Genomic DNA, 120,631 nt, shown 5'->3' on the forward strand with positions numbered 1-120,631 from the left:
GGAAAAGTGCTATAGGGACCAGACAAAAAAAAGTACTATAGGGATAGTGGGTAAGGAATTTACCTTGCATACTACTTTCCAGGGTTTTATCCCTGACACTCTATATGGTCACCTGAGCACTGACTGAATTAATCACTGAGCACAGCCAGGTGAGGCTCCAAAACCAAAGAAGTAAATACAAAGTAAAATGAACCCGGAGCCTGAGTATGGAGATAGGGAGGGAACTTACTGGTTGGCACAGGGAGGAGGAAATGGGACTCAGTTCTCAGGAAGTGGAGAGTATACTGATTGGGAAATGACGTGTGGGAGAACAGGGCTGGACTCTGCTGGGCTTAGAGACCCAAGTGGGGCAGCAGGAGAGGACACAGAAAGGACTAGATGAAAGTGCAACAAAGTAGCCACAGGTGTGGGGTGCAATTACTCTTACTAAGGGCTCATAGACTTTTGCCCCATATCTCAGGTTGATGTTATCTGTGGAGCTCATATAGAATCTCTCCCTTTCTTCCTGTTCACACATTTTGTGTGTGTGTGGGGGGGTATTTACAGCCTTCTGTGCTCTGGAGCAGCACCAGGCCTGTGCTTGGGGGAGTGCTCCCATGGAGGACCTCACAGTCTGAGTGAGCCCAGCTTGCTGCACACACAGCCTGCGCCCCTGCCTACCTAGGTAGGCTACAAAGATACCTTTGTGCTAAGGTATCTCACTGCCCCTGGGCATTGTTCACTATCTTGTAAGGTCTGATGGTTTTAAGAGGGTGGTTTAAAAGGTCTTTTATTGCGGATTTGTGAACTTTTCCTTCCTTTGTTGTCACTGCTGTTGGCGCCTTTACTGCTACTCACACAGTGTGTTGAGGTGCTTGCTGGGATCGTGCACTTGCCTGCTGTGCTCACATACTTTTTAGCTGTGATCATAGGGAGATAATATAATTAAGTTATGGAGTACCTGCACACTAGGTATTGGTGTCAGAGACAGAACCTTGGCCCTTTTGTAGGTTGGTATCACACAAGACTGTGTCACCAAGGTCACACGAAGCATGTGGAATGGTGCCAGGGATCAAATTCATGCCCTCATATCTGCAGGGCAGGCAGCCTACACTGAGCAACATTCCCTGGCCACAAAATGTCTACACTGAGCAATATTTCAGATATTCAATCTAGCCTCCTCTCTAAACTGAAAAGCTAAGTTAGCTCTGTGAGGTCGGGGACAAGGCTCAGTAGTAGAGCATGTGCCTTCTGTGTAGAGGCAGGGGTCCACCCTGGCAGTGCAAATCAAATAAACAAAAGTTTAGTTCAGTGAAAAGATAATGGTCATAAACTGGAATGAAATATCAGAATTTGAGTATGACCTGATAAGTGTTTGCAAGTGTCTGAATGTTTAAAGTAATGTTTAAAAACTATTCACATACAAGAGAATTAAAAGTATTCTCAAGGGCTGGGCCAGAGGACAGTACAGTGACTAGGGTGTTTACTTTGTCTGGGCTGACCAGCGTTCAATCACCATCATGACATATGGTTCTATGAGTCCCACTCAGAGTAACCACTGAGAACAAGTGGGTGTAACCCTAAAATGAACAAATGAAATGGAATGTTTCACAAAAACTTATAGAACAGCCCTTAGTGTGGGTTATACATAGAGATTCCTTCAAAGAAACAGTGTGGGAAAGAGAACAAGGAAAATGTGTATGCTTTTAGACTTGTCTGGGGAATGGAGAGAATTGACTTAACATAAATTTAACATAAGGACATGGTGAATAGAATTGTTAGAACCAAAGTGCAGTCATTTTAGTAGCCATCCTGCTATTCTGTATGATCATATAACTGACAGCTGACTGGGTATGTACCTGAGACCACATCTTGGGAAAGGAAATAGAACAAACAAAATTTACAATGCTTGCAGATAGTCCCAGCCAATCAGGCACGGAAAGAATAGAGCAAAGGGGCACCTACAGGTGGCACTAACCAATCAGCTTACATGTCAGTTAGGGAGAAAGAATAATGTGGCTTTAGGGTACTTAACCCCTTTCCCGCAGTTGGTGGCAGTTGTACTACAACTGTTTCTCTATGGGATGTGGCCCTGGCTGGTCACTCTGTAAAACTCTCTCTCCCTCTCTTTCTCTATCTCTCTTTTTCTCTTCTTTCTCTCTCCCCCCACCATCTCTCTCACAGTCTTTAACAACTTCTCTCTGTTTCTCTCACAGTCTGTAACAGCTCTCTTTAATAAAATCCTTTAATTCCTTACAGGTGTCTTGTGTTAAAATTGCAGACATTTGGGAGCTTGTCCGGGATCGAATAACAGACCATGAGTGGAGAGAGAGTGGGTTTTTAAAAAATTTTTTAATTTTTAAAAATTTTTATTAGAGAATCATTGTGATGTACAGTTATAGACTTATGAATTTTTGTGTTTTCATTTCATTCATACAGTGATCATTTACCCATCCCTCCACCAGTGCCCATTCTCCTCCACCAATGATCCCAGTATCCCTCTCACCACCCCCACCCCATTCCACCCACCCCACCCTGCCTCTGCAGCAGGGCATTCCCTTTGTTCTGTGGAGAGAAAGTGTTTTGGAAAGCCTCCGGAGGTGAGTCTGTCAGTCTGTTTGGGACCCATCGTTCAGTTTAATAGTTCAAGAATCTGAACGCCTTACAGCTTGTAGAGACCGGGACTTTTGGGGGGACACCTCCACAGTCCCTTGTCTTCCCCTGCACAGGGTACAGGGAAGGGCTAGGTTTCTTTGTTCTACTTTTCTCTTGTACACTCTTGAATTGTCTTTTGTGACCTCTCTTCTCCCCACCTGGGGACGTCTTATGGTGCCTAGTCTTGTGTTGTTGGTGTCTGTGCTAGTCTGTGTCATTTTAATTATGCATCAGGAAAATTTGATAGGGACTCCTAAGCCCCTGAATTTGGCTCTAAAATGTTTTAAAGATTATCAGCGTGAGGCTGCAAAATCTGGTGACTTTGTTCAGATATTTGCCAGGATAGTCTCTGCTGGCAAATGTTGGACTACCTTAGGCTTACAAAAACTTCGCCAGAATTTAGTTTGCTGACTTTATATTAACAAAAGCACTCCATTGGCCCATTTTTAACAAGCAGGAAACAGACTGGTCAGGCTGGGAAATGGGGACGGGTTCCCACACGGCAAACAGGGCTAATTTTGCACTGGGATCTGCCCCTTTCATGTTCAGTCCATCAGTTTTATCCTTGACATTTTTGAAGGGTCAGATTGATTAATTAACTGTATATGTGTGTATACATGTATGTAATGTTTGTAGTCAGTTTTTCTGTCTCTGTCTGGAGCGTTTGAATATTACAGCCTAAATTAAAAGAGAAATAACAGCTTTATGAGGCAGTGCAAAGTTTTGCCTTCCATGCCTTGGTTAGGTTGTTTTACAAATAACAGAGGTACAAAAGTCATCAAAATTAAATAAAAGAAAGTTTTCTCATGTTTTCATAAACATTGGCAATACAAGTGTTTTCTTATGCTGGTGCAGCAAAATGTGCATCTTTGTTTTGCTTCTGCATTGGATTATTAGAATATCTGACCAGAAAATCTCGTGAGTTGAAATAATTGTGGTATATAAAAAACAGTTTCAAAGAATAATGGTTTAGTTTAAAATGTGAGTTTCTAGAGTTATAAAATTGGTTGTGAAACTTTCACTGTACCAGTTTTCTTTGATTTATGAGATTTTTGGTAACTTAAAATTTCTAGGGCTACTTAGCAGAATAATTAATGGGTTAATCTCAGGTGTCAGCCTGATGTCCTGAAGCCACAGAATTATGCGTTAGAAAAAGTTTTAAAGATATCAAGCTTTCCTGATGAAATTCCAGACCAGCTTTGGAATTTCTTACTGAATAAAAAGTAAATTCAAGTGTCTAAGAACAGCCCCTTTGGCTTTAGTGGTTTCTGAGAAGGGAGGATTGTGTGGGTGAGGCTCGAGGCCCTGAGCCACCTTGGCACCTGCAGGTGACACCAGTCAAGTGGAAAATAATTAGTCCATCCTCTTTCCAGACCATGGTTAATTAGTCTTCACAGTACTCGAAAATTCATGTTAGTAAAAAGATAAAGATAAGTTTGTTTCATGTAAGTTTTGTTACCAGGTATCAACCTAGTCTTAACCATAAGAGTAATGGTTTATCCACAAGTGTGAATTCCTTACTGTTTCATGGTAATCTGTGTTTTAGTTCTGTGAATTTTGAAAGGAGCAAAACTCTCTGTAGTCAGCAGAGGAGATATACTGAGGGCAAATAAAAATAATGAAATATGCTCCACACTTAAGCAAATATACATGAATCTTCAAGATAAACCATTGCACAGCTATTAGAATGGCCCAGACCCCAAACTAGTATCCCCTTATCCTTGGAGACACATTCTAGGATCCACAGAAGATTCCTCCAACAGTCAATAGGATTGGGCCCCTGATAGGGCTCTTGCCTTGCATGCGTCCACCCAGGTTCAATCCCAGCATTCCATGTGGGGCCCTGAGTCTGCCAGGCATGAGTCCCAACCACAGAAGCAGGAATAAGTTCAGAGCAATGCCAGGTGGGTGTGGCTCCCTAAATTTTTTAAATTGCATTGAGACCCACTATATTAAATTTTTTTCAGCACATTTTTGCCTATGATAATTTAACTTATAAATTAAACATGGTAAGATAATAGCAAAAAGTAATAGTAAGAGACAATTGTAATAACTGAAATAAAGTTAAAGGAATATGGTCTCTCTCTTTCTCTAATTATCTTAGCTGAAAATTTTAGACCCTGGTTGACTGTGTGAAAACTCACACGTGGAAATTGAGACTTTGGGGTGGGTTGCAGGCCATGGTGATGTCAAGTGCTGATCAGGATGTGGAACAACAGTCACCCTCGTTCACTGCTGGTAGGATGTCAATGCTTCTGATCCCAGGGAAGACACCTGCCAGTTTCTTAGAAAGCTACACACAGACTGACCCACAACTTCCTGATCACTCTCCTGTAATTTTACCCAACATTCATTAATAATGGATGTTTCAGGGGGAGGAGAGATATTATAGCAGGTTTGCCTTGCACATAGCAGAGCCTGATTCTGTCCCTGGCACCATATACTGTCCCTGGATTACAGGCAAGAGTGATCCCTGGAAATAGAACCAGGAGTGAGCCCTAAATATGGCCTTGCATGGCACAAAAACAAATTACCCAGCCCTCAATGGATATTTCACAAAAACTGCAAAGCAGTTGACAGCGTGGGCTGTACGTAGTGATTCTTTCTAAAGGTACAGTTTGGAAAAGAACAAGGATCATATGAGGAAGTGGGGAGGGAAGGGAGAGAAGTGACATAAGGAACCGTTGGTGTATAGTGAGCTCACATATGAGCTCACCAGGAGACATGCCTGAGCACAAAGGCAAGACCAAGTCCTGAGCACAGCTGAGTGACCCCCGACCAAAAAGAAAAGAAAAGAAAATGAAATAAACTCATCCCCTGAGTGAGGGGAGTGAGGAAGGGCTTCACTGGGTGGCACAGGAAGAAGGAAGTGGGACCCAGCCCTCAGGAGGAGGGAGAGTGAACTGACTGGGAAGTGGCCTGTGGGAGAGCAGGGCTGGACTCTGCTGGGCTTAGAGACGCACATGGAACAGCAGGAGAGGACATGGAACAGACTAGAGGAAAGTGCGACAACATAGCTGCTAATGTGAGGGCACAGTCACTGTTACTAAGGACACACAGACCTTTCTCCCACATCTCAGGAGGATCTTGCTTGTGGATTTCTTATAGGATAGCTCCCCTTTTTGCTGTCTGGTCATTTGGGGATGGGATACCACACCTTAAAGTCCCCTCAAAATGTCAATATCATCAAAACAAGGAACATTTGAGAAACTGCCATAAAGAGATGTGTCTGGGACTAATGGTTCTTATATGGCACCCTAAAACCTTAAGGGGATGTGAGGAAAATGAATAGTATCAATATATAGAGTTTAGTAAAAGTGCGTCACTGCTGCTTCTTTGGCCACAACAATGTTCTGCAATAATGTGAGATGTAACGTTAGTGGTAATTGTGAGAGATATATGGGAACTCTGTGCCATCTTTACAAGTTTTCTGTAAGTCTAACAGTACTTGAAAACAGTTTTTAATCATGAAAAAATAGGCCCCAGGGTAGATGCTCAAAGTGCTGGAGCATTAGTTTTGCATGTCCAGTCCTAAGTGTTCCAAGTATCACTAGGAAATAGTGGTAGAAAGTACCTCTCTTCCTCACTCACCAAACCCTGAGAATGGGAGGGGGATGTGGATGAGAAGTAGAGCACTAAAGTCAACCAACTCTAGACCAGAGTTTGTCTGCTCCATGTTAGGAAGTTTGTTATAGTGGGACATTGAGGTGAAAGCGTGGTTATGAGAGAGACGAGGTCATATGACAATGTATCACTGTATCACTGTATCACTATCATCCATTGATCATTGATTTGCCCGAGCAGGTGCCAGTAACATCTCCATTCATCTTATCCCTGAGATTTTAGCAGTCTCTTTATTCATTCTTCCCAGTAGTGCCGCATTGGAGGCTCATTCAGGGTAAGGAGAATGAGACCCATCATTGTTATTGTATTTGGCATATAGAATTCGCCACGGAGAACTTTCCAGGTTCTGCTGTGCAGGCAGGATGTTCTCAGTACATTGACAGGTTCTCTGAGAGAGAGAGAACTAGGCTATAAAAGGTTGAACAGCCACGAATGTGGCCTTGTGCTTCTGGGAGGTTTGTTTTATAGTCTCTGGATCTTGGCCATTGATGGGATTACATGGCACTTGGGGCAGTTTGTGGGTGTGGCTGCCAAACTACTGGAAAATGGGGGATCTTGGCGGAGGAGGCCCAATCCCAATCTGAGCAGGCTTGGAGATCTCAGCCCCGGGTCCCACATACCTGGGTTCCTCTGCTGGTTTCTTCATGCGTGAGGCTCATCCAAACGTGTGGAGAGGGGCCTTGAGCATGACTGTGGCTGGGTTCCAGAGATTTCATCCCCAGAACCCGCATACCTGGATTCCTCTCCCGGTTCCTTCATGATGAGGCTTGTCTATGACAATGATAGTGAGAAATGCTCACTGTGAACAAGAACTGTACGCTGAAAAAGAGGCAAAGTGACTGTGCATTCCAAACCACAGTGCCTAGTGGTTGGAGAAATCATAGAACCTAGGGCATTTGCCTTGCATGAGTCTGACCCTAGTTCGATATATGGTTCTCCGTGTGGTTCCCCAAGCACCACCAATAGTAGTTTCTGAGTGTAGAGCAAAGAGTAACTCCTGAGCATCACTGGTGTTGCCCAACCCTCACCCCCAAACAAACTATAGTGTCTAAAAGATTCAGAGATCAGATGGGATCGGTGCATTCAGGGTGGTATACTGCCAAAAGGTGATGGTGGACATGGGGGATGTATGTCTACAAAGGCAGGGTGGGAATGGGATGGGAGGGAAATTGGGGTTATTGGTGGTGGGAAATAAGGAGGAGGAGGAGGAGGAAGAGGAGGAGGAGGAGGAGGAGGAGGAGAAAGAATAAAAAGAGAAGGAAAAGGAGAAGAAGCAAGAAGCACTGATTTTATGTGAGGAGGTCCTTCACTCTGTTCCTGGAACTTCAAAGAATAATGAAATAAAAAATTAAAACTATAATCAAATAAATAAAAAGCAAACCAAACAACAGTCAAAAAAAGAATTCAGGGTAGATGTGTGCATACAAGAGCTGTTGTCTATAGTTTGTCAGGCTAAGGAGATGATGCATTCAAAAGAAGTATATTTTAGTAAGTGCTTTGGAATAGGGTGAAATATAACTGACCATTTAAAAAAAACAACCCTCTCAGCTATTCTACAAGAGAACTGTATCATCTCAATGGGCCCAACTCCGATGCTCCTGAAACTACACACTGCCACACCGCTTTCCATTGCATAAATGAAAACCCCAACGTCTTTTTGGAATGGCGGTAGTTGAATTCCCCTCCCTTACAGCTTGTCCCGACAACGTCCACACACAAACTCTTTTTCCTCATTTATTTTTAAAAAATTCAATTATAGTGATACACATATTTTCAAATTTTCATGATTGGCTTTCAGTCATACAATATTCCAATACCCGTCCCTTCACCAGTGAACTTTTCCCACCAACAATGGTCCCAGTTTCCTACTGGCCTCCCACCCAGTTCCACTGCCTGCCACTATGGTAGGCATTTTCCTTCTCTCATCTCTGTATCTCTCTGTGTCTCTGTCTCTGCCTCTCTATTCTCTCCCTCTCTCTTTCTCCCTCTATATATGCGCACACATATATTTATATATCCCACAAATAAATGCAGTCATTCCATGCCTGTAACTCTCCTGACTCATTTCACTCAACATGATACTCTCATGTCAATCCATTTCTAAGCAAATTTATCACGTCATTCTTTCTAACAGCTGCATAATATTACACTTTGTACCATGGTTTCTTTGCCCAGTCACCTGTTCATTGGCACTCGGGTTGTTTCCAGATCCTGGCTATTGTGAACCGTGCTGCATGAACATCGAAGTGTAGATGACACTTTTGCTGTGTGTTTTGAGGCCCCCAGGGTATATTCCCAGAAGTACATACAAAGCCTTACCTCCACCATATCAACAGGCCAGTTCCACGGCTCCTAAAATGACAACTCCTCCAAATTTCACTCCACTCACAACATAGTAGGAGCACAGCTAGCCTGATGTGAAAGAGAACAGAAGACACCAAGCTCAATGTGTGAAAACAAGAACACAGAGGGCACCACCAGCAGCAATCAATTCAGCAAATTCTCAGACAATAATTTGAGTAACACCATTGTGAGGATATTGAATGCGGTCAAAGAAACAATAGTACAGGTATTAAGCAAAGCTAGCAGCACAGACGAATAAGTAGTAAAATGAGAATACTACAAGCAAAAATGAAGAGTATGGTAGGTGATACAAAGTACTCAATAGAAGCTGTGAACAAAAGATTAATAGCAGCTGAGTAAAATATCAAGGATCTCAAGATGAGTTGGAGAATACCTCTAGAAAATAAGAGAAGGTAGAAAATAGTCAAAAGTGATCAACAGCCTACCAGAGAATTATGTGATGAGTTCAAAAGGAAAAATATAAGAATCCCGGGAGTCTCTGAAAACAAGGGACAAACATCTGATGAAGAAACAACTTTTAAAGAAAGCATAAGTAGAAATTTCCTAGACCTGAAGATTATAGGCAGAGAGGTCCAGGAGACCAAAAGGGTCCCCAAGAAAATAGGCTCAACCTGAAAAACTCCGAGATACATCATAATAGCAAACTCCAAAATTAAAGACAGAGTATTGAGGGGAGCTAGAGCAATAAAGCATCATACATACAAAGAAACGCTCCTATCATTCCCATTAGATAAATCAAATCAGCCAGAAGAGAAGAGAGGGGTAGAGTAGAAAACTTCAACGAAGTACACACCTCGCCAAGAATAGTCTAGTCAGCTAGGTCATCATTCACATTTGAAGGAATGATATAAAGCTTAGGGAATAGTTTAGGGAATTCATAGCACTGAAACCACTTGTACAAGTAGCTTACAAAGAGCTTCTCTAAAGAACATACTTCTCATCATGTGCCACTGAGTATCACTTATGATGTGTATGTTTGTCCTCTACTAGATGAAGGAGTGTGTGTTTACTCCTAGGTTGCTAGGGATTATATATATTTTCAACAATGAATTAACATAGCATTTATATCCAATGTTCTATGTCTTTATGTCAGTCTTTTTATGCATCAATAGAGATTTTATAACAATCTCTCATCTGCATTAGCAGGCACTTCAACAGTATCTATAGTATAATAGCTTCTAATATGAAACCAAGATTCCCTTGCTTTGGATAAAACACATTATACTTTTATAGGCATATTCATATTTTCCCCTTAAAATTTTATTAATTCTCTTCACTCTTACTAAATTTTATAGATGCAGGACTTACCTATTTTGTGTAAACTCCAAAATATAGAAGCAAAAAACAACAGGGAAGACATGGTTATTGCCATAATGAGACCCAACTACAAAATAAAAATTAATGTAATAATTTAGATACCAGAGTTGAAAACTTATATAATGGAGAGTAGGCATTCTACTGTATGAAATTATTTAAATTCATTTACATAGGTTAACATTCTGTCAAAATCAATCCTCATAAGTGGACTTTGACTGATTTATTTTCAGATCATTCCATGTGCCATTCCTTTAAGTTTTCTCAGAGCAAGCAATATGGAATTAATTTGTTATGTACCTAATAAGGAGGAGGGTTGGTGAAGGGAAGGTCACACTGGTGGTGGGATTGATGTTGGAAAGTTGTATGCTTGAAACCATTGTATTATGAGTAATTTTGTACATCAAAATTATTTTGTAATTTTAATAAACATAAATAAAAATAAACCTCATAAAGGGAATGGCTTTAATTTTAAGTTTTTTCAGGGATTGAAATCAAGGGGCTGAAGAGCCACATTCTGGGAATAAAAGGAACAGGACAGACTCCTGAGCTTTCCTTCCTGCTTCTAGGACTCCTCATAAAGAATCTTCACTCCATTGATACCTGGTCTCCAGGTTAACCAACTCTGCTGACCCAGACCCCTTAGTGCTCCAGAACTGCTTAGAGCACAAGAGCAGCACAACAGCGCCCCCGTGTGGCAGAGACCAGAGTGCCCCTTTCTTCTGCTCAGCCAGGCTTTCCCTGGGTCTCTAGGGAGGACTCGGTTTTGTGCACAAACTGGCATTCCCTGCCAGGTGAGGAGTTTGACAATGTTTCGTCCCCAGCTGAGGACCCCACACACATGCCTCAAGGAAAAGCAGGTCATAATTGCTGGTTTCCACGGTCCAGGTGGACTGTCCCAAATGTGTGGTGCTCTCAGATGTAATATAGATCCCAGGGTCCTCGTAGTTTTTCTACTTCTGCTTCTAGGCAGGAAGTCACCTTCTCCTAGGAATCTACCCTGGATTCTCCATCCCTAGTGCATCCCGAGTGAGAGGGTCAGGAAGTGTCCAGCGTCCTGGCTACTGAGATAGGGGGTGGGGATCTATGGAGAAGTGAGGAAAGACAGTAAACAGGGACATCATGGGGTGAAACTCACAGCAGTGTGGGCGGGTAGCAGGGAGGTAAAAGGTAAGGAAGGGTCAGATGCATGGAATCTGAAGACTGAGGGCAGGGCTTGGAAGTCAGCCCCACATGCTGGGGGAGTAGACAGCTCAGATAGAGGAGAAGGGCCAGGAAACGCACAGGAAGAAGGACAAGCTCTCACATCTATCAGTCAGTTTGTGCTGGAACTTCGGGCTCAATGATAAGGGATTATTATCAAGGATATACAAGACACTAGTAGAATTGGACAATTAGTATAGAGTGTGCTATCACTCCAGCCCCCTATTATGCCCTTTTTAAAGAGATTACTATTGTGTTGTTAAATATTGTGCCTTGTGTACTTATATATATGTATATATATACACTAGTAGAATTGTATAAGAAAAAACCTCTAACCTCATCACAAAATGGGGAGAAGAAATGAACAGAACTTTCCTCAAAAAAGAAATATAAATGCCCAAAAGGCACATGAAAAAATGTTCCACATCGCTAGTCATCAGGGAGATGCAAATCAAAATAATGAGATATCATCTCACACCACAGAGACTGGCACACATTCAAAAGAACAAAAGCAACCAGTGCTGCCGTGGATGTGGGAAAAAAAGTGACGCTCTTTCACTGTTGGTGGGAATGTCAACTGGTCCAGCCTTTCTGGAAAACGATATGCATAGTCATTCAAACTAGAAATTGAGTTTCCATGTGACCCCGCAATACCACTTCTGGGAATATATCCCGAGGATGCAAAAAAACACAGTAGAAATGACATCTGTACCTATATATTCATTGCAGCACTGTTCACAATAGCCAAAATATGGAAACAACCAGAGTGCCCTAAAGCAGATGACTGGGTAAAGAGACTTTGGTACATCTACAGAATGGAGACTTAAAAGCAAGCTTCCAGAAGTGCTTTGTGGCCACACAATATCTAATAACCTACGTCTCCCTCTGGGAAAAACTAGCAAGCTACTGAGAGTTTCCTGCCCACATGGGAGAGCCTTGCAAGCTTCCCACAGTCTATTCGTATGCTAAAGCCAGTAACAAGCTGGATCTCATTCCTCTGACCCTGAAAGAGCCTCCAATGCAGCATCGTTGGGAAGGCCATGTGGAGAGAGGCTTCTATAATCTCAGGGATAGGAAGAATGGAGAGGTTACTGATCCTGCTCAAGAAATCGATGATCAACGGGATTTCGTGATTCATGATTCATGGTAAAAAAAATAGCTTCCAGGGGAGATGCTAAAGTGCTGGAGCACCAGTTTTGCATGTCCAGACCCAGTTGTCCAATTCCCAGAACTGCAAGTTGTTCCAAGTATCACTGCGTGTCAATCTCTCCCACTCACCAAATCATGAATTTGGGAGGGGGATGTACTGAGGAATGTGTCTCTTTTGGGAGTGAGGGTGACAATTGTTAGTGATGACCAAGTGGCTCCTGCACTCCCTAATACACTGTTGAATGGCACTGTGTGTCTGTGGGCTTCCCACACTTCTATCTTGACCACCACACCCAAACTGAGGGCCTTTTCCAATATATAGCAGAGCAGCCTCCTTAAAATGCCACGTCATTGAAGACAAGCAGATTCTGAGACCCGACTCAGCTGGAAGCGCTTTCGGGAGACATGACCAGGAGTTCACTCGGGGTACCTGGTCCTGGAATGGGATCCTAGGAGAGAAAAGAAAACAGTAACATCCAAATATAGTGTGGGGAGATTCGTGATACTGTCCTGATGTGGATTTATTAGCTGTAAAAATATGGTGGCGATAAAAGATGAATGTTCCTAAGAAAAGGAACAGGGACAGGAAGAAAGTTACACTGTAGTTTGTAGGTTTGGCATCAAGAGGTTCTGGGCCATGATGGAACCTCAGGCATAGCACAAGGCCCCAGAGGTTTCCCTTTTAAACTCTCCACTCGGCTCCGGATCCTGACCCCAGGACTGCTCTGAAGGCACCTTCATCCCATCGATGTCCTCCTCCAGGTCAGCATCTCAGCCTGAGTCATTCCACAGCCCCGCCCCTGCAAAGTAGGAGCGAGCAGAGCAGCGGCGCCCCCGTGTGGCCATATCACAGAAAGACAACTCAGTCCGAACTGTGCTTCCTAGCAGGGAGCTCCCTAAGGCTCCCACCAACAGAACAGGTTGTGCACACTAGGGGGCGCCCTACCTGCTTCAGGTGCTGTGTCTGAATAGTTTCCCTAAACACCTACTCATGTAGATGGTTCCTCCTCATAACTATGAGCACTGGCTTTAAGAGGGTTCCTCCTTATTTATTACTGTGAGCACTGGCTTTAAGTGTGATTAAGCAACATATACCTGACAAATCTTTAATAGTATTGTAAACCACAAAATCTTAATCTTAATTTTTAATAAAAATTTTAATTAAAATTTTACATAAAAATAAACAATAACGACAAAAATTTCAGGCCTTAACTGCTCTATCCAGAACCAGAGTGACCCCCCACAAACATACTGAAGCGCTCACTGTGCTGAGGTAGACATTGATCCCCAGTATCTGTCACTTAATCCTGCTGCTGCTGATTTCACTAGAATCAATGCTAAAGTTTCCATCCCTAGGGTGAAGTGGAGGATAAAGGAAGGTAAAAGTCCCAAGGCCCGAGCTGGGAATATACATGGAATGTTTCTTGGAAAAATGAAGTAGGGAAGAAAACCTGACTTTAGGGGATGGCGATAAAAGCCAAATAAAGTGCAGAGGGAAGAAGCAGAGGAAAGGGGCAGGGCAGGGCTGGCTAGTGGACACCTGTGGGGAGGGATGGGTTTTGTGTCCTTCTGGCACAGGAAGCAATGGGTGAGGGTGAATTTGTTGCCCGGAGGGTAATTATTAGAGCAGGAGTTAGCTCTGTAATTGGCTGGTAAATGACAGTTAGCTTTCAGGCATTTCCCCACACTTTAATTCCCCATACTTGAAGTTATGTCTTATAACTTAAACACACAGGGAAGAGTAGAGGATAGAGGAAAAAAGAAGAATGGAAGGAAAGAGAAGAGAAGGGAAGTGAATGGAAGGGATGAGGAAGGGAAGGAAAGGAAGGGAAGGAAGGGGAAGGAAGGAAAGGGGAGGGCAGAGGAGGTCTGTTGTTCCTTTCTTCACACTCCCTTTCTAAAGGGCACAGGAAAAATCACCTAAGAAAGGGAGGTCTAGTCAGATGATTATGGGCCCGTTTTAAAATCTCATTTTAAAATTCAGGATTATAGATAAATATATCTCCATTGGTTTTGGCTCCAAATAAAGAAGTGTCTTGTTTTCAAAGAAGGAGAATTGTAGCTGACACAGGTGACGAGATTGGTGTGGAAATATTAATTATCAGTAACTTTAAAAATCATGGTTCTTTAATAAACAGAAAAAAAAAAGAAAGGAGAATCATCAGAGATAGTGAACTGGTTCTCTTTGCTAAAGTTGTAGCATCTCTGAGGGAACAGCAAGCTCAGTCTAGGATCTCACTTTCAGTTTGGGGTTTATTTCTCAAATTTCAGATATGTTTATTTTCTTCTTTCTTTCTTTCTTTCTTTCTTTCTTTCTTTCTTTCTTTCTTTCTTTCTTTCTTTCTTTCTTTCTTTCTTTCTTTCTTTCTTTCTTTCTTTCTCTCTCTCTCTCTTTCTTTTTCTCTTTCTCTCTCTTTTTCTCTTTCTCTCTCTTTCTTTTTCTCTCTTTCTTTCTTTCTTTTTCTCTCTTTCTTTCTTTCTTTCTTTCTTTCTTTCTTTCTTTCTTTCTTTCTTTCTTTCTTTCTTTCTTTCTTTCTTTCTTTCTTTCTTTCTTTCTTTCTTTCTTTCTCTCTCTCTTTCTTTTTCTCTTTCTCTCTCTCTTTCTTTTTCTTTCTTTCTTTCTTTCTTTCTTTCTTTCTTTCTTTCTTTCTTTCTTTCTTTCTTTCTTTCTTTCTTTCTTTCTTTCTTTCTTTCTTTCTTTCTTTCTTTCTTTTCTTTCTTTCTTTCTTTTCTATCTTTTTTTCTTTCTTTCTTTCTTCTTTCTTTCCTTCTTTCTTTCTGTCTTTCTGTCTTTCCTTCTTTCTTCCTTTTTTTGTAGTTTTTGGGCCACACCCAATAGTGCTCAGGACTTTCTCCTGGCTCTATACTCAGGGATCACTCCTGGTGGGCTTAGGGGACCATATGGGGTGTTGGGAATCAAACTCGGAGCAAACTCAATACCTGCTGCTCTTAACCCCAAATGATGTTATACAGTCTATTTCATGGTAATATTAAAAATACCTGTAACAATATATTAATATAAATACCCAATCATATATATCTTGTATGTTATTAAAACCATATTGACAGGAGGTGGAAAATGAACAAAGACTGTTTTTGGTGAAGCATCGAGGAGCCTCTCCTCCAGTGTTAGAAAATGTTTGATGAGGGCAGAGTTGTTGTGAGAGGGGTTGCAGATCTCTGCCCCCGAGATAGGGTTTGGAGACTGAGATTTGGAGGGGAGAGATGCTCGACCAGAATTGTCTGGGAGCCCAAGGAGATGTGCACACCAGGGGAGACTGAGCGATGCTGAGTGAGGGAGCCTCTCTCAAGCTCTGGGCTGTCTTAAGACACTGGGTTCTCCCAACCAGTTCCAGTGCTGAACAGGGACCCTCCAAAGCACTGTGCAGCTCACACCCGGCAGAGGCAGAGCACTGACCACCCCATGCAAATCCCTGTCCTAGTTGACTTTGTCTGTGACTTCTGGCTGTTCTCCCCTGGGGGAAAGTTACTCCATGGGACACTGAACAGAATGCAGACCCTAAGGTGTTCATCAGTGTTGTTTGAACCCCTGCACTTGATTCATTCACTCAGTGAACATTTTTCCTACCTTTGTGGAAAATAAAGGCTATCTATGTGTGTTGGAGTTCCCAGTTCCATATGCTATTCTAATTTTATATCTAGCTAAGAGGTTTTGAGGAAAGATTATTAGAGTTGTTGCTAATATGTAGCTTAAATTTGAGATCAATCAACTTACACACACTGTAGGATGGAGCCACCTGTGTCAGACCTGTTGCTCCAGTGCCCGAATCTCCATTTGATCTCTGTGTGTCTGTGATGGAAAGTGTCAGGGAGAGACAACACTCCAGCTGCTTTCCCCCATTTTCAGCTTCTGTTTATGCTCCTGGAATGCTGGACAGTTCACTTGGCTAGGAGACAGAAGTCCTAGGTTTGCAGCCATGTTTTCCTACTTACGGAACTAAATGACCTTTAAAATGGATTTTTCTTCATCTGCATAATTAGAATGATTTGTAAAATCTTTGCTAGCTCAAATTCCAATATTTTTATGACAGCCGTGACTTTCTGTCCCTTCACTTTCTTTATTTGGCGTTAATTTTTCAGGACTGAACAGGGAAGCAAACTGCCAGGAGTGACAGTGAGACTGTACCAGTTCCTGTCTGAGCATGAAGAAGCCCCCAAAGTGGGCAGAGAAGTAGCTGAAGAAATTTTCTTCACTTTTACCGAGAGCAGGAAGGAAACGTTGGTCCTCCTAATGTGAGGTGGGAGCTTATTCTCTACAGGTGTCCCAGCTCTCCAGGGACTGTCCTGGTGCTTTCTCCTGGTGCTAAAAGCACTCCCAGGTGTCCCTAGTGGTTGAACTGCTCTGGCCTCTGGAAGAAACTGAGGATCCAGCACTTTGGACTCAGAGTTCACACTGAAGAGGAAAAAGAGATATGAATCTGCCGTGAGAGGCCCCGGCATTAGGTTCGACCTATTTTGAGCAACATCCTGCTCAGTGAGACCATAAAGTTGACTGAACATTTTTTTATTGTGTTTTGTCTGTAGTTAAGGTAACATCATTAAAATAATGCTAATTCTTATGCTTTGGGTATAAAAATTACTGTACTTCCTCCATCATCAGAGTTCCTAAGACCCACGTTCACTGCACTTGTTATTCTTTTTGTCACTTTATCTTTTATATTTCATGTCAATGATTTTCAATATCAACCAAAACAATCTGTACAGAAGATCTAAGATCAAACAAGTAGCAAAACATGAAAAATGCACAAATATCTTTTCAAATGAAATTTATTTAATAATGTTTTTAAGGTAAAATTAGGGAAGAAATTAAGGAATCTATCTTCTTCTAACTAATTTAATGTTTTTCATGTATTGCCAATGTAAGTGTAGAATGTACAACTTTGTGATCAGGTTAAAAAGTATAACACACCCTCAGATTACAATGTCAAACTTGCACTCTGTTGCTTAAAGAGATATCAGTTCAATTTGAAAGATTGAAAAAGCATTGTACTGATACTACACGTGTGGCCAGGAAAAAATGGTCTCTGAACTTAAAAGATAAAGACAAGACTCTTACTCTTCTATGTTTCAAAAATCATATGTATATGTACACACATACAGTGACATTAAGTGGAAGGTTCCCACACTCCAAGGGAAACCATTCTTTTAAACAAAGTTTCTATTACATAATTTTGTGAGAAAGTCATTTTATTTATTTATTTTTAATTTTTTTATTGAGTTACCATGTGGAAAGTTACAAAGTTTTCAGGTTTAAGTCTCAGTTATACAATGCTCAAGCACCCATCCCTTCACCAGTGCACATATTCCACCACCAAGAATCACAGTATAGCTCCACCCCGTCCCCCCACGCCCCTAGCCCTCCCCACATCCCTAGCTCCCCCCCCCGCCTGTGTAACTGATAAATTTCACTTTATCTTTCACTGACAAAGCTATTTTAAAAGCACACATTTCCTACCTGTTTTGTTCAATCTTGCTACAAGAAGACATCAAAAAGATAAATTTCTCCAAGATACAGACCATGCCTAATTTAGAAAGTCCTTTTCTTGAGATTGGAGTGTGAAAGTATTTAATGAACTATACAAGTCTGCTGCTTTTAAAGTAATTATCAAAATATACACAGAGAAAAACATCAACTTTTCATATAAATTCTTTTAGAGGCTTGACTAGGACACAATTTTTGTCTTTAGTCCAATTAAAGCGCTCTTTACTATTTTATTAGCCATCCTTGAGAGTAAGATGCTATTATTAAAATTTTTATAACACATTGAACAAATTTTTTATTAAATGATGAGAAAACATTTTTAAAATATGAAATATGGCCTATATTATTTCAGTATGAAAGGAGAAAAATTTGCAAAGATTACCACTTATTTGTCTTTTACTGGGAAAGTTACATTTCTGCCACTCATGTATCACTTATTTCCTCAAAATACATTCCCTTTATATCATATATGTTAACAGGAACTTTTAATAGGCAATAGAACAAAAACATATAAAACAAAGGAACCACTGAAGTGAGAGTTCTATTCCCCTGTGGTAAAGAGTTTTACTCTGAATATTCTGAATGCTACACAAGAATACCTACATAAAAGAACACATGTGCTACAGGTTTTCCTTCTTATCCTTGTCTATCCTTCTTGACCAAAAGCTTCTATAAACTTCTTAAACTCCAACAAGCCATGCTCATGGCTGGGTTTTTGTGCAAGAGAGTGACTAACATATCCAAAATGCTAACAACTGACTCCAAAAGCTTATCCCGAGGGATATCTATCTTTGTAATTTCAATAACTCTAGGGTCACCAGGAGAACAAGGCATCAGCAGACCATCTACTGTATAGTTAGGATCAACTCTGGAAGGTCATGGTGCCTTTTAAAGTGAGCAGCTGCTGCGTCTTGAGAAAAGGCTGCATAAGTGCATCACACAATGATACTGATGTCTGCCCCTGAATAGCCCAAATTCTGTCAAGTTCAAATATCTTTCTGAAGATTTTCTGAATGCTCCCAAGCATAGTATAAACATTTCTGCTTGGGCATGGATTGCAGGAATATAAATTCATTTCTCAAATCTTACCCAACAGCAGAGTACAGGACCCAAGTGACATTGGTAGCTCCAAGAATGAAAATTCCATCAATGTCCACACCAACCCTTTGCATTTAAAGCAGAAATTCTGTCTTATTTCCATTGAAGTTTCCCTTTTATTTTTAGTTCTTGAACCAGAGAGGGAATCCATTTAAGCAATAAAGATAAGGGAAGTTATTTGACCAGTTGGAATAGCTCTTACCTAGCTTTTCAGTCTCACCTCACCACTTAGAAACAAGGTTGGAAGACATTGAAAGAACACTGAGGGGGAGTCGGGTCTCCAGTGTTTTGCATGGGTCCCCTGAGTTTGGGGAGCCCATTCCTCCTAAAAATAGTTCATGCAGAGATAGCCCTGGACTTTGCAATAGGCCATTTCTGCTGGGCTACTCTAGTCAGGGGTTACTCTAGTCCCTTCTCCTGCCCTGTAGGAGCCCGGGTGTCCGCCTTCTTCTAGAAGTCAGCAACAAGTTCCATGTATGAGTGGAGTTGGCTGCAAATGCCAGGCCTCATGGGACAGAAATGGAGTCAGTCCTTCTCCTTCCCCCCCACCTCGCCCCAATGGTATTCTGAGATGACACCCAAATATGACCACCGTCTATTTAAGCTCCCACATGGCTGTGATCCAGAGACACACAAACAAATCTCGGACCCAAGCAACTTCCTGCAGCGATCTCTTCAGACCCAAATTATTAAAATTTTAGAATTCCGGGGCTGGAGTGATAGCACAGCAGGTAGGGCGTTTGTCTTGCACGCGGCCGACCCGGGTTCGAATCCCAGCATCCCATATGGTCCCCTGAGCACCGCCAGGGGTGATTCCTGAATGCATGAGCCAGGAGTGATCCCTGTGCATCGCCAGGTGTGACCCAAAAAAAGAAAAAAAATTTTAGAATTCCTAGAGTGCACAGCCACTCTCACAGCCGCACGACACTATATTGTATCCATAACATGCAATACAAAACACATTGTCTAGCATTGCCTTTTCGTCAAGTATGAGTGGTGGTGGGTGTGGTCTCAAAATTTCTAAGGTAACCAAAGAAGAGAAAGAGAATATTGTGCAGATTTTCTTCCACGCAGACAGGGGGAGGTGTGGAATGGGGGGGGGTGTGCATATTGGGGATTTGGGTGGTGGAAAACATGCACTGGTGAAGGAATGGGAGTTTAATGACTGTATGATCGAAGCTCAAGCATGAAAGCTTTGTTACTGTACCTCACAGTGAATCAATAAAAAGGGGGAAAATAAAATAATAAATAAAAAGAGTTCATGTGTTTCTTCTGAAAAAAATTTAAATTTAGCCAAGGGTAGGAAAGAAGAGTCATTAGTCCACCTATGAAGGTTGCAAAATCACTAGAATTTACTTTTGGCAAAATCACTAGAATTTACTTTTGGCAAAATCACTAGAATTTACTTTTGGCCATGAATTACTTTCACTTTCATTCAAGGTTGATGTTCTACCATTTTCTGCTTTTTAGTCTTTACACCCAGATAATGCTTCCTGTTGGCATAAATACTCAGCATTGTACTTTATAATTATTTTTTACTTTATGTTTGAAAAAATAAGGATAAAGGAAGGATAAGAGAAAGGCAGAAGCATAATGGGGAATAAAAATGTATTGAGTGAAGGGGGGTTGATTCTGTGGCATAGAGCACCTGTTGTGCAGGATGAGGTCACAAGTTATGGGATAATCACCTTAGGCCTGGGAACTTTGCTGTTGGGATCCCTGTGCCACAGGGTCTCTGGCAGGGTCTGCCAGTATCACAACTGAAGATGTGCAAGATCAGTGGCTGGGAGTGAAACCCTCATAAGTATGTTTGTGAGCATCTAGAGAACCCACAGGTATGTTTGTGAAAGTTGTACCCCAAGATACAAATACACATACATACATACATACATACACACACACTTACAAACACACACTTCTCACCCCTGTCATTATAATATCAATGAAGGGAAAATGGAAAAATACATTTTAAAAAGTAAATGGAATAAGTACGAGAGGAATCTGAAACTAATATGAATAACAGTTACAAGTCTCAGGAACCAAAGTCGATGTGAGTAATACCTATAGAACAGGAGAAACAGGAAAACCTTATTGACACTTATTGCTTTGTAACAAATAATCCCAAAATTGGTGGCTTGGGAGAGCAACTGTCTATTAACTCAAAGAGATAAAACCAAGTAAAATCAGATGGTGAAGAATATAGAGAATATAGAGAAATCAAAAGAATTATTAACAGGATGGAATCGATCATAGGTGTTGGTGTAGCAACAGAAATGACTTTGGTAGTCTAGTCTACGTTCTCTAGGTAGAAGCCAAGAGAGGTTACACTCAGAGGAAATTTATTAGGGGAAGCCCTAAAAGGGAATTCTAGTATAGATTTTCTATAAAAGTATGAGAGTCTCAGTATTATTAATCAGCTGATAATGGCTTAATATTAGAATTTTTTTAGTATATTCTAAAAGTAGCTTTTAGAGGATGGACAGAGAGAATTTTAGGTGATTTTCAAGTACAATTGAGAGGGTCACTCCAGAAATGTCTAGAATTAGCCAAGTAGAACTTTTATGTGAAAGTGAGGAATGTGGTGGATAAGCTTGAGATTCTGCACAATTATCTCAACCAAGGTTGGGATTTTGAGTTTTATAGTATGGCACATAGTTTTGCTTCATTCCTATTTCTGGTAGAGAGCCCTTAAAAACCTTGAAATTTCCGCAGTGGTAAGAGCCTTAGACACATATTTAGTTCTAATATTTCACCTTTTCCTGTAGTTCCTGGATGGTGATAAACCCCATTTCTATGGTAACAGAAGCTCCTTTGCTTCTGCAATTTACCACTTCTATCTCTTTATCAGGATCCTCATCTGTACTCTATCATGTCACTAAATTGGTGAACATTGAAGTTTCCCTGAGTTCTATGAGTCACTCTAGAAAACTGAGCCTGAGGAGGTAACTGTAGCAGTCTCAGATTTATTACTGATTGGTGTAAGTTCAGATAACAATCTGGATTTGACATCAGTGTCTAAGGCAGAGTGGCAGAGTCTCATAGATGGAGTCTTTTATCTCTAGCAGATGGTGTCAGGGTTGAGGCATATTGAGTAGGATACCAGGACCAGGAGCTGCGGTCACTGGTAGGCATGTAGGTGGGCACCAGAGTGACTCCAGTGACTCCACAAGCATAATTTGTGCCTCAGCAAGCATCGTGGGAAGGTCCCACCAACCTCACGGTGAGTGTCACAGCTAGAAACGTGCACGCACCAGTCAGGCATGTGCGCAGACTCCAGTCATCACAGCATCACTAAGAACAGCAATGAAGAGAAGGAGAGAAAATAAACTCAATAAGATAAAAATAATTCAAACATGCAATTCAGAAACAAGGCCATGCATGAGCAGTGGGAAGGGCATTTTGACTGCATCTAACACTTGCATCTTGAGGCAATTGATGGTTCTCTGTAAACTTAAATTAAAATTTACAATGAGAAAGTATGTTCCACTCCTACTCCAGATGGAATCCTGGTGACCAAGAACTTCCACAAGCAAGGCCCAGAGGGTTCTAGGATTAAATTTACATACTTCATGACAACAGAGGCACGGGGCTCAGTGGCCTGGCTGTCATGCCCACAATGTGCCTTTGGGCACCATCTTAGCACACCAACAGACCTGGCTCAGATGCCCAATTGAATCCCAAAATGGATTAGTGCCCTACAGAAATGTCTCTGGAACCCAACCATTTATAATCTAGGATTCCAGAAAAGTATGCAGCCACAGTACCCAAGATATTCAAAATGAGTAATGCACAATAAATGATCTAGCATCTGCCCCTGGTGGACAGACTTGAATGGTGGTGGGAAAATTCAAGCAAAACATAATGCCCAAAAGTAGAGAGAGAGTATTGGGGAAATTGCCTGCCATGAAGACAGGGTGAGGATTGGGATGGTGTGGGGGGGTGGAGGGGATATATTGGGGACATGGACTGTGGAAAGTGTGCACTAGTGGAGGGATGGGTGTTTGATCATTGTATGGATGAATCTCGAACATGAAAGCTTTGTAACTATCTCACAATGATTCAATTAAAAAAAAAAAAGAAATGTTCCCATGTGTTGGGATATGTATGTGGGTCACAATCTCTGGGATATAGAATGCAGATAATTTTTAAAAAGGACAACACACTAGAACTGGGGGAGATAACACAGGAGTTAGAGGAAGCCAGAGACACAGTACAAGAGGACGTGCCTCCCTTGCACGTGGCCAACCTGGATTTGACTACTGTATGCTTCCTAGTCCTGCCAGGAGTGATTCGTGAGTGCACAGCCAGGATTGAGCCCCGTCCCCACCCTTGCAGAGCAACAAAGGAGTTAGAGGTTCATGTTCTGATCTCTAGGACTGTGTTAGATCTAGATCCACGTACCTCTTGGCCCCTGAGCCCAGGGTGTAGCCTTGGAAGCCCCCAAGATGATTCTGGTAGTCTGAGACACCTCAGGGCCCCAGAAACACTGAGTTGTTGGACCCAGAATTGATCCATCTGCTAGATTGATCTATTATCTCTGGGAGGGGCCCCTGAGCCCCCGAGCACAGTTAGGAGACTCCCTGGCCCCTGTCCCTTAATATATAACAGCAGTTGCACAACTGTTCCTCATCTATTGTGGGGTGTTTTTTTGTTGCTGTTTGGGGGCCACACCTAGCAGTGCTCAGGGGTTACTCTGGCCCTGTACTCAGGAATCACTCCTGTGTGGGCTCAGGAAACCATATCGGATGCCAGGAATCAAACCTGGGTTGGTCGTGTGCAAGAAAAATATCCTACCCCCTGTACTATCTCTCTGGCCCCTATATTATGTTGTTAAAGAATATTTTAAACATTTTTACCCTACCCATCTTTTTTGCATTTGAATCTGGATACATGGTTTTACAATATCATTACTCATACGTTTCATGTATAACATCACTCCAACCCCACACCCACCACCAGAGAGCCCGCTTCCCTTCGCCAGTGTCCCAAAGGCCCCAAGTAAGCTCTGTTTTATAGACAACATCTTCAGTTCTGAGAATTTGTCAGTTGTTATTTCCTTATTAAATTCCTGGTTTTGCGTGGTGCTTAGGACTTACTACTGACTGTATCCAGGAATCAGTACTGACATTGCTCGGGGTGCAATATGGGGTGCCAGGATCAAACCCAGCTAGACTGCAGTGTTCAAGGCAAACACCCTATGTGCTGTACTATTACTCAGACCTTTTTTTCTATCTTTTTTTTTTTTATCTCGTATTTGGGATATTTTCTTATTTTAGTTGTAGATGTGGTATCACCCAGTGATATCACCCAGATATATAACTGTGAGCAGAGTGTGAAAGAAACCCTGAGACTCCATTTTGAAAAGCTAGACTCCATTTTGGTCTCAGGGTCATAAGCTTACCAGATAGTAAGAAAAACATGCCAGACTCCAGGGGTATGGATGTAAATACCCAGACATGTGATCAGATAACAAGGATGATTCAAGTAAATGTAATAAGATGCATTAACCGCTTCTCTGTTGTGCTTCTGAACCCTCCACTTGCTTGCTCAAGGCCATGAGAAAGCACCTGGCAGGGGGCACCCAGACAGTCAGGCATGCCCCCAGGCAGGAGGGCACAGTGCTTGGAAACTCTCTCTGAAGGCGACCAGCTGAGCTCAGGCTTGTGGCCACTTAACAAGCACGTGTGTGAGTGACATCCCTTCATAGTCCAGAACTGCCCGACTGTGAAGTGAGGACAGTCACCTCCCCACAGCCCTAGTCTATGATGTGGGACAGGGACAGAAAGTTTCTAGACAATTTGCTGAGGGGAAATGTTCACAGACAACTCAGCAAACTGAAACTTGTCATTCCCTCCCAATTCCTCTCCCTCCAATATCATCCCCAGAATCTGTATCCTTTATGAACATGAGGGGAGTTACAGTGGGTAGGAGCAGAGACCTTCCTTTCCTGAGACAGGAAACTTCACTGGGCCCCACGTTCTTGCGCTAGACACAACATTAGCCCCAAAGGCAGGTGACCACGTGCTGGACTCTGACTCAGGACATGGTGACACAGAGGCTGAGACACTGGGGGTGTACTTGTCTCGGTGGTGAGTGGCAGCAGTGTCCTCAGTGTCCAGAAGCAGCTGTGACAACTGTCCTTGCTCAGGTCTCAGTTTTCAGCATCAGGGAGTCAGAGGTGTGGGCAGTGACCTCTGTGACCTACAGTAGGGACAGTGTGTTCTGTGAGAGGGTGACCGACAGAGGATGGTGATTCTGCTCTTGTGTGGCCTCCAGCCTGCTCTTTGGAGTCACCATGATGTTCACACCCACATGCCCATACTGACATCTTCATGTACATTCATGTCTGCTCTGTGTATGTGTGTCTTCTATAGTACGTGTATTAGTAACGTGTGTTACATGATACATCAATACATCTCAGGTCTCTCTTGTCCTTTACCAATATTAGGAAAACTTGGAGTCTATTGTTTGCACTAAAAAGAAATCTAGCTAGGAAATAGATTCAGACATTTTCCTGCTGCTGAGCTCACACCCACCGCCTCATTCCAATGGCCAAACCCCTCAGAGAAGCAAACAGGATCCTCCAGCACAGGGTCTCTTGCTTTTTTCTTCCCAGAAGAAAATAATTAAATGTGTAGTTTGAGCATCACTCACCCACAGTGCTCTCTAGTGAATGACTCACGGGTTCCCCATCTAGCTGAACCCCTGGTCTATTTTCGGCCTATTGCATACTCAGGCCTTTCCCAAGTCTCTGTCAGCATGTGGGGCCTGGAGCGCAGGTGTCACTTATTTATTGGGGTCCACCTGGGTGCAGGGGCAGTGAGGTACAGTCATTTATGATCTGGTTTACATTCTTCCTGATAAATGGGTCTGAAACCATCAGCCTCATCTCCAACCATATTATTATTTTTAAATATTATTTTCATAAAGTATTTTACAATAATTGATTACATTCAATATTTCAAAACCAATCCCACCACCATTACACCTTCCCACCACCATTATTTTGGATTTTCTCCACCGCCACTCAAGCCTCTCCCACAGGCAGATGCTAGAAAATTTATTTTGCATTGCTTGTTATGAATATCATGTCTCCTGAAATTCTAAAATTTTAAACAATTAGTGTCCAGAGAAATCTCTGCAGTGAGCTGCTCTGTTCTGAGATTCATTTGTGATTCTCTGGATCATGGCCATTAATGCACTTAAATGGCACCCAGAGGCAGTTTGTGGGCATGACAGCCAGGACCCTGTATGGACAGGGAGATGTGAAGGAGACCACTGTCCTGATCCCTTGAGGCCTGGAATTTTCAGTCACTGGTCCCGTGTACCTGGGTTTGGTTTTGTTTGGTTTGGTTTTTTAGTTCTCAAGGTTTGTGGCAATTGTGTTAATAGGGGGCAGGTGGAGGGACGATGCCTGCTCACATCTGAAATCAGCTGGGGTGTCTGCAGACATCTCTGCATCGAGCTGCTTGGTTCTGAGATTCATTTCTGAGTCTGAAACCATATTAAAACCCAGACTTCCTCCATGTCAGACTTTCTGAGATTTAAGAACAGACTATCAGTTCACTGTCATTTGTGGCTCCATATCTCTTTGCCTTCCACACGGTATCACATCAGTGAGGTCTGGTCAGGTCGCCTAGCTCTGGGGATTCAGGACTTTATCTTTGTTGTTTCTCTTTAGTCATCATTCTTGGATTGTGCTCATATGTTCTCCAAGGTTTAAATATCACTGTTGGAGCCTGTTATCCAAACCCACACTTCCCACTAGAATCCAGACTTGTCTGTCCTGCTGCTGTTATCACCTGCATTTCTGACATCCAGGAGGGTGACCTGGATCCTCTGGTGTCATTGCCTTAGGGAGCTTCTTCCAGAATCTTTCTTGAGCCCAGTGAAAGCACCCATAAGTCCACTTGCAAATCCTGAAATTTGGTGTTTCTCCTTGACTCCTGTCTCCTAACCCAGATTCTATACATTAGGAAATGCTGTAAAGTCCAACTTCAAATGCCTGCAGAATCCAGTCACTTCCATTATTTCACCTGCTCACACCCCAAAGTGCTCAACATCTCTATCCTGGAATCCGCACCAGTTTCCCAGTTCCCTGCAGCTCACTGTCCCCTCACCTGTCCATCTGCACAGCAGCCAGACCGATGACCCAGAGACAATCGCACCAGGCTGAACTTTCATTCAAACCTGCATGTAGCTGCTCCTCTTAGATAGAAGTCAAATCTTCCAGAGTCATGGCAGCCTCGTGACCTGAGGGCACCAGGACCTCGTCTCAGTGACTGCTCCAGCTACACCGCTGCCTCCTCTTCCCTGACACAGACTCGTGCCTGCCCTGGTACATTTACACTGATATTTCCTGCCAGACACCCACACAGACAGTCCCTCACATCCTTCCATGTCTCCTCAAAAGACAACTTCCTGTGGAGTCACACTGACCAGACTAGGAAAACAGCCACTGTCTCAGTCCCCACACACTTATATATGGGTCCTGTTCTCCCCAGAGATTACCAATTTAAAACCAGAACACTTGCCTTGGTTATTATATTTTCAGTGTAAGTCTGTCTGTCCCTTCTTACTAAATCACCAAGGCTGCTAAGTTCTGCCTGATTTTCATTTTCTGTTGTTTAATAGATCTCGAAATATCATCCCCATATCTGGCACAGTGGGTACATGATCAGTGTAGACCATGGTAGAGACACTGTCTTATTCATGCAACCTCAACCTATAAGCTATGCTGGGGCAACAACAATGTCTACTCCAAGTGACATTGATGTCACCTCCACTTTTCTCACAAGTGCTTCTCACCCTCACTTTACCTCCCTCCCACACTGGCACCCATAGCACACAGTACTTTCTCTCTTCAGAGAACGGTATCTTGGGTTCGCAGATCCTGTTTTTTCTAATCCCCAAGTTTGAAGGTAACTGAGAGTAGTTTATAAATTCATGAACTCAGATCACAGACAGCGCTAAGATTCCTAGAGCTTCAGGGTTGGTGGGTGGGAGGGCTGAATTCCAACATGGCCAGTGTGAACACTCATCTCTCAATACCACAGAGACTCCTGTGTGCAGGGGCCATTTTGAACATTGAGAGTTAAATGCCTCCTGAGGCTCACAGATGGCAAAATACACGAGACAATGAACTATGAATGTGTGTACAAGAGAATAGGCAGCCTCCTGCCCAGAAGCAACAAATAAACACCCAGATGGGGCTGAGGAGAAGACCCAGGCCTGAGCCTAGACTGACCTGCACAGAAGCTCTCATGGCTCATGGTCCTGGGACAGGATGAGGCCGGGTCTTTCCTGAGTTCCCATGATCAAGGGTCTGTCTGGGCACAGGTCTGTCCTCGCTCATTCACTCACAGCCCCTCCTGTCACCTCAGGGACAGACTCAAATCAAAACAGAAAAAACATGGAAGGTCTCAGGATTTCCATTTGTTCCTTCTCAAATTTCAGGAATTTCCTTTATTAACCCCTCAATCCCACAAAACAGGAATTATAAAAATGCAAATCAGATGCTGATTTCAGTAAGGGAGAAACACTATTCAGGAAAACAAGAAGCTAACACAGATGGAGACGGCTGAGTCCTGTCTCTGCTGGCACAGCCCAGAGCATCAGGGAAGAGAACGCAGGTCAGTTTGGGGAGGGCCCTGTGGACACTGTAGGGCCAGTCTCCCCCCTCACAGTGTGTGACAGGACACAGACACACTCAGGTCCAAGGGCAGAAAGAGAATCAGCAGTTCTTGAGTCACAACTTTGGGACTTGAGGAACCCAGCGGGGCAGCTGTCTCACACTGTGAGAGAAAAGAATGAAGAGACTCAGTGAGTGACAGAAGTGGTGACATCCTGAGCAAGCTCCCAGCATCCCGCTCAAAGAATCCCCAAACCCAGTCCTGTCCCCTCTGCCCAATCCCACCCACTCCAGCCTCCAGAGTCTCACCTCTAGGGTTCAAGAGAGGACTCATCAGAACCCTGGGAACTTTTGCTGCCTGGGGAGCAACAAACACAACAAGGTCAGAGCTAGAGGAGGATCTAGGGGTGCTCCCTAGATCCTCCTGTGGGCTCCGGTCTCTGTCCCCAGGATTCCCGGGCCCCAGCCCTGCCCACACATACCTGCAGCCTGAGTGTACTGTCCTCCTTTCTCACCTGCGGGAAGGAAACAGCCCAGGGAAGGTCAGGGAGAGCACTGGGTCCTGAGCCCACAGAGCAACTCTCTAGGCCCAGACCCCCGAGAAGCGTCAGAACTCTGAACACTGAGGGCAGAACCAGGAAACATACAGGAAGGAGACGCTCCTGGACTGACCAGCCTCTCCTGGTGGTCTGTGCTCACAGGGACAGTCCCTGTGACCTGGGACCCTGGGAACCAGGTTCATGCCCAGCTTATGGAGGTGAAAGTGTCTTTCCTGAGCAAACCTGAGAGCGGCACACACAGGGGAGTGTGAGCGACAGCACAGGGGCAAGTGGTGCTCCCGCTAATGAGGCAGGAGAGCTAATACAGGAGGCAGACCCCCAAAGTGGGACAAAACTCAAGACTTGCCATGTTGGACAGATTCCCCCCAACCCACCCCCATCTTACCTGAGTGCTTCCTCCTGCTGATCACAGCTGCCACCACAGCTCCAGTGACCACAGCCCCGAGGAGAACCAGGCCGACAATGATGCCCACAGTGAGGATGGTGGGCTGAGAAGGGGGCTCTGGGAAGGGAGGAAGGAGAGGGTCTAACCCCCAGTCCCAGCCTGACCCTCCACAGTTCCCCAGAGGGGCCAACCTTGATTCCCTGAGAACAGGCTCTGTGCCCCGTCCCCCTCCTCACCCCATCTCAGGGTGACAGGCTCCGGCAGCCCCTGGTGCTGCACACGGCACGTGTATCTCTGCTCCTCTCCAGAAGGCACCACCACAGCCGCCCACTTCTGGAAGGTTCCATCCCCTGAAGGCCTGGTCTCCACCAGCTCTGTGTCCTGGGTCAGGTCCTCCCCATCACGCTGCCAGGTCAGGGTGATGTCGGCAGGGTAGAAGCCCAGGGCCCAGCACCTCAGGGTGACCTCCTGGTCAGAGAAGGAGTGGCGGGTGAAGTATCTTCTGGGGGCTTTTGAGGAGGAAAAATGAGAAAATTCACACTTTGGATCACTTGCACAATTTGGTTGAACAGGACAATTGGTTTGGAATCGGAGGTAAAAATCCAGATACAAACTTGGCTGGAGAAACTAGATAGAATCCTAATTCCTTGGAAAGTTCTAAAACAGGGTTTGGGAAGGAGGTTAGGGTCTCTCAGGAGACACTGAGAGACCCTAACCTTCTGCCCTAGGTCGAGGGTGAGTGACTCAGAGAAGCAGGAATCAGGCTGAGATCTGAGAGAGTTCACAGGTGGCTGCCGGTTCCGAGGGAACCGACATTCGATATTTCAGAGAAGGTCGCCCTTCCCAGCCATCCTCCCACATCGAGTAACTTCGTGGTCCTATGGACACAGGGTGGGCCTGAGGGGAGGACGGTTCGCTGTCATTCAGAACATGGAAACCTGGCGGGTCTGTCCCTCTCCTTACTGAAGAAGGGGCGCTGTTTTGACACTGAACCTCACTATGTCCCCCCTTGTGCGGAGTCTAGCACCACCCCCCGCCCAGGGAGGTCAGGGGTCGTCACCATCCTGGACTGGTACCTGCGCGCAGCAGCGTGTCCTTCCCGTGCTCCAGGTATCTGCGGAGCCAGTCCACGCACCCCCCCTCCAGGTAGTTCCTGTGGTACTCAGCCGCGGCCACCTGCTCCCACTTGCGCTGGGTTCTCCAAGCCTGCGTGCCCGCCGCCGCCGTCCAGGAGCGCAGGTCCTCGTTCAGGGCGATGTAGTCGGCGCCGTCGTAGGCGGATTGCCAGTACCCGCGCAGGAGGCGCCCGTCGGACCCCACGTCGCAGCCGGACATTAGCTGGAGAGTGTGAGAGTCTGACCCGCCCGCACAGATTAACCCCGAACCGAAGACTAAACCGGGGCCTGGTCCCAGCGGCGCCTCTCGGTCAAGGGTTCGGGGCGGGTCCCTCAGCCTCGGGGACGCTCGACCCGCCTCGGGGGACCCGGCCCGTCCCCGTGTTGGCTCGTCCCTGCCCGGCCGCGCTCACCCGCCTCGCTCTGGTTGTAGTAGCCGCGCAGGGTGTTCAGGGCCACTCGGAAAGTCTGTGCGTTGCCCTTGGCGATCCGCGTGTTCAGCTCCCAGTACTCGGGTCCCTCCTGCTCCACCCACGGCGCCCGCGGCTCCATCCTCGGACTCGCCGAGTCCCTGTCGAAGCGCACGAACTGCGTGTCGTCCACGTAGCCGACGGCGATGAAGCGGGGCTCCCCGCCGGGCCGGGACACGGCGGTGGAGAAGTACCGCAGGGAGTGGGAGCCTGGGGGAGGGGAAGGGGTGAGACCCGGCCGTACCCGCCGCCCCGCGCGCTCCCTGTCAAGGGTAAGGGAAAGGGAGGGGGGCTCGGGAGACCGGAAGCGGAGAGGGACCCAGTAGGCGAGATTTAGGGGCACGGGGGGAGTGAAGGTTGGGGGAACAAGGAGGAATATTTGAGAGCACCCGTGCGGGAACCGAAGAAACTCCTTCTCGGGGTCCTGCACATCAGTGCCTGGCAGTCCTCACCCTTCCCCCGCAATGAACTCCCCTCCCGACCCCGCACTCACCCGCCCGGGTCTGGGTCAGGGCCAGGGCCCCCGAGAGCAGCAGCAGGAGGGGTCGCGGTTCCCACATACTGAAGGAAGCTATTGCCATCAGTTTATTACCGGGAGTGTCACGGACACTGATTGGCTGATCTAGACAGCGATGCCCAATGGAAGTGAGAATTGGGGATGCGTCACGAGTATCCGGGCAAAAGGTGCTGACACTGGTTGCCGAGGGAGAAGAGGAACTCTCCAGCCCCCAACACCACCTAGGGACACTGGAGCCCACCTAGGACCTGGGACTTTGCTCTCTCACCTGCTCCCTCCCCTGATCTTTGTGACACTGTCTCCCCGTGTCCAGGGCTGAGACTGACTCATCAATTTTCCATGGGTTTCATTTCAGTATCTCTCTACAATCTTACAAGTTCGTGAGGACCCCAGAGCTGCTTCTGTGCGTTCAGGTTATGCCTGTCAGTGTTTGCCATGCGAGGAACCTGAGTTAAAGACCCTTTATTGTTGGTGGTGACAATTTTTTTTTTCCTTTTGGCCACACCAGGTAGCGCTCAGGAGTAACTCCTGGCTCTGTGCTCAGGGATCACTCTTGGCAGGTTCATGGGACTATATGTGGTGCCATGGATCAAACCCGTGTTGGCCACATGCAAGACCTTACCCTCTGTAATATCTCTCCTGCAGAGTTAAAGCCTGAAAATGACTTCAACTGGGATAATATCAACAACAGATTAATGCTAACAGGAAGTCTTTTGGGGGATGGCAAAGGGTCACACTGTACTCAGGAATTACTTCTGGCAGCGCTCAGGGGAACATATGGGATGCAGGCAATAGAACCTATTTCTGGCAAGGTGCAAGGCAAGCTCCTTACCTGTTATACTATCTCACCAACCCCTAGAAAGTCCTTTGAAGAAAAACCATATTAAATGTTTGCCAGGGACCAGTTCCAGCTGAGCAGGCCTGATTCATGGACCCATGAGGACTAAGAAAGAGGCAGAAATGGGAGTGAGGGGCTGGAGAGATAGCACAGCGGGTAGGGCATTTGCCTTGCACGCGGCCGACCTAGGTTCAAATCCCAGCATCCCATATGGTCCCCTGAGCATGGCCAGGGGTAATTCCTGAGTGCAGAGCCAGGAGTAACCCCTGTGCATCGCCAGGTGTGACCCAAAAAGAAAAATAAAAAAGAAATGGGAGTGAAAAGCATGAATTGAGGGGCTCACAGCCTTTGGATTGATCCCTGACTGTTCTCCATGCATCATATTTATTACGTAGAATCCATAATCATTAGAGCAACATTCTTTGTGCAAATTAATTGCATATAATCACTGTATCACTGTCATCCCATTTCTCATCAATTTACTCGAGCAGGCGCCAGTAACATCTCCATTGTCAGACTTGTTGTTGCTGTTTTTGGCATATCAAATACACCATGGGTAGCTTGCCAGGCTCTGCTGTGCGGGCGAGATACTCTTAGTAGCTTGCCGGGCTATACGAACCCTGGTTGGCTGCATGCAAGGCAAATGCCCTACCCACTATGTCCATGTATATGAAATAATATGTAAATAAAATAATATTTATAGATATTATACAAGATAGACTTTTACACATCCAAGGGCCTTAGTTCATGGGGGAAAGATATCTTTATAATGGGCTTTCTCAAATGGAGATTCTTTCAGGAGTGGAAGTAGAGATAGAGCAGATACAGAACCCTTCCCTACACCCCCCCTTGCCAGGGCAATATTTCATCTCCAGTGCAAGTATGCTGGGTTGAACGGTTCCATAAAGGCCCCATAAAGTTCTCATAAAGAATCAAGGGGTCCTCATGGCTTCGAGGCTGGCCTCACGTTCCTGGGAAAGGGCAACTCAGAGAAGCGATCACCAACTACATTGTAGTCGAAGGCCATGTGGGGGAAGGGAGTTGAGGGCTGAATGAGGGCTAGAGACTGAGCACAGCGGCCACTCAACACCTTTATTGCAAACCACAACAGCTAATTAGAGAGAGAGAACAGAAGGGAATGCCCTGCCACAGTGGCAGGGTGGGGTGGGGGGAGATGGGATTGGGGAGGGTGGGAGGGACGCTGGGTTTACGGGTGGTGGAGAATGGGCACTGGTGAAGGAATGGGTTCCCGAACTTTGTATGAGGGAAGTATAAGCACAAAAGTGTATAAATCTGTAACTGTACCCTCACGGCGATTCTCTAATTAAAAATAAATAAATTATTAAAAAAAAATTTAAAAAAAAAAGAATCAAGGGGTCCTATAAGAACTTCTTATCCATCTCCTTTACTATCTAGTCCCCAACAGTTTTATTTTTCAGCTTAGAAATGGCCCAGTTCTTCAAGTTAACTTGAGAAGAACGCCAAACTGCTAAATCTTCCATGTAGACCAGTCAGGGCTGGGCTCTGGGCCCTCCTCGGAATGGGGTTGGGCAGATTCCCCAAACACCCCAGCCACCGTCCCCTGCCCAGGGCCAACAGCGCCCACCCACACCCAAAGTTTCAGGCATAGAAATGGCCCAGCTCCACACCTGAACCTCATCAAGCTGCCAAGCCACCAAATGCTTCCAGCTTCTGGAGTGACACCACATTTCATAGTAGTTTGAGCCACCTGACCCCAGCCCAGTAGGAAAACAGCAGATTTGATAAAAAGTTGTGTAGGATATTGCAAACCACAATGTCCAAAAGGAGAGAGAGTGAGTGTGTAGTGTGTGTGTGTGTGTGTGTGTGTGTGTGTGTGAGAGAGAGAGAGAGAGAGAGAGAGAGAGAGAGAGAGAGAGAGAGAGAAGCAAAGCACCTGCCATAGAGGCAGGAAGGGGGTGGGGAGTGGGGGGTGATGGGAGGGAACCTGGGGACACTGGTTCAGGGATGGTAACACAGAAGGCTCAGAGGGACAAAACATCCAGTAAACACTGAGACACTCAGCTTTAGTGACACCATTGTGAAATAGAACAATGATCACAGATTGATTTCTATTGATCTATTTTCCGGTAGTTTCTTCTCATAACTAGCAATATAAAGTAAATTATTTTGTGCCCATTAGGGGGTCAGGCTTGTGGGTGGGAGGAAATGTCAGTGTGTGCAACCAAAACAATGAGCAGCGCAGCCAAATGTGTTGACACCATAGCTGACATGTGCAACCTCAGAGCCAGAGCATGTGTAAGACCTCAGAGAGCCAGGCCACCTGTGTGACCTCAGAGAGTCAGTCCAACTGTGCAATCTCAGGGATCTAGTCCACCTGTGCGACCGCAGAGCCAGGTCACCTGTGCGACCTCAAAGAGCCAGTCCGCCTGTGGGACCTCAGAGAGCTAGAACTCAAATGCCACCTCATTCATCCCAGCAATAACGGCCACTATAAGGGAATTATTTAATGCTGGAATAATTTTATGTTCTAGCATGTGTTGTAAAAAGCATGTGTTGAACTTAATTTCTTCGTGCTTGCTTATGGGGCAGGCTGAGGAGCTGGGTGGGAAACTGGGGACTTTGGTGAAGGGAAGGTCACACTGGTGGTGGAATTGGCTTTGGAACATGGACTTCCTGAAACAACTGTATAATAACAACTTTGTAAATCATGGTGCTTGCAGAAAGTCTCCCCTCAAAAAAAGTGCTTTAGGATTTAAGAGGTACATGCAGCTGGGTTCTGTGTGGCACATACGGGCCTCAGAGCATCACATGTGTCTCACTGGAGAACCTGGAGTTCACTCAGAGGCCTTCTGAGCACTGTTTGGAAGTCCCCACCCTAAAATAGGAAGGAAAAAGAACAAAACTAATTCAGAACATAAATGGCGTTGTGGAAGAATGAATCCCTTACATTGTATATATTCAAAGTGTTTTCTTTGTCTCATCAGAAGTTAAGTGGATTTTCATATGGTATCACCCTGCCAAACCCCTCTCTTTATGTCGATGATCACTTCCTTGTAGAATGGTGAGATCCTAGTGGTGAATCTGTAATACAGCTCTCAGAAGATCTTGATGTACTGAGATTGAATGCCCTGTTTGGCTAGGGCTTCAATGACCACTTCAGTCTCAACAGAATCAAAGGCCTTCTTTAAATTGATGAATGTTAGATAGAGTAGCATCTTGGACTATCATGAAACTTCAATGACCTTGGTCATCGTGTGGATATGGTTGATAGAGTTGAATTCTTTTCAGAACCTGGCTTGCTTGCATGGTTGTCCTTTGTCTAGTATTCTGCCTATTCCTTTCAGGATGACCCGTGTTGCGTGAACCTTCGTGCAGTATGAAAGCCAAATATTCCTTCCAATTCCCTGTTTTATTTCCTATTTCTTTTCATAATTATTTTTTTTTTTTGCTTTTTTGGGTCACACCCGGCGATGCACAGGGGTTACTCCTGGTTCTACACTCAGGAATTACTCCCGGCAGTGCTCAGGGGACCATATGGGATGCTGGGACTCGAACCTGGGTCGGCCGCGTGCAAGGCAAACGCCCTACCCGCTGTGCTATCACTCCAGCCCCTCTTTTCATAATTTTTGAGATGAACTTTAAATTCTCTTTTACCACAAATGCATATTTTCTTTTCTGGATATACCCAATTTGAAAGGCATTCAAAACTTTTTAACACTTTAGATATTAACTTTCTAACTTCAAAACTGAAATCAGAAGGCTGAGAAAAGGTAGGGGGACAAAAAGAAAAAAAAAAGGTGAGAGGCGGCAACTTCCTCTCTTCCCCTGTAAGATGACTAAAACACAAAAAGGGCGGTTCTCAGCAGCTTCAAGCTATCAAGCTGACATCTAAGATTAATCCAATTTAACTCTTTGCTAATTAGCTCTAGAAATTTTAGCTACCAAAAACCTCAGATCAAATAAAACACAGGTAGAATAATTTTTTTTTTTTTTTTGCTTTTTGGGTCACACCCAGCGATGCTCAGGGGTTACTCCTGGCTCTGCACTCAGGAATTACTTCTGGCGGTGCTTGGGGGACCATATGGGATGCCGGGGATCGAACCCGGGTCGGCCGCGTGCAAGGCAAACGCCCTACCCGCTGTGCTATCGCTCCGGCCCCCAGGTAGAATAATTTTTGCAACCAATTTTATAACTCTAGGAACTCATGTTTTGAACCAAATCAGTAACCTTTGAACCTGTTTTTAGATGACACAATTATTTCAACTCTCATTTTAATAATCTAATGCAATGCAGATGTAAATAAAACAAAATACATATAGACATAGCAGCATAAGAATAACTTGAAACCAATTTTTATAAAGCATGAGGAAAACCTCTTTGGGCTTCATTTCAATAGTTCTTATACCTTAGTTATTTCAAATCATGAGCTTTGTACACCAGGTACTTTAACAATCCTACAATACAAACATGCTGAAAACACTTGAACTGCCAGTGTTTATGGAAACATAAAACCTTTTTTGGTTTATTGATGGTTTCTGTGCCTCTATTATGTGTAAAACAGCCTAAATTCTTTACTAAAGTTGGCTGAGGCTTGTAAGATAAAGCCTTAATTCCCTGAACTCTTATTTCACTTAAGTTAAAAAGAATTTCAACTATTAATAGCCATTAATGTTTCTCCAATAAGATTTTAGATTGAGAATTTCAATTTCTCTGTAGGCGCCACATTCTGATTATTAATCTTTGTTTAAAACTTTGCCTAACAAGTTCCAAAAGCACCTAAGCTTTTTAAATTGTTGGATGGTTTAAGGATTTCTACTTCTGATTTTAGCCTGATTCTAACACTTGAGTACTCAACACAGACAGACAGAAAGACAACAAACATCACACATACATGTGCACAAATATATACTTGATCGATCAATCTGACCCTTCAAGAATGGCAGGGAAAAAACCTGATAGACTGAGAAAGGAAGGGCAGTCCCCAGGGCAAAGTAAGCCCCGTCGGCCGATTGGGAACATTGCTCCTCGTTTCCCTGCCTGACCAGACAGTTTCCTGCTTGTTAAAAATGGGTCAAAAGAGCGCTTTTGTTACTATAAAGCCGGCAAACTAAATTATGAGTTATTGTGAACTTAAGGTGGCAAAATGTTGGCCAATTCTTTTACTTTGACTTCAAAAAGTTCTTAATTACCTTAAATCATAAAATCTTCACACCAGACCTGGACACTAACATTTTTCACACTACAAACACACTTTCAGATACATACACACAAGTCACTGGCACTCACTTAAGTTTTAAATAGCAGCATAGGGGCTGGAGAGATAGCACAGCGGGTAGGGCGTTTGCCTTGCACGCGGCCGACCCGGGTTCAAATCCCAGCATCCCATATGGTCCCCTGAGCACGGCCAGAAGTAATTCCTGAGTGCAGAGCCAGGAGTAACCCCTGCGCATCGCCAGGTGTGACCCAAAAAAAAAGCAAAAAAAAAAAAAAAAATAAATAGCAGCATAAGAAAACACCCGAACAAATTTTATCTCTGCACTGTTTTACAAAAGCTCTTGTTTTAGGAGGTGGGGGGAAGGGGGAAGGTATATCGTGATTCTTGGTGGTGGAATGTGTGCACTGGTGAAGGGATGGGTGTTTGAGCATTGTATAGCTGAGACTTTAACCTGAACGCTTTGTAACTTTCCACATGGTGAATTAATAAAAGAATTTAAAAAAAAAAAAAGCTCTTGTTTTAAACTAGGCCGGTTAAAAACTAGGAGTTCAGCTAACTCCTGCCAGGCCACGATGTCCTACCAAACAGTGCCCCGTTCCTGGAGTGTCCCGGGGGCAGTGGGGACGTCTCCCACACTCCCCGACCAGCTACCCTCCAGCGGGCCGTGTATTTTGCATTCACACTCACCATCCACTCAGGGAACAAATGATCAGGCTCACTCTGAGGAGCCTCTTCCGACTTGGTGTCGGACTGGAAAGAAATCAGGGCCATGGTGATTACACCGTAGGCGTCCAATTCCTCTGCGGGGATCAAGTCCCCTTTCTGATGGGCATGAGACATTTCTTTTCCTCCTCTTTTCCACAGTTCTAAATACTTATGTACCCTCTCAAGGAGGCGTCGCACTACTTGCTTCCTTCAAGGCAGACCAGCGGCTTTTGTCAGAGTTCAAAAATAAACTTCCCTCTATGACAAAATAGAACTGCCCATCGCCCATCACCCCTTTTCTCCAATCTCCGAGAGGCTATGCAAGCTCGGTGCAACGTGATCCCTCTCGGTTTCTCCCTTAGCTTCGGGCCCCACACTTGGGTGCCAGATGTTGCATGAACGTTCATGCAGTCGGAGGCGCTGAGATAGGAACTCGGAAGAAATGCATTGGCTGGAGGACTAAGGCTCGCTCTGGCTCTTAGCAAAGGCAGAGGGCCTCGTGGACCTCCTTTTATTGATCATGGTACCCCTAAAGGGCGCAATACAGTGACGTCACCAAAGGCATCAAAAGATGTTACAGGAAGAACATTGAGGCAACATTATTTCCTTGTATCCACAGGCCAGTAATCTAGGCCTCCGGAAAGAAGATACAAAACCAAAACTGAAACCTTCCTTGGGCTAAAAGCACTTGGATTTACATCCCAAAGACAAAGCTGGGCCTGCACCTGAAATCTACATCCCAAAGACAAAGCTGGGCCAGAGCCTACAATTTGCAATATCAAAGGTCAGGCCTGGCTAACAACATCTGCATGTCAAAGACCAGCCAGGCTTCTGTGAGAGAAGGAAAACTGCTCTTTTCAGTATACTGAAATTATTTTTCTGAAGGCAGCTTGAAGGGGGAAAATGTTCAGCTTCATCCAAACCAGTCAGGACATACGAGAAATCTCGCCCATTTTCATGGGTCCCTATGTTCCTGTCTGTAGTACAGTACAGTATACATGGGCTCGCCCTGGTAGCTCAGTCCAGCCCCAACAAGCCTCCTCTTCTAGTCATGAAAGCTAAGCTGCTTCTGTGAAGTTGGGGTTAAGACTCAGTGGTAGGGCACAGGCCTTCCATATACAGAGGCAGGGTTCATCTTGGCTGTGCAAAAACAAATAATAGCTTAGTTCAGTGAGAAAATACTGGTCATAGGTTAGGATAGAATTTTGTATTTTGAGTATTGAAGAGGAGGGCAAGTTAAGAGTCAAGAACTGAAGGGCAGGTTAAGGGTTAACCGCTGAAGTTGCCCTTTGTAACTACTTGACTGCTTTGAAAGATGTCTTCAGGACCTGCCGCTGGGCAGGACTCTGTCACCAAATGGGCCAACAAACTGCCCTAGGAACATTTGCAGGGAAATAGTTAACAGTCAACAAATGTTTAGATATGCAAATCAAGTGACCTATGTGTGATCCCCTTTGATATATAGATGTGATTCCCTTTGATATGTGAGATTTTCATTTCTCCCCCAAAAGGGTATAAAAACAGCTAGCTTTTTGAGTTCGGGGCCTTCAGTTATGCCACGCTATTGAGGCACAATTGAAGGTCCCAATATAGCTATATTGGCTTAAATAAACCCCGTGCGTTTGCAGAAAGAGTTGTCTTGGTTTTGTTCTTTTGTCTCTCCGAGCCTCCCCCGGGCAGAGATCTGCCGCCCCTAACAGTATGATCTGACAAGCATTTTACATGTGTCATAGTTTTAAAGTATTTAAAATAATGTTTAAAACTAGTCACATATGAAAGACTTTAAAAATGTTCTCAAGGATAGGGCCAGAATACAGCAGGTAGGGTGTTTTCCTTGCATGCAGGTGACTCGGGTTCAGTCTCTGCACCACATATGGTCTCTAGAGTCCCCCTAGGAGTAAACCCTGAGCACTGCCAGGTGAGGCCCAAAAATAAAGAAACAAAACGGAATGCTTCATACAACTTAAAGAACAGTTCTTAGTGTGAGTGTTACAGAGGGATTTGTTCTAAAGAAAATGTGGGAAAGAGAACAAGGAATAGATGTACTCTTTGGGAGTGGGTTAGGTGAGGGAAAATAATTAATGTTAACATAAGCAACAAAAAGGACATGGTGGGTGGTATTAGGCACTTTGATGGTGGTGAGATGCAGAAAATGCATTGACACTATACATGTTACCTTAATTACAACAATAGGTATGTTTGTATGTATAAAATAAAATGTATGTATCAAAAAGAGAAACTGGGAAACATGTATTATCAGGGGGTGAGGGTGACCGTCATCAGTGATGACCAAGTGGTTCCTACACTCTCTAAAGTGCTGTTAAGAATGACATTGTTGTGTCTGTGGGCTTCCCACACCCCTAGCCTGGCCACCACAACAAAACTTTCTCTGTTGTATAGCAGAGCAGCCTTCTTACAATGGCACGTATCCAAGACAAGGAGAGTCTGAGACCTGACTCAGCTGGATGAACCTTTGGGAGATGTGTCTGGGACCTCAGTTGGGGTGCGTGATCTTGGGATGGAGTCAGAGGAATAAAAGAAAACAGTGCCATCCAAATATAGTGTAGAGATTGTGATGCTGCCCTGACATGGACGTATTAGTTGTAGAAACGTGGTGGTGATAAAAGATGAAGAATGTTCCTAAGAAAAGGAACAGGGAGTGGAAGGAAATTTACCTTGCAGTTTCTAGGGTTTTTTTTTTTGGGGGGGGGGGTCACACCCGGCATAACACAGGGGTTACTCCTGGCTCATGCACTCAGGAATCACTCCTGGCAGTGCTCGGGGGACCATATGGGATGCTGGGAATCGAACCTGGGTCAGCCACGTGCAAGACAAACGCCCTACCCGCTGTGCTATCGCTCCAACCCCCACATCTCCACATTTTGTTTGTGTAGGGAGAGAGCACAGTAGAATGTCTTTAAATTGATGCATTCATAAAAGAACATATTACTGGAGAGATAGTACTTGTCACGCATGCAGTCATACCCTACTCTTAGTTTGAGCATCCCCCCAGTTCCTAGCAAGCAAATCTGACTATTGGTGACACTGAGACATCCAGGTGAAGAAGATCTTGGCCATGGGGCTGTGTGATTTGGAGAATGATGGAATCCCTGCTTGAGGGTGAAGCATCAGAATCAAACAGGCTGTCGATATCTGTGGCAGCAGATGAATATGAATGGGAGGAGGTGATATTGGTTTCTTGGCAAATGTGGTGCAGTTGCTGCACTTTCTTTTTCCCTCTAAGGGATCCCCCTAGAACAGTTCTCCTGGGCTCCTGCTGTAGTGCTGTGGGGTCGCTCATGATACTTGATACTGGTTTTGATGAATAAACATTGGAGTTTCGGGGGGTACTCATAGGGGCCAGAGAGATAGTATAGAAAAGTGGACAGGACTCTTGCTTGTACACAGCTGACTCAGATTTGATCACCGACATCCCATATGGCCTCTTGAGCATCACTGAGGAGTGATCCCTGGGCACAAGGCCAGGAGTAAGCCTTGAGAACAGCCGACTGAGGCCCAAAGAACCAAACAAAATAACTTATTTATTCTCTGTTTAATTGTTTTTTTCTTTAGATAATTAAACATCAAGAGGATGGTTTTCAAAATATTTTCCAAGAAGTTTACAAAGTTTAGGATCTTGGGACCGGAGTGACAGTAGAGAGAGTAGGGCATTTGCCTTGCATGTGGCCGACCTGGATTCGATCGGCATCCCATATGGTCCCCCGAGCACACCAGAAATAATTCCTGAGTGCAGAGCCAGGACTAACCCCTGAGCATCACTGGGTGTGACCCACAAATCAAAAAAAAAAGTTTAGGATCTTGCTGAATTTTGTTGTCATCCTTTGATATAGCTGAATCTCTCTCTCTCTCTCTCTCTCTCTCTCTCTCGCTCTCTTCCCCCCATTGCTCCAAGAACTTCATCATCTGCTGGTGCTCATGGCTTCCAAGCCTCTCTCTTCCAGTCAGTGGGGTTCATCTACTTCCAGGGTCAGGGTGGAGACCACTTGCCTGACCTGAGGCGTCTCCAGCTGGGACTCCAGCAGCCTCTTCAGGCTGGGACCCTTGTGTCCAGGCATATCTTCCACCCATAAGTTTTCTTTCTTTATGACCACACATGGCCCAGAGTAAACTAGTGGGTGGTGGAGAAGCCTTGAAATTGCTCCTAGCTAGTGGTTTAACAGCCCATGGGATTTGGAGCTTTAGGAGACCTGAAATTATAGACTTGACAAAAACCATTTGTGATTGGTGCTGAAAGATGCAAATACTACAAACAGGAAAAAAGCTTTCTTTGGAGACACGGGAAGTTTTTAGAAAGGAACATAATATTCAGAGTGATTTTTGAGTTAAAAACTGTAACTACCACTGTAGGCATTTTGATTCAAGGAATTAGGTTCTTATAAAAATAAAGAACTTGGGGCTAGAGCAATAGCACAGCGGGTAGGGTGTTTGCCTTGCATGCGGCCAATCCGGGTTCGATTCCCAGCATCCCATATGGTCCCCTGTGCACCGCCAGGAGTAATTCCTGAGTGCATGAGCCAGGAGTAATCCCCGTGCATTGCCAGGTATGACCCAAAAAGCAAAATAAATAAACAAAATAAAAATAAAGAGCACTGTATTTATGCCTCCTGTCCTGTCTCCTGCAGTAATAATGCAGAACCAGCCCAGTAAGGGGCACCACTGGCACTGGGATGTCTCACCCTGGACCCTCTGCCACACAACAGCCCCAGAATATCAGGAAATTAGAAAAGAGCAAAGCAGACCAAGTAGCCCCACCCACAAGACACAGTAACACTGTTTGTCAGTCAGGAGGTGGGGGAAAGTGCCAGGAGAGGCAGTGACAGAAGAACGGGAAGACTCATTTAAGCGCTTCAATTGCCTTGATACAGAGACTCAGTGATGAAACCCAGAAGAGAGCACTCATAGATTTCTCCAGACCCTGTGCGGAGCCTATTTCACTGGGGCACCTCAGATGGAGCAGGTGTTCTCTCTCCACCTACTCCAAATGAACCCCTGGTAGGCCACAAACTTCCAGAAACAAACAAACAAACCCAGGTACGCAGGACCAGAGACTGAAGACTCCAGGCCATATGACTGTGGGGACAGGCCATCCCTTCCTGTCTCCCTGCCCCTGTGAGGTCCTGACTGTCATGCTCATGAACTGCTTCTGGGTGCCATTTAAGTGTATCAATGGCCTTGATCCAGAGACTCAGCAATAAATCTCGGAATGCATTAGCTTGCTACAGAGATGTCTACAGACCCCAATCACCTATAATTTAAGAATTCCAGGAGTGCACAGCTGCAAAAGCAGCCACGTGACTTTTCATGTTATTTATAATAAGCAATAGAAAATGAATTATCTAGCATCTCCCCGTGGCAGGCAAGTTTGAGTGGTGTTGGGAAAATCCAAAATAATGGGAAGGTGCAATGATGGTGGGATTGGTGCTGAAATACTGAATGTAATCAATTAATGTGAACAAAATTATGAAAATAAAATTTAAAAATTAAAAGAATGGGAAGATTCTGTGTCAGTGTAGGATGATCAAACAACTACATTATGTTGTCAGGAGTGACTCAAAGGAGAAACACTCTTTCTCTTGGGCCCTTGTCTGTGGGCAGCTCTGTGTGTGAATATGTGGCATAATTTGACCTCCTTGGGAGCAATCAGTTATATATTATAAAAATTTTCCTTTTTTATAAATGAAGAAGAGAGTTTTTAAATCTCACAAGTATTTATGGAGAACAAACAGTGTGAGGATGATCATTTTTTGATAAACTGAATACTGGTACTCTAAATAAGAATCTTCAGGATCTCATAGAGGGCTTAACAGCCAAGGTGTTCATACATACAATGCCTCTGTGGAGCTATAGTAGCAGCTAGAATAACTTGCAATGATGAATGACAATACACCAGCAAAGACCCTTTCTTAGAACTGAGCCATTTGAGCTGTTATGTAAGCATCAGAGACACCACCTAAAATTTCTAAAACTTTTGAGAAGTCCATGATGAATTTGCCATCTAAGATTGATGTTAAGAAGGAACAATTATCAGATGCCCAAAGTGAACTGAAGCATGCTAAGGTTGATGCCTAGATCATGAAGGATGCAAAGACCAAGATGGTGGTAGAGTCATAGAAGAAGGCCGTGCAGAGACTGAAGGAACAATGAATGAAGGCTGAAGTTCAGGCCACAGACCAAGAAGAGAATAAACAACTTGCCTTGGGAACTGCCAAACTCAATGTTCTGAACTCCAGAATCTCAGTGGCTTGATAAAAAAGGCAGATTTGATTGAGAATATTTACAACAAAATCCAGTTGGGCAAATTTTTTCAAGCCTGTGAGGACTCTCGAGTCTGAGCCAGGTGTGAGGGGCAGGGTTCCGAGGGAAGAACCGTGCGGTTTGAAGAGGGTAAATAAACCATGAACCTCTCTTGCCCTCAGTCCTGAGGGAGAGAGGTATCAAGTCTTAACAAACCATCGTTGTGAAAAGAGAACCTGAAGGTACTAGAAGGGAGATGTGACCCAGCTGCCCTATGGGAAACTTATTTAAAAATATTTCAAATGTTGGGGCTGGAGCAATAGCACAATGGGTAGGGCATTTGCCTTGCATGCGGCAGACCCAGGTTCGATTCCCAGCATCCCATATGGTCTCCTGAGCACTGCCAAGGGTAATTCCTGAGTGCATGAGGCAGGAGTAACCCCTGTGCATCTCTCGGTGTGATCCAAAAAGCAAACAAGAAAAAAAAATTCAAATATCAAAATTCTAGCTGAGTGATTTTGTTTTGAATTTTGTTTTCATTTTCAGGAGTCCATGGGAATTTGTCAAGTGTTCGCCAAGTTAATTCACTCTTTCACTGAAGCATTTTAATTCTCTTAGCTACTTTATATGAAGTCCAATTATATTGGTACACTTGTACAGTAGGGTTTTGCAATTACTTCTACATTGTAATGGAATTTGGAGAATTCCAAACTCCCCTTTCTCCCCAATTTCAGAGATTTAGAATTGAGCTGAATAAAAACCCAGTGTACCTATTACAATCATCTTTATCTCTTTTCATGGCGATCAATTTTCATTAAACTTGAACCACTTGTAACATCAATAGTGTTTTGTTTCAAACACCCGTTCACAGAACTGCATGATGGGAAAACGTTTCCTGACCGAATGGTCCTTTTTAAATGTGAATTTAAATTTTTTAAAGTATTTAAAATATTCAAGCTCTTTAAAAATCTTTAAGAACAGTAGACTGAGATTGAGGATGGATGATGGGGGAGTGATTAGAAGAACAATGAAATAATTAATTACTGAAATCAATTTCCCATCATTCTTTTTTCTGTCTTTTCAGAAAGATACCATTTTTTCTTGTCATCCCCCCCCAATTCCTCACCCTCCAATATCATCCCCAGACCTGGTACCCTTTATGAACATGAGGGAAGTCTACAGTGGGTGGGAGCAGAGACCTTCCCTCCCTGAGTGAGGAAACCCCACTGTGTCCCCACGTTTTTGCACTGGACACATGAGTCTCATTGGCAGGTTGACCACATGCTGGACTCTGACTCAGGACATGGTGACACAGAGGCTGAGACAGTGCAGGTGCGTTTGTCTCAATGGTGAGTGGCAGTAGTGTCCTCTTTACAGAAACAGCTGTGACAGCCCTCCTCACTCCAGTCCCAGTGCCCAGCATCAGGGAGTCAGGAGTGTGGGCAGTGATCTCTGTGACCTGCAGCAGGGACAGTGTATCCTGTGAGAGGGTGACGAGAAAGGACGGTGGGTTCTGCTCCTGTGTGGCCTCCAGCCTGCTCTAAGGAGTACTGTGATGATCATGCCCATATAGCATACTGACATCTGCATGTACATCCATGTCTGCTCTGAGTATGTGTGTCTTGTATAGTACATGTATATATAATACATGTATTATATATACATGTACTATGTTATCTATATACATAATGTTATATATACATAATACATTTTAGGTCTCTCTTGTTCTTTAACAAATCTGATGTTAGGATAATTTGGAATCCACAGTTTGCACTAATAGGAAATCCAGCTAAGAAATAGTTCAAGACATTTTTCTGCTGCTGAGCTCATACCCACCACCTAGTTCCGATGGCCAAACCCCTCAGAGAAGCAAACAGGATCCTCCAGCACAGGGTCTCTTGCCTTTTTCTTGCCAGAAGAAATTAATTAAATGTGTAGTTTAAGCATCACCCACCCACAGTGCTCTCTGGTGAATGACTCGGGGGTTCCCCATCTAGCTGAACCCCAGGACTGCTTTGGGCTTGTTGCATACTCAGGCCTCTCCCAAGTCTCTGTCAACATGTGGGGCCTTGAGCACAGGTGTCACTTATTTATTGGGGCCCACCTGGGTGCAGGGGCAGTGAGGCACAGTCGTGTGTGTTCTGGTTTACATCCTTTCTGATCGATGTGTCTGAAACCAGCAGCCTCACCTCCAACCATATTATTACTTTTTAGGGACTAGAGCGATAGTGCAGCGGGTAGGGTGTTTGCCTTGCACGTGGCTGACCTGGGTTCGATTCCCAGCATACCATCTGGTCCCCTGAGCACCGCCAAGAGTAATTCCTGAGTGCAATGGCTAGGAGTAACCCCTGTGCATTGCCGGGTGTGACCCAAAAAGCAAAACAAAACAAAACAATTCATATTATTACTTTTAAAATATAATTTAAAATATAATTTTCATAAAGTTGTTCACAATAATTGATTACATTCAATACTTCAACACCAATCCCACCACCATTACACCTTCCCACCACCATTATTTTGAATTTTCTCACCACCACTCAAGACTGCTCCACAGGCAGATGCTAGATTGTATTGCCTGTTATGATAGCACAGTGGGTAGGGAGTTTGCCTTGCACACGGCCGACCCAGGTTCGATTCCTCCATCCCTCTCAGAGAGCCGGACAAGCTACCGAGAGTATCCCACTCCACGGCAGAGACTGGCAAACTTCCCGTGGCGTATTTGATATGCCAAAAACAGTAACAACAAGTCTCACAATGGAGACGTTACTGGTGCCTGCTCGAGCAATTCGATGAACAACAGGAGGACAGTGCTACAGTGCTTGTTATGAATATCATGAAATGTCTCCTGAAATTCTAAAATTTTAAACAATTAGTGTCCAGAGAAATCTTTGCAGTGAGCAGTTCTGGGATTCATTTGCGATTCTCTGGATCATGACCATTAATGCACTTAAATGGCACCCAGAGACAGTTTGTGGGCGTGACAGCCAAGACCCCAAATAGACAGAGAGATAGGAAGGAGCCGTCCTGATCCCTTGAGGCCTGGATTTTTCAGTCACTGCTCCGTGTACCTGGGTATTTTTTGTTTTTTGGACTTTTTTTCTTTGAGTTCTGGAGTGTTCGGCAGCTGGGTTCATAGGGGGCAGGTGGAGGGACAATGCCTGCTCCCATCTGAGGTACCCCAGAGAAATTGGCCGGGCGAAAGATCTGGAGGCATCTCTGTATCGAGCTGCTTGGTTCAGATATTCATTTCTGAGTCTCCAACCATATTAAAACCAGACTTTCCTCCATGTCAGACTTTCTGAAAGCTAAGTAACCATCAGCTCACTGGCATTTGTGGCTCCATATCTCTGTGCCTTCCACATGGTGTCACATCTGTGAGGGCTGGTCAGGTCACCTAGCTAAAGGGTTCAAGATTTCATCTTTGTTGTTGCCTTTTAGTCACCATTTTCGGGTTGTGCTCACACATTCCCCAAGGTTTAAATATCACTGTTGGAGCCCGTTATCCCAGCCCAGACATCCCACCTGAACCTAGACTTCTCCGTCCAGGTGCCAACATCATCTGTATTTCTGACATGTCTCAGCTATCATCCTCCTGACCTGAATTCTATGGTGTCATTGCCTTGTGAACTTCTTCCAGAATCTTTTTTGAGCCCAGTGAAAATACCCACACTTCCACTTGCACATCCTGACATTTGGGGTTTCTCAATGACTCCTGTCTCCTAACCCAGATTCCATACATTAGGAAATGCTGTAAAGTTCAATTTCAAATGCCTGCAGAATCCAGTCACTTCCATTATTTCTCTTGTTCACACCCCAAAGCCTCCAACATCTCTATCCTGGAATCTGCACGTTTCCCAGTTCCCTGAAGCTCATTGTCCCCTCACCTGTCCATCTGCACAGCAGCCAGACCGATGACCCAAAGACCATCACACCAGCCTGAACTTTCATTCAAACCTGCCTGGAGCTGCCCCTCTTAGATAAAAGTCAAATCTTCCAGAATCATGGCAGCCTCGTGACCTGAGGGCACTGGGACCTCATCTCAGTGACTGCTCCAGCCACACCGCTGCCTCTTCTTCCCTGACACAGACTCGCGCCTGCCCTGGTGCATTTACACTGACATTTTTTAAAAAAATTGAATCACCATGTGGAAAGTTACAAAGTTTTCAGGCTTATGTCTGTTATACAATAATCGAACACCCATCCCTTCACCAGTGCCCATATTCCCACCACCAAAAACCCCAGTATACCCCCCCGACACCGCCCCCCACCCCCAACTGCATAACTGATGAATTTCACTTCATTTTCTCTTTACCTTGATTACATTCCATATTTCAACACAAAACTCACTATTGTTGTTGGAGTTTCCCCCCAAGAAAGACAGCCCTACTACCAAGGAAGCATTTGATAATTAGTTTTCCATTGCTTAGAATGAAGAGATATGTAGCCCCACTGTTCCAAGTACATAACTCTTTCTTTTTTTCCCCGTCCCCCTTCCCACGCCTAATAGTATGGTGGACACCACACCGCGTTTCTCCCCAAAAATGGGAAACAACCGGGAAAGAGGGATATTTCCTCTTCTCGGCTGGCGTGGGGCTATTGCTTAGTTCACAGTCTAGAGAAATGGCTGCTACTTTGATTACCTTCATATTTCAACATAAAATTCACTGTTATTGTTTGGAGTTTCCCCCCAAAGTCAGACCTGCTAAAAAGGAACCTTTTCACATTTCTGACAATTAAGAGATGTCAAGTCTCTTGACATCTTTTGGATTTGGATTTCTGTATAGAGTCCAGGGAAAATTCTGCCAGAAATTGCGTAGCCCAGCTCACAGTCCCAGTGCATTGCTGTTAGAAGCTGCTCTGGATGCCAAAATGGGTTACAAGGCCTCTGGAATCAAAGTCTTTAGGAGCAGAGGGTCCCTTATACTGATATTTCCTGCCTGTCACCAGACACCCACAAAGACAGTCTCTCACATCCTTCCATGTCTCCTCAAAGGTCACCTTCTTGTGGAGCCACATTGACCAGGCAAGGAAAAACTCACTGTCACAGTACCCATACACTTATAAGTGAGTCACATACTCCCACAGATGCCAATTTTAAACCAGAACACTTGCCTTGGTTATTATATTTTCAGTGTAAGTCTGTCCCTTCCTACTAAATCTCAAAGGCTGGTAAGTTTTGCCTGATTTTCCATTCTCAGTTGTTTGTAGACCCCAAAATATCATCCCTATATCTGGCACAGTGGGTAGATGATCAGTGTAGACCATGGTAGTGACACTGTCTTATTCATGCAACCTCACCTACACTCTGTGCTGTGGCAGCTGTAATGTCTACTCCAAGTGACATCGATGTCACCTCCACTTTCCTCACAAGTGCTTCTCATCCTCACTTTACCTCCCTCTCACTTTTACCCTACAGCACACAGCACTTTCTCCCTTAGGAGAAAAGGATCTTGGGTTCATAGATCCCATTTTCTAACCCCTAAGTTTGAAGGTAACTCAGAGTAGTTCATAAATTCATGAACTCAGATCACAGACAGCGCTGAGATTCCTAGAGCTTCAGTGTTGGTGCTTGGAGGGCTGAATTCTAACATGGCAAGTCTGAACACTCTTCTCTCAATACCAGAGAGACACCTGTATGCACGGGCCATGCTGGGCCTTGAAGGGACAGTGACAGGCAAATAATGCCTCCAAAGGGTCAGAGATGGGGACACACACTGAGAGAATGAGCTGTGAAAGTGCGTACAAGAGAACAAGCAGCCTCCTGCACAGAAGCAACAAATAGACACCCTGATGGGACTGAGGAGAAAACCAGGCGTTAGCTCTGACTGACTAGCACAGAAGCCTTCGCTGCTCATGGTCCTGGGACAGGATGAGGCCGGGTTTGACCTGAGTCCCTGTGAGGAAGGCCTGTGGAATGAGGTGGTACTTAGGGACCAGGAGAAGAAGCAGGAGCGATAACCCAGATATATGAGTGACCACATCAAATCCCAAAATGACTGAGAAAAGGCAGAATGGGCACAGGTCTCTACCTGCCCATCCCCCCACAGTCTGTCCTGTCACATCTGGGACTGACTCAAAGCAAAACAGAAAACACTAGGAAAGTCTCAGGATTTCTATTTGCTCTTTCTCAAATTTCAGCGATTTCCTTCATTAACCCCTCAACATGGGAAACAGAAAAATTTCCACAATACAAGAAATAGAAAAATCATTGGCCCAGAGCATCAGGGAGAGAATGCAGGTCAGTGTGGGAGGGCCCAGTGGGCATTGGTGCATGAGTCTCCCCCATCACAGTATGTGACAGAAAAACAGACACACTCAGGGCAGAAAGAGAATCAGCAGTTCTTGAGATACAACATTGGGATGTGAGGAAACCCAGTAGGCCAGCTGTCTCACACTGTGAGAGAAAAGAATGAAGAGACTCAGGTGAGTGACAGAAGTGGTGACATCTTGAGCAAGCTCCCAGCATCCCTCTCAAAGAACCCCCAAACCCAGTCCTGTCCCCTCTTCCCAATCCCACCCACTCCAGCCTCCAGAGTCTCACTTCTAGGGTTCGAGAGAGAGACTCATCAGAGCCATGGGAACTGTCACTGTCTGGGGAGGAACAAACAGGCCAAGGTCAGAGCCCCAGGGGTGGGACTAGAGGAGGAACTAGGGGTTCAGGAACTCCCCTTGGGCTCTGGTCTCTGTCCTCAAAATTCAGACACCAGCCCTGCCCACACTTACTTGCAGCCTGAGTATACTGTCCTCCTTTCTCACCTGCGGGAAGGAAACAGCCCAGAGAAGGTCAGGGAGAGCACTGGGTCCTGAGCCCACAGAGCAGCTCTCTAGGCCTGAAACCCGGGGAAGTGTCAGAACTCTGAAGACTGAGGGCAGGACCAGGAAGCACACAGGAAGGAGACACTCCTGGACTGACCAGCCTCGTCCTGGCGGTCTGTGCTCAGCAGGGACAGTCCCTGTGACCTGGGACCCTGGGGACCAGGTTCACCCCCAGCTTATGGAGATGACAGTGTCTTTCATGGCAAACCTGACAGTGGCACACACAGGGGGAGTGTGACCAATAGCACAGGGGTGGGTGGTGCTCCCGCTAATGAGGCAAAATGGGACAAGACTCATGATTTGCCACTTGAACATATTCCTGCCCCCCCGCCCCCATCTTACCTGAGTGCTTCCTCCTGCTGATCACAGCTGCCACCACAGCTCCAGTGACCATCATCCCGAGAAGAACCAGGCCAACAATGATGCCCACAATGAGGATGGTGGGCTGAGAAGGGGGCTCTGGGAAGGGAGGAAGGAGAGGGTCTGACCCCCAGCCTCAGCCTGACCCTCAACAGTTCCAGAGGGACCAACCTTGATTCCCCTGAGAACAGGCTCTGTGCCCCGTCCCCCTCTTACCCCATCTTAGGATGACAGGCTCTGGCAGCCCTTCATGCTGCACACGACATGTGTATCTCTGCTCCTCTCCAGAAGGCACCACCACAGCCGCCCACTTCTGGAAGGTTCCATCCCCTGAAGGCCTGGTCTGTCTCCACCAGCTCTGTGTCCTGGGTCAAGTCCTCCCCATCACGCTGCCAGGTCAGGGTGATGTCGGCAGGGTAGAAGCCCAGGGCCCAGCACCTCAGGGTGGCGTCACGGTCAGAGAAGGGGTGGTGGGTGATGTGTCTTCTAGGGGCTTCTGAGGAGGAAGAATGAGAACATTTACACTTTGGGTCACTTCCAGTGAGGATGAACAGGATAATTGGTTTGGAATTGGAGGCAAACTTCCAGACACAAGCTTGGCTGGAGAAACTGAATAAAATTCTAATTCCTTGGAAAGTTCTAGATCAGGGTTTGAGAAGGAGGTAAGGGTCTTTCGTGAGACACTGACTTTGTCCTGCCTTGGGTGGAGGGTGAGTGACTGAGAGAAGCAGGAGTCAGAGCTAAGATCTGAGAGAGGTCACAGGTTGCTGCCAGGTCCCAGGGAACCCACATTTGTCATTTCAGAGAAGGTCACCCCTCCCACCCACCCTCCCACACCGAGTAACTTCAGGGTCCTGTGGACACAGGAGAGGGCGGGTCTCTGTGGTACAGAACATGGAAACATGGTCTGTCCCCTCCTGACTGAAGAAGGGGCGCTGTTCTGACACGGAACCCCACTATGTCCCCCCTCTTGTGCGGAGTCGGCCCCGCCCAGGGGCGGTCAGTGTCCTCGCCACCCAGAACCCCGTACCTGCGCGCAGCAGCTTGTCCTTCCCGTTCTGCAGGTATCTGAGGAGCCACGACACGCAGACGTTCTCCACGTAGTTCCTGCTGTGCTCAGCCTCACCGCACTGCTCCCATTTGCGCTGGGTTCTCCAAGCCTGCGTGCCCGCCGCCGCCGTCCAGGAGCGCAGGTCCTCGTTCAGGGCGATGTAGTCGGCGCCGTCGTAGGCGTCTTGACGGTACCCGCGCAGGAGGCGCCCGTCGGACCCCACGTCGCAGCCGGACATTCTCTGGTAGGTGTGAGAGTCTGACCCGCCCCGCACAGATTAACCCCGAACCGAAAACGAAACCGGTGCTGGGTCCCCGCAGTTCCTCCCAGTCTCAGTGCGACCCGGCCCGTTCCCGTGTTGGCTCGTCCCTGCCCGGCCGCGCTCACCCGCCTCGCTCTGGTTGTAGTAGCCGCGCAGGTTGCTCAGGCTCCCTCGGAAAGTCAGTGCTTTGCCCTTAAGGTTCCGCGTGTTCCGCTCCCAGTACTCGGGTCCCTCCTGCTCCATCCACGGCGCGCGTGGCTCCATCCTCGGACTCGCCGAGTCGCTGTCGAAGCGAACGAACTGCGTGTCGTCCACGTAGCCGACGGCGATGAAGCGGGGCTCCCCGCCACCAGGACGGGACACGGCGGTGTAGAAATACCGCAGAGAGTGGGGGCCTGGGGGAGGGGAAGGGGTGAGACTGGGCCGGGCACGCCGCCCCGCGCGCCCCCGGGCCAAGTGAGGGAAAGGGAGGTGGCTCGGGAGACTGGAAAAGAGAGAGGGACCGAGAAGGGCGAGACTTAGGAGTGTGGGGAGAGTTGAAGGTTGGGGGCACAAGGCGAAACATTTGGGGGGCATCCTGGCATAGAACTGGAGAAACTCCTTCTCGGGGGTCCTGCACACCAATGTCTGGCAGTTCACACCCTGCCCCCGCAACGAACTCCCCTCCCGACCCCGCACTCACCAGCCCGGGTCTGGGTCAGGGCCAGGGCCCCAGAGAGCAGCAGCAGGAGGAGTCGAGGCTCCCACATACTGAAGGAATTAGGCGGAGACCTTCTGTCTCTCGTGATTGCAGTCAGTTACAGGTTGCAGTGGGAGAAATGAAACTCTGGGAAACTCAGGAATCCCCAGGTCTGATCTCCCCCCAACACTACCCGGGAGACACTGGGAGCCACACCTGGGACCTGGGACTTCGCCCTCTAGTCTGCTCCCTCACCTGATCTTTGTCGCACTATGTCCAGTGTTCAGGCCTGAGACTGACTCATCGATTTTCCATGGGTTTCATTTCAGTATTTTGCTACAATCTTCTTAGTTCATTAGGACCTCCGGAGATGCTTCCGTGCATTCAGGTTATGCCTATTAGTGTTTGCCGTGGGAGGAATTGGAATTAAAGCCTTTTATTGTGTGATGATTTTTTTTTCAGCTTTTGGCTTTTGGCCACACCAGGCAGCGCACAGTTGTAACTCCTGGCTCTGTGCTCAGGGATCACTCTTGGCAGGTTCATGGGACCATATGCAGTGCTGTGGAGCAAACCCATGTTGGCTACATGCAAGGCAAGCACCTTACCTTCTGTACTATCTCTCCTGCAGAGTTAAAGCCTGAAAAATGACTTCAACTGGAATAATATCAACAACAGATTAATACTAACAGGAAGTCTTTTGGGGGAGGGCAAGGGGTCACACCCAGTGATGCTCACTGTCTCTGTACTCAGGAATTACTCCTGGCAGTGCTCAGGGGAACGTATGGGATGCAGGCAATAGAACCTATTCTGGCAAGGTGCAAGGCAAGCTCCTTACCTGTTATACTGTCTCACCAGCCCTAGAAAGTCCTTAGAAGAAAAACCATATTAGATTTTTGTCAGGGACCAGCACCAGCTGAGCAGCCCTGATCCATGGACATCATAAGGACTAAGAAAGAGGCAGGAATGGGGGTGAAAAGCATGCGGTTAGGGGCTCATAGCCTGTGGACTGAGCCCTGACTCTTCTCTGTGAATCATATTTGTTACTTAGAATCAATAATCATCAGAACAACATTCTTTGTGCAAATACCAAGAATTGTATAAAATATAATATATATAATATAGTATACAAAATAGACTTTTACACATCCAGGGCCTTAGATCATGGGGAAAAACATCTTTGTAATGGACTTTCTCAAAGAGAGATTCTTTCAGGAGTGGAGGCAAAGATAGAGCAGATACAGAACCCTCCCCTACATCTCCTCCCCCTTGCCAGGGCAATATTCCCCCTCCAGTGCAAGTATTCTGGGTTGAAAGATTCCATAAAGGTCCTATAAAGAACCATGGGGTCCCACAAGAACTTCTTGTCCATCTCCTTTATTTATCTAGTCCCCAACAATTTTTCTTTTTTTTCAGCAGAAAAATGGCCCAGTTCTTTGAGTAATTTTGAGAAGAACGCCAAACTGCTAAATCTTCCATGTAGACCAGTCAGGGCTGGGCTCTGGGCCCTCCTCGGAATGGGGTTGGGCAGATTCCCCAAACACCCCAGCCACCCTCCTCTGTCCAGGGGCCACCAGCGCTCACCCACACCCAAAGTTTCAGACATAGAAATGGCCCAGCTCCACACCTGAACCTCATCAAGCTGCCAAGCTGCCAAATGCTTCCAGCTTCTGGAGCAACACCCCTTTTCATAGTAGTTTGAACCATCTTACCCCAGCCCAGTAGGAAAACAGCAGATTTGATAAAAAGTTGTGTAGGATATTGCAAACCACAATGTCCCAAAGGGGAGAGAGAGAGAAAGAGAGAGAGAGGAGAGAGAGGAGAGAGAGAAGTAAAGCACTTGCCATAGAGGTAAGAAGTGGGTGGGGAGTGGGGGTGATGGGAGGGAACCTGGGGATACTAGTGCTGGAAATGTCCACTGGTGCAGGGATGGTGTGGGAATACTGTATGACTGAAATCCAGTCATGAACAACTTTGTCAGGTTCTATCTCACAGTGATTCAATAAAAATGTTAAACAAATTGTTGTGTCAAAGACCACCAAGCTCAGTGAGCAAAAATAGTAACACAGAAGGCTTAGAGGCACAAAGCATCCAGTAAACACTCAGACACTCAGCTTTAGTGACACCATTGTGAGATAGAACAGTGATCACTGATTGACTTCTATTGATCTGATACTTTCTTGTTGTAACAAGCAATATAGAGTAAATTATTTTGTGCCCATTAGGGGATCAGGCTTGTTGGTGAGGAGGAAATTCCAGTGTGTGTGTCCAAAATAATGAGCAGCGCAGCCAAGTGTGCTGACACCACAGCTGACATGTGCAACCTCAGAGCCAATGCCTGCATACGACCTCAGAAAGCCAGCCCACCGGTGCGACCTCAGAGAGCTAGAACTCAAGTGGCACTTCGTTCATCCCAGCAAGAACTGCCACTACAAGGGAATTATTTAATGCAGGAATAATTTTATGTTTTGGCATGTGTTGTAACAAGCAATATGAACTAAATTTCTTTGAGCCTACTAAGGGGGCTGTCGAGGTCTTCTGGCCTCTGTTCACCATGTTCCCTTGTCCAGCAAGGGGCCGCCACTTAGAGTCCTGAGGATGGGGCCGAGCTTCCCTGCAGCTAAGGGGAGGGGCCCGAAGAAAAGAGCAAACCTTGCCACTGCCTCCTCCAAAGAAAGAGAAAAAAGCATAGAGCATGGTCATTTTCTTCCAACAGGAGGCAGGGCACAGAGAGTCTCTTGCCCATGCACCTGGCTGTCTTCCCCTGGGCCCCTCGGAGGGGATGGGCTCCAGCTTCCCTCCCCGCCCAGAGTAGAGCTCCCAGTGGCTGAAGACCTCCGGAACACAGCCAGGCTCAAGGTCCCTCTCCACGCATTCGGTCAAGCCTCACGCATGAAGGTACCGGCAGAGGAACCCAGTTGTGTATAATCCCATCAATGGCCAACATTCAGAGATTTAAAAACAAGCTCCCAGAAGTGCGCGGCCGTGGCCATGAAGCTGCTGAGTTTCCTGCCCACATGGGAGAGCCTCGCAAACTTCCCATAGTGTATTGCTATGCCAAAGCCAGTAACAAGCTGGGTCTCATTCCCCTGACCCTGAAAGAGCCTCCAATGTGGCATCGTTGGGAAGGCCGAGTAGAGAGAGGCTTCTAAAATCTCAGGGAGAGGACGAATGGAGAGGTTGCTGAGACTGCTCGAGAAATTCGACGATCAACGGGATGATGATGATGATGATGATGATGATGATGATGATGATGATGATGATGATGATGAGGAGGAGGAGGAGGAGGAGGAGGAGAAGAGGAGGAGGAGGAGGGGCAGGCTGAGGGACAGGGTGGGAAACTAATGACTTTGGTGAAGGGAAGGTCATACTGATGGTGGAATTGACATTGGAACATGGATTTACTGAAACAACTGTACAACAAATAACTTCGTAAATCATGGTGCACACAAGGGCCTCAGAGCACCACAGGTGTGGCGCTGGAGAACCTGGAGGTTGCTCAGAGGCCTCCTGAGCACTGTTTGGAAGTCCCCACCCCAAAATAGGAAGGAAAAAGGACAAAACTAATCCAGAACATAAATGGTGTTGTGGAAGACTGAATCCTTTACACTGTATGTATTTAAAGTGTCTTCTCTGTCTCATCAGAAGCTAGCTGGATTTTCATATTTTTGCCTGCCTTTAATCTGTTGTTTTATGTGACATATATGGAAATAATAAGCTTTATCCAAATATGGACAATTCTCAAAAAAATTAGAAATTGAGCTCCCATTTGACCCAGCAATACCACTCCTGGGAATGTATCCCGGAGAGGTAAAAAGGTATAGTAGTAATGACATCTGCATTTGTATGTTCATTGCAACACTGTTTAGAATAGCCAAAATCTGGAAAAAAATGGAGTGTCCAAAAACAAGTGACTGGTTAAAGAAAGTTTTGTACATCTACACAATGGAATACTATGCAGCTGTTAGAATTTCTACATGTGAAATTTGCATATAAGTGGATCATGTTAAGTGAAATGAGTCAGAATGAGAGAGACAGACATGTAAAGATCACACTCATCTGTGGAATATAAAGTAATGGAATGGGAGACTAACACTCAACAGTTGTAGAGATAAGGACCAGGAGGTCTGCTCCACAGCTTCCCTCACAAGCTGAGGGAAAAGGCAGCTCAGGAACACCAAGTAAAGTATGTTGGGAGGACTCATCAGATTGAAAGATGGGTGCTGAAAGTAGACCATAGACTGAACATGATGACCACTCAATACCTCTATTACAAACTACAACACCCAAAAGGAGAGAGAACTAAAGGAAATGCTCTGCTGCAGAAGTGGGACGGGAAGGTGGGGGATGGGGTGGGGATGGTTGGAGGGATATTTGGAACATTAGTGGAGGAGAATGGGCACTGGTGGAGGGATGGGTAAATGACCATTGTATGACTGAAATGCAAACACGAAAGTTTGTAAATTTGTAACTGTACCCCACGGTGAATCACTAATCACTGGTATCACTTGTCATTCCATTGATCTTCAATTTGCTAGAGTGGGCACCAGTAATGTCTCCATTCATCCCTGTCATGTGCTAGTGTAGCCCAATGGTATCTGCTCGGTCCAGGAACACAAAAAGCCTTAAACTGTTTGTTCAGGAAGAAGTCTGGCCATCTTGTAGGAGGGCAGCCAAACAGTCTTTTGACATCATGTGGAATCCAGTCAGTAACAGCTCTAGTCCAGCGGTCATCTCTAAATCACATTACATGTCCGGCCCATTTGAGTTTTGACGCCTTGGCAAATGAGACAGAGTCCCTGATTCTTGATCATCGACAGAGGTCAGAACTCCGCATTCCTTCTCTCTCTTGAATGAAATGTGACACTTCAAGTATAGCTCTTTTGATTCCTCTTTGGGATACCAGAGTAGCGTTTTCATCCTGTTTTCATAGGGCCCAGGTCTCTGAGGCATATGTTAGTGCAGAAAGAGTGATGGAGTAAAGAAGTTGTGCCCGGAGCCGGAGGTTCTTTGTCCTAACCACTTCTTTGACACTCTTGAAGGCAATCCACGCTGCTCTCTTCCTCCTGCACAGTTCTGGCGCCAAGTCGTTCCTCATGTTGAGTTCTCGACCCAGGTACACATAGCTGCTGCATTCGGAGATGTTCATTCCACTGAGAGCAAATGGAATGTCAGGGACTAGTTTGTTTTTCATGAACATTGTTTTGGTGAGATTCAGCTGCAATCTGACCTTTCCACACTTGCGGTCGAAGTTGGCCCGCATTTGTGCTGCTTGATTAATGTTTGGTGTTATTAGAATGATGTCACCAGTGAAGCAGAGGTGGTGTAGTTGCTGGCTGTCTATCTTCACTCCCATTCCTTCCCATTCCAGTCATCGCATGATGTTCTTGAGGGTGGCACTGAAGAGTTTCAGTGAAATGGTATCACCCTGGCGAACCCCTCTTTATGTCAATGATCAGTTCCTTGTAGAATAGTGGGATCCTGGTGGTGAATCTGTAATACAACTCATGGAGGATCTTGATACACTGAGTTTGAGTTTAAGAGGAAATTTAAGTTTAAGTTTAAGAAGAGAACTTTCAGAATGACCACCAACTGGGAGCTCTTTGGCACTACTGCGGCAACGTGGGAAGATGTTGTCATTGACAACATCAACAAGGAATATGATTGACTGGTTCAGCACCTCCATGACTGCATGAAGAATGCTGAGAGTGGGGAAGCCACAAACAGATGCCTGTCTTCGGAAACTCTCGAGCTCATTCACCAACGTGGTTTGGCACGAGCTTCAGGCAATCACAAGTTAATGTCTGAGCTTGCAAAGCTGTGCAGAGAAGTGATAAAGGAAGACCTCAAAGAGAGAAGAGCAGCAGTCTTGGCCGATGCAGGAGAAACTGGGAACAGTATTCATAATGCTCGCCTGTTCTTCACCAACTAGAAGACCAAGATGACTGCCCTCCGATGTCCTGATTAGATCTATCACATCTTTCAGAAGGGCAATGGAGAGGATTATTCATAACTTCTTCTTGGATCTCATTGATAGCCACATCCACCTGCTCACATACCAAATTCCGCAGGATGAATATGTCGTTCCCAACATCCTTCCTTCCAAAATACGAAACGCCATTTTGTCGGTAAAGACGTGTACAGCACCTGGTCCAGACAAGGTCAGACCTGAACACCTGAAGAATCTGTCGCCAGTACTTGTCAATACACTGGCTCGGCTCTTCACATGCTACCTGTCCATCTGCAAGGTTCCATCCCAGTGGAAAACCAGCAGGACCGTTCTGTTGTACAAGAAGAGAGACATCCACGACATCGGCAACTATCGCCCAATCTGCCTGTTGTCTGTCCTCTACATGTTGTTCACTCGAGTCATTCTGAATAGAATAGGCAGAACACTAGACAAAGGACAAGCATGTAAGCAAGCTGGGTTCAGAAAAGGATTCAGCATAATCGACCATATCCACACAATGACCAAGCTCATTGAAGTTTCGTGAGAGTTCAAGATCCCACTCTGTCCTAATGTTCATTGATTTAAAGAAGGCCTTTGATTCTGTTGAGACTGAAACGGTCATTGAAGCCCTAGCCAAACAGGGTGCTCAAACTCAGATTCACTAATAAAAAATTAAAATAAAATAAAATATTCTTGAGGCAATGATAACCTCAATAGGCTTAGTTCACACCCTTCTCAGATAGCAAGTAAGCAATACAAAAGAATACAAATAAAAAGAGAAAATATTCTTGTCATAAAAACTTAAGGTTTATTCCCTAATCTAACAACTTTCCTATGTATCCCACTGCAGTGTTAACTATAGAAATCATATTGAACAAGTACGTATTCCTAGAACTTATCTTTTGGGCTCAAGGGCAGGAAACACCTCACCTGGCAGTGCTCGGGGCTTACTCCTGATTCTGCACTCATCACTCCTGGTGGGATTGGGGGATGATATGGGATGGCAGGGATTGAATCTGGATCAGCTTCATGCAAGACAAGTGCCCTAGTCACTGTATTCTATCTCCAGACTTAATACTTCTAAGTGGAAGTTTATTTTTTTGACCACTTTCCTCTAATTCCTCTAATTCCTTCTCCCCTGCTCTTTGCGTTTCATAACCAGAACTCTGATCTCTGGTCTTGTTCCAAGACAAAACTTTCTGAATTGCAGAAAGAAGCAAAGTCTCATCTTTTCAACCCCTTCAAGATAAAACCTTAGAGGGGCCGGAGAGATAGTTCAACAGTTATGGCATTTGCCTTGATGCTGTTGACCAGTGTTTGATCCCCACCACACATATCCTCTGACCTCCTCAGGAGTTCTCCCTGAGTGCAGAGCCAGGAGTAAGCCCTGAACACTTTCGAGTGTGACCTGAAAGCAATACAAACAAGCAAACATAAAAACATTCTTAGATACAATGTATTTTTGGAGTCACAAAACATAAGTAATGAGATAATGTGGAATACAGAGAATTCAACAATCCGAATCTTTCCAACCATCATTCTATTCACCTATCCATCTATCTCTCTATTTATCTCCATATATTTGTACTTGACAGTGGGGAACCGAACTCTGGTTCTCACACATGGAAGGCAAACACTTACCACTGACTTCCAAGACTACAGGGTCAACAGAAATGTGGGAAAAAGCAAAAATAAACTTTCCTGGAAGAAATCTAGGAATTGTCTTATTTCAGGTAAAGCCTCATGTCATTAGTAATCAGTCAAGTTGATGTTGTGGGCACTTGATAGGTTGAATGGACATGACCCTTACCCTCCTTAATCTTCTTCCTCAAATCCTACTTATAATGCAGCACTCAAACTGAGGGACCTTTTACAGTATATTTGAGCAACACTCCTCAAAATGTCAATGTCATCAAAACAAGGGGAGTCTGGGAAACTATCATAGAGAGATGCTATGGGGATTAATATAGATCCTTGAAGGAATCCTAAAATACTGGAAGGACAGAGAGGGAATCTAATGAAATCAAAGTATGGAGTTTAGTAAAGCATCAAATTTGCTCCTGGCCATAAAAATATTTGCCATAACATCAGATGTTAGGGCAACCAAGGCCATGTCCCACAGCTGCCACCATGGAAGCTCATCTACTGGTCTTGTTCCACAAACTCATAAATAAATTCAAAAGAGATTAATGGGCTGCAAAAGTTACCCATTTTCATTCTGGCTGAGACGTCTAATTTGCAGTCAGCTTGGGAGGTAGGGCAGCTGGCGCAAAACAAAGCCCTGGCAGATGATCCCACACCCCAACGCTGCAACCTAGGTAAAAAATGAACTCCAGGGGCTGGAGCAATGGCACAGTGGGTAGGGCAGGGCGTTTTCCTTGCACGTGGCCAACCTGGGTTCAATTCTCAGCATCCCATATGCTCCCCCAGCAGCGCCAGGAGTAACTCCTGAGTGCAGAGCCAGGATTAACCCCTGTGCACTGCTGGGTGTGACTCAAAAAGCAAAAAATAAATAAATAAATAAATAAAAGAACTCCAGCCGGACTGCCCAGTTAAAAATTTTGAATTTTCTGCATTGACATCTCCAAATTCTACAACACTGACATTCCAATAGGAGCACATCGAGATTCTTGGGATGTAATGTAGAAGTCAACCTATGCCAACTAACAAAAACATTAACACAGAAGGTTTAACTAGCAACAACAGCTTAGGAATCCCTCAGACAAGGACTTAATGTCCCTGTGATGAGATCCAAAATTTTTCACCAATTTTCCACTAAAGAAATAATTTTTTATCATCCCACTAGACATTTATTAGTAACAAGCAGTATAAAATATATTATTGTGGGCCTGCTATGGGGGCAGGCTTGAGGTGTGATTGGGGAAATGGAGACAATGGTGAAGGGGAGGAAGGTGACAGTGGTGATAGGATTGGTGTTGGAAAATTGAATGCCTGTGACAAATCATCATGAACAACTTTGTAAATCGCTGTATATAAATAAAGTGTGTGTGGGAAGTTAGATGTTGCTATTCAATTATTCAAGTTATTTGTTGTAATCTGCTTTAAAATTACATAGTTTAAGAAAATAACTCCACAGGGGCCCGAGCGATAGCACAGTGGGTAGGGCGTTTGCCTTGCACGAGGCCGACCCGGGTTCGATCCCCGGCATCCCATATGGTCCCCCAAGCACTGCCAGGAGTAATTCCTGAGTGCAAAACCAGGAGTAACCCCTGAGCATCGCTGGGTGTGACCCAAAAAGCAAAAAAAAAAAAAAAAAGAAAAAGAAAATAACTCCACAAACACTAGACCAAGGGTGTATAGCTAAAAGTTGTAAGAGTCAGACCCTAAAAATTTAAGAGTAATCATCTATGCCTGTAGGATAACATAGCCGCAAGGAGCTTAGGTTTATCCAGGTCACACCCATCAAGGTGCTCCCGAGTCACTCCCATTCCTTTGTTTATCTGTAACCACTTCTCTATGCGCTCTTCCCTATCCAGTTAATTGGCTTTTCACCCCTAATCAGACTCTGTTAATTTGTAAGGTCAGATTTTTCTAGGACACTGAACTTCTATTGTAAGTTGATATTGCCTTTCTCCTCTCCTTATATCTTTTAAATAGTTTACTTTAAAGCAATGTCCTTTTTGTATAGACACAAGAAGACAATATTATGCTTTTGTAACTTGGGATTTAATTGGCTTAGAATATTATTCATTCCCGGGCATCTGCTTTCTCGACTTCAGTCTCAGTTGCCCTCAGTTCCTAGCACCCCAAAGCAGGGTCCCGACGAAGACGGGATGGACCCAGGGCAAGCAGTGAGTTATGTGCTACCCTGGCATCAAGATGGGCCTGGCCAAAGTGCCTAATTCTTAACTATAAGTTAAGAGCTTGATCATGGACAAATATTGTCATGATCCAAAAGTAACAACGAGACTCGGACCCTTCTAGGGATAGGAAAGACTAATCTGGCCTGACCACTGTAGTCTGAGATCGAGATGGCCCCTGGAGAGCAATTCTATAAGCTTAATGCATCTCTTACTGTGTCCATACAAAATGATTAATATTATGAATGCTTATATGTTTGTTGGACAAGTAGAGGACCCTCAGGATATATTCCCAGAAGTGGTATAGCTAGATCAAATGTGAGCCCAATTTCTAGTTTTTTTCTTAAGTATGAACCATACTGCTTTCAAAAAAGACTAGACCAGTTGCCATTCTTAGCAGCAATTAATTAGAATCACATTCTCCCTGCATCCGTGCCAGCACTGGTTCTTCTTGTTTTTGTGGAACCCATCTTGTTTATCCTCTATTTACCAGTCTTTGTCTAATTATTCTCCAGTTTCCCATCCTGGGAGATGCACTAACGAAGACTCACTGTATCAAGGTGTAGGAGGCCCCTGTGTGGTCAGGTTTATGGCTCTGGCTCTGGGTCTCTGGCAGGAAGGGTCTGCTTCAGAGTTTCACAGCTCACCCAGGTGCTGCTGGAGAAAAGCCTCAGTTCCTGTCATGTAGGCGTCCTCAGCTGTGTACACACTACGCGGGTCACTGATTTTCATGAGCTGTGAAGAGAGAAAGTCACCACCCCACAGCCCTAGTCTCTGATACGGGACAGGCACAGGGGAGCTTCTAGACACACATGATGAGGGGAAATGATCCAATAAAGCTCAGAAAATGGAAACTTGTCTTTTTTTGCAATTCCTCACCCTCCACCCCCTTCCTCAGACCCTGCACCCTCCCCCACGAGCGGAGTCTACATGGGCGGGAGGTAGAACCCCTCCCTGCCTGAGAGAGGAAACCCCACCGCACATTCTTGCACTGGACCTGACATGAGCCCCTTGACTGGAGAGCACATGATGGACTCTGACTCAGGACATGGGGGCTTAGAAGCTGGGACAGTGCAGGTGCATTTGTCAAGGTGGTGAGTGGCAGCAGAGTCCTCAGTATCTAGAAGCAGCGGTGACAGGTTCCCTCCTTCAGGACCCAGTGTCCAGTGTCAGGAAGTCAGGGGTGTGGGCAGTGACAACTGTGACATGCAGCAAGGATAGAGTGTCCTTTGAGAGGGTGACAGAGAGAGGATGATGGGTTCTGGTCCTGTGTGACCTCCAGCCTGCTCTATGTCACCATGATGACCAGTCCACATATGTATACTGATATCTTCATGTATGCCATGTCTGTCTAAGTGAGTCTGTTTTGTATGTTACATTTGTTAGTACCAAGTGTTACATGATGCACAGATATATTTCAGATCTCTCAAGCCCTTTACTAAATCTGATATTAAGAAAATTTGACACCAAATGACAGTAGACACAGGGGCCAAGAAAATTGGTCGATAGTTGGAAGTCTGCCTCATGAGCTGGGGGAGGAGGCAGCTGGAATAGAGAAGGAATCACTAAGTCAATAATGGTTGGAGAAATTGTTCAGGATGGGAGATGTGTGCTGAAAGTAGATAAAGGACCAAAAATGATAGCCTCTCAGTATCTATATTGCAAACCATAATGTCCAAAAGTAGAGGGAGGTCTGATCAGATCACACAGCTCTGGAGGTTCAGGATGTGGTTCTAGTCATTTGTCTTCAGTCATCAGTGTTGGAGTGTCCACATAAGTTCTCCAGCATTTAAATATCATTTTTGCAGTCAGTTACTTCCGCCCAGACATCCCACCTGAATCCAGACTTGTCTGTCCAGGTACCAACATCACCTGCATTTCTGACAGGTCTCAGTTGTCACACTCTTGTCTTGGATCCTATGCTGTCATTACCTTAGTGAGCTTCTTCCAGAATCTTGGGCCCAGTAAAAGCACCCATACTTCCACTTGCACATCCTGACATTTGGGGTTTCTCTCTGATTCCTGTCTACTAACCCATATTCCATATATTAGGAAATGCTGTAAAGTCCAACTTCAAATGCCCGCAGAATCCAGTCGCTTCCATTATATCACCTGTTCACACTGCAAAGCCCCCAACATCTCTACCCAGGAATCTGAACCAGTTCCCCAGCTCCCTGAAGCTCACTGTCCATCTGCACAGCAGCCAGACTGATGACCCAAAGACAATCGCACCAAAATGAACTTTCATTCAAACCTGCTGTAGCTGCCCCTCTTAGATAGAAGTCAAATATTACAGAGTCATGGCAGCCTCGTGACCTGGGGGCACCAGGACCTTACCTCAGTGACTGCTCTAGCCACACTGATGCCTCCTCTTCCCTGACACAGATTCATACCTGCCCTGGTGCATTTACACTGACATGTCCTGCCACCAGACACCCACACAGACAGTCCCTCACATCCTCCCATATTTCCTCAAAGATCACCTTCCTGTGGAGCCACACTGACTGGGCAAGGAAAACAGTCACTGTCCCTGTCCCCACACATTTATAAGTGGGTCCTGTTTCCCCCAGAGATTACCAATTTCAAACCAGAACACTTGCCTTGGTTATTATATTTTCAGTGTAAGTCTGTCCCCTCATACTAAATCTCAAAGGCTGGTAAGTTTTGCCTGATTTTCATTCTCTGTTGTTTGATAGACCCCTAATACTATCACTATATCTGGCACAGTGGGTAGAGGATCAGTGTAGACCATGATAGAGACACTGTCTAATTCCTGCAACTCAACCTACGTGCTGTGCTGGGGGAGCTACAATGTCTACTCCAAGTGACATCGATGTCACCCCCACTTTTTTCACAAGCGCTTTTCATCCTCACTTTACTTCTTTTTCACACTGGCACCTACAGCATACAGCACTTTATCTCTTAGCAGAACAGTATCTTGGGTTTGCAGATCCAATTTTCTAACCCCTAAGCGTAAGGTAACTGAAAGTAGTTAATAAATGCATGGATCACAGACAGCACTAAGATTCCTAGAGCTTCAGGGTTGGTGGGTGGGAGGGCTGAATTCCAATATGGCAAGTCTGAACACTCACAGAGACTTCTGTGTGCAGGGGTGACGCAGGGCCTTGAGGGGACAGTGAGAGGCAAATGCCTCCTGAGGCTCAGAGATGGGGACACACACTGAGAGAATGAGCTGTGAATGTGTGTACAAGAGAACAGGCAGCCTCCTGCACAGAAGCAACAAACAAACACCCAGATGGGGCTGAGGAGCAGACCCAGGCCTGAGCCTAGACTGACCAGCACAGAAGCCCTCGCTGCTCATGGTCCTAAGACAGGATGAAGCCGGGTGTTACCTGAGTCCCTGTGAGGAAGGCCTGTGGAATGAGGTGGTACTTAGAGACCAGGAGAAGAAGCAGGAGAGATGACCCAGACATATGAGTGACCACATCAAAACCCACAAAGACTGAGAAAGAGACATACTGGGCACAGGTCTGTCCCTGACCATCCACTCACAACCTCTCCTGTCACCTCAGGGACAGACTCAAATCCAAACAGAAAACACATGGAAGGTCTCAGGATTTCCATTTTTTTCCCTATCAGATTTCAGGGTTTTCCTTTACTAACCCCTCAATCTCACAAAACAAGAATTAGAAAAATGCAAATCTGATGCGGGTTTCAATAAGTGAGCACCATTATTCAGGAATACAAAAGGAGAACACAGATGGAGACGGCTGAGTCCTGTGCTGACTCTGTGCTGACATAACACAGAGCATCAGGGAAGAGAATGCAGGCCATGTGTGGGAGCACCCAGTGGGCAAGGATGCCAGTCTCCCCCTTTATGGTATGTGACAGGACACTCGGGTCCCAGGGCAGACAGAGAATCAGCAGTTCTTGAGTCACAGCACTGGGAAGTGAGGATGCCCAGAGGTGCAGCTGTCTCACGCTGTGAGAGAAAAGAATGAAGAGACTCAGGTGAGTGACAGAAGTGGTGACATCCTGAACCCAGCATCCCGCTCAAAGGACCCCCAAACCCAGTCCTGTCCCTCTACATAATTCTGCCCACTATAGCCTCCAGAGTCTCACTTATTGGATGCAAGAGAGATTCATTAGAGTCCTTGGAACTGTCACTGTCTGGGGAGGAACCAACAAGCCAAGGTCAGAACCCCAGGGGTTAGGACTTGAGGAGGATCTAGGGGTGCGAGAGCTCCCCGTGGGCTCTGGTCTCTATCCAGGAATCCAGGGCCCCATACTTACTTGCAACTAGAGTGTACTGTCCTCCTTCCTCACCTGCGGGAAGGAAACAGCCCAGGGAAGGTCGGGGAGAGCACTGGGTCCTGAGCCCACAGAGCAGCTCTCTAGGCCCAGGCCCCAGGGAAGAGTCAGAACACTGAAGACTGAGGGCAGGACCAGGAAACACAGAGGAAGGAGATGTTCCTGGACTGACCAGCCTCTCCTGGCTGTCTGTGCTCACAGGGACAGTCCCTGTGACCTGGGACCCTGGGGACCAGGTTCATCCCCAGCTTATGGAGGTGAAAGTGTCTTTCATGAGCAAACCTGAGAGCGGCACACACAGGGGAGTGTGAGCAACAGCACAGGGGCGAGTGATGCTCCCACTAACAAGACAGGAGAAGTAATATGGGGGGTAGGGGGGAAGAGACCACCGAAGTGGGACAAGATTCAAGACTTGCCATGGTGGACAGATTCCCCCCTGCCCCCATCTTACCTGAGCGCCTCCTCCTGCGGATCACAGCTGGCACCACAGCTCCAGTGAGCACAGCCCCGAGGAGAGCCAGGCCGACAATGATGCCCACAGTGAGGAGGGTGGGCTGAGAAGGGGGCTCTGGGAAGGGAGGAAGGAGAGGGTCTGACTCCCAGCCCCAGCCTGACCCTCAACAGTTCCCCAGAGGGGCCAACCTTGATTCCCTGAGAACAGGCTCTATGCCTGGTCTTCCTCTTACCCCATCTCAGGGTGACAGGCTCTGGCAGCCCTTCGTGCTGCACATGGCACGTGTATCTCTGCTCCTCTCCAGAAGGCACCACCACCGCTGCCCACTTCTGGAAGGTTCCATCCCCTGAGGGCCTGGTCTCCACCAGCTCTGTGTCCTGGGTCACGTCCTCCCCATCACGCTGCCAGGTCAGGGTGATCTTGGCAGGGTAGAAGCCCAGGGCCCAGCACCTCAGGGTGACCTCCCGGTCAGAGAAGGGGTGGTGGGTTATGTGTCTTTCGGGGGCCTCTGAGGAGGAAATATGAGAAAATTCACAATTTGGGTCACTTCCATAATAAGGATGAACAGGATAATTGGTTTGGAATAGGAGGCAAAAATCCAAACACAAACTTGGCTGGGGAAACTGGATAAAATCCTAATTCCTTGGAAAGTTCCTGAACAGGGTTTGGGTAGGTGGTTAGGGTCTCTCAGGAGACACTGATTCTTATCCTGCCTTGGGTGGAGGGTGAGGGACTGAGAGAAGCAGGAGTCAGAGCTAAGACCTGAGAGAGTTCACAGATGGCTGTGGGGTTCCAGGGAACCCACATTTGTTATTACAGAGCAGGTTTCCCCTCCCCCAGGGAACACCTAGAGTCCTTCATGGTCCTGTGGACACAGGGTGGGCCTGAGGGGAGGGCGAGTCCCTCTGTACAGAACATGGAAACCAGGGGGCTCTATCCCCCTCCTGACTGAAGATGGGGCACTGTTTTGGCACTGAACCCCATTATGTCCCTCCTTGAGGGGAGTCGCCCCCCATCACCGCCCCCAGGTAAGTTCTGGGGTCCTCACCACTCGGGAACTCGTACCTGTGCGCAGCAGCATGTCCTTCCCCTTCTCCAGGTATCTGAGGAGCCAAGTCACGCAGATGTCATTCAGGTAGTTCCTGCGATGCTCAGCCGCACCTCTCTGCTCCCACTTGCGCTGGGTTCTCCAAGCCTGCGTGCCCACCGCCGCCGTCCAGGAGCGCAGGTCCTCGTTCAGGGTGAGGTAGTCGGCGCCGTCGTAGGAGTATTGAGTGTACCCGCGCAGGAGGCGCCCGTCGGACCCCACGTCGCAGCCGTACATGCTCTGGTATGTGTGAGAGTCTGACCCGCCCCGCACAGATTAACCCCGAACCGAAAATGAAACCAGGGCGCGAACCACGTGGCTTCTCCCCGTCAAGGGTACGGGGTCGGGTCCCTCAGCCCCTCGGACGCTCGGACTCGCCTCGGACCCGCCTAGGGGCGACCCGTCCCGTCCCCGTGTTGGCTCGTCCCTGCCCGGCCGCGCTCACCTGCCTCGCTCTGGTTGTAGTAGCCGCGCAGGTTGTCCAGGGCCACTCGGTAAATCCGTGTGTTGGCCTTGGCGACCCGGGTCTCCTCCTCCCAGTACTCGGGTCCCTCCTGCTCCACCCACGGCGCCCGCGGCTCCATCCTCGGACTCGCCGAGTCGCTGTCGAAGCGCACGAACTGCGTGTCGTCCACGTAGCCGACGGCGATGAAGCGGGGCTCCCCGCCGGGCCGGGACACGGCGGTGCGGAAATACTGCAGGGAATGGGGACCTGGGGGAGGGAGAGGGTGAGACCAAGTCCGCCCTGCCGCCCCGCGTCCCCCTAGCCCGAACCCGCCAGGGTTCAGGATGATGGGGGGCGGGTAGGAGGAGAGGGAGACCGGAAAGGGGGAGGGACCGCAGGAGGAGTTGGAGGTTGTGGTGACAAGGAGGAACAATTGGGGGGCATCTGGGCAGGGTCCTGCACATCAATGTCTGGCACCCCCTCCCCAACCCCCTCCCACACCTCCCTCTCCCTGCAACTAACTTTCCTCCTGACCCCGTACTCACCCGCCCGGGTCTGGGTCAGAGCCAGGGCCCCGGAGAGCAGCAGCAGGAGGGGTCCTGGATCCCACATAGTCAGAGCCTTCTGGCTGGTGGAAGTGTAAGTACTGGGGACACGTCACGAGTACCCGGGCAGAAGGCGCTGTTGCAGAGGGAAGAGTGAACTCTGGGTAGACCAGGCATGCTCAGTACTGATCTCCCGCCCCCAACACCACGCTGGGGACACTGGGAGCCACACCTGGGACCTGGGACTTTACCCTCTCACCTGCTCGCTTATCTGATCTTTGTCACACTGTCTGCCCATGTCCAGGGCTGAGGCTGACTTAGCGATTTTCCATGGTTTTCATTTCAGTATCTCACTATAATCTTACAAGTTCCTGAGGACCTCAGAGATGCTTCTGTGCATTCGGGTTATGCCTGTCAGTGTTTGCCATGAGATGAATCTGAGTTAAAGCCCCTTTATTGTTGGTGGTGATGATTTTGTTTTGTCTTTGGCTCTTGGCCACACCAGTCAGTGCTTAGGAGTAACTGCTGGCTCTGTACTCAGGGATCACTTCTGGCAGTGATATGGTCATGGGACCATATGTGGTGCCGGGATCAAACTGGTATTGGCCACATGCAAGACAAGTGCCTTACCTTTGTAATAGCTCTCCTTGCAGAGTTAAAGCCTGAAAATGAACTTTATAATAAGCTGGAATAATATCAACAATAAATTCATGCTAACAGGAAGTCTTTTGTGGGGGGCAAGGGGTCACACCCAGTGATGCTCACTGTACTCAGGAATTCCCTCTGCTCAGGGGAACATAGGGGATGCAGGCAATAGAAACCATTTCTGGCAAGGGGCAAGGCAAGCACCTTACCTGCTATACTATCTCGCCAGCCCCTATAAAATCTTTTGAAGGAAAAACATATTAGATTTTTGCTGGCTACCAGCCCTAGCTGAGCTGGCCTGAATTCGGGACACCATGAGGACTAAGAAAGAGACAGAAATTGGAACAAAAAGCGTGTGGTGAGGAGGCTCATAGCCTGTGGACTGAGCCCTGACTGTTCTCCATGAATCATATTTATTACTTAGAATCCATAATCATCAGAACAACATTCTTTGGGCTAATACCTAATGACCTTAATCTATTCAAGACAGACTTTTACACATGCAAGGGCCTTGGTTTATGGGGAAAAACATCTTTGTAATGGGCTTTCTCAAGGGAGATACTTTCAGGAGAGGAAGCAGAGATAGAGCAGATACAGGAATCCCCCTCCCCTACTGGGGCAACAGTCCACGTCTAGCACCAACATTCTGGGTGTAAAAGTCCCATAAAGAACATATTTTTTCCATCTCTTTATTTATGTATCTAGTCCCCAGAAGTGTGTGTGTGTTTTTTTCTTCAGCATAGAAATGGTCCAGTTCTTTGAGTAATCTTGAAAAGAACGCCAAGCTGCTAAATTTTTCATGTAGACCAGTCAGGGCTGAGCTCTGAGCCTTCCTCAGAATGGGGTTGGGCAGATTCCCCAAACACACCAGTCCTCCTTGGCCCAGGGGCCACCAGCAGGTAGGACATTTCCCTTGCTTGCATCTGACTGGATTTTGATCCCAGATAACACATATGATTCTCTGAGCACTTCCATGTATAATTCCATAGGTGGGTGTCAGTCTCATGTTATGTTATTTTATACTCCACAAATAAGTGCAGTCCTTTTATATATCTGTCACTCTTTCTGACTCATTTCACTTAGCATGATACTCTCCATGTCTACCCACTTATATGCAAATTTCATGACTTCATCTCTCTCGAAAGCTGCTCCTGAAAGCCATTGTGTAGATGTACTGAAGTTTCTTTAACCAGTTATCTGTTCTCCGGCACTTGGGTTGTTTCCAGATTTTGGCTATTGTGAACAGTGCTGCAATGAACCTATAGGCACAGATGTCATTTTTACTGTGCTTTTTTGCACCCTTGTGATATATTCCTAGAAGTGGTATTGGGGGGTCGAATGGAAGCTCAATTTCTAGTTTTTGAAGGGCTGTGCATATTTTTTTCCAGAAAGGCTGGACCAGTCGACATTCTCACCAACAGTGAAAGAGCATCCCTTTTACTCCACATCCACGCCAGCACTGGTTGCTTTTGTTCTTTTTGATGTGTGCCAGTCTCTGTGGTGTGAGGTGATATCTCATTGCTGTTTTGATTTGCATCTCACTGATGACTAGTGATGTGGAGTATTTTTCATGTGCTTTTTGGCCATTTGTATTTCTATTTTGAGGAAGTTGCTGTTCATTTCTTCACCCCATTTTTTGATAGGGTTGGAGGTCTTTTTCTTGTACAGTTCTACTAGTGTCTTGTATATCCTGGATATTAATCGCTCATCAGATTGGTATTGAATAGATATTCTTTCCAATTCTGTGGGCTCTCTCTGTATTTTGGTCACTGTTTATTTTGAAGTGCAGAAGCTTCCTAGTTTGATGTAGTCCCCTTTGTTCGTGTTTGTTTCCACTTGCTTGGTCAGTGGTGTTTCATTCTTAAAGATACTTTCAGCTTCAATGTCACGAAGAGCTCTGCCTACATTTTCCTCTGTGTACCTTATGGATTCATGTCTGATATTGAAGTCTTTAATCCACTTTGATCTGACTTTTGTGCCTGGCATTAGACAGAGGTCAGCGTTTATTTTTTTGCAGGTAGCTATCCAGTTTTCCCAGCACTACTTGTTGAAGAGGCTTTCCTTGTTCCACTTCACACTTCTTGATCCTTTGCCAAAGATTAAGTGGTCATGTATTTTGGGAGTCTGTGACAGGATATCCAGCTCTGTTTCATTGGTCCGCAGGTCTGTTTCTAGCCCAATAACATGCTGTTTTAATTACTACTGCTTTGTAATACAGTTTGGAGTTGGGAAAGGTGATGCCACCCATCTTCTTTTCCCCAAGGATTGATTTAGCTCTTCGTGGGGATTTATTGTTCCCTATAAATTTCAGGAGTGTTCTGTCTATTTCTTTGAAAAATGTCATGGGTGGCAATGTTCCATGCATCCTCTGCTCATCCCATCCAGGTATCAGCCCCTGTCAGGGGTCCTTTCTGGAGTCATGATTCTAACCAGTCCCCAGGAAAGCCGATTTTCATCCTTGGTCTGCAGGGGACAGGAACTGAGGAACGCTGCGCCTGCACCCCAAGCTGCAACTTTCCACGAATCCCTACTCATCCCATCCAGGTATCCGCCCGGCCAGTGTCAGGGCTCCTTCCCGGAGCCACGGCTGCCAACATGGCCTCGAGTTATTCTCTCCCTTCCATATCCCGTAAGAACCATAAGTTACCCTCTTAGCTGGAACTTTCACCAGGTTAGCTTAACTACCAGAAACACATTAGCCAATAACTCATTAAGCCCACCTCAGTTAATAGTGTTAATATCAATTAATTAATACCTCAATCAATCATAAGCAGAATAGTAACAGTGAGTGTGAAGGGTTAAGCCACATAGTTCACAATGGTAAAGCAATGCAGATCCCCACCAAGCTTACTTATTGAAGAGGCTAGGCAGAAGATCCCCAAAGCAGTGAAGTGCTAGATAACCTCTCTGACAAGGAATTTAGAAGGGAGCAACTGAGGATGCTTAAGGAGCTAAAATAAACAATAGAAAGCAATGCCCAATAAAATACAAGAGGATTTGAAGGTAGAAATGCAAAAAATGCAAACAAAATTACAAACGGAAATGTCAGACCTGAAAAACCTGGTCATTGTCACTGTCACTGTCATCCGTTACTCACGGGCACCAGTAACATCTCTCATTGAGAGACTTATTGTTACTGTTTTTGGCATATCCAATATGCACGGGTAGCTTGCCAGGCTCTGCCGTGTGGGCTCCATACTCTCAGTAGCTTGCCGGGCTCTCTGGGCTCTCGGAGAGGGGTGGAGGAATCAAACACGGGTTGGCCACATGAAAGGCGAAAGCCCAACCACGGTGCTATCGCTCCAGCCAGAAGAGAAAAAAATCTGGTCGGCGAATAAAAAAACTCAGTGGAAGGCCTCAGCAGCAGAATAACAGCTGCTGAGTACAGAATCAGTGAGCTCGAAGATGAAGTCCAGAGACTCTCTAGAAAAGAAGAGAAAATGGAAAAAAGACTGACAATCTGGGAACAGATGGCAAGAGAAGATCATGATGAAGCCAAGAGGAGTAATATAAGAATTATTGGAGTCCCAGAGGGACAGGAAGAAAACCCCGATGAAGACGAAACTGTCAAAGACATCATTGCTATGATGTTCCCAGAGCTGAAGAAAACATGCAACCACATTCAGGAGGCCCAAAGGGTACCAGCTAGAAGAAATCCAAATAAAAATACCCCAAGACACATCCTGATCAAAATGACCAAAACCTTAGATAGAGACAAAATCCTGAGAGCAGTAAGATCAAAGAAAGAATTTGCCAATAAAGGAGCATCCTTAAGATTCACAGCCGACTTGTCTGATGAAATCCTCACGGCCCCAAAACTGTGGTGGGTTATAGTGAAAAAACGCAATGAACATATATTTGAGGGTGTGTGTAAGGATACCTCACATGCTAAATGAAGAAGCAGTTCTGATAGAGAAGGGATCACCAAGCAAAGGGTGCTAGGCGGGCTCACTAGGGATGGGAGATAAAGGCTGAAAATAGACTATAGACTAAACATGATGCCTACTTAATACCTCTGTAGCAAATCACAACACCCAAAAAGAGAGAGAGCGAGCAAAAGGGAATACCCTTCCACAGTGTCAGGGTGGGGTGAAGGGGACAGGGTGGGGGTAGTGGGAGGGATGCTGGGACCATTTGTGGTGGAAAATGGGCACTGGTGGAGGGATGGGTACTTGATCATTGTATGACTGAAATGTAAGCATGAAAACTTGTAAGTCTGTAACTTTATCTCACAGTGATTCACTAATAAAAAAATTTAGAAACATTAAAAAAACAACAAAAAAATAAAAAATATTGAAAGTCTGAATTTTTATTAAAAAAACATTTTTCAGGGGCTGGAGCGATAGCACAGCGGGTAGGGCATTTGCCTTGCATTTGGCTGACCCGGGTTCAATTCCCAGCATCCCATATGGTCCCCTGAGCACCGCCAGGGGTGATTCCTGAGTGCAGAGCCAGAAGTAACCCCTGTGCATTGCCAGGTGTGACCCAAAAAGCAAAACAAAACAAAACAAAACAAAACATTTTTCTTGGCTTGCCAACTTTAATAGACTACCCTGGAGTTGACGCATCGTATAAATTATCTGGTTTGGGAGTTATCAGGATCTTTTGACAGTAAAATCAGTGTGTCTTAAATACATTGTGAGCCAAATAAAACAAGCACATGAAAAAAAATCTCAATGAAATAAATGCCTCACCAAAATGCTTTACCCGGCTAGACTCTCATTCATAACAGAAGGAACAACACACAGTTTCACAGATAAACAACAGCTCAGGAACTTCATAGACTCAAAACCATGGTTACAAGAACAACTGAATAAGCTACTTTAAGACAAAACAGACCCCTCAAATACAACAAATTTCAGTAGAAAAATTGTTATGGGGACAAAACCCAATAACAATAATCTCTCTCAGTGTCAATGGGTGAAACGCACCAATTAAAAGACACAGGCTGGCAGGATGGATTAGAAAATTGAACCCAACATCCTACTGCCTGCAAGAAACACATCTCAACAGTGAGAGTAAATACAGGCTCCAAGTCAAAGGTTGGAAAACAATCCTACAGGCGAACAACTCCCATAAAAAAGCTAGGGTAGCCATCCTAGTATCAGACCACATTGATTTCAGACTGAAGAAGGTCACAAGAGACAGTGAAGGTCATTTCTTATTGATAAAGGAATCTGTACAACAGGAAGAAATAACAATACTAAATTTATATACACCTAATGAGGGACCAGCAAAGTACGTAAAACAACTCATAGACTTGAAGAAAGACATCGATAGCAACACGATACTAGTGGAAGACTTCAACACTGCTTTATGACCTCTTGATAGATCAACCATACTTAAGCTTAACAAGGACATACTTCGTTTGAGGGAAGAAATGGAAGAAAGGAACTTCAGGACACTTCATCCTCAAAGAGCTGAATACACATTATTCTAAGTGTGCACGGAACATTCTCCAAGATAGACCACATGCTGAGCCACAAAACATGCCTCCATAAAATTAAGAAGATAGAGATTGCATCAACAATCTTCTCAGACCATGATGCGCTGAAATTAGAAATAAATCACACAAACAGAAAATGAAATCAAACACTTAGAAATTTAACAGCTCACTATTGGACAACGAGTGGCTTAGGATACTGGTGGTGGGGAATGTGCACTGGTGAAGGGATGGATGTTTGATCATTGTGTGATTGTAACCCAAATATGAAAGCTTGTAACATCTCACAGTGATTCAATAAAATTTTTTTAAAAAAGAAAAATGTCATGGGTATCCTGAGAGGGACCACATTAAATTTGTATAGTGCTCTGGGCAGTATTGCCATTTTGATAATATTAATCCTCCCTATACATGAGTAGGGGATGTGTCTCCATTTTCTACTGTCCTCTATTTTTCTTGAAGTAGCGTTTTGTGATTTTCCTTGTATAAGTCCTTTACCTCTTTCGTTAAGCTGATTCTGAGTTACTTGATTTCCTGAGGTACTATTGTGAATGGGATTTTTTTAATGTCTCATTCTTCTCATTCATTACTTGTATATAAAAAATTCATGGACTTTTGGGTGTTGATTTTGTAGTCTTAACTATAGCACTGTAGCACTGTCATCCAATTGTTCAATGATTTGCTCGAGCAGGCACCAATAACGTCTCCATTGTGAGACTTGTTACTGTTTTTGGCATATCAAATATGCCATGGGTAGCTTGCCAGGCTCTGCCATATGGGCGGGATACTCTCGCTGTTTGCCAGGCTCTAGGAACTTTTCTGTAGAGTCTTTAGGGCTTTCTAAGTAGTGTATTAAAGAGAATTAAAGACCTCACATCTGCAAATAGTGATAGCTTGACCTTTTCCTTTCGTATCTGTATGCCTTTGTTCTCTTGTTCTTGCCTCACTGCTATGGCCAGTACTTCCAGTACTATATTGAATAGGAATGGCAAAAGGGGGCAATCTTGTCTTGTGCCCCATGTTAGAGGGAGGGCTTTTAGTTTTTCCCCATTGAGAATGATGCTTGCAATGGGCTTTGGTAGATGACTTTGAGGAAAGTTCCTTCAAAGCCCATTTTCCTGAGAGTTTTCATCATAAAGTGGTGCTGCATTTTGTCAAATGCTTTCTCTGCGTCTACTGATACGATCATATTACTCATATTCCAGGTCTTCTTGGTTCAGCGCAAGAACTGCGTGTCGTCCACGTAGCCGACGGCGATGAAGCAGGACTCCCGCCGGGCCGGGACGCGGCCGGCCGTGCGGAAATACCGCAAGGAGTGGGGACCTGGGGGAGGGGAAGGGGTGAGATCCGGCCGGCCCGACCCGCCGTCCAGTCCCTTGGCCCGGATCCAGGATGATGTGGGGTAGGAGGAGATGGGAAGGAGACGGGAAAGGGGAGGGGCGCAGCAGTAGTTGAAGGTTGGGGGGAACAAGGAGGAACATTGGGGGAAGAACTGGAGAAACTCCTTCTCCTGGGTCCTGCATATCATGCCTGGCAGTCCCCACCCTTTTCCCCTCAACAAACTCCCCTCCAGACCCCGCACTCACTCGCCCGAGTCAGGGTAAGGGCCAGGGCCCCCGAGAGCAGCAGAAAGGGGGGTCGTGGCTCCCACATACTCAGAGAATCGGCCGGTTCTAACTCTCTCGCCATTCCCATCAGTTTATAACCGGGAGCCGCGCTGAGGCTGATTGGCTGATCTAGACAGTGATACCCAATGGGAGTGAGGACTGGGGATGCGCCACGAGTGTCCAGATGAAGGCGCTGACAGGTTGCAGAGGAAGAAGTAAAACTCTGGGGAGACCAGGAATCCCCAGTCCTGATCTCTGGTCCCCAGCACCACACTGGGACCAAGTCACTGGGAACCACACCTGGGACCTGGGACTTCACCCTCTCACCTGCTCCCTTACCCAATCTTTGTCCCACTGTCTCCCCGTGTCCAGGCTGAGACTGACTCAGCGATTTTCCATGGTTTTCATTTCAGGATCTCACTACAATCTTACAAGTTCCTGAGGACCCCAGAAATTCTTCTGTGCATTCAAGTTATGCTTATCAGTGTTTGCCGCGAAAGGAATCTGAGTTAAAGCCCTTTATTGTGGGTGGTGATGATTTTGTTTTGTTTTTAGGTCTTGGCCACACCAGTCATTGCTCAGGGGTAACTCCTGGCTCTGGTCTCAGGGCTCACTCCTGGCAGGTTCATGTGGTGTTGGGGGAACAAACCCATGTTAGCCACATGCAACACGAGTACCTTACCTTTGTAATATTTCTCCTGCACAGTTAAAGCCTGAAAATGGCTTCAACTGGAATAATACAAAAAACAGATTAATGCTAACTAGATGTGTTTTTTTTGGGGGGGAGGCAGGGGGTCACACCCAGTGATACTGTACTCAGGAATTACTACTGGCAGTACTTGAGGGGGAAACATATGGAATGAAGCCAAATAGAACATGTTTCTGGCAAGGTGCAAGGCAAGCACCTTACCTGCTATACTATCTCACCAGACTCTAGAAAGTCTTTTGAAGAAAAACCATATTAGATTTTTGCTGGGGACCAGCCCTAACTGAGCAAGCCTGAACCAGAGACACCATGAGGACTAAGAAAGACACAGACATGGGAGTGAAAAGCAAACGGTGTAGAGGTTCACAGCCTGAGGACTGAACTCGGACTGTTCTTTGTGAATCATATTTATTATTTAGAACAACATATTATTTAGAACAACATAATCATCAGAACAACATTCTTTGGGCAAAAACTAACTACCTAAATCTATCCAAAATAGACTTTTACACATCGAAGGGTCTTGGTTCATGGGGAAAATATCTTTGTAATGGGCTTTCTTTCATTCATTCATTTATTTATATATTTATTTTGTTTTTTTGGTCACACCCGGCGATGCACAGTGGTTACTCCTGGCTCTTCACTCAGGAATTACCCCTGGCGGTGCTCAGGGGACCATATGGGATGCTGGGATTAGAACTGGGGTCGGCCGCATGCAAGGCAAATGCCCTACCCGCTGTGCTATCGCTCCAGCCCCTCATTTATTTATTTTTAAGATGACTTTAGGCCTTGATTTCTGAATCCGTATTTGTGTAAAAGAACCAATGGAGGCTGCGTGAGCTGGTAGTAGCTAATAAAAGTTGTTTAGAAGCATTTATTTATTTATTTATAAATAATTTTTTATTAATGAATCACCAAGAGCTACAATTACAGACTTACAAACTTATATGCTTGTGTTTCAGTCATACAATGATTGAGTACCTATCCCTCCACCAGTGCCCATTCTCCACCACTAATGATCCCAGTATCCCTTCCACCACCTACACCCTGTCCCCTTCATCCCACCCTGCCTCTGTGGCAGGGCATTAACTTTTGCTCTCACTCTCCTTTTGGGTGTTGTGGTTTTCAATAGAGGTATTAAGTGGCCATCACATTTGGTCTATAGTTTACTTTCAGCATGCATCTCCCATCTCGAGCAGGCCCTCCTAGCACCCTTTACTTGGTGGTTTCTTCTCTATCTGAGCTGCCTTTTCCCCAGCACGTGAGGCCAGCTTTAAAGCTGTGGAGCAATCTTCCTGGTACTTATCTCTACTATTCTTGGGTGTTAGTCTTCATTCTGTTACTTTGTATTTCACAAATGAGTGCAATCTTTCCATATCTGTCCCTTTCTTCCTGACCCATTTCACTTAACATGATACTTTCCATGTTGATACACCTATGTGCAAATTTTATGACTTCATCTTTTCTAACACTGCAGGGGTTAAGGGGCACATGCAGCCGGGTTCTGTGCTCACACATGGGCCTCAGAGCACCACTGGTGAGGTGCTGGAAACCCTGAAGCTCGCTCAGTCTCTTGAGCACTGCTCGAGAGTTCCCACCCCTAAATAAGAAGGAAAAAGAACAAAACTAATTCAGAACATAGATGGTGCTGTGGAAGAGTGAATCCTTTACATTTTATATCTTCTAAGCATCTTCTCTGTCTCATCAGAAGCTAACTGGATTTTCATATTTTCTTCTGCCTTTGATCTGTAGTTTTATGTGATGTATATGGAACAATTAAGCTTTATATATATGTAGAAATGTTTTTTTTAATAATTGTGTTATATAATTTTGAACAGTCAACTGGAGAACAATGAGAGTCACCTAACAGGTAAAACACTGCTTTCTTCAGAAAATGGGGTACATGATTATTAGGTACCTCAAACTTTACAGATGTATTAGGTTTCTGAAAAACAAGTTATAGATCCATTTGGTAAAAATAAATGTCAAATTGGTAGGTGAGATATGGACTAAAAATCTGGTTGTGTTAATGAGGATCAAAGGTGAACGTGGTCAGCAGGGATCCAGGCTCCCATGGGTGAGCCCTGGCTCCATCTGGGCACTCAGCATGGAAGACAAGAGACAGCAGGTCGTGGAGAACATGGGGCTGACAATGGAATAATGTGGTAGCATTTGTTTTGATTTATTAGTATCTTTTCCAGTTACCAATCCTGTTCAAAGCTGAGGGGTCCTTGGACAGGCCAGGACCATTGTTCTCCTGCCCCTCCCTGGGGGAAAGAGCATCCAGGTCCTGATGAGAGAGTAGGGAGATGACGGAGCTGTTCTCTCCTCAGACTCTGTTTATACGGGGTGAACGTGATAAAGGGACCAAACAGATTGGAAAGTGAATAAGGCGATTGCCTTGCTCGCCACTGACCAGGGTTCTATTCCTGACACCCCATGTAGTCAGCTTAACCCTACGAAGAGTTACCCCTGACTATAGCCAGGTGTGACCCCAAAATCAAACAATGAAAAGACTATCAGATAAATTCATCATCTGAGCAAGGTGATGGGGAGGGACCTGACTGGTTGGCAGAGGGAGGAGGAAGTGGAGCAGCGCTCAGGAGATGAGAGAGTGACTGACTGGGAAATGGCCTGTGGGAGGGCAGGGCTGGACTCTGCTGGGCTCAGAGACCCACATGGGGCAGCAGGAGAGGACACGGAACAGATTGGTGGAAAGTGCAGCAAAGTAGCCATAGATATGAGCTGCAGTTACTATTACTAAGGCCACACAGACCTTTCCCCTTGTCTCAGGAGCTGTTATTGGGACCTCACTTGGGGTGCGTGATCCTGGGATAGGGTCCTCAGAGAAAAAAGAAAACAGTAGCATCCAAATACAGTGTGGAGATTCGTGATACTGCCCTGACATGGAATTATTAGCTGTAGAAATGTGATAGTGATAAAAGATGAAGAATGTTCCTAAGAAAGGGAACAGGGAGTGGAAGGAAATTTACCTTGCAGTTTCTAGTTTTGGCTTCACGGGCTGGAGAAAGAGGTTCTGGGGACATTTTGGAACCTCAGCACAGCACAAGGTCCCATTGGTTTCCCTTTCGCAAGGCTCCCAATCCTGACCCCAGGACTGCTCTGAAGGCACCTTCATCCCATGTATGTCCTCCTCCAGGTCAGCATCTCAGCCTGAGTCAGACCACAGCCCCGCCCCTGCAAAGTAGGAGCGAGCAGAGTAGCGGCGCCCCCGTGTGGCCATAGAGCAGAAAGACAACTCAGTCCGAATTGTGCTTCCTAGCTGGGAGCTCTCCATGAGCTCCCTGCTGTGCACACTAGGGGGCGCCCTATCTGGCGTCAGGTCCTGTGTCTGAATATAGCACTGTCCTCCAGTTGTTCATTGGTTTGCTCCAGCGGGCACCAGTAACGTCTCAGTTTCCCTAAACACATACTCATATAGAGGCTCCTCCTCATTCATAACCGTGAGACTGGCGGTATGATTAACCAACGTGCATGAGAAATCCTTGTTAATAGTATTGTAAACAAAAAAATTAATCCAAAACATTTTTTTTTCTTTTTGGGTCACACCCAGCGTTGCGCAGGGGTTACTCCTGTCTCTTACACTCAGGAATTGCTCCTGGTGGTGCTCGGAGGACCATATGGGATGTTGGGAATCGAACCCATGTTGGCTGCATGCAAACGCGCTACCCGCTCTGCTATCGCTCCAACCCCAAGAATTAAATTTTTTATTGAATGGTGACGTTGGGGTCTGGTGGCATCTCTGCGGTGTGTTACTCTCTTCCTCTTCTGAGATTTTTTGTGAGTCTCTGAATCATGGCTATTAATGAGATTAAATGGAGCTTAAATGGCGCCAGACGCAGTTCGAGGGCATGATTGCCAGGCTACCAGATGAACAGGGAGATGTGGAGAGGTCACCCATTTCTGACTCTGCAAGCCTAGAAATTTCATTCCCTAGTCCCCATACCTGGGTAGTTCAGTAGATTCACTCAGGGATAAGGCTTGTCCAAGCCTGTGGAGATGGATTGTGAGCATGACAGCAACTGAGTTCTGGAGGTTTTTGACTGTTGAGGCTTTTTCTGGGATAGGAGGGGAGGCATGAGATAGCCTGGCACAGGGTCGCCTGCACAGGGTCCCATAGCATCTCTGTAGCATGTTGCTCCCTTCCTTCCTCTTCAGAGGTTTATTTGTGAGTTTCTGGATCATGGCACTTAATGAATTATAATATAATCTCTTTTTGGTTTTGGGGTGACATCCAGTGATTCTCAGAGGTTGCTCCTGTTCTGCACTCCGGAATTACTCCTGGTGGTGCTTGGGGGACTGACAGGATGCCAGGGATTGAACATGGGTCAGCCGTGTGCAAAGCAAACACCACCGTGCTATGGCTCTGGTCCCAATCTTGCAAGGTTTAATTAAAGTAAAAAAATGCAACCTTAGTTTTTGAATTCTTTGTCAAATGGGTTAGTCTCCCATCACCATCCCTGGAGACCCATCACCATGAAATAAACTTCTGTCCTTCTGTCTTCTGTTATAAAGAACTCGGGCACAGCAATATAATATTAGTTGAAATTGGGTGAGTTTATGTGAACTCTATGCCACCTTTGCAAGATTTTTTTTTAATTTTTAATTTTTTTTAGTGACTCACAGTGAGGGTACAGTTACAGATTCACACCTTTTCATGCTTGTTTTTCCCTCATGCAATGTTCGAGAGCCCATACCTCCACCAGTGTCCATTCTCCACCACCAATGAACCCAGTATCCCACCTACCCCCCCATCCCATCCCCCCACCCCACCCCGCCTCTGTGGCAGGGCATTCCAATTTGTTCTCTCTCTATCCTTTTGGGTGTTGTGGTTTGCAACAGGGGTATTGAGTGACCATCATGTTCAGTCTCTAGTCTACTTTCAGCACGCATCTCCCTCCCCGCGCAGGATCTCCAATCACATTTTACTTGGTGTTCCCTTCTCGATGTGGAATGACTTTCCACCAACATGTGAGGCCCGCTTCCAAGCTATGGAGCCAAACTCCTGGCATTATATACTACTATTCTCACCTTTGCAAGTTTTTGTAACTAATAGTACTTGAAAGTAAAGAAAAACATTTGAAAAAAGTCAGTACTGCCAAAGGCTGTGGAACTGGACAGATGAACAGAACTGAGCTAATTGCCTGGAGATGGGGTTCGGGGGAAGGGAAAGTGGGAGGAAGGATGGGACTTTGGGACACTGGTGGAGGGAAGCAAGGACTTTGGTGATGACTGCTATGCAATGTATGCATAAAACGATTATTAAAAATACTGTAATGATGATCTATCAATTAAATGGGGGGGGTGAGAAAGGTATGACTTAGGAACTAAGTAGGAAAAAAGCTCTTGGGGAGATGGCTCAAAAAACTGGAATGCTTTGCATATTGGAGCCCCCAAGGTCCAATCCCCATGACTGCATGTGCATCATGTGCCCACCACCCCACACTCCCACCTCTACCAAAATATGCATTTGAGCTGGGCTGGGGTTGTGGTTCAGCAGTAGAGCCTCTGACCTTGCATATGGAAGATTCTGGGCATCCCCCAATCCCAGCCCCAAATCAAAACTACAAGAAACCAGACCAAAGCAAAATCCAAAGTAGAACAAACAAAAATTGTCCTCAGGTGTATGTGTGCAAAGATGAGATTATTGTCTATGGTTTGCAAGGCTGAGAGATGATGCACTTGAAACAAATAAGATCTTTTAAGTCCAGTGAGTAACCCTTCGAAAAAGGAACAGCTTTAATTTTAAGGTTTTTCTGGGGTTTCCATCAAGGGACTGGAGAGTAGGGTTCTGGGAGTAAAGATGTAAATGTCAGTCAGGTTGGGGTCCCTGAGCTTTCCCCGTTTCTGAGCCCAGTTCCAGGACTCCTATCAAAGCATCTTCACCCCTTTGTTGCTCAGTCCCAAAGTTAACCAGCACAGCAGCATGACAGCGCCCCTGTGTGGCCACAAGGCTAATTACAAGAGTGCTTCTTTGTCCTGCTGACTCAGACAGGAAGTCCCTGGGTCTCCCTGGTTCCCAGCAGCAGGACAAGGATTGCACAGGGGGTGAAGGAGGAAGGGAAGCGAGGGGGGCTGTCAGATGAAAGGTCTGAGGATGTTTACTCCCCACCCAGTGACCCCTGCACTCTGCTCAGGGATATGCAGGTCTCTGTGTCATAAGAGTTCTGAGTTGGCAACCCCAAGTGTCAGGGCTTCTCAGATTCCTGTTCCTGCTGCTCCTCACAGGAATAACAGATTCAGGAGTACCTCCTCCTGGGAACCAACCCCGATTATCCAGCTCTAATATGAGGGCACGAGTCAGAGAAGTCTCCAGGGGACTGGCGAGTGAGATGGGTAGGGGGGACTCCTGGAGAAGTGAGGGGAGGGTGGAAAGAGGGACATCATGAGGCCTAAAAAGAGTGCAGGGGCCGGAGGGGCAGGGAAGGGTCAGCTTAGTAGGTGTCTGGGCAGGGGGGTTCACTGTGGGGGGCACAAGGGCTCTGGGTGGGGGAGCTGGAGAGTCTGTGTGTTACCTGGTGAGAAACCACAGAGATGTTGGATCTTATTGACAAGGACAGTTTAAGTCATAGGTGATTTCTCTAGTTGCAGGGATCGTGCAGCACACATGCATGGAAGGAGAAAGGATATGGTGGGGGGAGGGGTGAGCCAGGGGTCAATGTTCCTTCCAGATCCAGAATATTCCCCTCAGTTCCCCAGTACTGGGGTATCAGGGACATGCACGAAACCAAACCAAGTAGGGCAAAGAATAAGGCCTGCATGCCCCGCAGTGTCCAATTCTGATCCCTGATTCTGGGGTGAACAGTAAGACTTTGCAGCAGAATCTGAGTTCAACTCCTGCCACAGCTCTGGGCACCTTGAGGGCCTTGTTGGAATTTTTATATTGGAATTTAAATATATCACATCAAGTTCTTCTACCTCCACTGTGTTTTTTTTTAAAGATTTTTTTTTTATTGAATCACTGTGAGATAGACCCTTACAAAGCTGTTCATAATTAGGTTCCAGTCATACAGTTTTCCAATACCCATCCCTCCAACAGCATACATTTCCCACCACCAGTGTCCCCATTTTCTCTCCAAGCATCCCCCAACCCACCCAGGCCTGCCTTTATGGCAGGCACTTTTCTTCTCTCTCTCTCTTTCTCTCTCTCTCTCTCTCTCTCTCTCTCTCTCTCTCTCTCTCTCTCTCTCTCTCTCTCCCACCTTTCTGGCATTGTGATTTGCAGTTCAGATTCTGAAAGGTTATCATATATATCCCTTTACCTACTTTTAGCACCCAATTCTTGTCTAGTGTGATCATTTCCAACTATTATTGTGATACTGGTCACTTTCTATCTTATCTCCTCTGCCTCACACACACTTGTGATAGATTCCAAACATTGACCAATCCCCCTAGCCCTTGTTCTCCCTGGCCTTGGATATTAGTCTTCTATTCTCTCAATTTTTTTATGTACCACAAATGAATGCAGTCATTCTATATTTGTTCTTCTTCTTCTATCTCTTTCACTCAGCATAATATCCTCCACGTCAATCCAACACAGAGCATCAGGGAAGAGAATGCAGGCCATGTAGGGGAGAACCCGGTGGGCAGGGATGGCCAGTCTTCCCCCTTATGGTATGTGACAGGACACAGACATACTCAGGTCCCAGGGCAGAAAGAATCAGCAGTTCTTTTTTTTTTTTTTAATTTTTTTATTGAGTCACCATGTGGAAAGTTACAAAGTTTTCAGGCTTAAATCTCAGTTATACAATGCTCAAATACCCATCCCTTCACCAGTGCACATATTCCACCACCAAGAATCCCAGTATAGCTCCACCCCGCACCCCCACACCCCTAACCCCCCCACACCCCTAGCCCCCCACCCTTAGCCCCCCTGCCTGTGTAACTAATAAATTTCACTTTACTTTCACTTTGATTGCATTCAATATTTCAACAAAACTCACTATTATTGTTTGGAGAGTCTCTCCCCTAAAGTCAGACCTGCTGAAAAGGAAGCATTAGATAATTTGTTTTCCATTGCTGAGGATGAAGAGGTATGAGGTCTAGTGACCACACTTAGCGGCCTTTCGGTTTTGGGTTTCTATATTTTAGTAACTAAGTTCAGAGAGATATCTGCCAGAAGTTGCATCATTGCCAACTTGTACTTCTCAGTTACATTATATTCCACATATGAGTGCAATCTTTCTATGTCTGTCTCTTTCTTTCTGACTCATTTCACTCAACATGATACTTTCCATGTTGATCCATTTATATGCAAATTTCATGACTTCATGTTTTCTGACGGCTACATAGTATTCCATTGTGTAGATGTACCAGAGTTTCTTTAGCCAGTCATCTGTTTTGGGGCACTCTGGTTTTTTCCAGATTCTGGCTATTGTAAACAGTGCTGCAATGAACATAGAAATACATATGCCATCTCTACTATACCTTTTTGCCTCTCCGGGATATATTCCCAGGAGTGGTATTGCTGGGTCAAATGGAAGCTCAATTTCTAATTTTTTGAGAATCGTCCATATTGTTTTCCAAAAGGGCTGAACCAGTCGGCATTCCCACCAGCAGTGAAGAAGAGTCCCTTTCTCCCCGCATCCACGCCAACACCGGTTGAATCAGCAGTTCTTGAGTCACAACACTGGGATGTGAGGATCCACAGTGGGGCAGCTGTCTCACACTGGGAGAGAAAAGAATGAAGAGACTCAGGTGAGTGACAAAGTGGTGACATCCTAACAAGTTCCAAACATCCCTCTCAAAGAACCCCCAAACCCAGTCCTGTCCCTCTACCTAATTCTGCCCACTACAGCCTCCAAAGTTTCACCTCTAGGGTGCAAGAGACATTCACCAGAGCCCTTGGAACTGGGGAGGAACAAACAGGCCAAGATTAGAGCCACAGGAGGTAGGACTAGAGGAGGAACTAGGGGTGCAGGAGCTCCCTGTGAGCTCTGGTCTCTGTCCCCAGGATTCCAGGGCCCCAGCCCTGCCCACACTTACTTGCAGCCTGAGTGTACTATCCTCCTTCCTCACCTGCGGGAAGGAAACAGCCCAGGGAAGGTCGGGGAGAGCACTGGGTCCTGAGGCCACAGAGCAGCTCTCTGGGCCCAGGCCCCAGAGAAGCATCAGAACTCTGAACACTGAGGGCAGGACCAGGAAAAATGCAGGAAGGAGACACTCCAGGACTGAGCAGCCGCTCATGTTGGTCTGTGCTCACAGGGGCAGTTCCTGCGACCTGGGACCCTGGGAACCAGGTTCATCCCCAGCTTATGGAGGTGAAAGTGTCTTTCCTGAGCAAACCTGAGAGCGGCACACGCAGGGGAGTGTGAGCAACAGCACAGGGGCGGGTGGTGCTCCTGCTAATGAGGCAGGAGAATTAATACAGGTGGAGACTCCCAGAGTGGGACAAGACTCAAGACTTGCCATGTTGGACAGATTCCCCCTCCCCAGCCCATCTTACCTGAGCGCTTCTTCCTGCAGATCACAGCTCTCACCACAGCTCCAAAAGCCACAGCCCCGAGGAGAACTAGGCCCACAGTGAGGATGGTGGGCTGAGAAGGGGGCTCTGGGAAGGGAGGAAGGAGAGGGTCTGACCCCCGGCCTCAGCCGAACCCTCAACAGTTCCCCAGAGGGGCTGACCTTGATTCCCCTGAGAACAGGCTCTGTGCCCCGTCCCCCTCCTCACCCCATCTCAGGGTGACAGGCTCCGGCAGCCCCTGGTGCTGCACACGGCACGTGTATCTCTGCTCCTCTCCAGAAGGCACCAGCACAGCCGCCCACTTCTGGAAGGTTCCATCCCCTGAAGGCCTGGTCTCCACCAGCTCTGTGTCCTGGGTCAGGTCCTCCCCATCACGCTGCCAGGTCAGGGTGATCTCGGCGGGGTAGAAGCCCAGGGCCCAGCACCTCAGGGTGACCTCCCGGTCAGAGAAGGGGTGGCGGGTGATGTGTATTTTGGGGGCTTCTGAGGAGGAAGAATGAGATAATTCATACTTTGGGTCACTTCCACACTGAGGATGAGCAGGATAATTGGTTTGGAATAGGAGGCAAAAATCCAGACACAAACTTGGCTGGAGAAACCGGATAAAATCCTATCCTTGGAAAGTTCCTGAACAGGGTTGGGAAGGAGGTTAGGGTCTCTCAGGAGACACTGACTCTGTCGTGACCTTGGTGGAGGGTGAGTGACTGAGAGAAGCAGGAGTCAAAGCTAAGATCTGTGAGAGTTCACAGATGGCTGTGAGGTCCAAGGAAACCCACATTTGTAATTTTAGAGAAGGTCGAACCACCCCCAGGGAACACCTAGAGTCCTCAGGGTCCTGTGGACACAGGGTGGGCCTGAGGGGAGGGCGAGTCCCTCTGGTACAGAACATGGAAACCATATCGTCCGTCCCTCTCCTTACTGTAGACATGACACTGTTCTGGCACTGAGCCCAATTATGTCCTTCCTTGAGGGGAATCGCCCTCCCCCAACCCAGGGAAAGTCAGGGGTCCTCACTACTCGGGTACTCGGTACCTTGGTGCAGCAGCGTGTCCTTCCAGTCCTCCAGGTATCTGAGGAGCCACTCCACGCAACTGCCCTCCAGGTAGTTCCTGCGATGCTCAGCCGCACCCCACTGCTCCCACTTGCGCTGGGTGATCCAAGCCTGCGTGCCCGCCGCCGCTGTCCAGGAGCGCAGGTCCTCGTTCAGGGCGAGGTAGTCGGCGCCGTCGTAGGAGTATTGACTGTACCCGCGCAGGAGGCGCCCGTCGGACCCCACGTCGCAGCCGTACATGCTCTGGTATGTGTGAGAGTCTGACCCGCCCCACACAGATTAACCCCGAACCGAAAATGAAACCCGGGCGCGAACCACGTGGCTTCTCCCTGTCAAGGGTCCGGGGCGGGTCCCTCAGCCCCTTGGACGCTCGGACCCGCCTCGGGGCGACCCGGCCCGTCCCTGTGTTGGCTCGTCCCTGCCCGGCCGCGCTCACCCGCCTCGCTCTGGTTGTAGTAGCCGCGCAGGTTGCCCAGGCCCACTCGGTAATTCCGTGTGTTGGCCTTGGCGACCCGGGTCTCCTCCTCCCAGTACTCGGGTCCCTCCTGCTCCACCCACGGCGCCCGCGGCTCCATCCTCGGACTCGCCGAGTCGCTGTCGAAGCGCACGAACTGCGTGTCGTCCACGTAGCCGACGGTGATGAAGCGGGGCTCCCCGCCGGGCCGGGACATGGCGGTGCGGAAATACCGCAGGGAGTGGGAGTCTGGGGGAGGGAGAGGGTGAAACCCGCCCGCCCCGCCGCCCCGGGTCCCCCCACCTCCACCCCGTCAGGGTCCAGGGTGATGGGGGGGAGGAGGAGAGGGAGGCGGGAAAGGGGGGAGGGACCGCAGGAGGAGTTGGAGGTTGTAGTGACAAGGAGGAACAATTGGGGTGCATCTGGGCAGGGTCCTGAACATCAGTGCCTGGCAGTTCCTCCTTCCCCTGCTCCCCCCTCCCCGCAACTAACTTTCCTCCTGACCCTGCACCTGCACTCACCTGACCGGGTCTGGGTCCGAGCCAGGACCACCGAGAGCAGCAGCAGGAGGGGTCCTGGATCCCACATGGTCGGAGCCATCAGACTGGTGGAAGTGTAAGTACTGGGGATGAGTCAGGAGCACCCTGGCAGAAGGCGCTGTTGCAGAGGGAGGAGTGAACTCTGGGTAGACCAGGCATGCTCAGTACTGATCTCCCGCCCCCAACACCACGCTGGGGACACTGGGAGCCACACCTGGGACCTGGGACTTTACCCTCTCACCTGCTCGCTCATCTGATCTTTGTCACACTGTCTGCCCATGTCCAGGGCTGAGGCTGACTTAGCGATTTTCCATGGTTTTATTTCAGTATCTCACTATAATCTTACAAGTTCCTGAGGACCTCAGAGATGCTTCTGTGCATTCAGGTTATGCCTGTCAGTATTTGCCATGAGAGGAATCTGAGTTAAAGCCCCTTTATTGTTGGTGGTGATGATTTTGTTTTGTCTTTGGCTCCTGGCCACACCAGTCAGTGCTCAGGAGTAACTCCTGGCTCTGTACTCAGGGATCACTTCTGGCAGGTTCATGGGACCATATGTGGTGCCGGGATCAAACCGGTATTGGCCACATGCAAGACAAGTGCCTTACCTTTGTAATAGCTCTCCTTGCAGAGTTAAAGTCTGAAAGTGACTTCAACTGGAGTAATATCAACAATATTATTGATATTGTTGCTAACAGGAAGTCTTTTGTGGGGCCAAGGGGTCACACCCAGCGATGCACACTGTGCTCAGGAATTACTCCTAACTCCTGCTCAGGGGAACATAGGGGATGCAGGCAATAGAACCCATTTCTGGCCTGGGGCAAGGCAAGCACCTTACCTGCTATACTATCTCACCAGCCCGTAGAAAGTCTTTTGAAGGAAAAACATATTAGAGTTTTGCTGGGGACCAGCACCAGCTGAGCTGGCCTGAATCCGAGACACCATGAGGACTAAGAAAGAGACAGAAATGGGAGCAAAATGCATGCGGTGAGGGGGCTCATAGCCTGTGGACTGAGCCCTGACTGTTCTCCATGAATCATATTTATTACTTAGAATCCATAATCATCAGAACAACATTCTTTGGGCAAATACCTAATGACCTTAATCTATGCAAGACAGACTTTTACACATGCAAGGGCCTTGGTTCATCGGGAAAAACATCTTTGTAACGGGCTTTCTCAAGGGAGATACTTTCAGGAGAGGAAGCAGAGATAGAGCAGATACAGGAATCCCCCTCCCCTACTGGGGCAACAATCCACCTCTATCACCAACATTCTGGGTGTAAAAGTCCCATAAAGAACACATTTCTTCCATCTCTTTATTCATGTATATAGTCCCCAGAAGTGTTTTTCTTTTCTTCAGCATAGAAATGGTCCAGTTCTTTGAGTAATCTTGAAAAGAATGCCAAGCTGCTAAATTTTTCATGTAGACCAGCCAGGGCTGACCTCTGAGCCCTCCTCAGAATGGGGTTGGGCAGGTTCCCCAAACACCCCAGCCCTCCCCGGCCCAGGGGCCACCAGCTCCCACCCATGCCCAAAACTTTCAGGCATACAAATAAACCAGCTCCACACCTGAACCTCATCAAGCTGTCAAGCCACCAAATGATTCCAGCTTCTGGAGCAACACCGCATTTCATAGTGGTTTGAGCCACCTGACCCCAGCCCAGTAGGAAAACAGCAGATTTGATAAAATATTCTGTAGAATATTGCAAACCACAATGCCCAGACAGAGAGAGAGAGAGAGAGAGAGAGAGAGAGAGAGAGAGAGAGAGAGAGGAAAAGCACCTGGCATAGAGGCATGCAGGGGGTTGGGGATGGGCATGATGGGAGGGAACCTGGGGTCACTGGTGCTTGAATTGTACACTGGCAGAGAGATGGGTGTTGGAATACTGTACGACTGAAATCCAATTGTTAACAGCTTTATAATGGTCTATTTCACAGTGATTCAATAAAAAAAGTTTTTAAAAAATATTGTGTAGAAGTTCATCAAGCTCAGTGAGCAAAAATAGTAACACAGAAGGCTCAGAGCCACAAAACCCTCTGACAGTGGCTTAGTAACACCATTGTTAGATAGAACAGTGATCACAGATTGACTTCTATTGATCTGTTTCCTGATACTTTCTTATTGTAACAAGCAATATAAAGTAAATTATTTTGTGCCCACTAGGGGGTCAGGCTTGTGGGTGGTGGTGGGGGGGAAAAATGACAGTGTGTTCAACCAAAATAGTGAGCAATGCAGCCAAGTGTGCTGACACCACAGCTGATGTGCGCAACCTCAGAGCCAGAGCGTGTGTGCAACCTCAGAGAGCCAGGCCACCTGTGCGACCTCAGAGAGCTAGAGCGCATGTGCCACCGCATTCATCCCAGCAAGAACTGCCACTACGAAGAGAATTTTTAAATGCAAGAATAATTTTATGTTTTAGCATGTATTGCAACAAGCAATATGAACTAAATTTCTTTGTGCCTGCTAAGGGAGCAGGCTGAGGGGGTGGGTGGGAAATGGGACTTTGGTGAAGGGAAGGTCACATTGGTGGTGGAATTGGAATTGGAACATGGACTTCCTGAAATAATTGTATAATGAACACCTTTGTAAATCATGGTGTTTACACAAAATCTCTTCTTAAAAAAAGAGTTTCAGCACTGGGTTCTATGTGGCACACATGGGATGGAGCTGAGATGGAGCTGTTCCCTCCTCAGACTCTGTTTATATGGGCTGAAAGTGATTTAGGAACCAGACAGATTGGAAAGTGAATAAGGTGATTGCCCTGTTCATCACTGACCAGGGTTCTATCTCTGACACCCCATATGGTTACCTGAACCTTACCAGGGGTAATCTCTGATTATAGCCAGGTGTGACCAAAAACCAAACAAGTAAATAGAATATAAGATAAACTAATCATCTGAGCATGCGATGGGGAGGGACCTGACTGGTTGGCAGAGGGAGGAGGAAGTGAGGCAGAGCTCAGGATATTGGAGAGTGACCTGACTGGGAAATGGCCTGCCAGGGTGCAGAGCTGGACTCTGCTGGGCTTAGAGACCCACATGGGGCAGCAGGACAGGGCATGTAACATACTGGTGGAAAGTGCAACAAAGTAGTCATAGATATTAGGCTAAAGTTACTGTCACTAGGACACACAGACCTTTCCCCATGTCTCAGGAGCTGTTATCTGTGGAGCTCCTGCAGGGTCTCTCCCTTTCTTGGTATCTGCTCATTTGGGGCAGGGTGGGGGAACTACACCCCGATGTGCTCAGGGTTACTCCAGGCTCTGTGCTTGGGGGCTGCTCTCTGGGGTGCTCAGGGGACCTCACAGTCTGGGTGAGCTGGCCTTGCTGCACACACGGCCTGCGCCCCAGCCCTTTGAGCTAAGGCACCTCACTGGCCCCTGGCATGGTTCACTGTCTTGTAAGGTCTGATGTTTTTAAGAAGGTGGTTTAAAAGATTCTTTTATTGCTGATTAATTTCTGTCCCTTTCTTTCCCTTTGTTGTCACTGCTGTTGGTGTCTTCACTGGTGCCCACATACTTGGTTGTGGTCACACACTTGCTCACAGTGCTCACGCTGTTCAGTTGTAACATAATTTAGGTAACATCATTTAGTTGTGGTGCTCCTGCACACTTGGTTGTGGTGTCAGAGACAGAACTATTTCTTGTTGTGAGGCCGGGGATCACACAAGATAGCAACATCAGGATCACCTGAGGCATGTAGGATGGTTCCAGGGGTCAAACTCATGCCCTCATATCTGCAGGGCAGACAGTCTACACTGGGCAACATTCCCAGGCCCCAGAACTTCTACCCTGAGCAATATTCCAGACATTCAATCTAGCCTCCTCTCCCAGTAGGAAAGCTAAGCTAGTTCTGTGAGTTGGGGATAAGGCTCAGCAGTAGAGCACAGGCCTTCCACATACGGAGGCAGGGTCCATCCTGGATGTGCAGAAACAAATAATACTTTAGTTCAGTGAGCAAATATTGGTCATGGATTAGAATGGAATTTTATATTTTGAGTATGATCTGACAAGTATTTTATAAATGTCATAACATTTAAAGTATTTAAAGTTATGTTTAAAAACTATTCACATCCAAAAGAATTAAAAATATTCTGAAGGGTAGGGCCAGAGTACAGCAGTAGGGTGTTTACCTTGCATGCAGCTGACTGGGGTTCATCTCCAGCACCACATATGGTCCCCTGAGTTCCCCTAGGAGTTACCCCTGAGTACTGCCGGGTGAAATAAACCAACAAAATTGAATGTTTCATAAAACCTGAAGAACAGTTCTTAGTGTGAGCTTTACAGAGGGATTCATTCTGAAGTTACAGTGTGGGAAAGAGAACAGGGAGCATAGGTACTCTTTGGGAATGGCTCAAGTGAATGAGGAGAATTAATGTTAATAACATAAGTAACATAAAGACATGGTAGATGACGGTATTAGATATTTTGGTGGTGGTGAGATGCAGAAACTACACTAACACTGTACATGTTACCTTAATTATAAAAATAGACTTGGTTTTATGTATAAAATAAAACACATGTCTTCAAAGAGAGAAACTGAGTAACATGTGTAATCGGGGAGTGAGGGTGACCATCATTAGTGATGTCCTGCTGGCTCCTTCACTCCCTAAGGTGTTGTTGAGAATGACACTGTGTTCCTGTGGGCTCCCCACACCCCTAGCCTTGACCACCACACCCAAACTGATGGGCTTTCTCCAATATATAGCAGAGCCGCCTCCTTACAATGACACATATTCAAGGCTCAGCCAGAGGAAGCTTTGGGACTTCACTTGGAGTGAGTGATTCTGGGGTGGGATCCTAGGAGAGAAAAGATAACAGTAACATCCAAATATAGTGTGGAGATTCCTGATACTGTCCTGACACAGACTTATTAGCTGTAGAAATGTGGTAGTGATAAAAGATGAAGATTGTTCCTAAGAAAAGGAACAGGGAGTGGAAGGAAAGTTCCCTTGTAGTTTCTAGGTTTGTCATCATGGGCTGGAGAAAAAGGTTCTGGGGACATGACGGAACTTCAGACACAGCATAAGGCCCAAGAGGTTTCCCTTCCGCAACTCTCCGCCCAGTTCCCATTCCTGACCCCAGGGCTGCTCTGAAGGCATCTTCTTCCCATTGGTGTCCTCTTCCAGGTCAGCCTGAGTCAGACCACAGCCCCACCCAGCAAAGTAGGACCGAGCAGAGCAGCGGCGCCCCGTGTGGCCATATCTCTGAAAGACAGCTCAGTCTAAATTGTGCTTCCTAGCAGAGAGCTCTCCAGGGGCTCCCAGCAATACAACAGTAGGGGCGCCCTATCTGGCTTCAGGTGCTGTGTCTGAATAGTTTCCCTAAACACATATTCACATAGAGGCTCCTCCTCATGCATAACCATGAACACCGGCTCCCAGCATGATTCAACAACATGTGAATGAGAAATGCTTCTTAATTGTATTGTAAACCAAAAAAAATTAATCAATAATTTTTTAACATAAAAAATAAACATGAACTACTCCAGGCCATAACTGCTGCTACCCAGAGCCAGAGTGAGCCTCACAAGTTTATTGGAGCCCTCACTGTGCTGAGATGAGATATTGATCCCCAGGTATCTGTCACTTACTCCTACTGCTGACTCCATCAGAATCAACTCTAAAGTTTCCATCCCTAGAATGAACTTCAGGAGGAAATCAGAAAAATCCCTGATGGCCTGGACCAGGATATACAGGGGGTGGGGGCAGAGAAGGGGAAGGGAGGGATGTCTCATGATCAAGTGAGCTAGGGAGGTAATAGTGACTTTAGGAAATGGCGGTCAAATACTATGGAGAGGGTGAAGCAGAGAAATGGGACAGAGAAGGGCCAACTAGTGGGCACCTGTGGGGAAGGGATGGATTCTCTGTGGATCAGGCAGGGAGCGCAGGGTAACAGAGTGTGTTTGTCACCTGGAAAATACTATTAGAGCAGGTGTTAGCTCTGTAATTGACTGGCAAATTACAGTTAACTTTCAGGCAATTCCCCATACTTTGAAGAATGACATAACTCTAACACTCAGGGAAGAGCAGAGAATAGGGGAAGGGAATGGAAGGGAAGGAAAGAGAAGAGGACAGGAAAAGAAAACATAGGAAATACAGGGGAAGAATAGAGAAGGGAAGGGAAGGCAAGGGAATAAAGAGAGGGAAAAGATAAGGGTAGGGGAGAAATGAGAAAGCAAGAGAAGGGAAAGATATGGAAGGAAAGTGAAAGAAGGGAAGGAAAGAGAAGGAAAGGGAAGAGAAGGCAAAGGAAGGGAAGGGAAGGGAAGAGAAGGGAGCAGGAGGGAAGGAAAGAGGAGGAAAGATATTAAGGATTTTTTTCTATCTAGAATAAGACCCCTTAACGCTGGTGGGAGAATGAAAGGACCCAGACACGGGGAGCAAGGCCCATGGAGCCCTGAGGCATTGGCCTTGGGCAGTGGTTCTTGAGTTTCCAGACTTCCACAGCATCACTGTCACTGTATCACTGTCATCCCGTTGCTCATCGATTTGCTTGAGCAGGCACCAATAACATCTCCATTGTGAGACTTCTTGTTACTATTTTTGGCATATCGAATATGCCGTGGATAACTTGCTAGGCTCTGCTGTTTGGGAGAGATACTCTCAGTAGCTTGCCAGGCTCTCCGAGAGGGGCGGAGAAATCGAACCTGGGTCGGCTGTATGCAAGGCAAATGCCCTACCTGTTGTGCTATCGCTCCAGCCCCACCAAATTATTAAATAAAAAATAAAACAAGAAACCACTGGTAGGCATGGTGTTCAGTGTGGGCACTCTCTGCATGCAGATGACTCAGGAGGTAGAAACTTTCCTTGTGTGGGTGCTGTATAGAAACCCTCCCTATGTGAATACACACAGAAAAGAACCTTTTTGCAAGCAAGTGAGCAAGCCAGTGGGGCTCAAACACTCTGTGACCCTAAATGCTGCTAATGCTTGGCTCCTCCCACAGGTTACATCAGCTATGGGAGTGGTTTTTTTCCAAGCACCTTCCACTAATGTGGCTTTGTTAATCTTCCCCTCCATATCTCATTTGAAGTTTTGTACTGAACCTTCACCAGGGAAGCCTGGCTATTCCAATCACATTAGGCTAATAGTCTATTGGGTCCTGCTCCAACCAGTATCCCCCCCAAATCCGAAAAAGTAGTGGTGAGTACAAGAAATAAGAGAACCTTAATCAAAGAGTAGCAGTAAGTTCAGGCCAAAGAATGCATTCCCTGAAACAGCACAAGAGGCTCCACACAATTACATAGGAGCAACAAACTGGAAGAAAGTATCTTAGATGGAAAAACAAGAGACCACCACCCACTGAGTTCCGCTAGAGTACTCCTGGCAGTGTGGACAGTATGTTGGTAAGAATCACCTCCAGATTATCACAGGGATCATGGGGAAACAGCACAGAACCTTACCATGAAGAGTGGATGAAGTAGGATCCCTGAAGCCTCAACAAGGAATATCCACCTACATAATCTCTTTGATAAAGAATTCAGAGAGGAAATAGTGAGAATGTTTAATGAGCTCAAATAAACACTAGAACAAACATCCAATAAAACACAGGAGAATATGGGATATGAGATCACAAATAAGAAAACTACACCCTTTGGACCCTGCTGTGGAGCGAGCATGATGGAAGAGCCCAAGGAAGCGCCCTTGGACTCCAAACAGCCCACTGAACTAATTCCGGCATGGGACCAGAGACCCCACGGTGCGCTGAAACAGTGGGAACCGGGCATCCCCCAATTCTTTTAACCTCTCTCTCTCTCCACACCTCCCCCCTGAGCACAGCGCAGGATCCGCGGTTTTCCTGAGCGCAAAATGGAGACGCCGAGCCTCTCTCTAGGCTTCTCCATCTTATGAGCACCATAAAAGGGTAAAAGTTTGTAGTGATGTTATTTCTGGTTGTACTTTCCCTGGACTTTATACAGAAACCCAAAACCGCGCGACCGCGGCAGCGGCCGCGCGACCTAATGTCATCTTAGCATCAGCAATATGTAATATGTCCCTTTTTAATGGGTCGGACTTTTGTGGGAGATCCTAACAAGAATAGTAAGTCTGTTGCTGAAATATTGAAGGCAATCAAAGTGGTAGCCATCTCTCTAGACTGAACTAAGCTATATCCCCACACCAGCTGAGAAGAAATATCCTTCTTTCTCGGGAAGAAACGCGGTGTGGTGTCAAACATAGTGTGATGTCCATTAAGCAAACAGACCTGGTGGCGTGGGAATGGGATATAAGGGGAAAAATTATGTACATGGAACAGTGGGACGCTGGTGGAATCTCGAGCCGGAGGCGATACCAGCGCAAGACCTTCGGTTCCAGAAACTGCTTGCAGACACTCTACTAGTCTATCAACTAAGCCAGAGCCCCACGCCTGCCGATGACGGGAAATAACCATTCTTTTCGGTTTTTTTTTCCCTTGTCAGGCAGCGTGGCGATTACTAAACAGGCGTGAACTCGGTGGCGCGGGGCAAGGGGGAAAAAGAAAAGTTATGTAACAAACAGCGGGACTTAATATCTCTATATTCTTAGCAGTGGAGAACTATCAAATGCCTCCTTGGCAATAGGACTGCTTTCCTTTTTTGGGGGAAACCCCAACAACGGTAGTGAGTTGTGTGTTGAAACATGGAATGTAATCGAGATAAGGCATAAACGAAGTGGAACTTATCATGTACAAGGGTGGGGACTGGGGAGGTGGGAGGGGGCGGCAGGTATACTGGGGGGGTTGGTGATGGGAGATGGGCACTGGTGAAGGGAAGGGTGTTTGAGAATTGTATAACCGACATAATTCTGAGAACTATGTAACCCTCCACATGGTGATTCAATAAAATTATTAAAAAAAATAAATAAAAATAAATAAAAAAAATTACTCATGAGGCTGGAGTCAGTAGGGCGTTTGCCTTGCACACAGCCGACCCAGGTTTGATTCCCAGAAAAAAAAAAGAAAACTACAAGCAGAAATGTCATAATTTTATAAATTGGTAGGTGAAATGAAAAACTCAATGGAAACCCTCAACAGTGGAGTAACAGCAGCAGCAGAAGATAGAATCAGTGAGCCTGAAGATAAGATGGAGAAGATAAGATCTAGGCAACAACAGAAGATTGAAAAAGACCTCAAAATAAATCAACAGCAATAAATCCACAGTATGTGAGAGGATGTATATAGTCCATGGCATTGCTACCAGGAAACTTTTATTGGAGAGGTGAATTTTAAAAAGTCTAGCATATGAAAGGTGGCAATATGTTATTTATTGGGAGGGGGTGGGGGGAGAGGGCTGTTGCTGAAACCCTATCAGCAATAGCACTGTAAATAACAGTGCAAAGCTTTAAAAAAAATGTTGGGGCTGGAGTGTTAGTACAGCAGGTAGGATATTTCCATTGCATGCATCTGACCAGAGTTTGATCCCAGATATCACATATCATTCTCTAGGTACTTCCATGAGTAATTACAGAGTGTAACTCCAGGAGTAACTGTGGCCAGAAAGCAAAGCAAAGAACACCTAAATACCTCCCTCCCCCAAATCCTTCCCCTCATAGAGACACACTGGTGAGTGGGAGGCTAATTGTCTGGAGGACTGGGGGTGTGGGTAGAGATGAAGGAATCAGTGTTGAAACATTGAATGCCTGAAACCAAATCATTAATAACTTTGTAATTTCACTGTGACTGAATAAAAAGAGAGAATAGTCCAGCATAGATGAATAGTCTCTGAGTGTAATGCACAGACTTGACAGTTGACTCTTAAACGTTTCTGTTAGTGGCCAAAATCCTCTTGTTGAAGCTACATATCCACATTTAGTTTGTGTAGGGAGAGAGTGCAGTAGAGTGTCTTAAAATTGATGCATTTTAAAAGGGAACCTATTTGGGGCTGGAGAAGTAGTGCTTGCCATGCATGCAGCCACACCCTAGCCCAAGTTTGATCATCCCCCCAGTTCCTAGCAAGCAAATCTACCTGTTGGTGACACTGACAGATCCAGGTGAAGAAGATCTTGGCCATGGGACTGTGTGACTGCTTGAAGAAGAAGCATCAGAATCAAACAGGTTGTCAATGTCTGTGGCAGCAGATGCATAGAACTGGGAGGAGGTGACATTGGTTTCTTAGCTTAGATGCTGCAATTTCTCTTTCCCACTCAGGGATCCCCTAGAACAGTTCTCCTGGGCTCCTGCTGTAGAGTAGAGGTGTATCATGGTGCTCGATATCGGTTTTAATGAATAAACATCAGAGTTTTGGGGGGAGTCATAGGAGTGGACAGGGCTCTTGATTGCACACAGCCAGCCCATATTTGATCACTGACATCCCATATGGCCTCTTGAGCATCACCAGGAGTGATCCCTGAGCACAAGGCCAGGAGAAAGCCTTGAGAACAGCCAAGTGAGACCCCAAAAACAAAACAAAACAAATTATTGATTCTCTATTTAATTGCTGTTTTGTAGATCATTAAATATCAAGAGGATGATTTTCTTCTTCTTTTTATTGAATCACTGTGAGATAAAGTTACAAAGCTTTTCTGTTTAAGTTTCAGTCATACAATGATCAAACACCCATCCCTTCACCAGTGCACATTTTCCACCCATCCCAATCCTTCCCCTCCCTGCGTGATAGACAATTTCCACAGTACTCTCTGTCCACTTTGATTACATTCAATATTTTGACACCAGTCCCTCCATTATTATTTGGAATTTTCCTGCCACCACTCAAACCTGCTGAAAAGGCAATGCTAGACAATTTATTTAATATTGTTTGTTATAAATAGCATATGATAATGCTCATCTGACAGAGTGATGGCACGCACCTGGAATTCTAAAATTTCAATAGTTAATGTCTGGAGAGATCTCTGCAGCAAGCTGCTCGGTTATGAGATTCTTTTGTGTCTCTGGATCATGGCTATTAAGGAGCTTAAAAAGTAGCGAGGTGCAGTTCATAAGTGTCATTTCAGAGTCCCATAAGGGAGGGAGGACAAGAAGGACAGGCTCCTCCTCTATCCCGTGAGGCCTGGCATTTGCTGTTACTGTTTCGGCATACCTGGGCTTTTCATTGGGTTTTGAAAGATGGCGGCCACCAGCATTCCTAGGGGGCGGGGTGGGGGGGACAGCACCTGCTCCCATCTGGAGTACCCAGGTGAAAGCGACCTGGTGCAATGTCTGGAGGTATGTCTGCAGCGAGCCTTTCAGTTCCGAGATTCTGTTGTGTGTCATGAGGATGGTTTTAAAAGTTTTTTCCAAGTAGTTTAAAAAGTTTGAATCTTGCTGAATTTTGTTGTTATCCTTTGATATAACTGAATCTCTCTCTCTCTCTCTCTCCTACTCCCCCTGGCCCCTTCTGCCGCCCCCCCTCCCGCCCCGTCCAATTGCTCCAAGTACTTCATTATCTGTGGGGCCAAGCTTCTGCTGCTCATGGCTCCCAGAACTATCTCTTCTGGTCAGTGGGAGTGGGGTTCAGCTCCTCCCAGGGTCAGGGTGGAGACCATTTGTCTCTACCTGAGGCATCGGCACCTGGGACTACAATGACCTCTGCAGGGTGGGACCCCTATGTCCAGGCATATCTCCTGCCCATAGTTTTCTTTCTTTATAACCACACATGACCCCAGGGTAAACTAGTGGGTGGTGGGACAACCTTTAAATTGCTCCTTGATGTGGTCTAACAGATTTGGAGCTTCAGGAGACTGAAAACATAGACTTGACAAAAATATTTGTGGTTAGTGCTGAAATATACAAATACTACAAACAAGAAAAAACATTTGTTCTGAGATACAGGAAGTTTTAACAAAGAAACATAGTATTCAGAGTGAGTTTTAAATAATTGATGCACTATAAAAAAGAACCTTTTTGGGACTAGAGAGATAGTACTTGTCATGCATGCAGCCACACCTACCCCCAATTTGATCATTGCTCCCTGCTCCTAGCAAACAAATCTGCCTACTGGTGACACTGACAGATCCAGGTGAAGAAGATCTTGGCCATGGGGCTATGTGACTTGGAGGAAGATGGAATCCCTGCTTGAGGGAGGGCATTTTGATTCAAGGAATTGGTTATTATAAAAATAAAGAGCATTGTATTTATGCCTCCTGCCATGTCTCCCAGAGTAATAATGCAGAACCAGCCCAGTAAGGCACGTTCTGCTCTGTCGGCCGATTGGGAACATTGCTCCCCGTTTCCCAGCCTGATTAGCCAGTTTCCTGCTTGTTAAAAATGGGTCAAGAAAGCGCTTTTGTTGATATAAACCAGCAAAACTTTTTCAAAGTTGTTGAAATCTAAGGTGGTCAGATGTTACCATATTTTGGTCAAGCCTAGTTCTAAGGCAGGGAGCTAGTATCTTCTTATCAGACATGGGGATAAGCTGCCTTAGTGATACCCTTCTTTATTTCTGATATTAAACAGTTAATCATATGATTTTGCATTTTCCACTTCTCTGAAACTTTTTGGATCACAAACACAGGGGTGCTTCCAGGGGCTAGCTGACTGCCTGAGATGCCCCTGGAGTCAGGGCCTATGAGGTTAGTCTCTAATCCTTTGACAATTTGTGGGTGGATGAACCCTGTGTTCCCAGCAGGGCCTACCCACTGGACCAGATCAGTGGTCTCAAGGGTCAGCTGTCCTCCTCCTATACCCCTGATCCCTAGTCCTGCTCTTGGGTTCCATTCTGGGAGGGCCTCCTCAATCCTAATCTGCGCCTGAGTCTAGCTGTCCTTTGTCCTTGTCATCTAGCAGTACAGTTATCTTTGGTGGTACCCCGCCGACCATGGGGATGCTCCAATGCACATTGGGCTCCTTTCCCCCTTTTATTAACAAGGCTGGGGTTTGCCCCTTTAGTTAATTCTGATTCTGTAAGGCTGCGGCTACCACCTGGGTCTGCTGCATAGGGAACCCTAAATCTTGGGTAGCACATATCCAGTTATCTTTGGAGCCAGTTTTCATGCCCACACAAGCGGCTCTATGCTCTGTAGTTTGTTGCATTTTACCCAGGGGAGCCTCAGTGGGGCCTTCATTAAGCCACCTCCAGGCTGAACCAAAGTGAGAACTTGATCTTGATAAGGGTCCAGGATGGCAGCCTGCTGGAGGCCCATGCTTCACTGATCTGCTGTCTCTGACAGCTGCCATGTTGTGGGGTTGGGGGGTTGGGCAGCAACATTGCAGTCTGCCTGTGTGTGGCATTCTTCCTTAAAGAAAGCGCACCATCTTATGAACTGGGTGCTGGGGAGCAGTGCTAGACAAAGGGCTCACCACTCTGCAGTGGTGCAGGGCTGATGGGTTAGCCCCTGAAGGATGGTGTCAGTCCATGGGGAGTTGGGCCCATTCTCAGCCACTGATTTTTATTAACTCTACAAGTCCCCAGGTTCCCAAGGATACCAAGCCGAAGGTTGGGCTCCCCCTGGGTTGAGATTGACTGGGAAGGCTCAGAGGAGTTTCCAATAATCCTCCAGTCTTGGATCAAAAAGGGGAGCAGAGGCTCCTCCTGGAGGGGCAGTGGGCAAACAGGTTCAGGTATGTGTCCCCCAAAAATCTCTTTGGCTATTTCATCTTCTATATCCTAATTGGAAAAGGGCGGCCCTGAAATGTCTGCTTGCTTAGTATTGGGAGATGCATTCTTTTCTCCTGGAAGCATGCTTTTAGGGCTGCTATTGTTGCATGTAAACCTGGTGGGTTTTATTTTTTCCTGTCTTTTCGGTCTGTCCCATAACAAGCTTTTCTACCTAATCCCAGGTGTCCCACGAGAAGAGGTTCCCAGTGGGAACCCAAGGAGCCACTTCAAGGATAGCACCCCAAATCTTAGATGCCCTATCTTCAGAGAATTCTAGCCCCCGGGTCTTCAGTAGATAGCGTAAAGCTTTCAGAACTGGGTCATGCACCTTCTGAAAGAAGTTGCCTATGATATTGAGTAATCTAGTAGGGTCAAAAAGGTCAGGATAGATGATGGTCCCACTAGGAGACCACTGAGGTAAAGGAAAGAATACAGAGGAGAGGCTCAGCAGCGCCCGCAATAAATGATGACGGGTGGAATGTTTGTCAACGAGTTCCTGCCAGTTGTACCATTTTTCTTCTGTGGGGGATGCGAGTTTATCTGGGTCTCACAGCTGTGACCCCCTTATCCTGTCATGGGAGTCTTCAAGCATGGGCACCCTAAAGGCATTTAAGTGCCCAACCTGTGCTGCGGGGAGAAAGATGGTCACTACAGAACTAAAGGACACACCGTTCAGAGAAGAAAGATGATGAAGATGACAGAATAGATGCTAGGCACCCCATAGGCAGGAGGAGAAGTGAAACAAAAGTGTCTCAAGGAGGACTTTTCTGATAGAATATCAGGGGGAATATCACTATCAGGGGGCAGAGCTTGAGCTCCAGTTCATTCCCTTTCCTGAATTGTCAGCCTGGTATCTCCAATGCAGTCGCCTATTTAACTGCATGGATTCGGGACTGTCAGGGGGTTATACCTTGCTCTAGTGACGTCCACATTGTCCATGTCCACACTGTCAGGGTCCTGGCCAGTTGACCCCGGCAAACTGGAGTATGATCCCCCAAGCTGCTGGACTTACTACCTCTAGGAGAAGGAGTGGGAAGGGGAGAAGCCTCTGCTCTGCCCCTTCGTGCACCGCGGACTCCCTGCTGCCACCAAGAAAGAACCATGCAGAGGGGGAAAAGCTGGAGCTCAAGCAGCTCTCACTTTATTAGCTCTCACACAGAGTTTTTATACATGTACTTCAGGGCAGCCTACTTGCATATCATGCACACCTCGGTTATCACATCCACCATGTATGTCACCTTGTTGAACTCATTACAGATGTTAGTTAATGATTTATATTTCCTGCTCTCAAGGCCAGGTGTGTTAACTCAGGCAAGTGATAACTGTCAGGTCCCTCATTCCATTATCTCCTCAACAAGAATGCCTTTCTGGATGGAGTGCTGGCATAGGGAACTGGGCCCCTGTGAATAGAGCCTGTTCCTGTTTCTAGGGGTAGGGATTTGGCCAGGATCTCAGGCTGGCTACTGAGACCCCAACACGTGGGCAGTGACCTATGTGACCTGCAGCAGGGACAGTGTGTCCTGTGAAGGAGTGACTGAGAGAGGATGATCAGTTCTGCTTCTGTGTGGCCTCCAGCCTGCTCTGTGGAGTCACCATGACAATCACACTCACATGTCCATACTGACCTCTTCATGGATGTCATGTCTGCTCTGAGTATGTGTGTCTTGTATATTACAAATATTGGTACATAATGCACAGTTACATTTCATGTCTCTCTAGCCTTTTACTAAATCTGATATTAGGAAATTTTGGAATACATTGTTTGCATTAATGGAAAAATCTACTTAAGAAATAGATTTTAACATTTTCCTGCTGCTGGGCTCATACCATCTCCTAATTCCCTGGCTGGCCCCCAAAGAGAAGTAAACAGGATCCTCCAGCACAAGGGTCACTTTTCTTTTTCTTCCCAGAGAAAAGACTTAAATGTTTTTAAGCCCCTCCCCACCTGGAGTGCTCTCTGGTGAATGACTCAGTGGTTTCCAATGTGGCTGAACCTCAATCTTCCGGCTTGTTGCATACTCAGGCCTCTCCCAAGTTTCTTTTTTTTTTTTGCTTTTTGGGTCACACCCAGCGATGCTCAGGGGTTACTCCTGGCTTTGCACTCAGGAATTACTCCTGGCGGTGCTTGGGGGACCATATGGGATGCCGGGGATCGAACCCGGGTCAGCCGCGTGCAAGGCAAACGCCCTACCCGCTGTGCTATCGCTCCGGCCCGCCTCTCCCAAGTTTCTGTCAGCACGTGGGGCCTGGAGCGCAGGTGTCACTATTTCCAAGCCCCACCTGCGGGCTGAGTGGTGATGCACAGTCGTGGGTTCTGGTCTATGTCCTTCCTGGTAAAATGAGTCTGAAACCCGAAGCCTCACCTCCAACCTTGTTATAATCCAGACTCTCTCCTCCGTGTTAGAGTCTCTGAGATTGAAGAAACCATCCAGGTGGCTCCTCAGTTCACTGACATTTGAGGCTCTGTATTTCTGTGCCATCCACATGGTGTCATATCTGAGGTCTGATCAGATTGATCAGCTCTGGGGGTTCAGGATGTGGTTCTTGTCCTTTCTCATCAGTCATCACTCTTGGGGTGTCCTCACCCCTTCTCCAAGGTTTAAATATCACTGTTGGAGTCAGTTACCTAGCCCAGACACCTAATCTGAATCCAGACTTGTCTATTCAGGTGCCAACATCACCTGTATTTCTGACAGGTCTTTGCTGTAACCCTCCTGACCTGGGTCCTATCATTGTCTTAATGAGCGCACCCATACTTCTACTTGCACATCCTGAAATTTGGGGTTTCTCCATGGTTCCTGTCTCCTAACCCAGATTTCATACATCAGGAAGTGCTATAATTCCATCTTCAAGTAACTGCAGAATTCAGTCACTTATACTAGTGTGCCCCAGAGCCCTCAACATTTTTCCCTGGAATCTACAGCAGTTTCCCAGTTTCCAGAAGCTCACTCTTCCCTCATCTCTCCTTCTGCACAGAAGCCAGACTGATGACCCAAAGACAATCACACCAGGCTGAACTACTATTGAAACCTACCTGGAGCCGCCCCTCTTAAATACAAGTCAAACCTTCCAGAGTCATCGAGGCCTCATAACTTGAGGGTACCAGGACCTGACCTCAGTAACTGCTCCAGCCACACTGCTGCCTCCTCTTCCCTGACAGACTCAAGCCTGCCCTCGTGCATTTGCACTGAGGTTCCCTGTCTGACACGTGCCCCCAGACACCCATATAGACAATCCCTCATGTTCTACTTCTTTCCTCAAAGGCCACGTTCCCTGTGAGGCTACACTACCTGGCTCGGACAACAGCCACTGACCCTGTTCCACACGCTCTTGGGATCATGTTCCCCACCTGCCTCTGTGGCAGAAAATTCCCTTACTCTCTCCTTTTGGGTGTCATGGTTAAGCAGCCATCATGTTTGGTTCATAGTCTACTTTCAGCTTGCATCTACAATCCTTAGCGAGCCCTCCAGCCATCATTTACTTAATGATCCCTTCTCTATCCCTCCTGCCTTTTACCTCAGCACGTGATACTGGCTTCCAAACTGTGGAGCTTTCCTCCTGGCCCTTATGTCTACTATCCTTAGGTGTTAGTCTCTTTTTATGGTACTGTATATTCCAGAAATGTCTGTCCCTCTCTTTCTGACTGATTTCACTTAGCATGATACTCTCCATATCCTACTATTTATATGCAAATATCATGATTTCATCTCTTCTAATAGCTGCATAGTATTCCATTGTGTAGGTATACCAAAGTTTCTTTAACCAGTCATTGTGGAAGTCGATGTGGAGGTCTCGTTCTGTTCAGCAGAGAGAACCCTTCATGGGGCTGAGAAGGGGACACAGCTGAATGAACAGACGCAGAGCCCGGAGGAGGGAGAAAAGGCATTTATTCTATGGCAGTTACAGTATTTTATACCTCCCTGCTGGGAGGAGGTAGTGCCGGGACCCCCAGTAGAAATGCAGGGTGTGGCACGGGCTTTAGCTAGTAATAAACAAATGCTGATAGGATAAGATCAGTAAGATTAGGAGTGGCAACCTTTGCTAGGTGTGGCATGGGGTTAGCTAGTGATAAACAAATAGTGACAGGATAAGATCAGTAAGGTAAAATGGCTCCCTACAGGTCATCTATTCTCAGGCACTTCTTTTTTCCCCCAGATTCTAGCTATTATAAATAGTGCTGCAATAAACATACAAGTGCAGATGTCATTTCTACTGTACTTTTTTGTATCTCTGGGATATATTCCCAGAAGTGGTATTGCTGGGTCAAATGGGAGCTCAATTTCTAGCTTTTTGAGAAATGTCCATATTGTTTTTCAAAAGCCTGAACAAGTCAGCATTCCCACCAGCAGTGAAGGAGAGTCCCTTTCTCCCCACATCCACGCCAACACTGTCTGCTTTTGTTCTTTTGGATGTGGGTCAGTCTCTGTGGTATGAGATGCTATCTCATTGTTGTTTGATTCGCATCTCCCTGATGATTAGTGATGAAGAGCATTTTTTTCATGTGCCCTTTCGCCATTCAGATTTTTTCTTTGAGAAAGTTTCTGTTCATTTCATTGCCACATTTTCTGACGGGGTTGGATGTTTTCTTCTTGTACAGTTCAACCAGTGCCTTGTAGATCCTTGATGTTAACCCCTTATCAGAAGGGTATTGGGTGAATATCCTTTCCTACTCTGTAAACTGTCTTTGTATTCTGGTTACTGTTTCTTTTGAGGTGCAGGAGTGTCTTAGTTTATATATAGTCCCATTTGCATACCTCTGTTTTCCACTTGCTTGGCCAGTGACATTTTGTCCTTGAAGATACCTTTAGCTTCAATGTTGTGGAGGGTTTTGCCAACCATTTCTTCAGTATACCTTATGGATTCTGGTCTGATGTTGAGGTTTTTAACTCATTTAGATCTGTCTTTTGTGCATGGTGTTAGGTAGAGGTCTGAGCCCATTTTTTTGTATGTAGCTGTCCAGTTATGCCAGCACCATTTGTTAAAGGACTTTGCTTGCTCTACTTCACATTTCTTACTCCCTTACCAAAGATTAGATATCATATATTTGAGGGTATGTGTCAGTTACCAACTTCTAATATGAACACCTGCCTTGGTTATTATATTTTCAGTGTAAGTTCATCTCTTCTTACTAAATTCACAAGGCTAATAAGTTTTTCCTGATTTTCTTTTCTCTGTATTTGTTAGACCCAAAAATATTATCATTATATCTAGCACAGTGGGTAAATCACCTGTAGAGACACTTTTTTACTTAAGTATCTTTAATCTACATGCTGTGCCATGGCAGCTACAATACAATATCTCCTCCAGGACATCAAAGCCATCTGGTCCTCAAGAAAATTTCACAAGAACTTATCACTCTCCCTTTACTGGCAGCACACAGTGTTTTCTCACTTCAGAGGAGAACATCTTGGGTTCAAATATCCCATATTCAAACCCCAAAGTTTGAAGGTACTTTAAAACCATGAACTCAGATCACAGACAGAGCTAGGATTGCTAGAGCTTCAGGGTGAGTGGGTGGCTACAAGCAGTAACCCAACAGGAGTTCATGAAATATGAGGAACAGTATGACGCCCTCCTCTCAGCTGGGTTCAGAATGTAAATCCTTAATGGCAAGGAAATCTGAGGATAACAGCATGGGACACAGCCCGAGAACAAGGACAAGAGCTGGATGAGTCTGAACACTAATCTATTGATACCACAGAGACTCCTCTGTTCAGGGGCCATGCTAGGTCTTGGGGGGGGGGTGCGGGGAGAGTGAGAGACAAATGCCTTCTGAGGCTCAGAGATGGGGACAGATATGAAGAAATCAAGGTGTGAATGTGTGTTCAAGAGAAGAGTCAGCCTCCTGCTCAGAAGCAACAAATATGCACCAAGATGGAGCTGAGAAGCAGGCTCAGGCCTGAGCCTAGATTGACCAGCACAGAAGCACTCATTGCTCACAGTCCTGGGACAGGATGAGGCCAGGTATTACCTGAGTCCCTGTGAGCAAGCACCTGTGGGATGAGGTGCTACTGAGGGACCAGGACAAGGAGCAGGAGAAATGACCCAGACAGATGAGTAACCGCATCAAAGCCCATAGTTGCTGAGACAGAGAGGGACTGGGCACAGGTCTGTCCCTGCCCATCCCCCCACAGTCTCTCCTGTCACATCAGGGATAGACTCAAATCAAAACAGGAAATACATGGAAGGTCTCAGGATTTCCATTTGTTCCTTCTCAAATTTCAGGGATTTCCCTTATTAATCCCTCAATCCCACAAAACAGGAATTAGAAAAATGTAAATCAGATACTGATTTCAGCAAGGGAGAAATATTATTCAGGAAAACAAGAAGCTAACACAGATGAAGATGGCTGAGTCCTGTCTCTGCTGACAAGTCCAGAGTATCAGGAAAGAAAACACAGGTCATTGTGTGGAGGGACGGTGGGCAGGGCTATGTCAGTCTCACCTCTCACAGTATGTGACAGGACACAGACACACTCAGGTCCCAGGGCAGAAAGAGAGAGTCAGCAATTCTTGAATCGCAACATTGGGATGTGAGGAAACCCAGCAGGGAAGCTGTCTCACACTGTGAGAGGAAAGAATGAAGAGACTCAGTGAGTGACAGAAGTGGTGACATCCTGAGCAAGCTGCCAGTATCCCCCTCAAAGAACCCCCAAACCCAGTCCTGTCCCCTCTGCCCAATCCCACCCACTCCAGCCTCCAGAGTCTCACCTCTTGAGAGGCTGGCTCATCAGAGCCCTGGGAACTGTCACTGTCTGGGGAGAAACAAACAGGCCAAGGTCAGAGCCCCAGGGGATGGGACTAGAAAAGGAAGTAGGGGCAAAGGAGCTCCCTGGAAACTCCTGTCTCTATGCCCAGTATTCCAGGGCCCCAGTCCTTCCAGTACTTACTTGGAGCCTGAGTGTACTGTCCTCCTTTCTCACCTGAGGGAAGGAAACATCCCAGAAAAGGTTGGGGAAAGCACTGGGTCCTGAGGCCACAGAGCATCTTTCTAGGCCCAGACCCTGGGGAAGCATCTGAACTCTGAAGATTGAGAGCAGGACCAGGAAACAGGCAGGAAGGAGACGCTCCTGGACTGATCAGCCTGCTCCTGCCAGTCTGCACACTGCAGGGACACTCCCTGTGACCTGGAACTCTGGGAACCAGGTTCATCCCCAGCTTATGGAGGTGAGAGCTGCACACACAGGGGGAGTGTGAGCAACAGCACAGGGGCGGGTGTTGCTTGCACTAATGAGGCAGGAGAGCTAATACAGGGGGAACCCCCAAAGTGGGACAAGACTAAAGACTTGCTGTGTCGGACAGATTCCCCCAACTCCATCTTACCTGAGAGCTTCCTCCTGCAGGTCCAAGCTCCCACCACAGTTCCAGTGGCCATAGCCCCGAGGAGAGCCAGGCCGACAATGACGCCCACAGTGAGGAGGGCTGAGAAGGGGGCTCTGGGAAGGAAGGAAGGAGAGGGTCTGACCCCCAGCCCCAGCCTTACTCTCAACAGTTTCCCAGAGGGACTAACCTTGATTCCTCTGACAACAGGCTCTGTGACAGATTCCCCTCCTTACCCCATCTCAGGGTGACAGGCTCTGGCAGCCCCTGGTGCTGCACACGGCACGTGTATCTCTGCTCCTCTCCAGAAGGCACCACCACAGCCGCCCACTTCTGGAAGGTTCCATCCCCTGAAGGCCTGGTCTCCACCAGCTCTGTGTCCTGGGTCAGGTCCTCCCCATCACGCTGCCAGGTCAGGGTGATCTCGGCAGGGTAGAAGCCCAGGGCCCAGCACCTCAGGGTGACCTCACAGTCAGAGATGGGGTGGTGGGTTATGTGTCTTCTAGGGGGTTCTGAGGAGGAAGAATGAGAAAATTCACACTTTGCGTCACTTCCATGATGATGATGAACAGGATAATTGGTTTGGTACAGGATGCAAACATCCAAATAGAAGTCTACTGGGAGACTGGATAAAATTCTATCTTTTGGAAAGTTCTAGAATAGGATTTGGATAGGAGGTTAGGGCTCTCAGGAGACCCTGACTCTGGTCTTGTCCTGGGTGGAGGGTGAGTGACTGAGAGAAGCAGGAGTCAGAGCTAAGATAGGAGAAAGCTCACACCTGGCTTTTGGGTCCCAGGGAACCCACATTTTTTTTTATTTCAGAGAAGGTCTCCCTTCTTCCAGAGACACCAGGGTCCTTCATGGTCCTGTGGACACAGGGTGGGCCTGAGGGCAAGTCTCTTTGGTATAAAAAATGGAAACCAGGGGATCAATCCTCCTGACTGAAAAGAGAGGCGCTGTTCTGACACTGAACCCCACTATCTTTTCCCTTGTGGGGAGTCTACCCGGCCCAGGGGAGGTCATGGGTTCTCACCACATGGGGACTCGGTACCTTCGCGTAGCAGTGTGCTGTTTCCGTTCTTCAGGTATCTGAGGAGCCAAGGCACACACCTTCCCTCCAGGTAGTTCCTGCGGTCCTCAGTGACACCCACCTGGTCCCACTTGCGCTGGGTGATCCAAGCCTGCGTGCCTGCCACCGGGGTCCAGGAGCGCAGGTCCTCATTAAGGGTGATGTAGTCGGCGCCGTCGTAGGCGGATTGGTAGTACCCGCGCAGGAGGCGCCCGTCGGACCCCACGTCGCAGCCGAACATGCTCTGGAAGGTGTGAGAGTCTGACCCGCCCGCACAGATTAACCCCAAACCGAAAACGAAACCGGGGCCCGGTCCCCATGGCTCCTCCCGGTCAAGGGTCCGGGGCGGGTCCCTCAGCCTCGGGGACGCTCGGACCCGCCTCGGGGCGACCCGGCCCGACCCTGTGTCGGCTCATCCCTGCCCGGCCGCGCTCACCCGTCTCGCTCTGGTTGTAGTAGCCGCGCAGGGTGTTCAGGCTCTGTCGGAAAGTCTGTGTGTTGCTCTTGTAGACCCGCGTCGCCTCCTCCCAGTACTGGGGTCCCTCCTGATCTGCCCAAGGCCCCCGAGGCTCGGCCCTCAGACTTGCTGAGTCGCTGTCGAAGCGCACGAACTGCGTGTCGTCCACGTACCCGGCGGCGATGTAGCGGGGCTCCCCGCCGGGCCGGGACATGGCGGTGTGAACATACCGCAAGGAGTGGGGGCCTGGGGGAGGGGAAGGGGTGAGACCCTGCCCGACCTGCTGTCTGGTGCACCCAGGGTCCGGGGTGATGGGGGGAGATGAGAAATCACGGAGGGACCGAGAAGGGCGAGACTTAGGGGCGCGGGAGGAGTTGAAAATTGGGGGAACAAGGAGGAACATTTGGGGGCATCCAGGCAGAGAACCGGGGAAACTCCTCGGGAGTCCTGCACAGCAATGTCTGGCAGTCCCCACCCCTGTCCCCGCAACGAATTGCCCTCCCGACTCCGCACTCACCCGCCCGGGTTTGGGTCAGGACCAGGACCCCCGAGAGCAGCAGCAGGAGGGGTCGCGGCTCAAACATACTGAAGGAATCAGGCAGATTCTGACTCCCTCGCGAGTGCCCTCAGTTTATTACCTGGAGCCGCGCGGACGCTGATTGGCGGATCTAGACAGCGACGCCCAATGGGAGTGAGGACTGAGGACGCCTCACGAGTATCCGGGCAGAAGGCCCTGACACAGGTTGCAGAGGGAGAAGTGAAACTGGGGAGACCAGGAATCCCCAGGCCTGATCTCCTGCCCGCAATACCACCCAGGGGACACTGGGAGCCACACCCGGAACCTGGGATTTCGCCCTCTCACCTGTTCCCTTACCTGATCTTTATCCCACTGTCTCCCCGTGTCCAGGGCTGAGACTGACTCAGTGATTTTCCAAGGTTTTCATTTCAGAATCTCACTACAATCTCACAAGTTCGTGAGGACCCCAGAGATGCGTCTGTGCATTCAGATTATGCCTATCAGTTTTTGCCCTACAAGGAGGAATATGAGCTAACGCCTTTTACTGTTGGTAGTGATGATGATTTTTTTTTTTTTTTGGCCACACCAGGTAGTGCTCAGGAGTAACTCCTGCCTCTGTTACTATCTCACCAGCCCCTAGAAAGTCTTTTCAAGATAAACCATATTAGATTTTTGCTAGGAACCAGCCCCAACTGAGCAGGCCTGAACCACAGACGCCATGAGTACTAACAAAGAGGCAGAAATGGGAGCAAAAATCATGTGATGAGTGGGCTCTCAGCCTGTGGACTGAGTCCTGACTATTCTCCTTGAATTATGTTTATTACTTAGAATCCAGAATCATCAGAACAACATTCTTTGATCAAATCCTAACAATCTAAATCTATCCAAGATAGACTTTTACACATCCAAGGGCTTTGGTTCATGGGGAAAAACATATTTGTAATGGACTTTCTCAAGGGGAGATTCTTTCATAGAGGAAAGAGAGGAAGCAGAGATGGAGCAAATACAGGACCCCCCACCCTGCCAGGGCAATATTCCATCTCTAATGACAGCATTCTGGGTTGCAAGGTCCCATAAAAATCTATCTTGCCCATCTCCTTTATTTATTTATCCAGTCCTCAACAGATTTTTTTTTTTTTAGTATAGAAATGGTCCAGTTCTTCTAGTAATCTTGAAAAGAACGCCAAGCTGTTAAATCTTCCACATGGAATAGTCATGTCTGAGCTCTGGACCCTCCTCAGAATGGGATTGGACAGATTCCCCAAATATCCCAGCCACCCTCCCCTGCCCAGGGACCAACAACTCTCACCCAAACCCCCAAATTTTCAGGCATAGAAATGCTCCAGCTCTGCAACTGGACCTCATCAAGCTGCCAAGCCACCAAATGGCTCCCGAGCAACACTGAATTTCATAGTGGTTTGAGCCACCTGACCCCAGCCCAGTAGGAAAACAGCAGATTTGATAACATATTATATAGAATATTGCAAACCACAATGCGAGAGTGAGAAAGAGAGAGAGAGAGAGAGAGAGAGAGAGAGAGAGAGAGAGAGAGAGAGAGAAAGAGGGAGAGAGGAAAAGCATCTGCCATAGAGGGATGGGGATGGGACATGATGGGAGGGAACCTGGAGACACTGGTGCTGGGAAATATAGATTGGTGGAGGAATGAGTGATAGAATACTGTATGACTGAAATCCAATCATGAACAGCTTTGTAATGGTCTATCTCACAGTGATTCAATAAAAAAGTTTTAAAATATGTTGTGCAGAAACCCACCACACTCAGTGAGCAAAAATACTAACAAGGCTCAGTAGCACAAAACATCCAATAAATCCTCAGGCAGAGGTTTTAATAACACCATTGTGAGATAGAACAGTGATCACAGATTGACTTCTATTGATCTATTTCCTGATACTTTCTTCTAATAATAAGCAATATAAAGGAAGTTATTTTGTGCCCACGAGGGGGTCAGGCTTGTGGGTGGGGAGGAAGTGCCAGTGTGTGCAACCAAAATAATGAGTAGTGCAGCCAAGTGTGCTGACACCACAGCTAACATGTGCAACCTCAGAGGCAGAGCGTGTGTGCGACATCAGAGAGCCAGCCCACCTGCGTGACCTCAGAGAGCTAGAGCATATGTGCCACCATGTTCATTCCAAAAAGAACTGCTACTACAAAGGGAATTATTTAATGCAGGAATAATTTTATGTTTTAGCATGTATTGTAACAAGCAATATGAATTAAATTTCTTTGTGCCTGCTAAGGGTGTAGGCTGAGGGGATGGGTGGAAAACTGGGGACTTTGCTGAAGGGAAGGTCACATTAGTGGTGGAATTGGAATTGGAGCATGGACTTCCTGAAAGAATTGTATAGTGAACAACTTTGTAAATCATGGTGCTTACGTAAACTCTTCTCTCAAAAAAAATGTTTCAGGGGTACATGCAGTCAGGTTTGTAGGGCACACATGCTCAGAGCTTCACAGATGTGGCGCTGGAGACTCTGGAGCTCTCTCAGAGGCCTCCTGAGCACTGCTCAGGAGTCCCCACCTCCAAATAAGAAGGAAAAATAACAAAACAAATTCAGAACATAAATGGTGTTGTGGAAGAGTGAATCCTTTGAATTATATGTATTCTAAGTGTCTTCTCTTTATCATCAGAAGCTATTTTCATATTTTCTCCTGCCTTTAATCTGTTGTTTTGTGTGATATATGTGAATACAATAGGTTTATCCAAATATGTAGTGCTGATATCTTTGAGAATTGTGTAAGATAGTCATGAGCATTCCAGTTGTCGCATGATGTTCTCGAGGGTGACACTGAAGAGTTTCGGTGAAATGGTGTCGCCCTGCTGAACCCCTCTCTTTATGTCGATGATCACTTCTTTGTAGAATAGTGAGATCCTGGTGGTGAATCTGTAATACAGCTCACAGAGGGTCCTGATGTATTGAGTTTGAACACTCTGTTTTGCTAGGGCTTCAGTGACCACTTCAGTCTCAACAGAATCAAAATCCTTCTTTAAATCGATGAACGATAGACAGAGCGGCATCTTGAACTCTTGAGAAACCTCAATGAGCTTGGTCACTGTGTGGATATGGTCGATCGCGTGAATCCTTTTCGGAACCCGGATTGCTTTCATGGTTGTCCTTTGTCTAGTGTTCTGCCAATCCTATTCAGGATAACTGCACTAAATAACTTGTAGACGACAGACAACAGGCAGATCAGGTGATAGTTGCCGATGTTATGAATGTCTCCCTTCTTGTACAACAGGATGGTCCTGCTGGTATTCCATTGAGACAGAACCTTGCATTCAGACAGGTAGCAAGTGAAGAGCTGAGCCAGTGTATTGGTGAGTACTGGCAGCAGATTCTTCAGGTGTTCAGGTCTGACCTTGTCTGGAATGGGTGCTGTACACTTTTTTTTTCACTTGATAAGCTATAGAGAATTTTAATGTTTTATTTGTCTCATTATCTTCCAGTCTGAGTTTACTCATATCAGAAATAGATGAGTAGAAATATTTTCTATTAATTTAATGACCAAACAGATCTCAAAGAATGTAAGGACAAAAATGACTTTCAACCCTGGATATGGGTTGGACAAAATAAAGGAGAGTTTAACCAGGGAAGAAACTTGATTCATAACTTCACCTGTTGGTGAAGAATCTGCAGAATCCCACCTGCTCCTCACAGTGTGGAGGCTGTGTCATGAGTGGGGGTGATGATTTTTCAAATAAAGGCCTTACTAAGAGAGTACTTCGGGCAGCATTATGCAAAAACTTGGAGTTTAGTACAAAATTCTGTTGTCTTAAAAAACTTTCCATCTTCACTACCCATTTTATGATTTGTTTCTGTTACTAATTGTTGGGGACTGCTCAGGACCCTGAACAAAAGAGGACACCGAAACCTTTACCCTGGACAAACCGGAAAATTCCATTACCAGCTTTGCATGACCTGAGGCAAAGGTGCCCTTGTGACAAAGGAAATAGCTAAACTCAAGAGGTAAAAGTAGCCCAGGGCAGTTAACTAAGAGACGCCATAAAGCCCTTAAAGTAGAATGCCTTCCTCTACACTAAAAGCCTTGTGCATTCCTCCTGACAGATGCTCCTGCCAGATAAACCCTTGCCTTCCTCTCCCCACTATTTCTCAACCTACTCTTGGAGAATGTTGTAAGCCCACCAAATAACGCCCCGAACCTTTCCTTATTTGGTCTGAGAAGACACTTCCCTGATGGTTGACAACTTATGTACCAACCCCCTGCTAAGAAAAGTATAAAATCAGCATGGCTGTTAATAAAGTTGCCCTTGATCGGCATGTGTTGTCTTGGGCCCCCTGTTTACTAACCTCACTAGTCTTATTTCAGGTCGGGACCCTCACAGAATCCACCCAATTAGGAGCGCTTTCCACTGTTGTCTCTCCGCGGGCAGGAGAGATCTCCAGGGGAACACGCAACTAATTTCTAAAACTATTCTATGATATTCAAAAAACAAAAGTCAGGTTTTGAAATTTTTTTGTAACAAGCTCTAGTGTGATAGAAGAAATGGTGAAAAGTAAAAAAAAATTAATAATTTTCTCATGTGCCTCTGAGCCATTCGGATTTCTTCTTTAGGAAAGTTTCTGTTCATTTCATCACCCCATTTTTTGATCTGGTTGGCAGTTTTCTTCTTGTGGAGTTCAACCAGTGCATTGTATATCCTTGTTATCAACCCTTTATCGGATGGGTACTGCATAAATATCCTTTCCCATTCTGTAGATTGTCTTTGTATTTTGGTCACTGTTTCTCTTGAGGTGCAGAAGCTTCTTAGTTTGAGATAGTCCCATTTATTTATCTCTGTTTTCACTTGCTTGGCCAGTGGTGTGTCAGCTTTGAAGATACCTTTGGCTTCAATGTCGTGGAGGGTTTTGCCGACCTTGTCTTCAACGTACCTTAGGGATTCTGGTCTGATGTTGAGGTCCTTAATCCATTTTGATCTGACTTTTGTACATGGTGATAGGTGGAGGTCTAAGCCCATTTTTTTGCATGTAGCTGTCCAGTTTTGCCAGCACAATTTGTTAAACATGCTTTCCTTGCTCCACTTCACCTTTTTTGCTCCCTTATCAAAGATTAGATGGTCCATCACTAATCATCAGGGAAATGCAGATCAAAACAATCATGAGATATCATCTCACACCCCAGAGACTGGCCCACATCCCAAAAAACAAAAGCAACCAGTGTTGGCGTGGATGCGGGGAGAAAGGGACTCTTCTTTACTGCTGGTGGGAATGCCGACTGGTTCAGTCCTTTTGGAAAACAATATGGACGATTCTCAAAAAATTAGAAATTGAGTTTCCATTTGACCCAGCAATACCACTCCTGGGAATATATCCCGGAGAGGCAAAACGGTATAGTAGAGATGGCATATGTATTTCTATGTTCATTGTAGCACTGTTTACAATAGCCAGAATCTGGAAAAAAAACATAGTGCCCCCAAACAGATGACTGGTTAAAGAAACTCTGGTACATCTACACAATGGAATACTATGTAGCCGTCAGAAAACATGAAGTCATGAAATTTGCATATAAATGGATCAACATGGAAAGTATCACGTTGAGTGAAATGAGTCAGAAAGAAAGAGACAGACATAGAAAGATTGCACTCATATGTGGAATATAATGTAACTGAGAAGTACAAGTTGGCAATGATGCAACTTCTGGCAGATATCTCTCTGGACTTAGTTACTAAAATACTAAAATACAGAAACCCAAAACCGAAAGGCCGCTAAGTGTGGTCACTCGACCTCATACCTCTTCATCCTCAGCAATGGAAAACAAATTATCTAATGCTTCCTTTTCAGCAGGTCTGACTTTAGGGGAGAGACTCTCCAAACAATAATTGTGAGTTTTGTTGAAATATTGTATGCAATCAAAGTGAAAGTAAAGTGAAATTTATTAGTTACACTGGCGGGGGGGGTTTAGGGTGGGGGGCTAGGAGTGTGGGGGGGTTAGGGGTGTGGGGGTGCGGTGTGGAGCTATACTGGGATTCTTGGTGGTGGAATATGTGCACTGGTGAAGGATGGGTATTCGAGCATTGTATAACTGAGATTTAAACCTGAAAACTTTGTAACTTTCCACATGGTGACTCAATAAAAAATTTTAAAAAATTAATAAATAATGATCAATCACAGCACCAAAGAAAATCAGTTGTCACTGCGTCAAACATTAAGTTTTAATCCGAGAGGCAAACTGCAACACTGGGTTTACTTTTAATTTAACTTTTAATGTATTTATTGAATATGTGATGAGCCTTAAATATCTCCTAGGTCTTTGTCTCCTTTAACTATGCATAAATCATGAGGTTATTACGAGCTCATGAGAATAAATGTCATGGCCAGAGGCTGGATTTTCCCTTTCCCTATTGTCACACGGAAACAGCCTGTGGTAAGCACCCACAGCAGAGGATTTCCAGGGGCCCCATCTGGAGTGGTTCTGCGGACAGCTGCTACTGTGTATACAAGTTCTTCTCTGTGTACACATGGCGATGCCAGTGTGTGAGGGAGATAGCCAGGAGCAGAGAGTGGCCAGGCCACATCCTGGCAGAGGCATCTGCCCACACGATAGGAGGTGCTGTACACTTCTTTACTGATGAAATGGCGTGTTGGATTTCGGAAGGGAGAAGGCTGGGAATGACATATCCACTCTGCAGAATTTGGTATGTGGACGTCGCTATCAAAAAGATCCGAGTAGTAGTCATGGATAACCTTTTCCATTTCCCTTCTGGAAGATGAAATAGATCCATCAGGATGTCAGAGGGCAGTCATCTTGGTCTTATAGTTGGTGAAGGACAGGCGGGTGTTGCGAATATTTTTCCCGGCTTCTGCCTCATCAGCCAACACTGCTGCTGTTCTCTCTTTGAGGTCTTCCTTTATCGCTTCTCTGCATAGCTTTGCAATCTTGGATGTTAGCTTGTGATTGCCTGAGGCTTGCGCCAGGCCACGTTGGTGAATGAGCTTGAGAGTTTCTGAAGACAGGAGACTTTTGTGGCTTTCTTTCTCTCTGCATTCCTCGTACAATCATGGAGGTGCTGAAACAGTCGATCTTATTTCTTGTCTATGTTGTCAACGATGGCATCTTCCCATATTGCTGCAGTAGTGCCAAAGAGCTCCCAGTTGGTGATCATTCTGGGAATTCTCTTCTTAAACTTTGCAGTCCTTTCTCCCTGTTCTGTGAAGTAGAATTTTGTACTAAGGAGATGGTGGTCTGATCCCGTTTAGAAATTTGGGACAACAGCGACATCGGTCAGACAAAACTGTCGATTGAATATGATGTGGTTGATTTCGTTGTGGAACTGCCCACTGGGAGACTCCCATGTCCAGTGTTTAGATTTGGCCTTCTGGAACTTCGAGTTACCATGTATGGTCTTGGTCAGCATGATGAACTCAGACAGTCTCTCATGCTATTCGTTCCATTCTAGGTCATGGATCCCAATGTGGATTTCTTGGGGGTGATCTTCTAGGTCCTATCTTGGCATTAAAATCATCGGCAATGATCTTGTAGAAGGTGTGGTCT

General features: G+C 46.3%; 4 protein-coding genes and 2 pseudogenes across 4 annotated transcripts; all 6 read right to left on the reverse strand.

The window, feature by feature from the left end:
* Positions 1 to 18,437: 18,437 nt before the first annotated feature.
* LOC129401629 (vacuolar protein sorting-associated protein 4B-like) lies at positions 18,438 to 19,209 on the reverse strand (annotated as a pseudogene).
* A 9,350-nt stretch (positions 19,210 to 28,559) lies between these two features.
* Positions 28,560 to 42,383, reverse strand: LOC129401630 (patr class I histocompatibility antigen, A-126 alpha chain-like). Its single transcript, XM_055124356.1, has 11 exons — positions 42,316 to 42,383; positions 38,322 to 38,515; positions 31,544 to 31,672; positions 30,994 to 31,260; positions 30,542 to 30,820; positions 30,182 to 30,184; positions 29,702 to 29,974; positions 29,466 to 29,582; positions 29,003 to 29,035; positions 28,830 to 28,878; positions 28,560 to 28,683 (listed from the first exon to the last, which is right to left on the reverse strand). The coding sequence occupies exons 1-10, from the start codon at positions 42,381 to 42,383 to the stop codon at positions 28,832 to 28,834; spliced, it is 1,410 nt and encodes a 469-aa protein (XP_054980331.1). The 3' UTR covers positions 28,560 to 28,683; positions 28,830 to 28,831.
* Positions 42,384 to 44,393: 2,010 nt separating this feature from the next.
* LOC129401631 (patr class I histocompatibility antigen, A-108 alpha chain-like) lies at positions 44,394 to 53,803 on the reverse strand (annotated as a pseudogene).
* A 13,887-nt stretch (positions 53,804 to 67,690) lies between these two features.
* LOC129401632 (patr class I histocompatibility antigen, A-2 alpha chain-like) lies at positions 67,691 to 70,371 on the reverse strand. Its single transcript, XM_055124357.1, has 6 exons — positions 70,305 to 70,371; positions 69,760 to 70,026; positions 69,293 to 69,571; positions 68,460 to 68,735; positions 68,225 to 68,341; positions 67,691 to 67,788 (listed from the first exon to the last, which is right to left on the reverse strand). Exons 1-6 carry the CDS (start codon positions 70,369 to 70,371, stop codon positions 67,691 to 67,693), a joined length of 1,104 nt encoding a protein of 367 aa, XP_054980332.1.
* Positions 70,372 to 87,727: 17,356 nt separating this feature from the next.
* On the reverse strand, positions 87,728 to 90,303 carry LOC129401974 (class I histocompatibility antigen, Gogo-B*0201 alpha chain-like). Its single transcript, XM_055125594.1, has 6 exons — positions 90,216 to 90,303; positions 89,677 to 89,943; positions 89,222 to 89,500; positions 88,397 to 88,672; positions 88,172 to 88,276; positions 87,728 to 87,744 (listed from the first exon to the last, which is right to left on the reverse strand). Exons 1-6 carry the CDS (start codon positions 90,292 to 90,294, stop codon positions 87,728 to 87,730), a joined length of 1,023 nt encoding a protein of 340 aa, XP_054981569.1. The 5' UTR covers positions 90,295 to 90,303.
* Positions 90,304 to 110,186: 19,883 nt separating this feature from the next.
* On the reverse strand, positions 110,187 to 113,168 carry LOC129401972 (patr class I histocompatibility antigen, A-126 alpha chain-like). Its single transcript, XM_055125584.1, has 8 exons — positions 113,102 to 113,168; positions 112,564 to 112,830; positions 112,110 to 112,388; positions 111,295 to 111,570; positions 111,062 to 111,172; positions 110,629 to 110,661; positions 110,450 to 110,493; positions 110,187 to 110,303 (listed from the first exon to the last, which is right to left on the reverse strand). The coding sequence occupies exons 1-8, from the start codon at positions 113,166 to 113,168 to the stop codon at positions 110,187 to 110,189; spliced, it is 1,194 nt and encodes a 397-aa protein (XP_054981559.1).
* Positions 113,169 to 120,631: the final 7,463 nt, after the last annotated feature.

The sequence above is a fragment of the Sorex araneus genome, chromosome 2 (genome assembly GCF_027595985.1).
Source record: "Sorex araneus isolate mSorAra2 chromosome 2, mSorAra2.pri, whole genome shotgun sequence".
Taxonomy (NCBI): Eukaryota; Metazoa; Chordata; class Mammalia; order Eulipotyphla; family Soricidae; genus Sorex; species Sorex araneus.

Bases quoted from the DNA above. Each gene is read 5' to 3' on its own strand.
- LOC129401630 (XM_055124356.1), bottom strand. From the start codon at position 42,383: ATGCCTGGACACAAGGGTCCCAGCCTGAAGAGGCTGCTGGAGTCCCAG. The intron at 30,821-30,993 runs GTGAGCGCGGCC...CGGGCGGGTCAG, and splicing joins CTACAACCAGAGCGAGGCGG to ACTCTCACACTCTCCAGCTA. The intron at 28,879-29,002 runs GTATGTGTGGGC...GTTGCTCCCCAG, and splicing joins ACAGTACACTCAGGCTGCAG to GCAGCAAAAGTTCCCAGGGT.
- LOC129401632 (XM_055124357.1), bottom strand. From the start codon at position 70,371: ATGTGGGATCCAGGACCCCTCCTGCTGCTGCTCTCCGGGGCCCTGGCT. The intron at 68,736-69,292 runs GTACGAGTTCCC...TTTCCTCCTCAG, and splicing joins GGACATGCTGCTGCGCACAG to AGGCCCCCGAAAGACACATA. The intron at 68,342-68,459 runs GTAAGAGGAAGA...CTCCCTTCCCAG, and splicing joins GCCTGTCACCCTGAGATGGG to AGCCCCCTTCTCAGCCCACC.
- LOC129401974 (XM_055125594.1), bottom strand. From the start codon at position 90,294: ATGGCTCCGACCATGTGGGATCCAGGACCCCTCCTGCTGCTGCTCTCG. The intron at 89,501-89,676 runs GTGAGCGCGGCC...GGGGCGGGTCAG, and splicing joins CTACAACCAGAGCGAGGCGG to ACTCTCACACATACCAGAGC. The intron at 88,673-89,221 runs GTACCGAGTACC...CTTCCTCCTCAG, and splicing joins GGACACGCTGCTGCACCAAG to AAGCCCCCAAAATACACATC.
- LOC129401972 (XM_055125584.1), bottom strand. From the start codon at position 113,168: ATGTTTGAGCCGCGACCCCTCCTGCTGCTGCTCTCGGGGGTCCTGGTC. The intron at 112,831-113,101 runs GTGAGTGCGGAG...CCCCTCCCCCAG, and splicing joins CCTGACCCAAACCCGGGCGG to GCCCCCACTCCTTGCGGTAT. The intron at 111,173-111,294 runs GTAAGGAGGGGA...TCCTTCCCAGAG, and splicing joins GCCTGTCACCCTGAGATGGG to CCCCCTTCTCAGCCCTCCTC.